This window comes from Cyprinus carpio, chromosome B5, assembly GCF_018340385.1.
Source record: "Cyprinus carpio isolate SPL01 chromosome B5, ASM1834038v1, whole genome shotgun sequence".
Lineage (NCBI taxonomy): Eukaryota > Metazoa > Chordata > Actinopteri > Cypriniformes > Cyprinidae > Cyprinus > Cyprinus carpio.
The window spans coordinates 26015753-26159931 of NC_056601.1; the positions used below are offsets into that span (position 1 = coordinate 26015753).

Sequence of the window (144179 nt, forward strand, 5' to 3'; positions counted from 1 at the left end):
AACCTGAGAGGTAAATTGGGTTTCTCTGTCAGAAACAATATCCTCAGGTAAATAGACTCTGAAAACATGGTGGAATAGGGCTTGGGCTGTTTCCATGGCTGTGGGGAGACCTTTGAGAGGGATCAAACGACAGGCTTTAGAGAAGCGATCAATAATTACTAGTATGGTGGTGAAACCATTGGAGAGTGGCAGGTCTGTGACAGTCTATGGACAAGTGAGACCAAGGACGTTGAGGAATCGGTAACGGTTGGAGGAGACCAGAGGGTAGTTCCTTGGGAGTCTTGGATTAAGCGCAAGTTTGGCAGGTCTTTGACATAGGTTACCACATCTCTGGTCATCGATGACCACCAGAAGTAGTTCTGTAATAGGCAGAGAGTGCGAGAAATTCCAGGATGTCCTGAGCTCAGAGAGGTGTGAACCCATTGCATGAAACGTAAACCTTGAGGCACAAAATGTTTGTTTGGGGGACTGTTTGCTGGTGGTGGTTCCTGCTGATGGGCTCGTTGGATTTCTTCCATAATGTCCCAGGTTACTGGAGCAAGAATAGGTGGAAGAATAGATTCAGGTGTGACATTGTCTGTTGAAGGATCATGATGTCTGGATAGAGCATCAGCCTTACTGTTCTTGCTGCCAGGTCTGTAGGTGATGGTAAACTGGAAACGGGTGGAGAATAAAGACCAACGGGCTTGACATGGATTCAGGCATTTGGCACTCTTGATGTATTCCAGGTTTTTATGGTCTGTGATGAAATGGATTGAAATGGATTGACTGCTCCCTCAAGCCAGTGCCTCCACTCTTCTATGGCTGCCTTCATGAATAGAAGTTATTTGTTGCCTACATCATAGTTGCGCTCAGCAGAAGTCAGTTTTCTTGAGAAGAATGCGCAAGGGTAGAGTTTTCCTAGTTGACCATGATGCTGGGAAAGAATGGTTCCAATCCCGCAACCAGATGCATCAACTTCTAACACAAAGGGAAGGTTAGGAACAGGATGCTTGAGAATCGGGGTTGTGGTAAAACTGTTCTTGAGTTTGGTGAAAGCTTGGGTAGCTTCTTCTATCCATTTAAGTTTTGATGGTTTGCCTTTTAGCAGTGACGTTAGTGGGGATGCAATCAGACTGTAGTTACGAATGAAGCATCTGTAGAAGTTTGCAAAGCCAAGAAATCTCTGAAGTTCTTTTACTGTAGTGGGTTGAGGCCAGTCTGTGACTGCTCTAACCTTGAAGTCATCCATCTCGACACCTTGATGACTGATGTTGTACCCAAGGAAGGACGTTTGCTTGACATGAAACTCGCATTTCTCTACCTTGACATATAGCAGGTTATCAAGCAGGCGGGGTCTTGACATGTTGGATGTGTTTGGTTTCAGACTTGGAGTAAATTAAGATGTCATCAATGTATGCCACTACACAGTGGTTCAGCAGATCTCTAAATGTATTAATAAAAGACTGGAAGACTGCTGGAACAATAGCAAGTCCATACGGCATGACCAAGTACTCATAGTGCCCCCTTGGGGTGAGGAAGGCAGTCTTCCATTCATCACCTTCATGAATCCTGATCAGGTGGTATGCACTTATGAGGTCGAGCTTTGTATAGATGCTGGCCTCACGTAGTTGTTTCAGTGCTGAAGGAACCAGTGAAAGGAGGTAGCAGAACTTGACAGTCACATTATTTATACCTTTATAGTCAATGCTCGGCCGTAAGCCTCCATCTTTTTTTTCCACAAAGAACAATCCTGCGGCAGCTGGTGAAGTGGAGGGATGGATAAATCCAGAGTTCATAGCTTCCTCTACGTACTCTTCCATGGCTTGAGTCTCATTGTGTGACAGAGGGTAGACTTTACTCTTAGGAGGCATGGCATTGGGTAACAAGTCAATAGCGCAGTCCCATGGTCATTGAGGTGGTAACTGGGTGGCCTTGATTTTACTAAACATTTCACTGAATGCCTCATAACAGGAGGGAATCTTAGTAGTTTGAGTAGTGTTTGGGCTTTCTATGTTTGTTGTCAAACAGGACTTGATTATAGCAGGTTGTATGCAGTGGGCTTGGCAGAATTTAGACCAATGGGTTAGCTCACCTTGATGCCAGGAAAAGATTGGGTCGTGAACAGATAACCAGGGGTAGCCAAGGATAATTTCATATCTGGGAGAGTCAGTGACCAGGGAAATGGCCTCTTGATGGAATAGTCCAATATGGAGTTGAAGTGTTTGTGTTTGCTGTTTGATGCCATCTCCTATGGGTGTATTGTTAACCCTCTGGAGTCTAAGGGTATTTTTGGGGCCTGGAGAAGTTTTGTCATGCCCTGACATTTGTGCTTTTTTCAGTTTCTTATAAATATCTAAATGGCTAAAGTCTAATCTCACTGTAATCAGCACAAACTAGGCTATAATAATATGTGAGCAGCATGTATGTACATGATTGTGTTTTTTGAGAAAAAAATGTTATGCGTGGTTAGTGAAAACCACTAAAAATGTTAAAAGGCACTTGAATAAGGCAATAAAACACATATAGAAAATTGGTTCCAGGAATTTGGAGAAAACGTGGAGCTTGTAGCCTAGAATTTTTTTTTTCTAAATGATGTGAAAATCATCTTGTTTACTCACTTACAGAAAACAATATATTGATTTAAATTTGGAAGACACTTTTTGTTGGTAAAAAAGGATCATATGTCTGGTAGGCGTCAACTATCATGATTCCACACCTGAGAAGACAAAGGCCTGCAATAATGAGGAGAATAAAGAGCCATTCAGTCACTGTGTCACTGAGAGGGGTGAGTTACAAGAAAGAATGTGAGGACAAAATAAATGTATATCATTTTATGTTTGTAGTTTATTTAGAATATATTTAATTATCCCAAGCAACATAATTTAATATTCACTTTCATGAGTGCAGTTATTTGTAAATCAGTTTATTCAGGAAGTCAGTTTTCTTGCTGACTTTCAAACTGAATTTTTTGCAGTTTTACTCCAGTCACACATGATCCTTCAGAAAGAATCCTTTTAACAATCTTATGCATCTACTAAAAAACAAAGGGATTGTGTAGGATCAGGCATTTTGATTATTATTATTATTATTATTATTATTATTAAGTTGTTTGAAAAGGGCTGAGAATCTATTATTTTTTTTTTTTTTTTTTTTAGGGGGGATAAAGTGAAAGAACAGCAATGATGTGTTACATTTTGTTATCTGTAGAAGTTACATTTATTGTTACTTTTATATTATGTACATCAAGCTTTTGAATGGTATAGTAGTGTATATTGTTATCTTGAAACTTCATAATGATTTGTACTTGATTATACATTTAGTCAGAAACTCGCAGTTTGGAAAAAGTCTTTGGAAAAAAGTCTAACTAGTAAATATTTACACGTTATGTGAAAACTAGTACAAGTATATAAATAAATAAAAAGAGACTTACTCATGTTTCATGATCTCTGCTGAATAAAAGACTGCTTCATTCTTTTTTCTGAGGAAATCCAAATCTCAAATCCTCAAACCACATCACATCTTTTTGGGGTGAATTATGTCTTATTCCTCTCATCGCGAAGCAAACAGTAAAATAAAAAAACTTGAAGAACAATCTCGCTGCGTTGTCTTCACTGTTGTGTGGGCTGTATTCAAAAGTGAACGCGCGCTTCAGTGAAAGTCATTTGAATCTCAAAAGCAATTTGTTCAGCGCGGGGCGTGGGTCGCATTAAGAAGATAATGAAGGAAGCTGGTGAAGTGGAGGAAAAAAATCCGGACATCGGGTTGTTTTACTCTTATGGATTCTTGTGTCACAGAATATTTGTTTTCAGCAGCACTCGTTTAGATTTAACAGTAGACATGTCAGGCTTTCTATAGATATCTCTCTCATGTCTCTTCGTTGAGTATTCACTGAGTGCAGTTCATTTTAATGACGCATTTGTAACTGAAGATCAGCGCAGACAAAGGCTGCAGACAGCACTCCTTGTTTGTATCTTTATTTTATAAGTGCACAAAGTTTTGTTGGGTTATTATGTCCTGTATACCAAAAAAAAGTGGACCCTTTACAGATTCGATTGATAGTATTGCTCTTTCTCTGTACGATCAAAACTGAAAGTGTAATTTAAGTTCTTTTCGGGATGTCCTTGAAATACCCCAAAACGCGTATACGCGTTAATCGACTCCAGAGGGTTAACAGCACTGATCTTGATGGGTGGCACACAGAGTTGAATTTGTTAATGATGTCCTTGTGGATTAGATTCAGGGCAGCTCCAGAGTTGATCAGCACTGTTAAATTGATGAAAGAACTTTCAGTAGCTAGCCAAATAGGAAGAGTAATTGATTTGGTTGAAGAAGAGAAAATTGTTCAACACTCACCCGGGTAGTAATTTTGGTGTTCCTCTGGGCTTTGTGTGGGCATCCTACTCTGTGGTGGCCTGTTTCACCACAGTAGTAGCAGAGATTGTGTTGACGTCCCTGAGTTCTCTCCTCTTCAGTAAGTTTTGAGGAAACAAGTACGAGGGAAATCCAAAAGGCAAAGAAGAAACAGGCGATCAATCATACACGTAGCAATCAGAACAACACAATGAAAATGCTCAGTAAGGCAGTGATACTGGCAATACTTCTCAAAGGCCTATTTGGCCTGACCATGCTTAAATGGGTGCCAAACAGGAAGTGATCAAAGAAGCAGCAGAGGAAGTGGTTCCAGTCAGAACCAGGGGGCAAGGAAGTCGACCGGAAGTTGAAGTCGGCCGCGTGCCGCCATCTTGTAGCAGAACTTCACTTGCGTTAGCATCCCATTGACTCCCATTCATTTTTGCGTCACTTTGACAGCGAATAACTTTACATCTGAGGCGTTTAAAGACTCCATTTGTCCATTATTTATTTCTAAAGATACACGACAATGTATAAAGGTCTCCATTACCTTCTATGTTACATAATGGCCCCGTAGAAACAGTTTTTGTAAAAATAGGCTAACGATTGCGTCATAACCACTCGACTCTCTGTCGCACAGTAGAGAAATTACCGTACAGACAGGAGGAGAAGCTCGCAGGCAATCGGGGAGACGTCAAGAGATATGGCGTACTGGCGTAACATTTTAAAATACTATACAAAATAATTAATCAGAATACTTACTCCTTTTCACTCACGCCAAAGAACTCCCCGCTCAAGCTCGCCGTCTCTGCAAGATTAACCATGGCAGTTTGCACGCACAGCTACTAGAAGGTTTACATCTGTCAGACAGGTTGCTGACGTCATCAAGCTTAGTTTGAGTCTGCGCGTCAGAAACGGAAGTTCTAAAAATCGCTAAAAACGGGCTTCACTTGTCTCAATTGAGTTCCAATGGGGTCGCTGTGTCCATTTCTTTTACTGTCTATGGTCAGAACTCGGGCGAGGGCTCCCTCTGCTGGCGTGGCGTTACAATTTCTTTGTGAAATTGTAATATAACTATAATAATATACTCATATAGTGCTTACATATTATTGCTCTTTTGTTGGTTTTGATTGCTTTTATTGTCCTCATTTGTAAGTAGCTTTGGATAAAAGTGTCTGGTAAATGACAAAATTTAAATAGAATGTAACAAAACTAAATTGAAATTTTAAAACAAGCCCCAAATCAAATAAATAACACAAATAAAATAAATGTCTTCATATAAACAAAATAAGGCTTTGTCTGTGCTCTGTGCTCTTAGAGGCAACCACTGCATTTTAACCCTTTAAGCACCAGAGGTTTTTTCCTAAAACATTCGATTTTGACATCTTAATTTCAAAAGGCTATATCTTAAAAGTGAAAAAAGATATAGACTTTCTGTAAATTATAGAAATATTAAGGATGACCCAAAGTTTATTTAGGGATTACGTTTTTCCCATCTAATTTGCATATTATGACTTCATATGGTGGCGGCCATCTTGGATTATAGATTTTTCATGAAAAGTCTCATGTTTAAATGATAAAATGCAGCACTTCTTTCCCCCCAAAATGTCCCTCACCTTCTGTATGCTATATTGCACAATACTGAATGCTCAGGTAAATAGTAAGTAGTAAACAAACTGTGTAAACCATTACTAATAAATGATAGAAACAAACCAAATACATGTAGCGGTTGGCCTTTTGCTGTAGAGATTTTCCATTTACTACATACAGTAGGTACTCTGATTCCATGTATGGGGCACATATATATTATTCATATGACACACAAACACAAGTAGACAAGACCTGTTTAGTTCAAAAGCCCACTCGCCACGGCAAGGCACAGATCATGAGTGAAATGACGAGACAAGACGAGAGACAGACAGCGCGCGCAGAGTGTGCACAGCTCGGACTACTGTCATTGTCATTGCGACTCCCCACCCTACCTCCACGTTGTCTCCTAACTGTCCTATGAATACTTCAACCTCGTCTAACATACCCAGTGGCATTAGTCTCCACCACAATAATGTCGCCGCGATTTCGGTGAGGCACACGGTCAGAAGACAAAGCTACATGGCTAGCGCGGTAAAAATCTCCCGCCTTGTTCCCCACAACACTAACACGCCTGCTAACTTCGCGATGAACACTCCGACCCAGGGAAACATTGTTCCCACCACTGACATTGGGCAAAAGACCATCTACATTAGGCAAAGGATTCACCGTTTGTGCTTGGTGTAGGGCTTTACTTTCACTTTCAGAATCACCGTCATCTTCTGAAGGCAGATATTCCCCTTCAGAATATTCCCCAACCCATCAGACCAGGTGCGGGGCCGGCTACAGTGCCCACTGCAAGGGAGAGAGCCGCGGACGGTGTGATGGTGGAGTGGAGCTCCGCCCCCTTCATCACGGCTGAGGGTGACCGGACTATAGGCGCCAAAAGGGCCAAAATGAGGAGTATCTTATAGACTGGGAATCTGAACTGGAGGTTGATCTGCCCCCTCTCCTCTCTCCGACGTCTCCGCTGGTCCCGTCCAGCCTTCCTTCATCCTTGGTTTCCTCGTCCAGCCCTGAGGGGGCTTCCTATTCTCCAGTGCCTGTTCCCTAGTTAAGCCCAGGATGGGCTCCTGTTCCCTAGTTAAGTCCAGGAAGGGCTCCTAATCCCCAGTTAAGCCCAGGATGGGCTCCTGTTCCCCAGTTAAGCCTGAGATGGGCTCCTGTTCCCCAGTTAAGCCCAGGATGGGCTCCAGCCCCAGAGTTTGCTCCAGTGTTGGCTCCAGCCCCAGAGCTTGCTCCAGTGATGGCTCCAGCCCCAGAGCTCGCTCCAGTGCCTGCTCCTAGAATGTGTCCTCCTGTGTCTGCTCCTAGAATGTGTTCTCCAGTGCCAGCCCCTAAATGTGCCCTCCTGTGGCCGTTCCTCAAAATGCCCACCCTCCCACCCGCTCCTGCCTCCTCCACCAATGTTGTCTGGCAGCCCCTCTGCTCACCCTCAGCCCACCATCATTGCGGTGCAAGCTCCGCGGGACTCCCATCCTCCAGCATCGCCGTGCTCTGATTCTCCCTCACCTCCGCTTCCTGCCTCCAAGGCCTGGACTCCGCCTTGGCCCATTGACCCGTCGGCTCCACCATGGCTTCTAGCTCCCTCCTCTCCATCGTGGCCCGGCAGTCCACAAGCGCAGCCTGGCTCCCTCGTCCCTCCGGCTCCGCCATGGTCTGGCGTTGACCATCCTGCGCCTCGGGACTCCACTCCTCTGGCTTTGCCTCGTCCCTCCGTCCCTCTGGCTCCATCAGGCTCCTTCATCCCCTCGGGTCCACCTCAGCCCTCTGTCACTCTGGCTCCACCGCGTCCTCCCGGATCCAAATCTCCGCGTCGGTCGCCGGCACCAGCCGTCACCCTGGCTCTTCAGCTCTCCGTCTCCACCTCAGGCTCCTCCTCCACCTGCTCTGCCACCATTGGTTGGCCCCCTGGAGTTGGTGGCCATTCCTCCTCCATGGCTCCTCCCACCGTCGGTCCACCATGGGCTGTTATGGCTGTGGCCTGGGTCCTGCTGGGCTCCTCCTGCTCCAGGTCCCTCCTGTCTCCTCCCTCCATCGTCTCCTCCCTGGCTCCTTCCTCCGTGGTCTCTGTCTGCTGGCCCCCTTCCAGTAGTCTGTCCTCCACCGGAACTTCTTCCCAAGTTCCCACCCACACCTCCCTCTGTTGTTCCTATGGTGCAAGGTCGCACCTTCCAGGAGGGGGGAGTAATGTCACACCCCTGGACTCATTATGTTTTGTTTTCCCTGCATGTGTTCCATTCCCCATGTTCTGTGTGACCCAGTTTCTGTCCCTCCTTAATTGATTAGCTCCCAGGTGTGTCTGATTAGTGCCCAGGTGAGTCTCCTTAGTCCCTTGTTAGCCTGTCTTTAAAACCCATGTATGTTCAGTCTGTGTTGGTCGGGTCTACCAGTTACATACGTGTGTCTTCCTCCTGTGTTCCATGTTGGATTTACCCCTGTGTTGGATTAATAAAGACTCTCTCGATTACTCTTGACTCCGTGTTCCTTCCGGCAGCGTAGTGTGACAGAGAGAGAGAGAGAGAGAGACGTTATTTCGGGGTCCAATAGGTTGCTGGTTTCCGTGCTCAATGAACCCCCCCCCAGATTATCAATTTATTGTTCAGTCATTTAATTTAGATGTTTATTTCTATTTTCTATTTAGATGTCTATTCTATTTCGGAGCCAATGGCTTGCAAGACCAAGGTGGAAACGGGGGCTCAGCAGGCCGGATCAAAGCCAGGGGGCTTAGGAACAAGGTGTAGCTGACGGGCTTTTTTTGTTGTTATTTTTGCTTATTTCATGTCAATGCCTAAGAAAATATAAAGTAGAGCAATTTTGATATTGCTGTGCTGTTGCAGGTTGGAGAAAGATACATGCGAATGAGAGAGACTGGTAGATAGAGAGAGACTAGTGTACTATTACCTTAGGACTGTCTGTCTGTTGTGGAAATGACAAACAAAGCCATTTATGGTGAGTTGAGGAAGGCAGTTCAGAGCCACATGTGTCGACTAAAAAGAATCATTTTTCAGCAAATTCTTTCCCCATGGACGGGGAGGATGTTGATTCAGAAAAATAATTTCAGCATTTCTTTCACCTCTCTCCTATTTTCTCTCCTTCTGTTTAGAGAGGGCCCAGGTGCAGGGATAGACAGAAACATAGCTCTTCTTTATTGGACTGATGCGCACTTCTCAACCTGGCTTCACATCCGTCTACAGCATCTCTGGGGGATTTGTATAGTCAACAAACTAACACAAAAATTATAAGAAAATACAGAGAATTAGTTCTGTAAAGGATAATATGCATACATGTAAGTGCATACATAAACATAAACAGGTAAGTGTGTTTATGTGAGGGAGCGTTTTCATACAACATTTAACCAGTGTTAAAATTACTACATATTAGCAGTTGTGTGACCATTCAGTTCATTTTGTTGAATAAAATAATATACAATTATATGTTTTCTATAAAAAGCTTTTTACAGTTTGTATATTCCATGTAAATAACATTGGTCAATGGTCTTCTTATGGCATGCTGCCATTTTAGCATGGTTAATTGTGAGTAATTTTATTAAATATTCATGAGCTTTGCACATTTATAAAAAATTTGACATGATGTGCTTAGGTTAGGAACCTGAGAAAAACTAGAGTGACAGGGACAGTATTATTTACAAATAGTCTTTGCATCATTCAATTTTGCATGCTTGTCACATGCTATACCTGTCCAATCAATCTTAGTTACCTTGTAAATATGCAAATATTTGCTTCTCAGGTTTTAAAAATGTAAAAGTGTATCTTTTAAAAGAATCCTTAAAAAAACATGCCGCAGTCTATTCCTTGACCAAGTCCTATTGGAAACAATGTATCTAGGGATACAAAAAAAAAAAAAAAAAAAAACCACACACTCCCAAATAGAATGACCAGAGTTGCTAATGGATCACATGGCATGATTGCACTTCTTAGCCCTATATTTATTTTCAGGTTTGAGGTGTGAAAACTCTTACTGAATATGTGAAAACTCTATAACACTTCAGTTTATGGATCAATTCTCACTATTACTTTACATCCCTAATCCTACTTAATACCTAAACTTAACAACTACCTTACTAATTATTAATAAGCAGCAAGCTAGGAGTTTATTAAGGCAAAAGTCATAGTTAATGGTTTGTTTGCGATAACTGTACCTTAAAATAAAGTGTGACGGAAAACTCTAAGACTGAATATATTATGTCTTTTTATACTGAAATGAGATAAAGTTGCCACAAAAAAGTTTCACATTTTTGCTCAAAAGTCTTGGCTAAAGTTGGATTGATTTCACAGGTTTTTCACAGATTTAAAGGACACTGGGGATTTCCTGAGACTGTTGAATAATGTGGTGATACCTGAAAAAACTGTGTCATTTGATGCACTGTTACTGTGTTATTTCACATGATGTTTTTATTAGACACGGTGCATTTTTTTTTCTCATTTAATAGAGAATCACATTGTCTTTGATATTTAGACTTATAAGAGATAACGGTCCCACTTTATATTAGGTGGCCTTAACTACTATGTACTTACATTTAAATTAATAATTTAATACAATGCAATTATTGCGTACATACATGTTTTTACACTGTACTTATCTATTTTTAAAATACTTGCATGTAAATACATATGTAATTAATTTCTGTAATTACATTTATAATTACACTATTGACCCATCCCTTTATACCTTAGCCCTCTCTTAAATCTATACCCATACCACCAAACCCATCCCTACCATTACCCGTATCCCACCTCAATAGCAGCAGAAGTGTTTTGCAACACAATATGAACACAAAAAATATATTATACTTATTTTTTTTTGATGTAAGTGCATAGTAGTTAAGGCCACCTAATATAAAGTGGGACTGAGATTACAACAAAAAGATACTGAAAGTTTCAAAACTCAAAACTATCTCCCCAGTTAAAATGTTTTTTTTTTTTTTACTCTTCTGCAACACCCAGATTTGACGCCATGATTCTCTTCAAAACACCCCTTGCCATGTGTTATCATCGTATGTAATCAAGCAGGCGAGTAATAACAACTCATTTCTGTCCACTAATCATAAAAACGGTACTGCTGTAATATCATACAGGTATACATTTATTTTAAATTGATTATTAAATAGATTAATTAAGGTTTATACATGCTATTTTCCATGACAGAGTTCAAGAGTCTTTTTATTCACTTTTCATTACTACTGGAGTTGTCTGTTTGCTTAGTTTCACATGATTTTTGAACAGCAAGCACAAACTATGCAAAAGCAGCAGCTCTTCTGGTGCACTGTGTCTGAATTCGCCCACTTGTTTTCATTAACTTATTCAACTGAATGAATGAATGATGCATTTATATAGTGCTTTATTGAGTATTGTTGTACACCCAAAGCGGTTTACATAGTTATTATGGGGGGGGGGGCTGTCTCCTCAGCCACCACCATTGTGCAGCATCCACTTGTATGATGCAACGGCAACCACAGTAGAACGGCGCCAGTGCGCTCACCACACACCAGTTACAGGTGGAGAGGAGACAGAGTCATACTGTAGAACCAGTGAAGTGGATGGGGATTATTAGGAACCCATGATTGACAAGGGCCAGTGGCGGGGATTTGGTCAGGATCTTGAAAAATATAGCACAAGTAATATGAACTGCATTATGGTGGTTTTCTGGTGTTTTTGTCCCATTCTGTCCCAATTCACATTCAGTTCATGGAAAGAAGCAGCCTAGTTTTGGATTCACAGAAGCATGAGTAAAGATACATTTTCATGTTTGAAATAACTGTTCTTTAAAGCTTGTGAACACTTATACTGGTCTAGTACTGGAATATTTCTTATGTGCATAAAACAGATCAAACAAATTAACTCATTCACATTGTTTAAAGAACTCAGTCCCAGAGGCAGTCTCAGTACATTTGCCTTTACTCACATAGAAAAAAAAATATAATAATAATAATAATAATAATAATTATTATTATAATTATAATAAAATACTTTATACAAAATAGGTTTTTTTTCTTCTTCTTCTTTTGTTTCTGAGTTTTCATCACATAATTTGACAGAGGAAGAAAGAGCCATATTTTTAAAAGCTGCAACCTACAAAAAAGACATTCAAAAAACTTTTTTCTCTTGCTTGTTGAGGAGATAACAAATAAACAATCAATAAACAGTCAGTGACCTTGTATCATCTACTTTTAAAAACACTTAAGAGAACAGAACTTAAAGTAATGTGATTCATTTGGGGTTTCAGGTTTTGTTTGTTAAGCAGCATTTGTTTGCTATGATGACATTAACCAACAGCAAATCATAGAAACATTAGAAACAGTAAGGGTGTTTTCACACTGGTTCTCTTCGGTTTGTTTGGTCCGGACCAAAAAATAAAAAGGTACATTTGGTCGCGGTCCATTTAGCATTCACACTGGCACTTTTGACAGCGAACCTAAAGGCATAGTTCACAACCTGGGGTGCGTTTCCCGTACAACTACGTAATTCCTATGCATTTGAAATTACGTTACGCAGGAGTCGAGTAATAACACATCATTAATTTGTTCTGCAATAAATTATATATGCCTATACAAATACAGTTGAAAAAATATGGGTTTTTAAAAAACTGTGATGTAGTTTTGTGGACACCTGTTGCTTATTTTGCTCAATTTTTCCTATTTAAGTGTCCTTGCCATTCAGCCATGTGTTAATGAAAATGAAAACCCCAATTTTCAAAGCATGAAATTGCAGTTCTTTTGGAGGAGGTAGAAAATAATAAAGTCCAGCTATTTTCAAAGCTGAAAAAAATACTGCATTACACTGACAAAAAATAAAATCTGGGCAGAAATCACTCAAAAAAATAAATGATGCTGGCTATGGACAAAGCCCAAAATAAGTCAGGAATAAGTGGAGGGACTTTGCAAGTGTGACAAAACGGAGGGCTGCGGCACGTAAGAGGGAAGCAAACAAGACTGATGGGGGTATCAATTCAGTTGTCCCTCTCCCTACAGAGCAAGAGAAAGTTTTGGCCATCCTGGTATGGAGACAGATTAATCTCAAATATAATTCACGCAAAAAACACGATTCACACATGCGTAAACAATTTCACATGCATGAAACCTAATCCACGTACACACAAAAAAAATTAACGTGCGTGAAAAAAATAATATATATTCACAAAAAGCAATTCACATGCGCAAAATAAAATTATATATTCATAAAATACATTTCACAAATGCAAAACACAATTCGTAGATATACAACTGTGCACAAAAAACCTTTGAATGTTTAAAATGTACGAGTGTCTGAATGTACAAATCGTCATTTACTACGAATCCACTCGGATTTGTGTGTGTGTGTGTTTTTGAGACTTTCCTGGCAGAGCTCTCTTCCTACGTGGGTCTGTCGTACTCTTTAGCCAATCAGATTCGAGCTTACCATTCAACCAATCATATCATAAGCCACTGAGAGTGCATCAGAAGCTCGCAGGCAATCGGGGAGACGTCAAGAGAGAAGCCCATAGAAGCCCTGGCGTTACATTTTAAAATACTATACAAAATAATTAATCAGAATACTTACTCCTGCTCACTCATGCCAAAGAACTCCCCGCTCAAGCTCGCCGTCTCTGAAAGATTAACGATGGCAGTTTGCATGCACAGCTACTAGAAGATTTACATCTGTCAGACAGGTTGCTGACGTCATCAAGCTTAGTTTGAGTCTGCGCGTCAGAAACGGAAGTTCTAAAAATCGCTAAAAATGGGCTTCACTTGTCTCAATTGAGTTCCAATTGGGTCGCTGTGTCCATTTCTTTTACTGTCTATGGGATAACTGATGTAAAGGCTTAATTTCCGTTCTAATTAATCCGTATTGCGCAAAAGGTGCGCAGAATTGTGCTCCTTGAATGCACTCTCGGTTGCTTATGATATGATTGGTTGAATGGTTAAGCTCGCATCTGATTGGCTAAAGAGTACGACAGACCCACGTGGGAAGAGAGCTCTGCCAGGAAAGTCTCAAAAACACACACACACAAAATCCGAGTGGATTCGTAGTAAATGACGATTTGTACATTCAGACACTCGTACATTTTAAACATTCAAATGTTTTTTGTGCACAGTTTGTATATCTACGAATTGTGTTTTGCATTTGTGAAATGTATTTTATGAATATATAATTTCATTTTGCGCATGTGAATTGCTTTTTGTGAATATATATTTTTTTTCACGCACGTGAAATTTTTTTTGTGTGTACGTGAATTAGGTTTCATGCATGTGAAATTGTCTACGCATGTGTGAATCGTGTTTTTTGCGTGAATTATATTTGAGACTAATCTGTCTCCATATCCTGGGGCCTGTTGCATTGGAAGGACCCTTGGAGGTATAGATACATAGATAAATGTGCATCAACCAGGCCTTTGCCTTCAAAGTTCATGCCTCTAACATCAGGCTTCACATTTTCAGAGGGCAATAAGAAGAAACAACGCCTTAAGTTCAGTTGTTAGCTACACTGCATTAATATGCTGTTGGAAGTTTTTAATGGAGGTGGTGGGTGATGACCTGGGGCTCAGCAAATCTTCAGTCAGCAAAACTGTGACAGTAGTAACACCTTTGCTGTTACAGCTTATGAAGAACATCCTGATTTTCCCCCAAACTCCTGAAGAAATCCAGCTGGCCAATCAACAGTATTGACAACATCTCCAGAGTTATTGGCATCACTAATGGCACCCTTATCCCAAGTGTCAAACCCTGTGGTAAATGAGCCCTTGTACATTTACAGGAAGGGATATCCCAGCCATAAATGTTCCAAATAGTGTGTGATCACAAGGGGATGTTCAATGACATTGTAGCAAAATGGCTTGGAAGCACACGACTGTTTTGTGTGGGCCACTTCTGCAGTTTGCCAGGTGGCTGAAGAGGGTGGCTTTGGTGATAGCTGGCTGCTGGGAGACAGAGGATATCTTCTTCACCCATACCTCCTGACACCTGTGCAGCATCCAGCCACCATTGCAGTTTAAACCATTTGTTTAATCTGACATAACATCTGTTAAATATTTTATTTGCCAATATGCCCCCTGCCCCACAGACTTAAATGAACACTTAATAAAATATAAAATACTTTTGCAAACAGTGTATATACTGTGTGTGTGTGTGTGTGTGTACAGTATGTGTGTGTGTGTGTATGTACAGTATGTATGTATTTATATATATATATATATACACACACACACACACACACACCGAACGAAATGCAGGCTGCGTTCCAATCAAAAAAAAAAACCTTTTCTTCGAACGAAATGCAGGCTGCGTTCCAATCGACATGATTAATGCTTTCAGAGGGCACTTCGAAGGGAGAATAATTGCGAGGACCATGCTCTTATATAGTTTCAAACTGAATTTGTGATAAAAAAAAAAAAAAAAAAAAAAAATTAAAGGTGATTTAGGTAAGATCTATGCACCACAACTTTCTTCCAAATCACTCATCGTGGATGGTGAAATCTTCGAAGGGAATAGGGCATAGGATCGATAACTCTGAATAGAACACACCCCAGGTGCAGCGCAATCAATGACATCGACACAGCAAACTAACAACGACCTATGCCTCTAACCACAGGTGAAGAGCTTTTTTTCCAATGACACAAGTTTGTGATGCAGTTTGCGAATGTTTGTTTGAACCATGGTTTCGGGAAACACCGAATCCTTGAACTACGCTGGTAACGACGGAACTTGTGACCATAGTTGGCTAACAATGCTTTTGGGAAACGCACCCCTGATTGGTTGGGTTGAATGACATATATTTTGTGACGGAATTCACAGAACACTCCAAACAAAAGCTGTGTTCGACTTAAAGCAGCACTGCGCAGACCGATCAGTGACATCAAAGTACCCATTCACCAATCGGTCTGCTTAGCACCAGACGTGGAAAGTAACAAATTACATTTACTCGCGTTACTGTAATTGAGTAGCATTTTTGTGTACTTCTACTTTTTAAAGTAATTTTTAAAATCTGTAATTTTACTTTTACTTAAGTATATTTTGTTTGAAGTATTGTACTTCGCTACATTTTAAAACACATTAATAACTGAGTAAAAAAATAAAAATAATCGCTCCCTGGAAACTACTGCAGTAAATAATGGGCAGGAGAGCAAACTGGCGCTAAAATCACAAGAAAGATGCAGACGGACAAAACAGGTGTTAGTGGTGCAGACACCGCTGAAAACGAAACCCCGTCATATTCTGAAGTTGAACTCGAAGGAAATGAAGTAAACCCTTGGCCATATTGATGCTTTATTATGCAGTGTAAGCTGTGCTTGCCTAGGAAGACCAAACTAGCATCTTATAAAATCTCGACAAGATATCAACCCTTCGCAAGCATGTAGAGGTAAACTAAATAATTGCATCGTTGCATTGGTGGTTAAAATGAACATTTGACATTTTAGCAAGAGGTTGTGCACAAATTAGCCAAAAAGACAGTGGTGGGAGTATGCGATATATATCGTCTGCGATAATATCATAATTGTTGTTTTAATAATGTGCGCGCGCATTTATAGTGCGTTCTTTCACTGTGTGATTCAGTCTTGTAAAATGCATTTAGAATGATTACAAAATTGAAGATATAGGGGCAGAAAATTTACATATTTATATCATTTCATATAGTAAATCAAAATCACACAAAGAATGCCGTCTTTTTTTTTTTTATAATTAATTTCTTATAATTTCAAATGAGTATTCAACATTTTATGTCTTGTATATCAAAACATTATTCTTGCATTTGTAACTGCAGGTTAAATGGATTCTTGTCCTGCATTAAACAGTGTGTAAATACATCTAAATGCCACTTCCGATGAAGCTTCTGCATTTCCTCTGCATTAAAAGATGAGTTTGTTGATACTGATTTGCCTGGTAACAGCCCAAATGTCTTATTATTCTAAATAATGGATTCCTTTAATTAAAAACAACTAGTTTGAGATTAATAGGCCTATCCCAGGGGTGTCAAACTCAGTTCCTGGAGGGCCGCAGCCCTGCAGAGTTTAGTTCTAACCCTGCTCCAGCACACATATTATGTAGTTTTCAAATAAGCCTAAATGATTAAATTTGCTGGATCAGGTGTGTTTAATTAGGGTTATATCTAAACTGTGCAGGGTTATATCTAGACTGTGGCTCTCCAGGAACTGAGTTCGACACCCTTGGCCTGTCCCATTTTTGCCTCCCTCCCACTGTTAAAATGTAACTAAGTAATTTTTACTCTGAGTAAATTTTAAGTGAGCTACTTTTTACTTTTAGTTGAGTAGATTTTTAGACTGGTACTTTTACTTGTACTTAAGTAAAATTTCATTAATGTAATGGTACTTTTACTTGAGTAGAATATTTTTGTACTCTTTCCACCTCTGCTTAGCACCACTTTAAGTCGAGCACACTAATGCCCATCTTTTTACCTGTCTCGGTCCACTCGTTTGGTGCACACCAAGGTTCTGATGGCAGCGTTCACACTTACTCAAATGAACCGCACTAACAGAGCAATCACAAACGTGACAAGTGCGAACACACCCAAAGTTTCACTTAGTTTGGAAAATAAATAATAAGAATTTATTATTATTATTATTATTATTATTATTATTAAATATAACAAAGTAAGAATAAAACTAAACAGTGCGATAATAAACTAAACTGCGATAATAATAATAATAATAATTATATATATATATATATATATATATATATATATTATATATATATATATATATATATATATATATATATATATATATACACACACACACAATATTTTAGTATTTCTTCCTTTTAAATTATCTAAAAATCATTAAATGAAGACAGATCTATATTGGATGCAAAACTGATGAAAATATATATTCATAACTATATTTATTTGCCAACCCCCACTAGCATTTAAGCATAAATCTGTACAAAATCAAATCAAACAAAATACAGTTAGGGTTATGTTTAAAAAGACTAAATTTATTATTATTATTTTTATTTTTATTTTTATTTTTGCAGTGTGGTAATCATTCAGTACCAGTATATGTCGAAATGTTTTTTACTATTCAATACCAATGTAACATGCACTGTCACAGAACATGTTATGAGGGGTGTACTGCTGTCAATTTCCCATGATTTAAAACAAACTGCATCAGGCAATGAAATCCATTTTGAAATTTATTGAAGTCTTGATCGGGAATGTTTTCCTATTGTTGAACACAACTGAATTCTATAAGCCAGGGCTCATTAACTGCTTGCATACATCACTTAGACAGCATAAAAGACTCATATTACACCATTCCCAGATGCCTCGGTTATGATAGTGTGGAAGGCTATAGAGATGAGATGAGAGAGCACCAGTGACATATGACAGACAGAGAATGAGAGGAAGGCTTCTGATGATATTGCTGAGTGACAGGTTCTCACTCTCAAGGTGTCAACTGCTGCTGAGTTCACATTTACAATAATACCCCAAACTATCATCACTCCAACTTCAGATACAGGAGCAGCTGATTAAATGTGTCAAAATGCTTAATATATGTTTTGAAACATAGGACATAATTTAAGTCATAATTTGCATTTACATGACAATGATGTACTAAAAATGGAAACGTTTTTCCTTTGCATTTTTTAAAAGTTTGCGTACAGACGACAACACAGTCAAAATGATCCCCGGATTCCCACGGATCCACAAAAACAACTAAAAATTATTATGCTTTATTATGCATACCAGGCCAGTAGTTGGTGATGTCACTTTATTAAGAAACACTATGTGCCTGTGCACATACACACATCTATAGACTGAATGCATGATACACATTTGCATGACATCACCATTTTCATAGTTTACATGGAGACGATAACGTTATCATTTTCAAAACCCTCACTTTGAAGCCGTTTTCAGAAGTTTGTGTTTTCAGGCCCCTAAAACACTATTGTCATGTATTTGCATAATTTCTCAAATTTTTGTGGACAGAAGTTTACAGCAACTCACCAGTACTCCACCAAAATGAAAGCCTTATGATTTGAAACATTAAGTTTGAGGGTTTAAAAGTTTGAAAGTAAAGAATTGTAAGACATAAATATCAGTATTATAATTTGTAGTGTAAAATAAATATATATTTTTAATATTATCACATACTCGTTTTTTTATTTTGATAGTTTACAACTGTAATGTACTTTATCATTCTTTTTTATAATTGTAATTAAAATGAATAATAATAAGCTCAAATCTCAATACATGACAAAATAATTATAATTTTTCTGTATGTAAATAATAATAATAAAAATGATTAAGATGTTTGTTTACTGATTGTTTCCATTAACCAACATCAAATGATCACAAATTATTGAAATATTAACTAGCATAATGTAAAAAATAAAAGTTAAAAAGGGGGTTTGGCGGATTAAAAATAAATAAATAAATAAATAATAATAAAAATGTTTGGGAACCCCTGCTTTAGAACATATCCAGCACATTCAAAACACAAGTGCTGTTATCTGTTAATGCACTGGAAACAAAAGCAATAGAGCAACTCTTACTAGTCTTTGTTTTTACCATGTTCTCCTGCATCACTGTTACCTAGCAACAAGGGGTAAACAACTGCTGTTTAATGTGCACATATAGCAGTTTGGAATAAAAAATAAATAAATAAATAAATAAATAAATAAATGTTTTAAAAGAAAAAGAAAAAGAAATTACAGTGTGTGAACACAACCCAAAAGAGGCCAACAGAAACGGGAGCAATCGAACCTGGACCAAGCAATCAAACCAAGTATGAAAGCACCTGAAATTGCGAAACCAAGGAGGTTGCATCCATATTTCTATAAAAGGACTATATGCTAAGGGACACCTTTAGCATTTGTGTAGTGATGTGCAAAACTCAAGCAGCAGTATTTAATGCCTTGGGAGTGAGAATGAGTTGTGTGTGAGGTAAAAAGTATTGTTGTTATTTTACAGAGTGAGTATGCAGGTTGAGCTCCTGTCTCTGGGGTGACAACAGAAAGAGTGTTCGTTTGTGTGTGTCTGTGTGTGTGTGTGTGTGTGTGTGTGTGTGTGTGTGTGTGTGTGAGAGAGAGAGAGTATATGGCGGAGAATGTGTGTGTGCAAAGAGATATCTGTGTTAATGAGGTGCAGGTGGAACAACTGCTGGTCAGAGTCGGCAGGAGATACCAAATTTGCAGATGGTTTCAATAAAACAGACAGGAAAAAATTGCAACAGAAAATGCTTTTAATGTATGTCTCTGTATTTTTGAAGCCCTAAAGAACATCATCGTCATCATCATCACACACACACACACACACACACACACACACACACAAGGACACACACACAGACTCTGTAATCCTTCTTTGCACATGCTGCAAATTCAAATGAAAACAATGGCGACAGATCAAAGAGGTTTCTCAAGATGGGACGGGAAAGTGAAGACAAGAAATGAATGCCTGAACATTTCAGCTGCAAGCTGAGACAGAAAATATGATCTATATGAGGAACTTAAATGCAAGACCCCATTTACATCTGTACAGAAAACCCAGTAAAATCTTCTCATTGCCCTTGTGAGAGGTGTGTGAATCTGAATTACAGTAATCATGGGAAATACAAATAATTTATTAAACAGGCTGCAAGTGCTCTTGGGATCCAGTGAATATTCTCTTGAAAGTATCTGCAAATTATACCTGAGATAGTTCACCCCAAAATAAGGTGGAAATTTACTAAGTAAATTTACTTAGTAAATAAGCAATTTACTAAGACTCGATCAGTCAGTGGTGGCTCATGAATTTTAAAATAGAGGAGTCACACTAATTGTATTGGTCTGGGGATCCCTGCCAATTATTATTAGGGGTTCAAGCACGCAGTGCTGAAACCCTATTGTAATTGTTAGGATTTTATTATTATTATTATTATTATTATTATTATTATTATTATTATTATTATTATTATTCCCTAAAACTGAACGGGCATCCCGTAACCGTAAGGCCTAGAGAGCTGAAACTTGGTCAAAAGGTAGTAGTCTGGCTCGCTACTCAGGAGCAAAGACCTAGCCCAGTCGGCCTATGGGGAACACTACAGCGATCAAAAACTCAAAAGTGCTCATCACTCCTAAACCGCTTGTCAAAGACTCAAATATTTTACATTTTTGGAATCCTTGGGTCAAGCGTAATTAAAAACGGTCACTCTAATTTTGGGTCTAGGAGGCCTTGTTTTTCTACAAATTTGACGCATGTCCAAAACCTACACTTGCAAACTAGTTATTATTATTATTATTTGCTTAACCACTTTACAATTGCTTTTTGGTGGCTTTTAGTCAGAAAATGTAAAGAAAATGACACAAGATAATTTTATTTCACTTACCTGGTCTATCACTTGAAGCAAACATCCATCTCTTCTTAAAAGTCGTGTTAAAAGAGAGTTGCCTGTTGTGCAATTTATTTAAGCCGACTGCTGTAACCTATATCCAGCTTACAGTAGGTCTGTTCTCCCTTTATTTGTAACGTTATACCATTTGAATGACAGCTTGGTAAATCTGTTGGCAATCAAATATTCAATATTGCTACTCATCATAAGTAGCCTACTTGGTACATTATCAGCGCAGCGGGAGAAGTTCAAACTAATATCACATAATTTACGTCTCTATGATGATGGGTTGATATACCAGAAGCTAGCCTCCCCTGCGAGGTTTCTTTTCTCAACACTCCTTAGGGCTGAAAGTGAACACTCAGTGCTGATTGGCATTTTTATTTTATTTATTTTTTAATGCCAAAAAAATTTGTATGGTATTGCAGCTGTGAAATTGCAAACAAAATATACACATTATGAGACATGAACTAAAATGAATTGTGAATTTTATTAACATTAAATTGTCCTCATTTTCACCTCAAAATTTTGGGGAAGCTGTGCCTCCCCTGCCTCCACCGACGAGCTGCCACTACATTCAGTCAAATTTGACAAGTTTTGGTAGTTTACAAGACACATTAGAACTAATGGTGCCTGGTGACATTAATTTAATGTACTGTATAAGAACTATTCCTTCATGTTTGAATGAGTGCAAGCATGAAACTGACTGGATTTGATAACTATTTAAATTTTGCCCTGTCCCTCACACAGAGCTATTGAATGCTTTCAGAAGATTTAGAATATAGTCTCCAGAGTCATGCAGACTACTTTTATTGTGCTTTTATAATGTCTTTTTGTTCTTTTCAGAGCTTGACAGTCCCTGGTGACTGTAAGTTTTCATTTTATCAGCATTCTACAGCAACATTCTGCTGAACTATTTTGCTAAATTTCTGTGTTCCAAGCAAGAAAGTAAAAGTTGAATTTTATTAAAGTTAACTTCTTGTCAATTTCAAGTTGGATTAGGAATGACAGGAGAGTGAGAAAAAAATGCCAATTTTCCTTTTGGAGTGAACTAACTGTTACACTTGGACAAACATACCAACAATCAATAAATCAAACAATAATAATAATAAAAAAGCAGTGGTGCATCGGGTAGTTAGTAGAGTCTGCCCTGCTTCATGTCCTGTGCACTCTTTACCCTTTCCTCAATTTAACAGTTGTCTCTCTGGCCTAAAAATAAAAGGCTGAAAAACCCACAGATCAATTTAAAAGGATAGTACAATGAAAATGGAAATTCTATCATCATTTACTCACCCTTGAGCATAAATGTGCACCTTTATGAAATTCTTTCTTCTGCTGAACACAAAAGAAGGTATTTTGAAGAATGTAACCAGACAGTTTTTGGTCCCCAATGACGTCCACAGTATTTATTTCATTGAAATCAATGGGGACCAACAACTGTTTGGTTAATAATTTTCTTAAAAATATGTTATTTTGTGTTCAACCAAATAAAAATAAAAAAATAAAAAAATAAATCATGCCGGTTTGGAACAACTTGAGGGTGAGTGAATGACAGAATTTCCATTGTCGGTGAGCTATCCCTAAAAAAGGCTAATTAAAAGCAAAAATTATGTTTTTGGTTTAAAAAAATTACACTGTGAGGCTGAACTGCTGTTAAACCAATGTGTATTGAAATGTCACGAAGTCTTGATTAATTTCCATCTCTGAAACAGAAGTTAGGAGTAGGTTGTTTTTTTTTTTTTTTTTTTTTTTTTTTTTTGCGTAGAAGGCATAAGACAAAGTTGCAACACAACAGCAGACAGCAAGAAGATGACAAAACATTTCATGCACAGTTCAACACCACAGGCTTCATTTCCGTTATGCCTCTGCTTCAATATCAAATCCATGTTATATGTGTATAATCTCTCACTCTTTCTCAGTTTAGAACATTCTACTTCTATCTCTCTCTTCAATCATCTTTTCTCTCTCTATCCATTTTTTCTTTCCTGTTTTTGACACTTACAGTACAATGCCAAATAGTACATAAAATACAAGGCAGTGTAAGCTGTCTTAAATTCTCCACAAGTCCTCAAATACATAAATACAGCAGAGCAGAACAGAAATGTTACGGAGACTCAAGGGAGGTCTTCTGTAAAAATGAACATAACTTTTCTCTCTGACTACCTCAGAACCATTGCGTAAATTCTCTGATTAATCCTTAATTAGCATTCTGTTCTGCTGTTGGCTTAAATTAATGGGTTGAAGACATTGACTAAATGCTTAATTTCTACACAAAGGAAAAAAGTGCCTTTTTTTTTTTTTCAAATCAAAACTGCATCCACCTTACAAAATTATACAACATTCTGATGGACTCTCTATCTTCCACAGTGATGGTCCACAGTGTTATGGTTCAAATTCCTGGTTTCCCCTCTAACACTCTTCCTCTTCTCCCTAAGAATCATAGAAGTACAACCGCTGTGGTTAGCAGCAAGGCCATATCTTTATCTACAGTGAAATTTGGAGGTGTAAATAAGTGATTTATAGAATGTAACTTTGTGCTAAAAATGTGTCTAAGCAATCTACAAACCATGAGCCACCATAACAGAACATTGGTTTAGTCTCTGTGCAATATAGGGGACAATCTATTGTAAACAAGCATTTTTTATTTTTATTTTTATTTTTTTGTAGGAAAGGTAAAAAATTTAAAATTGATAAAAAATCATAAGTATTAGCAGGGCTTTATGAGTTAAAAAGAAAATATATAGTAAAACAAATGGAAAAAATAAATAAATAAATAAATAAAAATCAAACAACTAGGGAACAGAGTTATGACAATATCTAACTTTCATTGTTTGTATCGATCAACACACCAGGGTTCAGTTGCAATTTTTAAAAATCAAAACTTCCTCAACACACATGAAGCCATTTCATTCATCCTCTCAACTTTACACCAGTCTGCAACTAGAGCAGTCAACATAACACTTGTTAGACATTATCGTAGTAGCATCAGGCTTCTTTCAAGTGTATAAGAATTCAAATTTATTTAGTTTTTGAGGCATTTCAAACCTTGCTGTAGTTTTTGAGGGCCATGTCTCTGCTTGTTCCAGACACTCTATTTTAATTAGGAATAGTAGTCATGTTCTGCAGCTTGTTCTTCAAAAAAACAACTGTGCATGTGAACCCATGCATTTTCCAGAAGGATCACTTAAAACAAAATATTTCCAGTTTCCTCTGAACAAAAAGGTTGCCTTGTTAATGCAGGATTCTTGTCAATCCTGGTTCCTTTGATTCAGCCCATAGGAGACAAATGTTAAAATGTACAGCAGGTTGGTTATTTCCAAATAGAAGACTGCCTCTCTCCCATATATGTACTGAGCCCTGTGAACAGTCTGTGAGCTGAATGCGGTGTGGGCTGCCCTTGAATCCACCTCAGTGCACTAGCCAGAGAAAAAACAGCAATGTCAGGGACACTGATCATTACACCGGGAGGTGAAAATAGCATTTGGTATCACCACCTGAAATGGCATCATCGCCTCCTGGCACCACATTTATAATGCTTCCTATAAGCATCTGGGCCAATTAAAAGTTTTACATTGTCATGAACAGCAGGCTACATTGTAATGAAGACCAGAAGGCACAAAGGGATTCTGCAGAGCCCATGTTGATTAAAAACTGTGTATCTATGCAGTACATGACTCCTAATTATGGTTTCTAAATCAAAGCTATCATGTGTAGGAGTAATCTATATCTGGAATGCCTCCTTCTCTATATCCACGATTAGAACCATAGCTAGAGTTGGTCATGTTTTGGGATGGCTTGTATAGACCTGTGCCATTCGAGGGGAAGATGGTGTGTATGATGTAATCCTCTCTCACTGGTTTCGGTTGAAGGGGCTGCCTTGTTGCCATTGGTGTCATCTGAAATCCTGGACTTCTGATCTCTAAGATAGTATTGTCTTTCTTTGTGCCTGACTCAATGTAGTCATCATAGTGTTTGCTCTTGCGAGAGCTACTATGGCTGTAATGGTCTTGTGATGTGAAACGTCCTGCACGGTGCCCATACCAGCAGAAAATGCCAATGATAAGAGCGAGGGAAACTATTGCCGTAGCACCTCCAATAATTCCTGCAAGAGGAAGAGAAGTCAGTTTATCAGAGCTCTCATCTTCACCATCATCATCAGGGTGGCTAGGATCAGACGTTTCTGTTCTAGCACAAACTGGAACCTCATTTGATTCTGTGTCCTCCCCAGGCAAACTACTCCTGCTTCCACTGTTAGATACTAGAGGCACCATGCAGATGATGTAGCTGGAAGCAGGTTGCAGGGAAGTGAGAAGATACTCCCGCCGATCACCTCTAACCAAGGTTTCTGTGATGGACCCCATGGCAGAGCTTGTTCCTAGGCGAAGCCAGCTTAATCGAAAGGAAGAAGATGTTTGTGCTACACTCCAAGTAACACGGATGCTGTCATGGGATAGGGGTTTCACATTCAGTGCCAGGTTCTTGCCCACACCGCTGCTGCTTAATGTGTAGTCCAATCCTATTTCTGGGAGACCAACGCCTGGTCGCTTGGACCTAAGTGTAAATAGGGACCCTTGAGGGGGAGAAAGAGTGGTAGAAATGACTCCTGCTGCTCCTCCACTTACTCTGTTACCACCAACGCCAACCCCTGTACCTACTCCAGCACCACCAGCAGCAGCCAACTCACATTCATCCATCTGATTTGTGAGGTCTCTAAGTGCCATGTCTCGGACTCGCTCTGGTGTCTGGCAGATAAAGCCTCTCACTGTAATAGTATTCCCCTTTGCTTCCAGCCAGTCATGTAGCCAGCGCAAGTTGCACCCACAATGCCATGGGTTTCCTCGCACAAGCAGCTGCCCCAGGCTCTCCAAGTCCCTGAACAGTCCTCTGGGAAGGGTAGTCAGATTGTTTCCAGAGAGATCTAGGCGCTGCAGTCTGCGCATTCCATCAAGTGAGCCCCGAGGCATGTGTATAAGGTTATTGTCCTGAAGGGAGAGTCTCTGCAGGTGGGCACTGGGCAAGTTAAGTGGGGGTGTTTGAAGTGAATTACGGACCAGGGAGAGTTCTGTTAAATTTGACAAGCGTGAGAAGGTGTCATCAGCTATGCGTTGATTAGCTAAAAGATTACCATCCAAAACCAGGCGACGTAAAGAGGACAAACCTCGGAAGGCATGTGTAGGAATAGTAGAGATTCGGTTGTCGTCTAAACGGAGCTCTTCAAGTGAGGCAGGAAGACCAGATGGGATGCTAGAGAGGTGGTTTCTGGAAAGGAAGAGGAGACGTAATCGAGGGTTGTCCGCAAAGGCCTGGTCCTCAATACTCACTGTAGAAACAGAGTTGTCGTCCAGATGCAACTTTTCAAGTAGTGGAAGTCTAGCAAGTGCAGTCCTTGGCAAAAGTCTAATATTGTTGTCCTGGAGGTGAAGCTCTCTTAATGAAGGTGGCAAATGCATGGGAAAGTCATCAAGCTCATTATCATAGAGATATATGACACGCACAGTCATGTGATGTTCCAAGGTCCTAGGAAGCCCTGCATTGTCAATGTGATTGTTCTGAAGATAAAGTACAGTTGCAGATGGTGGCAGAGGTGGGATTGCACTCAATCCACGGTCATTGCAGTAAATAAAGTCCTCATCACAGCGACACACAGATGGGCACACTAGGTCACTTTCGCCATCCAGTCCCTGTGCAGAAGCTGCAGTCATCTCCAATAGTTCAGCCAATAATGTGAGGCACAGGAGCAGGAAGAAGAGCAAGTCTCGAAGCTCTCCTATACCTTCAAGAGCCATCATGCAACAGCAAGCTCTCCTCTCCTCCACTTGCCTTTTATAGCACAATCAACCAATTTAAAAACTCTTTACAGAAGATGACTCAAAAATCCATTTAGACTTGTGGCGTGTTTTTTTTTCACCCTGGAAAAAGCAAGAGAGAGAAACACACATTAGTTAGCAAATACCCTGGACAGAACTTTTTTTTTTTTTTTTCAGTAAAAGTCAATGAAATGCCAACATCATATACATGCCAATACATGTTAATTATATCAAGTCTAATTGCTTAATCATACTTACAATTTAAACCATTTTGCATGGTTGCATTTTAATTGACGTTTGAACCAATGGCCTCAATTACTGCACTAATCATCAAGTATTATAAAATATTGAATTAGAAAGACTGACATAGAATGGCATGTTTTCATATTTGATTACCTTATCAGTATCTTTTTAAATACATAATTATCCAATTATAAAATGTATATTATAATCAGAGTCACAATATTTAAGCAATAAGCATGTTGGAGATCACAGATTTCTTTGCAAACTAATTTTATTAAAACTCTATAAACTCTCTGGTTGTTTGAGATACTATGGTTATTGGTCATTCACAAAGAGTACAATGGTACTACACAATTTTTATTTATTTATTTATTTTTATTTCATGTGAAATAATTCAACCATCTACTCTGGTGGCAAACTATGAGACCTTAAGGATTTCTAACCCTGTGGCTTCCTTTTGTTTTACAGCATAGGTCCAGCTTTTGGTCTATAGCCTCGTTGTTTTGTATGTATATGCTAAATTTCATAATGTTCAATAATTAACAGTGCAACTTATTACCTGCTGCTGGCCATTTTTGTTGGTTTGTATGATTGATTTTTCATGTCTAGGTTAGCAATTGACCTGACTAAGATACAAATTAAATGTAATCTTTCTTTCCTAGCAAACTGTTGTGGAGTTATGACAGGTTTTTCTTTGAAGTGCCCCCCATAGGCAGATTTGTATGCAACTTGGCGTGCATCCTCAGAATCTCTTGTTGACTATGTTTGGACATTGTGTAGATATAGTTCAATTAGTCAAATTAAGCAGCACCAGGGCATTTAATTGGTGTAAATATTCATAATTCTTTGATAAATCAAAATTCTTTTGATAGCTTTTTGTCATGAGGGTCTTGCTGAGGGCAGGATTCAATATAATGACCTAGGTGGAGAGATTTAGGGTAGAAAAAATAATAATTGGCAAAACAGTTCAAATACAATAAGGTGAATGTGGAATTAAGGGTTAGTGTAAAAGCGGTGCATGTTGGGTTTATGAAACATATGGTCAAATGAGACTGCTGACCAATATTGCATATTTAGGTCACTTCATACAGTACAGAGATGAAGGATTGAGAGAGGGGAAGTGAGACTGCTTAATGGATAGAGTGGGAGGGATTAGTAAACATGTGTTTGTGACTGGTCTGGATTAAGCAGGTGTTTTCGCTTACAAGGTTTACACTCTTTTAAGATCAGCCTCACCTGGTAGCAGAGACATAATATTAGCATGTATTTTCTAGAGCAGGGTTCTCAACCTGGGGGCTTTGGTTGGGGAATGTTATTTTTAAATATTACTGTTAAAATGTGATATAGAATATCTCAACAAATAAATTGCAACCACACAGAACACTCCAGCATTTTGGCTGCACTTCGCATGTGCAAGAATGGCACATTTTATTGAGTAAAAATCTTGTTTTTAAAACAGTTTATTATTTATTCTCCTAAAATATAATAGACATTATTTAAAAATTCTGGTGGTAAATCAAATAAATCCTTTAGATTATAATCTGAGCCCGTTTTAAGGAGTGTAACAACCATTTTTGCATTCTTACATGTGCAACCCCTGCTTTAAAAAATAAATAAAATAATAATAATAATAAAAATGCATGTAGTGAAATTTATGCAAAAGTGAAATGTCCAGTAAGTAGCAATAAAAATGTGTTCAATTTTCTCAGGAACAGATAAACATGAATTTGGCATTGTTGGTTGTTGTACTCAAACCAGTAGAAATGAAATGTCCAGTGAGTGATGCTAAAAGGTTGATGCTAAAGTATTTGAAAATAACACAGCACCTACATTAAACTCTATTCTAAACCTAACCGATAGTTTTAAGAACAGCAAACTCGTACCCAAGTGCTCTGTATTACAGGTGCTATGATGTACCAGGTGCGCTACTGTGCAAATTTACTATGTCAGAAAAGCCATAAATTTGGAGCTGTTTGTTTGAGGCAAGGAACCATGTGAAAATAAGTCTTTGTGAATCTATAATCTGCCACTGTAATCATAATTTGTGTGAAAAGGAATATGTTATTGGTGTTTTACCGCTACTATTCTCAGTATGTCAGATGGAAATTGCATTGAAATGTATGTGTACAGTACTGTAAGTACATGTTTGGAGTTTTGCAAAAATGTATGTAGAGGGACATTTTTGCAATAAGCCTATGCTGATTATGTGTGTGTCAGACATGGACATCACTATACCCACCACAGCTGTGAGACCAAAAGATTGACTGTAATTGGATCATCCACACAGCTGGTGTCATTGTATGTATGTGTGCAGATACAATATGCCAGTATGTGGATATTTGTATCTGTACATGGCATATGTATATGCATGCCATTATCTATGTGTACAGTATATGAGATGTTTGGGTGCACGTGTGTGGAGGCGAGTGAGGAGTGTGGTGTAGTCACAAGAGGACTTGTAAAAATGGGGCTGTTCAGACAGGCTGTCGCCTTGGGGTGTCTTGCTCTCTGTCCTTTCCAATATTCCTGCCAGTGGGAGGGCAGAACAAGACTATATCAGTTTACATCCAGGGACTCTGGGACAGACCACAGAAATGAGTGAGTGACTGCATATTTGTTGTTTCAGTATCTAGCATTAAAAGTCAGAGTGAAATAAAATTATCTCTGCTCATCCCTACTTCCACTTGGTAGCATGTAGTAACACTGTATTTTATTTGAAAAGAACAGATTGGCCAAATACTTGGGGCTACGTGTCACAAGGACTGCACCAAAACAAAGGTTTTGAGTCACAAGTTCAGCTGTATAAAAAATACTTGTTTCTGGTAGTTATCTCTACATTCTAAACTGGTAAAATGGTAAATGTCACATATCTATCTATCTATCTATCTATCTATCTATCTATCTATCTATCTATCTATTATAATATTGAATAATATTGAACAATTATTTATTCATAATCAGCTACTGTGCATTCAGAAAGCATAAAGACCACCACACACACATATTTTGTCATGCTGGAGACATTTTTTTTTTTTTGTCTATTTAAATTCAGCTAAAAAGCCATTAAATACTGTATAGAATTTAAATACAGGTATGTTTTTAAAGATATACTTTATTACATTAGATAGTATTTCATATTTAAACAAGGATATCCTTCTCAAATTATGGTCAATAAACAGTTTCCTGTTATAACAATTTACCCCATATAGTATGACAACATACCCGGTATACAGTACATCCACATGTGTTCAATGCAATGTATCTTTTTTTTTTTCTTCTTTTTTTTTCTAGACAATAATAGTGGAAATGTTCAATAGCATTAGAAAAGGCTTCAAAGAATTTGTCTCTACAGAAATTGAGAAACTGCAGTATCAAAGTGTGACAGCTAGCCACACTTTCCCCAATAATTTTATCAAGTTAATCTCAAAATATTAAACTATAGCATACTACAGAGCCAACATGGCTGTTTAAAATGTGTGAATGTGTGTCCTCTTAGAGTTTTGAGCCAGCCTGCTGATTGTAATGATTACTGAATGATTACTGAACAAAACCTTCAGCAAAAACCATCAGAATTTAGACAGAAATAAAAATCATTTTGAGAAAACAGCTGTTAAAGATATGTAATCTAAATAGAAAATAATAATAATAATAAAATAATAATAATAATTGTGTAATTTGGATGTTTTCTTTCAGCTAGTCTAAAAGAATATAAAATAGCCCAAACTCATTTCAAACTCATGACATCATGACATTTTTCCAGTGTTATTATTAAAATGTCAACTCTGAATAAAATAAAATAAAATAAAATAAAATAAAATAAAATAAAATAGTCTCATTTGTGTAAATAGACGTTTTTATTTTGCCACTTTGACAAATGCATTATTGCAAACACTGTTAAAACAAATTTATGTCATTATGTGTTGACTGCAGTGGCAGAGTTAGAAAGAAAGTTGTTACATGCCATTATCCGTCAGGCAATGCACTGCTGTAAATATTTTGAGAACTGAAAATCTCAGATGCAGGAGAGAGAGATAGGAATGATGATGGACATTTACAAGTAACTGAGGAAACAGAATGATTAAAGGTTGAATGAAAGCTGCGGGGGAGATGAAGGAACAGGGTTGAGAGACACTTTTGAGTCAGTGTGGTCATAAATTGAGGCTTTGGGAATCAGATGTCTCACTTTACACACACACACACACACACACACACACACAGTATATATAGCACTAGGTCATTTTAAATTTATTTATTGTTGGGATGTTCTGATGTATCGGCCAATAATCGGTTTATTCCGATAAAAGTAATTATCGGCATTTAAAAACAGACAATGATCAGGGCCAATTATATGCTGTTAGTCAAAAGAGGTGTGGAAAAACTGACTGAAACTTGTATGTAAAGAAAAAGTTTCTTGTACAGAATTTATGGCTGTTCATAATGTAATCTCGCTTAAAGGAAAAATAGCTCTGTTAACACAGATTCTATTTGACCCTTTGAATCACCTGTAAACAGGGATGGATTAACATATGGGCTAGGCAGCACTAAAGCCCCAGGGCCTGAGGAAGTAGGTCGCCCGTGATTAGCTGTGGCGGGTAGAAAAAGTAGGCCTACATTGATTGGCTATCGGGAACACTCAAACTTTTACTGATGGGCCAATCACTGAAACCACACCAAGTAAATAAGAACTGTTATAAAAGTTTACTTCAGTTTTTTACATGCTCGACAAGCACATGACAAGTGCGCACTAGAAAGGATCATCCTTGTCCAGTGTCTGCGCTAGTCCTCTCTAAAAGTTATGAGTGATAAAAAAGAATTTGCTTGACTAATTTTAATTCAACAAACTACATTATATATGAACAAAAAGGCTGTGGTGAAGCTATCTGAAAACTTTTATAGATGTTATTTAAGCTTCATGTGCTTAAAGATATTTTACAATACTAATACTATAGTTTATTATTATTATTATTATTATTATTATTATTATTATTATTATTATTATTATGTTTCTGTCCTTGATTTATTAATAAATAATGAATTTATTCCTGTTTAAAGGCCCAAACTCCAGCAAAACATTTATGAGGGAATATGTGGGCTAAATGGGCTGAAATCTAGCCCTGATGATTACCCTTATTTTGGGAGCATTAGAAATCAGTCTAATAGCTGTGTGACATAACACATCTAATTGTTCTAGAACACCTTGGTGTGCATTTCTATTCACCACATCATGATAATCAAATAACAATGAAATTGTGGTTTCAACAAGATGTTTCTAGGCTGTTATAGTAAGATCTATTTTGTTATGAGAAACCAAGTCTAAATTTAATTTTCTTCCAAAGTTAGTGAACGTTATAGAACTATTAAGTGAAATCCCTAGATATTTATAGGAGGTTACCACTTTGTGCTTTGACACATTTAAGGATTTAATTTTTTTGTGACACGACTCATTCTTTCAAAGCCACATTAACTTAAATGTTTGCTATTCAAGACAAATCGTTAAATCGCTAAAACTCTAATCATTAAAACTGCAAATGTATTAAAACTTTTTTGTATGATGATCTTACAGAGTATGAAATGGTGTCATCTGCATATTGATGGATACTGCCTGGGGGATACCAGGAATATAAACTGAAAACAAGGTTGAAGCTAACACAGAGTCTTGAGTAACACCTTTGTTAATAGCTCATGTTTCAGATCGTCATTGCTTTATCTTTACACTTTGGGATCTATTAGATAAGTGAGTAGAGAACCAGGATAAAATTAAATTAGATCCACAAATACTATTCTAGATATCATAATAGAATTATCAACTGTATCAAAAGCTTTAGTGAGATCAATAAAAATAGCTGCACAATACTGTTGACACAAGACTGACTTTAAGCAAGCCCACAGCGGCTAAATCATGCAGATAGGCTTGCTCATTAAAATGTTTAAAAACACGTTTCTGTTTAATCCAGGTTGGAGGTAATCTCTGCATGAAAATGGATCTCAAGGGCCAGACTTGAGGACCCCTGGTCTAGGCTGTCTGGGCATACATTTTTTTCAGATGCATGCTATAAAGCAATGACCAGTTATATAATCAAAGAAAACTTCTGATATGGTATCATTATGGAGTATTTGTTAAAATTACATCCAAAAGCATTTCCTAAATGTTTACTATCATATCTAGTAGGCTTATTAAATGGGGTCATATGATGCGATTTAAATTTTCCTATTCTCTTTGGAGTGTTACAAGCTCTTGGTGCATGAAGAAGATCTGTAAAGTTGCAAAGACTAAAGTCTTGAGGTTCAGAGTTCAGTGGTGCCTGGGGAAAAAAGGGGGGAAGGGGGTCAAGGTCGGGAGGGAGTTCAGCTTTCTGACAGCCTGATGAATGAAGCTGTCCTTCAGTCTGCTGGTCCTGGCCTGGAGACTTTGCAGTCTCCTCCTTGATGACAGCAGACTGAAGAAGCTGTGTGACGGGTGAGTGGGTTCACCTGCGATGCAGAGGGCTTTACGGGTGAGACGGGTTCCATAAATGTCCTAGAAGGAGGGGAGGGAGACACCAATCTATGCGTTGAAGAGTCTTCCGGCAGGACAGGTTGCAGGTGCCATACCACACAGTGATGCAGCTAGTCAGGATGCTCTCGATGGTGCCTCTGTAGAAGGTGCACATGATAGGGTCTGAGGCTCTTAGGAAGTAGAGACGCTGCTGTGATTTCTTGGCTAGTGCTGCAGTGTTGTCGGTCCAGGACAGGTCCCCTGAGATGTGCACACCCAGGAACTTGGTGCTGCTCACTCTCTCCACAGTCGCACCATTGATGGTGAGAGGAGCATGCTGAGTGTGTACTCTCCTGAAGTCCACAACAATCTCCTTCATCTTCTCCATGTTCAGAGAGAGACTGTTGTCACTGCACCACCCGGCCAGGTGGCTCACCTCGCTCCTCTAGTTTGTCTCATCTCTGTTGCTAATGAGACCTACCACAGTCGTGTCATCCGCAAACTTAAAAAAGAGCTGGAGTTCTGTGATGGTATGCAGTCGTGGGTCAGCAGAGTAAAGAGGAGGGGGCTCAGCACACATCCTTGGGGGGCCCCAGTGTTCAGTGTGATGGTGCTGGATGTGTTGCTGCCGACCTGTACTGCCTGAGGACTTTCAGTCAGAAAGTCTAACAGCCAGTTGCACAGCGAAGTGTTGAGCCCCAGCTGGACCAGTTTGTTAATGATCTGTTGAATGCTAAACTGAAGTCTTGCATGACTAACCGTTCAAAGCACTTCATGAGAATAGGGGTAAGTGCAACTGGATGGTAGTCATTGAAGCAGGCTTCTTCGGGACTGGAATGATGGTGGTAGCTTGAAGCATGTGGGAACAACAGCCTGACTAAGCGAGATGTTGAAAATGTCTGTGAAGACTTCAGTGAGTTCCACTGAACAGTTTCTCAGTATATGCCCAGGAATGTTGTCAGGACCCAGAGCTTTGCGTGCGTTGACAGTGTAATCACCTGGTCGCCGGAAGGAGGTGGAGTCTGTGGAGTCTGGAGTCTGTGCAGTGGTGCTGTTTTGTGCCTCAAAGCGAGCGAAGAAGGCTTTCAGCTCATTCAGCAGGGAGATGGTGTTGTCACAGGTCCGTGGTGGGGGCTTGTAGTCCGTAATAGCTCCGAGTGTCTCTGCTGTCACTGAATCAATGGGCTATCCTCCTGGAGTACTGTCTCTTAGCCTCCCTGATGCCACGGGATATTTGCTATTGACTGTTCAAATGCGGAGTTTTGCGCGTCATGTGTGCGCACGCGCGTGTGTGTGTGTTTAAGAGAGAGAGACAGGGTCACACAGTGGAGTCAGCTGTTTTAACCGTCCATGGCTTGGATTATTAACTGTCTTTACATTTATTTTGAAAGATGAAGCTTGCGATACATTTCCGACGAGTGCCTTCGGTGTTCGCCCAATCACAATACAATGGGTCTGTTGGCCAATCAGAGCAGACTGGGCTTGTCAGAAGGAGGGACTTTGTAGAAAACAACGCGTTTGAGAGAGGCAGGGCATACAGGACCTACAATAATGTACAGTATTTGAAAAATAATGTTTTTTGAACATTAAAGCATGTCAGCATATTCTGTTATACCAAATACACAAATAATGATCATTAAAAATGCATCATATGACCCCCTTAATAATCTAATAAACTAATAACATTTTGGGATTTAGGAACAGCTGTTTTCTCTTTTAATTTGCTGTTAAATCTCTCTTCTGTTAATGTTTTTTATAGTATTTGTTTGGGAAGATTAAATTTTGTTGTGTTTTGTCTTTATATTATTTAATTTGACTGCTGCAAGCTTTTCAGTTTGTTCCAATTATGATGGTTTGTCCTGTAGTTGGGGCTTAAGGCCTGTTCAAACCAAGGACGTTAACTATAAAGATAATGATAAAGATATAGTTCTAAAAATCATTCTCAGTGTTAAAGAATAGCAGAGTCCACACCACAACTTTAACGATAAAGACAAAGAGAAACGATATCGTTGGAATCACTTTCAAAATATATATATTTTTTTTTCCAGCTGATGAATGATTAAAAAATTGACAATCAAAATCTGTCCTGCTGTAACGAGCTTGATAATTTAAAGTGGCAGACGAGTGTGCGCTTAGAATAAACAGACAATATCGTTTGCTGGTGTGGACACTAATATCGTTATCTTTAAAGTTATCTTTATAGTTTTCGTTCTTGGTGTGTACAGGGCTTTAAGCCTATAAATAGGCTTGCTACCTTAGTTTTATCAGTTCTGCTTATGGACTAGTTAAGTCTGAGCATTGTTGTAAAGTTGGGCCAATTGTTTTAGCCAAATTAGCACATTGTTTGTACAGTTTTTATTTATTTTTGTTTTGTCCTTCACTGTAAATATGCAAAACTTTCCAATAAAGCACCAATTTTTATACTCCAACTGTTTGGCCTTCCTACAATCTGTATGAGATTTAAAGAGTCAAATTGGAGCAGAACACGATCAGATCCAAGAGTTGTTAAAATACAGGAATGAGAAGATGGGGGACAATAAAAACCTGCAACTGTCAAACTGCTGGCAAGTTTTATACTTAAAATAAAAAGTTCAAACTGTAATTCAAGCCAGGGTTGCCAGAATAGTGTTTTTCCCTTCACCGAACATTATTTGTAACCCAATAATGACTAAGAAGCTTTGTGCTTGGTTACTTCTGATAAATCAAAACCTCATCTCTCAAATTATGTTCGTTTTATCCCAAATTCAATAAATGTCGTTTTGACTCTTTGAATGTGTGTGACAGACTGTTTTATGTGCCTTATGTGCAACTAAGTTGTTTACAAACATTTGAAAAATAATCAATATCAGCAAAGAAATGTAATATTGGTTCATCTCTACTTTATTGGTTACAATTAATTTAAGTTGTATGAAAAAAAAAGCAGCATGACGAATTCTCCACATAAAACAATAATATAATATAACAGTAATATTCAGGCTTGGCACAACAAGAATTTGAGTAAATAATTTTTCAAGTGGGATCTATTGCTTATAATCTATTGTTCTTAAGTGGAATTGGGGGGGGGGGGGGGGGGGGGGGGGGCTTCACCTTTAGAAAGACATTGTGGTTCCAACCTCTGTATATTCTCTCACATAATGCACACAAGCCACAAACCCTAACAAGACCTGGGGAAGAGCGAGAAATAATGTTTTTCATATTCTCCTTGTGTCAGCAGTCTGCTGTCAATGGAGCTACATTTTACTGACAATCAAGCCCTCAGATCTCTGTCTCTCTCCCTCCTGCCTCTTTTTGAGACTGACGTTAAATAAGTACATATTCAAGATCCCCGTTGGCCGCTAAAGGAGCCATTCCACCATCAAAACCTGTTGCCATCGCATTCATTTGGCTCAATGTCTGTCCCAACAGAATCTCTGATTAAAAATAAATCCTGGAAGCATTAGCACTGAAGCTGTGTTCGCCTCCACAAAGAAATGGCAGGGGACTGAACAAAAAGGCCACACAGAAAAGAATGTTCAAATGTGAATAACTGAATATGAAATAAAGACAGCGCTTTATATGGCTCCTTTTTTTTTTCTTTTTTTTTATGCTTGCATTATAAAGTCATTTGATGAAAATGTAAAAAAAAAAAAAATCTGATGTTTCTGCTATAAAATATGCATTTTTGCAGTTTATTTTTATTAACATATCACTGAGGTCAGACAAGGAATCACTTTAATATCTCAGCTTTTTCTCATGGGTGCCAGTGAGATTAAACAGATATGTTTTTCTCAAGTCTCTATTCCTCAGATTGTTCCCCTGAGAAAAAGACTTCAAGAATCCTACATAAATCTGCTCTAGAGTTTCAAAGGAGATCTCAACAAAGTCTCAAACTGTGCTCAGTTTTGCCAAGATCTCCAAGAGATCTCATTATAAACTCAAATATATTTCTCATCATATCCTCCCAAGGCAGAATGATCTGAGCTATGTTATTCAAATTGATTTTCTAGTTGTTCACTGTATATTTTATTTCTTATTTTATGAAGTCTTAAGCAACCTCTGAGCAATAAAATTGCACTCTGAGCTAGCTTTTCATTCTTTATTAAAGAGAGGTTCTACCTGAAAAATTTATATTATCCTTATCTTTATTGACTATGCAGTCTCACTAAAAATGGCTAATACAATCAGGTTCTATCAACATGTTATAAAAGACTCTGCATTCATAACATGCATATCATTAGTGTCATATGCAACAAAAGCTTCTAGCTGTTGGCAGCAGTTTGTAATGTGTCAGTAGCTGCAATAGGAACCTGCATGATTAATTTGTCACTTTCATAAACTAGAGCCATCATGACAGTCATGCAGTAGTCATGGATTTTTTTTTAAATACATCCATATTGTACATGCGCTATTCTGCTCTCTGTGTCACATTATCTTAATTTGAAAATTTTCTTCTAGCTTTATAACATAAAATGGACTTGGTTGTTCACTGAATAATAAGCTACACATATTCATGTTATGGTAAGTCTACTTGAAACAATGACTTTCAGTTGCTTTACTTCAAATTGCTGTCAGTGTGAATGCTCATTTACAGTATAGTTCGTCATTATTATTATTATTATTATTATTATTCATTTTGACTTAGTAAGTCTTGAGCACAATATATACATAATCATTTAAATAGCAAAATAGTCTAAATGTTACATTTATATCTGTCATGTTTTTGCAAGAGTGCAGAACTCAGTGACTCTTTCTAGACCAATAAAGCACCAAAAAACTCAGTTCTATACTGAAATCATGGACCACTTCAGTGATGAGGAACACTCTCTGCTCTCTTTCTGTATATTATTATTATTATTATTTTCCAGTTTAAGTAATTGTTTTATAACTCATGGTGATAACCAGCGTCTTGATAATCGCGTCTCCTAATGCATAAAAAGCTATAAACCAGATGAAAAATGTAGGCATATTCTATTAATCAAAATTAATAAACATTACAATATCAAAAGTAATAATCAACAATAAAGGTCATAATAATTTTCATAATATTGTAGCTCTGCCCTGTAATAAATTCCTGTTTTTTGTTGTTGTTGTTTTTATATCTATAATTTATATATTTACATTAATTTACATTATGCAACATTATACAAACATTGTGTTTATACATGTACATCACCTTCGAGCGGCATTAAACTGCCCATGTAAATAAACACGCCATGACAGATGCAGCTTCTATTCCACCTATACAGTTTAATATACATTTATACATTTTATTGATGTAGAATTTGTATTTGTTTTTTATTATTTATTTATTTATTTATTTATTTCTATTCTGGGTTGTATTCTTATTGATTAAAAGTGCAGATATATTTAATAAGGTAATCATAATAAAAGAAAAGCAAATAAAAATGCCCTGAACAAGAAAATTACCCTGATATGACAATAATCTTTTTTTTTTCGTCATACATTATCAAATTATCTCACCACAATATGCTGCATGTTTAATTTGTGTCAACCACAGTTTTGTTTTCTTCAGGTATATAACAAATATTTACCTTTATTCTAATTTTGTCCAATTAAATATTGAGAAGGCTCTCAGTTCATATATATATATATATATATATATATATATATTGTGACGCGTGTCCCGAGCACTCATCAGCGTCGCCCTGGCAACAGCACAGGCACACCTGTGCCTACTCATCACGGGCTGAGCGGCCACACCTGCGTGCCATCAGCCGCTGCCTATTTAAACCCCGCAAGCGGGCACAGAGGTGAGAGATGTCTCCACAAGAGCTGGCTAACTTTGTCAGTTTCCTCTGCCTCTAGACAGCAGCGTGTGACTGCCAGCACCACCGCCATGGGAGAGCACGGACCCACACTGCACTAGCAGCACCTCACAGACAAGACGCCGAGCACCGAAGGCCCAAACCACCTCACCGCACTGCCTTTTCAGTTAATAAAATCCACCCTTCGGGGAACTTACCCTCATCCTCGTGTCGTGTCCTACTTCACCCCGCCACACTGGTGGAGAATGCAGGCATAACAAGTGAAGTGGACACCGACGACCCCACCCCTCACCGCGGCTACGAGTGGACTGGTTTGGATTTCTTTGTTTTGATTTTTTTCCCCTCACGGTCTTTGCTTCACATTTCTTCTCTGGTTCCCCAGGTGGCGCTCCTCCCCCAATGATGGAAGAGCTGCTAAAACATCTCACCGAGGTGAGCATCCGCCAGCAGCAGATTATGGAGCACATGGCCTCTCGGCAGGGGGAAACCAAGCGAGAGTTGGCCGCGCTGCGCCTAGCCACAGCCCCGCGAACTCCGCTACCTGACCCCCGTGTCCAAGCAACCCAGCTGCTGCCCAGGATGACTGGCCATGACGATGTAACGATGTACCTCCAGATGTTCGAGACTGTAGCGTGGCCCAAGGAAGATTGGGCACGCATCATTGCACCCTTGCTCACGGGAGAGGCTCAGCGTGCCTACTTTGCGTGTCCCCCGGAGCTAAGCACCTCCTACGAGGACCTACGAAAGGAGATCCTGGGACGAATGGGGTTGTCGCCGATCAGCGCGGCCCAGTTGTTCAACAAGTGGACCTCTGACCCGCGGCAGCCAGCCTGGGCCCAAGCCGCTAGCCTCTCCCGTCTGGCTCAACACTGGTTGCTGGCCGGGGGTCCCACTGCACACCAGGTAGCGGAGCGCGTTGTGGTCGACCGCCTCCTACGTGCCCTTCCCCGCCCACTACGGCAGGCCGCCGGGATGCGGAACCCGGCCAACGTAGACGAGCCCGCCAGCCCGGCCGGGAACCGCCCATCCAGGAAGCCCTGCGACGTCCCGTGCTGCTCGCCTCTGACAGTCCCAGGGATGGTGAGTCACCCCGCCCTCATCTAAACCTCTATTATGACTTGTTCCAACAGGTGACCGGAGCCGGGGGATTCTCTAGGGAGCAGCATGAGGATGGTCGCCTTAAACACTGCTGGGCCCAGGTGAGGGTTGCCGAGGGGAAGGAACTTCAGCCGGCACACCCCACCCAACACCACATTTCATTATGGAAAATGGCCTGCTCTACTGTGTCGCCCAGCGGCGGGGGGAGGAGAAGACCCTGCTGGTGGTCCCGCGCACAAAGACGGAGGCGGTGATCGAGATCGCCCATGCCCATCCGATGGCAGGCCACCTAGGAGCCCAGAACACGATACAGCGCCTCCGTGATCGTTTCCACTGGCCGGGCCTTGAGGCTGAGGTCTGCCGGTTCTGCCAGGCCTGTCCAACGTGCCAGCGGACGTCGCCTCGGACCCCTCCCCCCAGCCCGCTGATACCGCTACCCATCATAAGAGGTGCCCTTCAAGCGGATTGGGATGGATCTGGTGGGGCTGCTGCCAAAGTCCGCCCGGGGGCACGAACACATCCTGGTCATCGTGGACTATGCCACCCGGTACCCTGAGGCTATCCCCCTTCGGAAGTCAACCACCAAGGCCATCGCCCAGGAGCTCTTCCTCCTCTTCAGTCGGGTTGGCATCCCGTCGCAGATACTGACTGACCAGGGTACCCCCTTCATGTCCCGGATGATGGCAGATGTATGCAAGTTCCTGAAGGTACAACAGCTCCGCACCACGGTGTACCACCCCCAGACCGACGGGCTTGTCGAGCGCTTCAACCAGACCCTGAAGCAGATGCTGCGCCGGGTGGCAGCCGAGGATAAACGGGACTGGGACCAAATGCTTCCTTACATGCTCTTCGGCATCCGGGAGATTCCTCAAGCCTCCACTGGCTTCACCCCCTTCGAGCTGCTCTTTGGCCGACAGCCCCGTGGATTGCTCGACGTAGCCCGAGAGGCCTGGGAACAACAACCGGCGGTACACCGAACCACCATCGAACATGTGCGTGAGATGAGGGAACGGATCGAGAGAGTGATGCCCATTGCCCGGGAACACCTAGTGAAGGCCCAACAGGCGCAGCAACGACAGTACAACCGGGCAGCCCAACCACGGGAGTTCCAGCGAGGAGACCACGTCCTGGTCCTGGTGCCCACGGCTGCCTACAAGTTCCTGGCTACTTGGCAAGGCCCATATACAGTCACGGAAAAGGTTGGACCAGTTACGTACCACGTGCAGCAGCCCGGTAGAAGAAGGGAGGATCAGCTCTACCACATTAATCTGCTGAAGCGCTGGGTCGGGACCGGGCCCCAGCTCTCCGCCTATACCAGCTCCACTCCCGTGGTTGTGGATATGGATGCCAAACTGTCCGCCGCCCAGAAGTCGGAGCTGCAGCATCTGGTCAGTCAGTTTCCGGATGAGTTCTCCCCCCAACCAGGGCGGACCCACGTACTGGAGCATGACATCCGCACACCACCAGGGACCATCGTCCGGCAGCGGCCCTACCGTGTCCCGGAGGCTCGGCGACACGCCATCGAGGAGGAGGTACAGGAGATGTTGAGGTTAGGGGTAATAGAACCATCGCGCAGCCCATGGTCCAGCCCCATCGTCATGGTCCCGAAGCCCGACGGCACCCTCCGCTTTTGTAATGACTTCCGCCGCCTGAACGAGGTCTCCGAGTTTGACGGTTACCCAATGCCCCTTGTAGACGAGCTGCTGGACCGATTGGGAAGGGCCCGGTTCATATCCACGCTCGAGCTAACCAAGGGCTACTGGCAGGTCCCCCTAACGGAGCAGGCGAAACCCAAGACGGCCGTCTCCACCCCAAACAGCCAATGGCAATACCGGGTCCTTCCCTTTGGCCTACACGGCGTTGGTCTCCTTTGCCCGGGCCATCCACTGTAGGGGGGCGTGGTCCGTGAGGAGGGTGAAGTGGCAGCCGAGGAGGTAATAGCGGAGCTCCAGGACTGCCCACTTTACGGCCAACACTTCCCTCTCTACGGTGGCATATCGTTGCTCTGCGGGGGTCAGCTTTCGACAGACTCTCCCGCCTGTGGTCAGCTTTCGCAGGTCTGTCAGGCTCCACTCCCCGCCCTCCCCCGATCTCCCCACTGCTCCAGAGGACTAGGATGACGCTTGGGGGGGGGAGTGTGACGCGTGTCCCGAGCACTCATCAGCGTCGCCCTGGCAACAGCACAGGCACACCTGTGCCTACTCATCACGGGCTGAGCGGCCACACCTGCGTGCCATCAGCCGCTGCCTATTTAACCCCGCAAGCGAGCACAGAGGTGAGAGATGTCTCCACAAGAGCCGGCTAACTTTGTCTTTTCCTCTGCCTCTAGACAGCAGCGTGTGACCACCAGCACCACCGCCACGGGAGAGCACGGACCCACACTGCACTAGCAGCACCTCACAGACAAGACGCCGAGCACCGAATGCCCAAACCACCTTACCTCATGTATATATTTAATCAGACTGTGAAAATACAAAATTAGAGTTTTAGAACAAACAAACAAAAACATTAAATTAAAAAGGGAAGCTTATGTCAAGGGAATTGCATTGTATGATACATAATCCATGCAGTGAGCTGGTATTGTCAAGTCATCATTGTTTATATAGCGCTTTAAACAAAAAAGATTGCGTCAAAGCAACTGAACAACAATAATTAGGAAAACAGTGTCAATAATGCAAAATGACAGTTAAAGGCAGTTCATCATTGAATTGTATAAATTTTTGCACATTTTCAAGTAATACATCATCTGAAGTGCTGGATTATGGACTGAGCCAAAAGAGGCCTGCAAAAGGAAGCTGACCATCAGGGCCACTGGTGTATACAACACAAGCTGACCACTACTCTGACACTACACTGCAATGACTCGGGATATTTTTTTTCTGATCTTTGTTCCCCTTTAATATACAGGGCAACAGGAGAAGAGACAGAAAACAAAAGGGGAGAGAGGAAAAAGACTGGGAAAGAACCTTCAGCTGTGACTTGAACTTGGGTTGCCCAAGGCTCTTTTTCATCTGAAGATGGAGATACTAAGTGATGATTCTCTTACACATTTCATTTACTATAGGCATCAATTTTAGATGTGTCTTTTAAAATTCCAAATAGGTCTATGATTAATGTGTTTGAGATGTTGTGGATTAATGAGGAACTAAATAAAGTAAAACAAAAACACTGATCATGAAATTCAGAGTTTAAGTCTTTAAGGATAATGTTCAGAGATACACTTAATTGCTGGCATGCAGTAATACGTTCATACAGAGCTATGCAACTTATGTGTATAAGACCGATCATTAGTGATTGAAAGTTGTCATGTTCCACATGTCTTTATCCAAAGCAAGCCTTTTAACAGGAACAGTAACCCTTTTTAGCTGAAAGGCACAATAATATTAGCTTATGACTCAATCCTTTAATAATTTTATTATGAATACTGTATTTAATATGGCTATATTTAGAAACCTTTAAATTCAAATTGAGACATTAATGTGCAGTTGCTGAGATCTCTTCTTACACTTAAAGGAAACAAATCTGAGAATGCTAGAGAATTTTCTCTGGAGAGAAATGTGAGTATAGCGTGAGACTTAAGCAAAAATCTCCATTTAATTATGTGTGCATGCAATGTCCCATAATGCCACAAGAGTGGATTTGAGAATGCCAGTGAAGAGATGCAACTGACACTTTAGGTCACATGACAATGACAACATGATGGATGTAGAACATTGGGATTTTATTTATATGACACCAGTGGCAAGGCAAGTTTTTAAAGTGAGTGGACCTTAGTTTCTATTAAAAAAAAAAAAAAAAAATCATTTTACAATACATGGGATAAAACTGGGGATTCAAATAAAGATGCTAAAATGGCATTTTCTAATAAAAGTAGCCTAACGTTATTGTTATCTATTAACTATGCATAAATTCTACCTTTTTATTAAAGTATCAGGGTGTCATGTCATCAAATATTTTTAATATGACTGACTTTGTATTTAACATGATTTTAATAAAAAACATTGTAAGTTAATTATAACACTTACATTTCCAGTTATTCAAACAGTGAATAAATTATATATTGTACAAAAAATGATACTCTACAGAACATTTACATTATGAAAGAACATTATCATAGACTTCAGTCTAGTACAAGTTTAAGCCCTCTTACTTACATTGCTCATACATCTGCACTTTGTTTTTTATGAGGAGCGCAAAAACAAAACTCTGGTGTTTAAGCAAAGACTAATCTTAACACCTCTGATTGGCCATTGCATTCATAAGCTCAACAGAATCATGTGTGATTGGTTGTGTATGCATGCAGAATTTTTTGTATTTTTTCCCACAAAAAACAATCTTGTCTCTCATTTGATTGGCTCAATCTGAGTGGGTCAGTGCCACCCTGGCCCTTATGTAGCCTCACCACTGTACTACACACATTCACATTAAATAGAACACGCTTTATTAACAGCCGCAATGTAATTACTTATTCGAAAGGCATAAAAAGCCTTAGAGCAGTACATGTTGGACTACTTTTCTACTTCTTTTACTTCTAACAAAAAGGGACTGACTTGATCTACACAACATGCTGTCTTCCCGCCCTCTTTTCATCCTTTACCGCTGTCTTTCACTCTTTGCAAAAGTCAGCGTAAGATTCATCATTCTAAAGTGTGGTTCCCAGAGGGAAGACTTTTTATATTTTTTCTTGCTACACATGGACATCTCCATTCACTGCATTTATCTTAAAAAGAGCAGAAATTAAATTCCAGGGAATGCCCATTAATAAATAATGAGGCCACTGTTTAAAACAGGTCGCAACAGAGGTTGTTTAATTTCAGCCTGCATGTACAGGTCCTTCTCAAAAATTTAGCATATTGTGAAAAAGTGCATTATTTTCCATAATGTAATGATAAAAATTAAACTTTCATATATTTTAGATTCATTGCACACCAACTGAAATATTTCAGGTCTTTTATTGTTTTAATACTATGATTTTGGCATACAGCTCATGAAAACCCAAAATTCCTATCTCAAAAAATTAGCATATTTCATCCGACCAATAAAAGAAAAGTGTTTTTAATACAAAAAAGTCAACCTTCAAATAATTATGTTCAGTTATGCACTCAATACTTGGTCAATACTTCAATGCGGCGTGGCATGGAGGCAATCAGCCTGTGGCACTGCTGAGGTGTTATGGAGGCCCAGGATGCTTCGATAGCGGCCTTAAGCTCATCCAGAGTGTTGGGGCTTGCGTCTCTCAACTTTCTCTTCACAATATCCCACAGATTCTCTATGGGGTTCAGGTCAGGAGAGTTGGCAGGCCAATTGAGCACAGTAATACCATGGTCAGTAAACCATTTACCACGTGGTTTTGGCACTGTGAGCAGGTGCCACGTCGTGCTGAAAAACGAAATCTTCATCTCCATAAAGCTTTTCAGCAGATGGAAGCATGAAGTGCTCCAAAATCTCCTGATAGCTAGCTGCATTGACCCTGCCCTTGATAAAACACAGTGGACCAACACCAGCAGCTGACATGGCACCCCAGACCATCACTGACTGTGGGTACTTGACACTGGACTTCAGGCATTTTGGCATTTCCTTCTCCCCAGTCTTCCTCCAGACTCTGGCACCTTGATTTCTGAATAACATGCGAAATTTGCTTTCATCCGAAAAAAGTACTTTGGACCACTGAGCAACAGTCCAGTGCTGCTTCTCTGTAGCCCAGGTCAGGCGCTTCTGCCGCTGTTTCTGGTTCAAAAGCACACGCCTGTGCACGGTGGCTCTGGATGTTTCTACTCCAGACTCAGTCAACTGCTTCCGCAGGTCCCCCAAGGTCTGGAATCGGTCCTACTCCACAATCTTCCTCAGGGTCCGATCACCTCTTCTCGTTGTGCAGCGTTTTTTGCCACACTTTTTCCTTCCCACAGACTTCCCACTGAGGTGCCTTGATACAGCACTCTGGGAACAGCCTATTCATTCAGAAATTTCTTTCTGTGTCTTACCCTCTCACTTGAGGGTGTCAATGACGGCCTTCTGGGTTAACCTCTTACCCATGATTGTGGTTTTGAGTAATAAACCAGGCTGGGAGTTTTTAAAAGCCTCAGGAATCTTTTGCAGGTGTTTAGAGTTAATTAGTTGATTCAGATGATTAGGTTAATAGCTCGTTTAGAGAACCTTTTCATGATATGCTAATTTTTTGAGATAGGAATTTTGGGTTTTCATGAGCTGTATGTCAAAATCATCAGTATTAAAACAATAAAAGACCTGAAATATTTCAGTTGACGTGCAATGAATCTAAAATATATGAAAGTTTAATTTTTATCATTACATTATGGAAAATAATGAACTTTTTCACAATATGCTAATTTTTTGAGAAGGACCTGTATATTTTAGACGAATAAGAGTTCAAACAAATGGCCTTGTTTGTGCCCTTGTCCTTTAATGTCCTATGTGCGTGTCTTCAGATGCTGGGTTTAAAATAAACATACCATCGAATCTCCAGTTTTTGTAGATGCCCTCCATGTCTTTATGACATTTCATGCCACATTTTTTCTATTCGTTATGCTATTGATTTTTTTCCTTTAGCACTGATTTTCTAGCTTTTTCTGTCTTTATTTTCTTATGATGTGAGAATATTCTTCTCAGATGAATAAGGCAGAAAACACAGATGCCCTGCCCTTTTATGAGGGCTTGTGCCTGCAGAAAAGAAACATCACAAATGAGATCTTACACATCTCAGTTGTGTCTTCTATAGACATCAGCGAGTTTAAATGAAGCTCCAACAGAGATGAAAGCAAAATAAAACAGACATTACTTCTTAGAGAAATATCATATTATTTTTTCCTTACTTAGGTTTCAGAATAGATTTCTGTTTATCTATCTCTATTTTCTGAGACAAAGCTAATACCTACAGTAAACAAAACTAAGAACTCATCTGAGTTATGAAAGATCAACCTCTATCCAAATATAATATTCTTTTCATTGTATTTTTACGATATGCAAAAAAGATCTACACAAAAAATATCTTATAAAAAAATCTTTTACACAAAAAAAAAATACCCCAAAATATCCCCCTCTTTTTTTACAAAACAAAAAAACTATTGCTTAAAATCAGTCATTATAAAGCAACATTTTTCACAACCAGCAGAAGTCTGGTTTATAATGCAGCTTCTTTTGGCTTGGAACATACTGTCCATTTTGACAAGAAGGGACTGTCTAGTAAAGTCAAATATCTGAAATCATATCTTATGACAACAGCATAAACAGAAAAATTACAATTCACGATAATAACCACATGTGGCCCTTTGGTAAGCTCAACTCTCTATGTTTCTCATTTAGACAAGCTTTACAGAACATACCATGGAAATGAATTGATATTATGAGAGAACTAAATGAAGCTTTTTCTTACATGTGCTAGAATGAATAATGATTTCAAAAATTGCCTGTGTTTTCTTTAAACACCACAATAACTTGATTTAAAACTCCAGAGACTGAACCGGAATTAAGGTAAGCACCTTCTACTGAAAAGTCAGAAGCTTTAATTAAAACCAATTACAATTGAACTGTTCCTGGCATTTCAACACATCTTTAGTTATACTTGTTTACTTACAATTACCATATGATGGAAATAAATGCTGCCTATATCCTCTCTGGGAAACATTTCAACTTCCTAAGCGATTAAGCCTCAACATTTGTAATATATGCAAAATTTAATATTGTAATTTCTTGTTAGTGTTTTGATAATTAAAACCCATGATGGCTAAGGCAACTATAAAGGTAAAGAACTGCCAGCTTAAATGTGAATGTATTTACAGTACCTCTATAACCATTAACTATATATGAATACATGCTGTCTACCATTATAGAAGACCAAAGGCAATTAGACATTTGGCTGCTGACTGTTTCTTTGCCAGGTGTCATTGCATCATTAGCTTTTGCACGAAATGCTTTAGAGCTGATTTTATGCATTTGCAGTCTGTTGTTGTCGTCTCTTAACTGTAGATTTGGGGGTGAGGCTTTCGAGAGGATGTCGCCTTTCGATTTGTGTGTTTGTCTGGTTATTCAGCAGGAGAAATCATTTGTATTCAATTCATCATTCTTTGTAAGATGGCAGTGTGTTTAAATCCAGGCTGAACATCTCAATCCCCTCGCCACATCTCCCTCCCTTTCTCACCCCGTCATCTCTCTCTCTCCTTTTCCAAACGTGCCCTGCATGAGAAGCGAGGCAGACGAGTCACAATTTCTCTGTGCCACTTTCATGCCCTTCTGGTTCATCATGACACTATTTTTCACCGTTCTTTTCAGATTTCTGCTTCTCTTTTCCACTGACGCTTGCATTTCAACCGCAACATTCTATCACCTTCCTCTCCGTTCATCTTCATTTCATTCTGTTTTCAATTGTTAGTTCTTGCAAACCACAAACCTGACTTCCTCTTACTCTTTAATCCCAACTCATTCCTTTAGCTGACACAATTCTGTAATAGTCTTGAATGCAAATACAAAAAAAAACAAAACAAAAAAAAAAAAAACAGTGATAATCTGTTTTCTGACTGCTGATGTCTAATACCATCAGTGACCTCAGCCACATCTCTCGGTCTGATTCTGATGGGCTGAATAGCTGGAATGGTTGGATGCCAACTGTAAGGTTTAAGGATGTAATGGTGTAATTTGCTTTCTTAATGGTTCGATTTGAAAGGCTGATGCAACTGCATTGATTTTAAAATATAATTTATGATTTACAGAGGTTTCATGTTATTTGTAACACAATCACTTAAATTTAAATTTAAAATAATAATAATAATGCAATGAAAAAAGCTACATTAATTACGACCTCTTGACAGATATAAGTAATTCAAACATTAGGAACTGTACTGCCTTTAAGGTATTTTTGTTTTAGCTCAGTTTCAGCTGCTGTTATAGATGAGAAAACGCATTGCAAACCAGCCACCTTGCATTGGAGCAGCCAACCGTGAGTCAGTGCAAACAATGTGCCAAAAAAAGTAAGCATTTAGTAAACCAAACTACCAATTACTAAACCTACACTGTTATAATAATAATAATAATAATAATAATAATAATAATAACACTATTTCTACTCTTTCTACTATTTCTTTGTACTCTACACCATTTAATTTTTTCTCAGTGTATATGATAATAAAACAATTTGTAAATAATTAATAATGATTTTGGTAAGTATTTTCTTACAGTAAAATATAATTTCATTCTACTTCAAAATTTCATGTCAATGTATTTTAATGTATGTATTTAAATACAATGTATTTACTTTATAGTTATTTGGCAAAATGACAAGAAATTGTGGAAATTATTTTTACAGAATTTTATGTAGGCCCTATGTATTTATAAGTACGAGTCATCACTTACTAAGTACTACTAGTAAATATTTTTAATAATTGTATTAGTCACATTGCTAATTAAAACCGTTACACTTTGTTTTGATAGTCCACTTTAGACATTCTACTTACTATAAGTAACTTTTGCAACTGCAATCAATAACTAATTAATACTGAGACAGTCTATCAATAATCTAATGACTAGTAGATATACTGCTGTATATAGTATTGCAAGTTTGGGTAGTTCTATGAAATAGAAACTGTATGGACATAAAGATGTGAAGCATTATTTCCAATTATTGCCGCTCCATGCAATGGGATTCATGGTACTGTGATTGAGAATTTTAATGCAATATAGTGCACTATAATGAAATTTGCCCATAATCATAGCCTCAGTAAGTAAAAATAATAATAATAATAATAATAATAATAATAATAATTCTATTTTTCAAGGTCCCTGTACATGCAATTCACTGCGGTTTCCAACTAAAATTTATGCTAGTTGCAGTAAAACACCAAAAACTTGTATTCCTTTTCACATTAAAATGTAATCCCATGGGCAGATTATTAGACCTACATTTGAGCAGGTATGTTACATGTATGTCCTACTTTTACCATAGGGCATAATTTGTAAACTAATACATTTTGATGTTTGCATCACATAACCAGCTCTATATGTATGGTTTTTTCTGTTGTAGTAAAGAGTCACAGCAATAAACTTGAGTCATGATAAAATAACTCAAAGATTTGTAGAAACCAACATGACAAAATGCTGCCAGATTTGCATTCACCTGTTTTTGCTCATAAAACCTTTATTGCACCACTCAATTTGAACCTAAAATTGTCTTGCAAAAATCGCAAGAACCAGCATAATATACATTTTCTAGTAATACATTTTGACGAAATATCTCCATAGGAATGTTTTTCCCAATAAGCCTTGACTGAGGTAGGCAGCCTACTAGGTTTTAAAAAATTATTTTATTTAGACATGCTAATTTGTCAATAATTGCTTATATAATATGGACGATAAGGATCTAAATCAACTGATAATTCTAGTGGCACCAAATAATTGGAAAACAGGACAACAAAGACTAACATACCATTTTAAGTTTGACTTGGACATCAGGTCTATCAATAGCAGGATCAGGGTAAGCTAGCCAGAGAGAGTGGGATAGAAGGAGATAACATAGAGAGATCTCTTACTTCTGACACCAAAGACAAGAAGGTGCTGTTTCAGCTCTGAGGTAGATCTGGCAGTGAAAGCTAATGGACTCCACATTGACTCACTTGATCTCTCTCCTGCTGTTTGACTGTTGATTGCCAGACTGTAAGTATGCTTCTTCTCGTTGGATTGGTGTTTGAAAATCAGTGAGATGCAACGCTGTACATCCTGAGTGGTTTTATTCAAGAGGAATGACAGCCCATGCAGAATGTTCAGGAAAGTTGGGATTCATAGGAAGGTTCCATCAGTAAAAAGATGTTTCAGGATGTGCTTGAAACATTTTAATAAACAATTAATTTTTTGTTAATAAAATGTCGCTCTGAATGGGAAAACTGTAAGATATTGCACCCACGTTCCTTGTGAATTCCAGCTAACCACTTCGGCTGCAAGCCAGTATTTCAAAACCACTTTCATGGCCTTTAAGCTTGCAAAATATCTGACTTCTCTTCCTCACTCAGAATGAAAAGCCACAAAACAGAGTTATTCGTAATTATGTGCCATTGTTAACTGTCATTGTTCAGTTCTGGTTTTAAAGAAAGAAGCGTCCTCAGATGTCCTCGCTAATTGAAGTGGAGTCCCTTCTGTTTTGCCGGACCAGTCAGGAAAAATGCTCATTTATCATTTTTTGTTTATTGAAAAGGCAATATTCAATAATCAAATACAAGCTAGTGCTACTAACAGTTTTCAGTGACGGCAGCTTCAAAAATACATCACATTGACAGTATAGACCATGTTTTCTGTGAAAGGAAATGGGTGAGCTGTTAAAGCATCTTGATAAGTAGTGAATGGATCTGAAGAAACTAGAGTAGTAAAACCTACAGTCTACCATACCTTAAAGGGATACTCCACCGTGTTTTCATATTAAACTATGTTATTCCCTTAACTAAGACGAGTTGATACATACCTCTTTCGTCTCAGTGCGTGCACTAAATCGCTCTGTCTTGCGGCGAAACTTTGTTAGCACTTAGCTTAGCCCAGTTCATTCAATAGGGGCCAAGCAGAGAAGCTACCAAACACCTCCATGTTTTCCATATTTAAATACAGTTACTCGAGTAGTGTAACTCGACCTAGGACGGTGACACAAAACAAAACGTTGCGCTTTTCTAAGCGTGTAAAATGGATAACTATATTGTATGGCAGAATACCATAGCAAGTGCTCTGGAGCACTTTGACTTGGCGCAGTAATATCTTCACTCGTGAAAAGTCCTCTCACTGGCCCCCGCTCCTCACGTGAAGATTTATATAGTTATCCATTGTACACGCTTAGAAAAGCGCAACGTTTTGTTTTGTGTCACCGTCCTAGGTCGAGTTACACTACTCAAGTAACTGTATTTAAATAGGGAAAAGGTGGAGGTGTTTGGTAGCTTCTCTGCTTGGCCCCTATTGAATGAACTGGGCTAAGCTAAGTGCTAACAAAGTTTCGCCGCAAGACAGAGCGATTTAGTGCACGCACTGAGACGAAAGAGGTATGTATCAACTCGTCTTAGTTAAGGGAATAACATAGTTTAATATGAAAACACGGTGGAGTATCCTTTAAATGTATTTCATTCATCAGTGTAAATCATTAACCAGTTAATGGTGCAGTGTGCAGTGTTGAAAGCTAGAGGCTGAAATAGGTACTGCAGTCCAAATTCTAAATATTGAAGAGAGTTGTTTCTGCCGCCCCCTCCTCCTCAGACTTTATGCCAGGCGGGTTGCCAGATTGAGGAAATGCAACAGGAATGAGCAAGGCAATGAGCTTTACACTGTAAGCTGATGAGTTGATTTATCCACATTTTAATACTACTGTGGTCACAGAGCTTAGTTGGATGCCAAGTGATCTCTGACCCAATTCATTTGTTGGCTTCCATGGCTGCAATACACTGATTTCGGCCAACTGGCAACCCAGGGTGTCTAAATACTGTTAGGTAAACTGGCAGTGGGTGGAATCACACAGACCAAAGCAAAAACAGACATTCCAACATTGAACACATAGTGTTCACATAGAGCACATAGTATGACATACGTGGAAATTGTTTCAAAGTAATCCTACACAACCCCCCCCCCCCCCATTGTATGTAGGCACTAGACAGTAGGGCAGCTCCCTATGTGTTGGGTCAAAGCTACTGTGTAGTGTATCTGTGTGTGTTTGTGTTGCATGCTGATATTGCATGCTGATATACCATGTATTCTGATTGGAGAGTGTGAATGAAAATTAAATTACTGCCTGTTTTAGAACTACTTGTGTTCACAAGTTTCAGCTTCATACACCCACAAACAAAAATAAAACATTTCATGAAACAGAGATACCAGTGTATGCAATACAGAAAGTAAAGTTTAATTAAATGGCATATAGAATATTATTTTGATGCCAGTCTTAATAACATTTTAAAGACTTGAATTTTGGCAGTGTAAAGAAGGATTGCTAGTGGATGTGTCACTAAGCCTTTTAGCGACAGAAGATTTCAAAATCTGTCAGTCAATCTTAATACTGACAGTCGCTCTCAATAGAGTTCAAAATCTGCCAATAAAACGTATCCATTCGGCCTGATGCCAGAATGCTGAATGGCTATAAAAATGCTAAATTTAATCTAATAAAATTGAATCCTCTGACCTCTATGTAAAATGCAAAAGGGTAAGAAAAGGCTTCTCAAACCACAGAAATGCAGAGATGCCACTATCTAGAGTGTTTCAGTCTTTCAAAGTCTTTCAAAATGGTTAAAATAACCCAAGGGGCATTTTTATTGCTCTGAGGTTTCTCATTCATAGCTCATAATACTTAATGGAGTTCTTGTTCATCTACCTAATTAAATCATTAATTTAAATTTGCTTTTGATAATAGATAGCATAACTTACAGTAGATGCATAGCATAGCTTTGATGTTTTGGTCATGAAAGAATGTTTTCAGTTCAGGCTAAAATATCTGTCTTTTTGTGTTTTGGCTAATCAGAGCAATCTGTGACCATTGTTTAGAAATCTTCTAAAACTGTAGAGACATGTGAGATTACTAGAGATTTTTTTTTTTTTTTTTTTTTTTTTTCAGGAGATATAAGCAAAAGCATTTAGCAAATGTGTTTAATATCACTGTTATCTAGTAGAAACAATTAAGATAATAATCATCTCATTATCTATTCTTTTTCTTTCTTTCTTTCTTTTTATTAGGAAAGTGCACCCTTCAACACAGTTTTGGGTTTAACACAGCAAATTGGGTTTAACTGAAATGTAAATGTGTGATTTGTATTGAATTTGTGCAGGTAACCTTGCTTCAGCAATATTTTCATGTATGCATTGAATGCATGAAAATATTGACTGCTATTTTAATGTGTCCATGTGTGAATGCATTGATCTTTCCAACAAAATTTATCTGTCACAAACTGCCCCATGTATAGTGTACTTATGACATAAAGCAAAAAAGGGGGCTAGCTTGGAATAGAAATGACCATATATTAGGGTGACCAAACGTGCCATTTTCCCAGGACACGTCCTGGCCAAGATTTCTATATTGCCTAAAATATCCAGGTTTTGGCTTTGGTTTCCTGTTTTCATACTTAATAAAGGTAATGATCATATTAGTGTTCGACTTGTAGCAGCACTGAGCATACCGATTGGTGTATGACATCAAAGTACTGTGAGAGTGATTCAAAAGCACAAGAAGCTGTCTGCTCTCTAGAGCTCTCACGGTACTTTGTCATACAACAATTGGTCTGAGCACCGCTAACAAAGCCAAAACGTGGATATTTTAGGCAATATAGAAATCCTGGCCAGGACGTGGCCTGGGAAAATGGCACGTTTGGTCACTCTACCATAAATGATCATCTACAACTATGTCAACTAGACACCATGTAAACCAGCTACCATCAGAAACTGGTGTAGCGCAGATGATTAAGTCACACAGAAAGTGTTGAAAAAATAAAAACACACACACACACACACACACACAATACAATGCAAATTGATTTATTTCATTTTATTATTATTATTTTTCTGTAAATTCATAAAAGAAAAAGAAGGGGGATTTTTTGTGGGGGGGGGGGGGTGAAAAGAATATGTTTTCATTTGATTTTCATTTATTTGAGTCATTGTATTTAATTGCATTATGTATTTGAGGGAAAAAAAATGTAGTTCTGGCCCTTTAAGCCTGGTCTCACCTTTAATGTGCTCCCTTGCTTTAAAAAAACAAACAAACAAACAAACAAAAAAATGGAAATTTATATCAATGTTCCATTAAGTAAAAGGGAAATTAAAAGTATTACTAAGAGGAATGTTACAAGAGAATGGCAAGGAGTGTGGAATTTTGACTAAGGGAAGACATTTATATAAAATCAAAAAGCAGGAAGATACTAAAATGAATGTAAGAAGAAGGAATAGGAAGGAAGATGGGATAATAGCTAGATTAAACCTGGGTCATTCAGGGCTGAATAGTTCATTGTTTTTAATTGGTGTACATGTTAATGGCTTATGTGAAGTCTGTTGTGAGAAAGAAACAATTAAGCATTCAATATATGAATGTATAAAGGATAGGAAGGAACTAATAACATATCTAAAGGGTAAATGTAAGAAGAATAAGGATGAGCGATATTTATATGAATTAAATAGTGATAGAACAGGATATGTGAATCTATTTTTTTTTTTTTTATAGCACAGGACTAGATAAAAGAATATAATATAAAAGTTGTTCTGTTTAAGTTTGGAACTTAAGAGGTTCAATGTGGAGGGCGGAGGAGCTGAACACGCAGCGCCAACCGATACCTGGACTCTGATGGCTTCAGAGTTGAGACAGAACAATGTCAACTAATATAATAATAGAAAATCCTGATTGCATAACAGCACAGTAGGTGGTGTTATGCTCAAAGATTGCAACTCGGCATAAAACCAAGAAGAAGAAGAACTTGCTCCCTTGCAGAGGAAGAGTTGAATCCTCCATTTTGTTAAAGGGTGACAGAACAGAGCTGACGCAGATTAGTGTGACTAAAGATCACCATTTGTCACAAAATATTCATAAAATCATTGATTGACATGGATTTGATGAGTGTTTAATGCTTTTGGTATGGTTTTATTGAAATTTGTCAAACGGTAATTTGATATCGATCAGTAAACAAGTTTCTACACAGTTATGGGATAAAATCTCTTTAATGTATATTTTAAGTAGAATCTTGAGTTCATACTATTGTATATATGGTTTAATATGGGTTTTGTCCAAATCTATATTCTGTGTCAACGTTTTATTTGAGTTTCATTTGATTTATATCGATAATTGTTTTGTGAGAATGTTATTTGAGTCTGATTTGAGTTAATTGCTTTGAGAAGGAAAATTCTGCAGATAGCTGTGTCTTAATTGTTACATCTCTTTGCAAACTAAATATGAAAATATTCCTGTTATTGTTTGGCCTAAAATACAGGTCAGGCTTTTTTTTTTTTTTGGTGGAACTGAAAGTTCTAAGCCCGGAACACACCAAGCCGATGAAAGCAGACTGCGGTGTCTGCTCACGTTGGCAGCGCTCAACACCCGACGGCCAAATAGCACATCCGTTCTGTGCCTGCGTAAGAAAAAATGTCTTTCCGTACCAGCAGGTGGCATCAGTCTGTATTTGTTACTCAAAGCGGGAAACTGGAAGAGCTACAGGGATACAAAACATAAGGTGCCTGAAAAAATAGCTCAGAATCTCGCTCACCACAGACGGATTCGTGTTATTTCAGAAATGTCTGACACGTTGCAAATGGCACTGGCGTTGTCAGCCCTTGGTCTTTTGCTTGTGAAAGAGGAAAGAAAGCAGATGCAAAAAACACGGAGAAAGTGCACTAAATGGGTGAAACCATGGATACTCCAGAGACAGGCTCAAGGGGCTTTCCCGAACCTGTGTCGAGAGCTCGAGTTAGCTGAAACCTCTGATTTAAAAAATTTTGCTCTGCTTTTTCCTATTCAGCTTCACATGTTAAAGTAACTTATCAGTCTAATCATACAGAGGAGAAACACACCAGAAAGATTACACCGTGACCAAGGTCGTGATTTTGAGTCACATACTATAAAGGGAACTGTGTGCCATCTCTGGTATCTAAAAGGGAGGAACCATGCTCTATCATCCACGTGGTAATCCTGTGAAAAGATTTAACAGGACATTTTGAACATGTAAGGTAGCATGAATAATGAACAATAATTTCACTGGCATGACTTAATTAAACCTCTTGCTCATGTATACAATTGTACGAAAAATTAAGTAACCCCTTACCAATTAATGTTCGGAAGGCAGACCCACCTCCCCATCGATCTAGCTTTTGGTCTTCCTACCACTAGCAAGCGACTGTCACACACCCACTATGTGTCAAAACTGAAAAAGCACCTTGAGGAGAGCTATCAAATTTGCTGCCAGCAATGCACTCAAGAATGTTGAAAGAAACAAGATAAGGTTTGACAAACATATTGTTAATTCTACCTTGGAAGCTGGCGATTGAGTTTAAGTGAGGCAGGTTCGCTTGCGGGAAAAACATAAGCTCGCTGATAAATGGGAGCCATCTGTTTACATTGTGGTATGTCGGGTTGGTGAGCTTCCAGTATATACAGTAAGACCTGAAGGAGAAGAAGGACCATTACGTACATTGCATCGGGATCTTCTGCTCCCATGTGGATTTCTCGCTGTACTAACCGAGAAGGTCTAGAACCCGTCAACAGGTTAGTGGTGGAGATCCTGACGGGGATGGTGCAGACAGTATTGCAAGGTCAATGGAAGATGAGGTTCCAGAATACTGAATACGATTTCCTACTAATGACAAATTTCATGAAAAGGCATCGGGTACACCTACCTTGGGTCTTACTGTGGAATGTGGTCCTCAGTTGCCTTCTGTAGCTCCAGGTGATGAGAAGTTACCTGCCGTGATGGATCCTGCAGGACAAGAGGCATGCTTGGAGTTCAAGTCACACAGATCAGGTTTTTGTTGCGGTGGAACTGAAAGTTCTAGAAATCAGTTGATTGGGAGACCCACAGATCTGGATACTTAATTGACTGTATAAGCTTCTCATCATGAAACTACGGTTTTCTGCCATACGAGGTGGGATCTCAGCGTATTTATTTATTATTATTATTATTCATCTTCTCGGTTGAACAATCATCTTCCACTGATTGTTGGAAAAGAAAACAAACAGATTTTTGACATTAAAGACATTAAAAAAAGGAACTATTTGATTTGACAAAATTTGTCTGTGGAAGAAAACTGAGAATTAATTGGATTGTATGGAAGCAGATTAGTCTCAAATATAATTCACGCAAAAAACACGATTCACACATGCGTAGACAATTTCACATGCATGAAACCTAATTCACGTACACACAAAAAAAATTCATGTGCGTGAAAAAAAATATATAATCACAAAAAGCAATTCACATGCGCAAAATAAAATTATATATTCATAAAATACATTTCACAAATGCAAAACACAATTTGTAGATATACAACTGCACAAAAACCTTTGAATGTTTAAAATGTACGAGTGTCTGAATGTACAAATCGTCATTTACTACGAATCCACTCGGATTTGTGTGTGTGTGTTTTTGAGACTTTCCTGGCAGAGCTCTCTTCCCACGTGGGTCTGTCGTACTCTTTAGCCAATCAGACGCGAGCTTACCATTCAACCAATCATATCATAAGCCACTGAGAGTGCATTCAAGGAGAGTAGTTTTGCACATGTTCAGATGAAGTCACAATAATGGCAGAAACTTCCTTTGTTTGAGTCTGCGCGTCAGAAACGGAAGTGCTAAAAATCGCTAAAAATGGGCTTCACTTGTCTCAATTGAGTTCCAATTGGGTCGGTGTGTCCATTTCTTTTACTGTCTATGGGATTACTGATGTAAAGGCTTAATTTCCGTTCTAATTAATCCATATTGCGCAAAAGGTGCGCAGAATCGTGCTCCTTGAATGCACTCTCAGTGGCTTATGATATGATTGGTTGAATGGTAAGCTCGCATCTGATTGGCTAAAGAGTACGACAGACCCACGTGGGAAGAGAGCTCTGCCAGGAAAGTCTCAAAAACACACACACACAAATCCGAGTGGATTGATAGTAAATGACGATTTGTACATTCAGACACTAGTACATTTTAAACAATCAAAGGTTTTTGTGCACAGTTGTATATCTACGAATTGTGTTTTGCATTTGTGAAATGTATTTTATGAATATATAATTTTATTTTGCGCATGTGAATTGCTTTTTGTGAATATATTTTTTTTTTTCACGCACGTGAATTTTTTTTGACTGTACGTGAATTAGGTTTCATGCATGTGAAATTGTCTACGCATGTGTGAATCGTGTTTTTTGTGTGAATTATATTTGAGACTAATCTGCTTCCATAGATTGGGTCTTTATAGACTCATCACGTTAGACTTATTACATTGTGATTTTTGTGAGTTAAAAATTTAATGTACGGGTAAGAATTACCAAAATGATCTTACATACCTATAGATACATTTAGTATGAGGTGCACTTGTAGGGTTTTAGAGCACCGTCGTCTGAAGATGGTCCTCAAGAGGATTTCAACGCCTTCATGGAGTGGACTCTGGCGAGAAATGTATCGCCATCCACAACCTGCCCTGTGGATGATCTTGCCAGATCCACTCCAGACCCAGTGCCCAGCGCACCATCTCCCGGCGGTGTGGAGCATCAGCCCGAGCCCACCGAAGATGGAGAGCCCATCACCGCCTCGATCAACAAACAAATGCGGAGGGTCGCCCTACCCATCAGACGGAATGGAGCTCCCCCCACTGCACTGCTGAGGGTGAGCTAATTATACATCTGGGTCTACTGGACTTAGAAGGAAACCTGATAGACTGAAAAACAGATCTGGAGGTCGACTTGCCCCTCTCCTCCCTCCTTTGTCCCCGCTGGTCCCGTCCAGCCCTGAGGGGGCTTCCATTTCCCAGTCCAGCCAGGAGTGGGCTCTGATCCCCGAGGGCAGCCCTGAGAGCCCGGAGGTTCACAAATGTACACCCACCCACCTGCTCCTGCCTCCTCCACCACTGCCATCTGGAAGCCCCTCTGCCCGCTCTCAGCCCACCATCAATACGGTGCGAGTACTGCGGGTCTGCATTCCTCCATCATCGACGTGCCTGGAACATCCCTTTCCTCCGCATCCAGCCTCCGAGGCCCGGACTCCGCCTTGGTCTGTAGACCCAGCGCCTCCACCTCGGCTTCTAGCTCCCTCACCTCCACCATCACCTGTCTATCCACCAGCTCCACTGGGCTCCCTCGACCCTCCAGCACTGCCTTGGTTGGGCGTCGACTCACCATCGCCTCAGGACTCCTCTCCTCCGGCTGAACCTCATTGCTCTGTCCCACCGGCTTCATTGGGCTCCTTCCTCCCGCCAGCTCCACCTTGGTCCTCAGTCGCTCCAGCTCTGCTGCGGATCTCCGATCTCTGCCTCAGTCGCCAGAGCCCTCGACTCCACCCTGGCCCCCCAGATCCTCGGCATCCCCCCGGCTTGTTGGCTCTCCGTGTCCACCTCGGCCACCATCGGCTGCTCCGCCACCATTGGTAGGACCCTGAAGTTGGCGGCCATCAGCTCCATCAGCTCCACCATGGGTCGCCATCATGGTTGTGGCCTGGGTCCTGCTTGGCTCCTCCTGCTCCAAGTTCTTCCTGTTTCCTCCTTGGCTCCTCCTGTTTCCTCCCCGGCTCCTCCCTCCATTGTCACCTCCCCGATCTCTGTCTTCTGGCCCCTTCTGGGTGTCTGTCCTCCTCCTGAGCCGCCTCCCAAGTTCCCACCCATGCCCTATGTTGTTCTACACGCCTTCCGGGAGGGAGGCCATATGTCAGGATCATGGACCAGTTTTGTTATGTTTTGCCCGTTTCTGTTCCTGTGTTCCCTTATTTGGTCATGTCCCTGTCTTCGTTTAGTTACTTAGTCATTCTGTGCACCTTTGTTTGGTAATTGTCCTGTGTTTATAAGGTCTCGTCTGTGCATTTCTCCTCTGTCATGTCTACTCGTTGTGAATGTCATCCTTGTGCTCTGTGTCTCCCTATTAGATCATTAAAAAGACTCTCGTTTTGTGAAATCTCCACGTCTCCTCTTTTCCTCGTTCAGGTGCTCCAGTGTATTGTGACACATTTGTACTCTGTGATACCAATAAAAAAAAAAATTCTTTTCTTTTTTCTCTTCTTTAACATTGGCCACTTCACATAGTAAATAACCAGCTGGTATACATTTGCCAAATACAGAATACCGAATACCAAATAACATACATAGTTGCACTTAGGGGTGGGCGCTATTCCGGTATGAAAATGACTAACCGGTAATATATAAGTTTAAAATATTTTGCCTGCATTTTTTTTTTGTATATCACAATATAATATCGATATCGCCTGGACAGTATAAAATATTGTGATATGAATTTTAGCTCATATCGCCCACCCCTTGTTGCACTTACGAAAAGTTAGGAAAAACAACAAAAATAATAACCCAATATTTTTATTGGGGCAAACAGGTGTTACACTGGGTTTAGCTGGACTTTCCAACATGGAAATGAAGCTTCAGTCCTTTTGAATCGAGAGCAGGGGCAATTTTAGAAAGTATCATTCTAACTTATACACAACTCTGTCTGCGATATCAAGACTTTGAATTTACAAGGAAGATAATTAATCATCTTAGGTTGAATTTCACATCTGTGAACTACTTATTTAAAGAAAATTAGGCCTATTTTAAAATCATTAACAATGTGATGCACTGTGATGTTACTGTTATAACCGTTAAGCAAATTTTCCACCAGAAATCTCATTAGGATTTTCTTTCTGTTTGAGATTGTTTTTAATCCTAATTGTTTTCACTGATAATTCTCATCAGACCTTATTACTATAGTAATAAAGAGGAATTTCAGTTCACTATTTTATCATGTTGCAAAACTTAAATTCCTCTTCTTTTTGACATGTGAAAAAACAAGAGTGAGAGGGAGAGACTTTATATCATGCATTTCTGAGAAAAAAAAAAATAAAGAGTCAGAATTATGAGATAAAAAGTCACTGTTACCATTTTTAATTTTATTCAGTGGCAGAACCAAGCTTCCATAAACTACACTTATAGCAATTACAGTATTTAAATCTCTTTGAATTTCATTCCATCTTTATTTAGCTTGGCTGCTACTTAAATTCAGATTCAGGAATGGGAGTTTTCTAAATTCTGTTCCGAATTTCACACAACCGGATCTATGCAAAACACACACACCACTGCTTTAATTCTCAATTCATCATTTAGTGAGACATGAGAAAATGAGGAGGAATGATGAAGACTGGGAGGGAGGGGAAATGGGTTGTGAACTCTGTGAATACATTGGAGGCTGGAATTACAGTCAGACGGAGGAATGTTTGAATTAACTGCACACAGATCTCATATACTGACAAGAATCAGCATAAAAACCTGAGCGAACCCAATTCCCAGTGTGTGTGTGTGTCTGTGTCTGTGTGTGTGTTTAAACCATAAAAAAAGTTAGAGCAGTAGAGTGGTAATAAACCTCCCGCTTTATCTCTACAGTAGATACAGCTCTTGGTGTGTGAAGGCAGAGCTGTTCTCAAAACAGGGTTTCTAATGAACAGTAAAATGTGAAGAGGGCATGTACGTAGTGTTTATTATGTTACTGTATTGTTAAAACAATCTCTCTTTCATAACCATATCCCATATGTCTCGAATCTCTGAATCATTTTCTGTCTGCTCATAGCAAAAGCTATGAGAAGCTATCAAAAGCTTCCCAGTCTAAAGAACAGAAATGCATTTAGAGACACAAACATTAACACAAAAACTCAAGAAATGTCACTTTTCAGCATGAAAACCACTGCTTTATTATAAAGAAATGAATCATGATTATTATTATTAAATTTATTTTATTTTATTTTATTTTAGTTCCCCAATTTTTAACAAAGAAAATGGAGTATATTTTAGGACCAATGAAATGGAGAATATATTTATATTATTTTCATGACAATTAATTTGCAAACAACATGAAATCAAAATCTACCCGATATGCTTTAATAAACTTTTCTGTTCTCTTATTGTTCTTAATCTGTGAATGATTCATCACTGCCTGTTATTCCAAGCAAGTACAATTTTGTCTAATGTCACAAATACCTCCTACACATTAAATGTCTGCTTCTTACAATTAGTAGTATTTTATTATACCAAATTTAATTTAGGATGATGTCTGCATGACGAGTTTCATTTTTGTATGCAGTAAAATTAGCTTAATTTGTTTTGTGAAATATATTTTAACTTACAGGGTGAATTCAGGTTAAAGTGGGCCTCTTTGTAATTAAGATACCCCAATGTTTTTATAACTTTCTTAACTTTATGTTCCATCTGTAAAATTTTCATTTGAATTCAGTTCATATAATGTATTATTTTGAAGATATATGCCAATAGCTTTTTTGAGATCTGCACTTCAGAAAAAAAAAAAAAATAAAAAAAAATATATATATATATATATATATATATATATATATATATATATATATATATATATATATATATACAGGTATATATTTTCAGGTAAAGTGGACCATCTCTGTAAGTAAGTAAATAAATAAATAAATATTATCAAATAAACATAATCAACAGCATATTTAAAAGGATAGTTAACCCAAAAATGCAAATGCTGTCATTAATTATTCAAGCCCGTAAGACCTTCGTTCATCTTCGGAACACAAAATTAAAGTATTTTTTATGAAGTCCGAGAGCTCTCTGATCCTCCATAGACAGTAAGGGTCCTACCATGGTCAAGGCACAGAAACGCAGTAAGGAAAAAAAAATCCATTTGACATCAGTGGTTCAACTGTAATGTTATAAAGCTATGATAATTCTATTTGTGTACAAAGAAAACAAAAATAACAACTTTATTCAACAATTCTTCTCCTCCACATCACCCTAGGCGCCATTATGGAGAGTACCACGATGCATACACATGCCTTGCTCTACTCATAAACAAGATGCAGTGCATGAGCATGTTCTGTGACAGCAGCAGCATGTGCATGCATCGTGATAATCTCCATAATGGTTCTAGGGTGACACAGAGGAGAAGAATTGTTGAATGCACATAAAAATTATTGTCATAGCTTCGTAAATTTACAGTTGAACCACTGATATCACATGGACTATTTTAACGATGTCCTTACTAAGTTTCCGAGCCTTAACCGTGGACCCTTGCTGTCCATGCAGGGTCAGAAAGCTCTCAGATTTCATCAAAAATATCTTAATTTGTGTTCCAAAGGTGAACAAATGTCTTATGGATTTGGAACGACAAAAAGGGTGAGTAATTAATGACATAATTTTGATTTTTGGATGAACTATATGTTTAACAAACCCTAAAAACATCTAGGCTATGTCATATTTATTTAGTGATCTAAACGAATATTAAGAAAATACAATGAATTTTACATCACAAAAATATGTGACTACCAAATGCAACCGGCTAAAAAAAGAATGAGAGGAACATTTAAAATGAAATATTTCAAAATTTTCTTCTGTTTTCTCTAAACACTTTAAGTGTAATTTAATTGTGACCATATTTTAAAGCTTTATAGTAATTATCAATTTATTTAATGAATGCGAGTAGAATTAGTGAAGGTTTAAGTTGGCCCACTTTATCTAGCACATTCAGCCAAAGTGGGCCAGCAATATTAAATTATTTTCTTTCTTTCTGTATTTCTATATGTGACACTGGACCACAAAACCAGTCTTAAAGGTACACTCCACTGTTTTTCCAACTCCCCTAGAGTTAAACATTTGAGTTTTACTGTTTTTGAATCCATTCAGTTGATCTCCTGGTAGCACTTTTAGCTTAGCTTAGCATACAGTCGTGGCCAAAAGTTTTGAGAATTACATAAATATTAGTTTTCAAAAAGTTTGCTGCTAAACTGCTTTTAGATCTTTGTTTCAGTTGTTTCTGTGATGTACTGAAATATAATTACAAGCACTTCATACGTTTCAAAGGGTTTTTTATAGACAATTACATGACATTTATGCAAAGAGTCAGTATTTGCAGTGTTGGTCCTTCTTTTTCAGGACCTCTGCAATTCGACTGGGCAGGCTCTCAATCAACTTCTGGGCCAAATCCTGACTGATAGCAACCCATTCTTTCATAATAACTTCTTGGAGTTTGTCAGAATTAGTGGGTTTTTGTTTGTCCACCCGCCTCTTGAGGATTGACCACAAGTTCTCAATGGGATTAAAATCTGGGGAGTTTCCAGGCCATGGACCCAAAATTTCAACATTCTGGTCCCCGAGCCACTTAGTTATCACTTTTGCCTTATGGCACGGTGCACATTGTGCTGGAAAATGCATTGTTCTTCACCAAACTGTTATTGGGTTGTTGGAAGAAGTTGCTGTTGGAGGGTGTTTTGGTACCATTCTTTATTCATGGCTGTGTTTTTGGGCAGAATTGTGAGTGAGCCCACTCCCTTGGATGAGAAGCAACCCCACACATGAATGGTGTCAGGATGCTTTACTGTTGGCATGACACAGGACTGATGGTAGCGCTCACCTTTTCTTCTCCGGACAAGCCTTTTTTTCCAGATGCCCCAAACAATCGGAAAGGGGCTTCATCTGAGAATATGACTTTGCCCCAGTCCTCAGCAGTCCATTCACTATACTTTCTGCAGAAGATCAATCTGTCCCTGATGGTTTTTTTTTTGAGAGAAGTGGCTTCTTTGCTGCCCTTCTTGACACCAGGCCATCTTCCAAAAGTCTTCGCCTCACTGTGCGTGCAGATGCGCTCACACCTGCCTGCAAGCTCTGCACTGGTGGCACTCCGATCCCGCAGCTGAATCCTCTTTAGGAGATGATCCTGGCGCTTGCTGGACTTTCTTGGATGCCCTGAAGCCTTCTTTACAAGAATTGAACCTCTTTCCTTGAAGTTCTTGATGAACCTATAAATTGTTGATTTAGGTGCAATCTTAGTAGCCACAATATCCTTGCCTGTGAAGCCATTTTTATGCACCGCAATGATGGCTGCACACATTCTTTGCAGGTCACCATGGTTAACAATGGAAGAACAATGATTTCAAGCATAACCCTCCTTTTAACATGTCAAGTCTGCCATTCTAACTCAATCAGCCTGACATAATGATCTCCAGCCTTGTGCTCGTCAACATTCTTACCTGAGTTAACAAGATGATTACTGAAATGATCTCAGCAGGTCCTTTAATGACAGCAATGAAATGCAGTGGAAAGGTTTTTTTGGGATAAAGTTAATTTTCATGGCAAAGAAGGACTATGCAATTCATCTGATCACTCTTCATAACATTCTGGAGTATATGCAAATTGCTATTATAAAAACTTAAGCAGCAACTTTTCCAATTTCCAATATTAATGTAATTCTCAAAACTTTTGGCCACGACTGTAGATCATTGAATCAGATTGGACCATTAGCAAGAAAAAATGAACAAGGAGTTTTGATATTTTCCCTATCACAAATTTGACTCTTCTGTAGTTACATCATGTACTAAAACCCACGGAAAATGAAAAGTTGCGATTTTCTAGGCCCATATGGCTAGGAACTATAATCTCAATCCAGCATAATAATCAAGGAACTTTGCTGCCGTACATGGGTGCAGCAGGCGCAATGATATTACGCAGCTGCCTATATATTGGCTTTTGTTTTCAGTGTGTGTTGTTGGTTCATTAATTCATGTCCTGTTTCTTTGTCAGCTATCCATTGTTCCAGATCTCATCCAGCCTGTTTTGGATTATTCTGCACTCACCTTGGACTTACCTGCACTGGGTTGGAGACTCTTCTCTATATCAAGAGCGTGCTGACTGATATCCGCTGAGGTTCATGATTGCGGTCATCTTCCAGATGTTCTTTCTGCTTGTTGTTTCTCAATAAACCTTATTGCACTCACACTTGAATCTCGAGGCTCTCATTGTGACACCTTGGGCCAAAGCGGGCCAGTGGGGGCTAGAGGAGTGGTTATGAACAAAGACAGAGTTTCTCCACGTCTGGAGAGTGTCAGCGCCGCGGATCATTTCATAAAGTTAACAGCTAACATCAGCATTAAAGACTTTTAAAATAATTTTAGCTCAAAACTCACTTTCAGACAGCAGCAAGTGTTTGAAATAACCTGATCAGATGTGGATTATGATCATCATACAAGGCAGAAATATTTATAAGCTATGCAAAAGACTATGCACGCTAGCCATTAACGTTACCATAGTAGGTAAACATGCTAAATTCGACCGCTTGAAGAAATCAGACGTTGATATTCAAAATCCAAATATTGAGAAAACCGCCTTTAAAGTTGTCCAATTTAATGCATATTACTAATCAAAAAATAAATAGATTTCTATATTTAGGGTAGGAAATTTACAAAATATCTTCATGGAACATGATCTTTACTTAATATCCTAATGACTTTTCAATAATTTTGACCTATACAATGTTTTGTTGCCTATTGCTACAAATATACCTGTGCTACTTATGACTGGTCAAATATTTCTGTATTTCTTTTTTTTCTTTCTGTATTCATTCATTCATTCATTCTGTGTGAATAATTCCATTAAAATATTCCAGGGAAAACATTTATTCATGCACACAGGCCCACACATAGGTAAAGCTGTGCCGTGCTGCTGAAGGCATGCAGTCTGGTATTAATTAGCCGTGGGAGTAAAGGAAAGTGCAATAGCCTGAAATGATTGGATGCCACACACATAAACACATACAGGGTGACGTGACTGGACTCTTAATGCAGAGAGGCATAATAGGCATTCAGAGAGAGATCTGAGGAGAACAGCACGAGGGAAGACACCACACCGCTGTTTAAAAAGCTCTGTTCAAGCACCTCCACTGCGACACGTGCCAAATGGCCAAATGAGATACAGACAGGAGGGAGGTGGGGTGGATTCATCATTTGTGAATCTTCTTTTTCCTCCTTTGCTCTTTATTCCTTTTGTTAATATCAGTGTCATTTTGAGCCTTTTACAATACGTTTATTTTGTTCTTTCTGAGTTCTGTCTGTCTCTCTTCTTCAGAGATGCTGGACGAGATGAGTTTTGGTGTGATTCATTTAGGGAATAGAGAACAAAAAAAAAAGCTCAAAAACAATATGAAAAGAAATTTAAAAATGAGAAGGTGTAAAATAATATATATATATTTTTTCATGATAACATTATTTCTGAATGAAAAACAAAATCAGAAAGAAAAATATGTGTTAGTTTTAATGGAAAGAAACCACCACAAATGAGATGTCTTTAAAGGTGAAGTGTGTAATTTTTTTGATGTGTATAATGTTTTCTTTCTCCCATATGCAGATGCAGCTAGAATTAAGCCATTCGTGGGTTGATACCCATGAAACATGTAAAAACTCTAGCTCTGTGGTTAAGACTGTGCTCAGATTTGCAGTTTGCAATTGAAAGTCAGAGCTCTCGATGCATGTAAGAATTTTCATGTATTAATTACATTTCATTTTCAATTTCTAAACAGCTTGCAGCAAAGATTAAAATATAAGCTCTGTATAAGCTATACTTTTAAATAAGCTATTATAATTTAACTTTATAATTTTGTAATTAAATTTGTAAGTGTTAATGTCCTCATCTGTCCTCAAGTGTTAATGTCATCATCTGTCAACATCATGACGGTGGATTGCAGAGGTCGTGCAAAACATCCACATCGCTATGATCAAATGCTTTCTTAACTGCTGCTATCTCACCACTGTCTTTTTGATGTGTGTATATTTATTATTGAGAAGAAAGTGCACAGCACATATTTACATATTCATCTTACATATTCAAAGTTGCTCTCAGTATCATGGACGGTGTCTTGATTTTCATTAACATTATAATCACTGCAAAGTATTTACAACTTCTTTTTACTTCTAAATAAAAAAGAATATATCGGGGAAGTGAATCACATTCAGTCTCTTGTATGTTACAGCCCCTTTAAGGTTAGAGTTTAAATAAGCAGTGGATGGAACCCTTTGCAAACACAACTAAATATAAATTGGTGCATTTTACACACACACACACACACACACACACACACACACACACATACACATACACATACACACACACATACACACATACACACACACACACACACACACACACACACACACACACACATAGTTTTTTACCATGTTTCAATGCCATTTCCAGCATTTCTTTCCTGGAACTTTCCAACATACTGTAAATAAACACTCTATCAGTTAATCAAACCCCCTCTAACACACACACACACACACACACAAAAGACCCCCACATACTCTCACCCCACTGCACATGCTGCTAGCTATCACTTCCCAGTGGAAATGATGAGGTGGCTAGAAATAAACAGGCAATTTAAGTGCTGGACACTTCAGTGATCCATCTTAACACACACACACACAATTTAAAGTGTGAGACTTGTGCCCCTCCCCCATTTGCTGCTGATGTCTGTCAAGGTGGGAAGCGAGCAAGGTCAGTGCATCAATGGAAAAGATATGAAAGAGAAATAAAAAGAGTGAACATGTTAAAGACAGTTGTAGTTACAGTTGATTTGCTCTGAATTACTGAACACAGTCTTGATTGGGAGGTTGACAAAAAGGCAACAAAATTCTAATCCATTTTCAAATTTACTGTAAATTCTCAAATGTATCATTTTTTTCACATATTCTTTAATAAACTGTGATCATATTCACCTTAAAATGTAAAATATTCTTAATGTTTATGTTTAAATATGTAAAAAGTATAAAAAAATAATAACATGACAAAAACATAATTAACAAAATTACTTTATAATATAATAGTATACTATAATAGTGTACTATAAACTATAAAAGTATATCAATGATACTAAAACAACACTGCTATAGAGAACTGTGAACATGCAAATGTGTTGTTAAATTGTTGAAATATTAACTTAAAATCTCAGGGAGTACTTTAAGTAAATATTTTAGGTCAACTGGATTCTGCTGCCAAAATCTTTGTGAAAATCCCTGATTTAAAACAATAAGCCATTGAGGCAGCAACGTCATAAAAATAGATCAAAATATATGTCTATATTAAAACGAAATAAAAAAAATAGAAATAAAATATTCTGAATATAGTAGGGTAACCAAGAAATAATAGCACATTTAAAAAACACAATACACAAAGGGTTTTTTTATTTTTTATAACATTGTTGCCGTTTATCATTATAAATAAACATAAAATGTTAGTTAACAAGCAAATTGCGATATTGCAAAAAAAAAAAAAAAATAAATAAACAAATAATTGATATGTAAATACATATACGTTAACTATATGAGAACAATATTATGACTTTAGAGTTATTCATGTTCTCTATTTTGCCCTAAGAGAGAATATTTTTTTGTTTTTGTTTGTTTGTTTTTTTTTCTGTTCTCTGTGTACTTGAAACCATAAAATCTATCTCAAGCTGAAAAATGAGACTGAATTGATTTGTTGAGAGATCTATATTTGTTTATGTACTGCATATTTGTTGGGAAATGTTTAAGGGGAAATGCCATATGGTAATCAAGAATCTAGCTTTAATTTAAATCCTAGTTTAATAAATAATTATTTTTACAAGGCTAGTTCAATCATTAAAACGTCTATATGTGATTTAAAACATTTTATTTTTCTTCCATCAAAAACACAAATAGATATTTAACAGAATTTTAGATTATTCACTAAATAATGTATCTTACAATTTTAATTATTGCTTGCTCATTTACACTACATATAAGTATCAAAAATATATTAATGCATTATTTACTCTTATAACCAAATTCTTGCATACATTGTGAGCATATCTCTTTCTTAAACTTAAAAGACCAGCCTGGACATTTTCACTAGTCACCTAGTTTCAAGGGAAAATAAAAATAATATAGATTTCAAATGCAGACAATGCCACTTTGGTATTCCTTTAAATACAAACTAAATATAATGGTGTGACAAATATCTTATTATGTACCTTATGATTTGGGGGCGTTTACACAACTCCATTTTCAACTAAAAAAAATTGAAAACTTTTTAGGGCTTTACATCACAATGGTGTTATAGGGGTCTGAAAATGCCAACTTGTTTCAGGTTCCATGTAAACTACACAAACATTATTTCACGAATTTGCACTAACATACAATATGATTGAGCAATTAGTAGCATATCCATCCATCCCTCCCAAGAATGGGATGAAATTAGATTAAGAGTGAGGTGTTGGGGTGGAGGCGGGATGCTGGAAAACTGTCGTGTGGAAGAGAGGTAAGTTCGCTGTATATGTATATGTATATATATATATATATATATATATATATATATATATATATATATATATATATATATATATATATACTCGTATTGTGCTTATAAAGGAGATTAGCTGACGAGCTCCAACTGGGCCAGACTGATTGATTATCTGATTGTGCTCCTCCCGAACCTTGTTAATAAAACATCATTTATGTAAACGGTGATGTTGCATATTTTTTTCGTTCATTTCTTTACAAAACGACATCGCCAACTACTGGCCTGGCATACATTATACTGAGATTGTTTTGACCATGTTGTTGTCTGTAAGCAAAACATTTAAAGAATGCTTTTTTGTTTTTAGTACAATCATTGTCATGTCAACATACCCTTAATCTTACTCCATGTTGTAGGTGTTCATTCTTTTGTATACCCACTGCCACATGACACAAAAATGCATTTGACAATATAAACTCCACATTCTATATAATATATTTAGGACATATTACCACTTATATCTACATATGCAACCCTATACACTTATAGACACTTATAGCATGATCAATACTCCAGATGCGTATGCAGAACTCAGCAGTCTAATAGCATGATAGACCTAATCAGTGTAGCGAGTGGAACTGTGTGTATGTGTGCTCTGAGAGCGCTTATAACCCTTTTCAATCTGTGACTGCTACTTAAAACGTGTAGACAATCTCAGACTGACAGTTTCCACTAGTGTAGAGTTCTCACTTCTCTCCCCAGTGAATGGGTGTGCGTGTGTGTCTGAGTGTGTTGAGTAATGACAGATCTAGAGGAGCAGACCTAATCAAGCCTTGCTTCACTTTGCTGCGCGCCACTTGACGAGTAGAAGTGAATGGTGCAGTAGTTGCTATGTGCAACTCGCTGTAGATTGCCAGACATAGGCTGCTAGCGTTAGCCTGGTGCTCAGACTCACAGCGTGAATATTAAATCACTGCAGGTGTGGTTGCTTTTGGAGTGGACCAGAAGCTGAGCTTAATAATAAACCGATTAATTTAAAAGAGGTGCTTGCTAGGCAGCAGCAATGTTACTATTTTTCATATTCAAGGTTAGGGAACAAACCCTTTACCCTAAGTATTACATTTTGGTGTGTTACTTATCCTGCTTTATTTGTATTACAATCACTTGATTTGTTGAGGAGACATGTGATATTTTTTTTTTCTCAAATGACAAATTAAAAAAAAAAAAGGCAAAAAAACTGAGAATTAAATTATCATGACAGCTTAAATAGCACAGATCAGAACATCTAAAGCTCCCTTTTCTAGTAAACAAACAGATCACCCTAGAAACAAGTAAATACTGTACACCCTAGCAACCACATGGCAATGCTCTGGCAAGAACTTTTTATTCAGATAGAAAGATTGTGACATCATCAGCCAAATGAAAATGCATAAAACCAGGGGCCTCTTTTAGCAACAGTGCGTAGAAAAGGTTCTATATTTTGTCCTTATATTTACACACATTATTACATATAAGTACAAGTTGGTAGATTACACACTTTGCGTGAAACTTTTTTTACACACTCATTACACACATCTGTGTATGCGCACTGTTGATAAATGAGGGCGCAGGTCTTACAGTATATAATTTAATTACACTGCAAGCATCATTTTCATATGGTTTCATAAGGGTTTTTTTTTTTTTTTTCTCTTCATATTTCCTAGTAAATGTCAAATGTAATTCCCACTGCAAAATGCCTTACACCAAACACTCTATAATTCTGGTCACGATTTGGCCGTCTGAGAAAAATGTTGTGAATCCTGAAAGATTACTCTGCTCCTAGGACAAAATCTGTATATTTTGACTTGAAGCTAGTTTGACACGCTCACCAACAACCAATTAATTACCATTGTGATCAAAATTTCTCTTAGATGAAAATCTGCCAGTTTCATCACATTTTCTTCTTCTTCTTCTTCTTCTTCTTCTTATATATATGTTTTTTTTATTATTATTATTATTATTTCTTTTCAGGACAAGTCATAATCAAACTTAATGCTTGAGATTTTGTTTTTGCAAGCCACCATTTCAATTCTTTGTGTGAATGCAGGTCACCATCACTGATTAAAAATTCTGGATTCCGGAGTCTTCTTGCATATGTCCGTATTTTTGTTTGTGAATATCTCGGCAAAATTGCGGACTGTGACTTAGTGTTGTCAAAACTTCGGTAACACTTGGTACTGAAATTAAAAAAAAATGTAAATTCCCTGCTAACATATGTCTGTGATTGGCTACAATGTTAATCATCGCTTCACACTTACACAGAAGCACGGGAGCATTTGAAAGCCACGTCTATCAGCTCTCTCAGGCTCCTGCTTTCAAACGCTCCCGTGTGCTTCTGTGTAATTGCTCGAAGAAGAGCGTGAATCGATGATCATTGTATCCAATCACAGTCATATCCGTTGAGCACGTGAATACAATGGCCTATCAGCAGAGTTTAAGAATCCGGTCAACAACACTCAAGAGCTAGCGGGAAATTTACATTTTTAAAATTCCAGTACCAAGTGGTACCATGCTGATACCAATTTTCCTATCCATTTATAGCACTCCTGGCAGCAATATGAAGAAAACTAATCAAAGCATAGAGGATAGAGAACTTTGACACTGCCCATGAATGAGAAGAGTTTTTTTGTTAAAACTGGAGGCTTTTTTGGCGTGTTTTCTTTCAAACCAAATTCCCTTGAATGGTGATCAGTGAGCGGGAACTTAAAAAGTCAGATTGCCACCTGAGAGGAGTGATTAAAATGCTTTAACCCTGATAATTCATCATAATGCACAGTATTTTACAGGCTTTCTGTCTATGTGTTTCTTATTGGCACTCATAGCATAAGGAACTATTTTCATTCCCAGAACTGGTCACATTTGATACACAAAATTGTATAAGATGTTCATAAATATATATCTTTAAATTTTGTTTTTTCTTACCTCAAGATATATTCAAGGTTTCAGAACTCAAGTGCAGTTTATTATTTAAATGAGAAAAAACAAAATCAAAAAAAAAAGAAAAAAAAAAAGACTAGGCTTGACTTTGAACCTTTATTTAAAATAACCTGTCAAAACAAGAGAACAATGCAAGAGACTCTGTATAGTTTCTGTAAGACACAAATAAGACATGAATGAAAACCATGAAACAAGAACAAAACCTAACCAAACATGATAGATACCCTTGCAATGTTCAAGGAATGTCTAAAGACTGTTTTCTCTGAATACTTGACTGAACCATGAAACTCCATAACAAATAATAATAATAATAATAAAATTAACTAAAAATATATTCTCTATACTTTCACTATTTTCTTTTTTTATCTGTTCAAGCCTGTATTCTAAGCAATTCTGAAGCTTACTTCTCATGTTATTTTAGAAATAATAACTTATTATATAAATGTCACGGGAAAAAGCATCTTCTACATTAATAAATATAAAGTTTAAATATCGTAATATGATTCAAGCTTCAAAACTTCCAAAATTTAAAATAATATCAATATCTTTCAAATTTTGCTTTTCAAGTAAGGTGATCTTTTTTTAAAGATGTCTTGGCATTGCATTGATACAAAAATGTTTTGATGAAACAATAAACAAATACTAAAATATCTAATTTAATGCACAAATAAATGTGAGCAATTTCCATTTGTATTCTATCTCAAAGTATCTCCACTAATGCAAAATGACACAATTAGAAATGCACGGTTCGTCATTTACATGTGCAAATACTACATAATTTGTGCTGTATGCATTTACGGATTACACAGTAAGCACACACAATAGTGTACAATTTACAATTTAATGCACGCATTGAGAAGACGTGTTCATCTGCATTTGGATCTTGAATGCAAATATGTGAACTGCAAATATGAAGTGGTGTGCGCATTTGTTTGCCGGTTTTTATGCCGATTTAATTACTGGTGAGAGTGTTCACCATATCCAACTGTTCAATATATATCTATATGCATGTTATGCAAATCTACATGAAGGTGTTGCTTCACCCTCAGCACTCCTATTTCTCACAGCCTAAAAGCTAGGCTGTTTATGCTGGTTAGTGCTAGTCTATCTGGGATGTGTTTTCCAAAAACATGGCTAGCTAACTATGTTTGTGAGTTCCATCATTACCAACACAGTTCAATGATTTGTTTCCCAAAACTGTAGTTCCAACAAACATTCAAAAACAGCATTGCACATTTATGTGGTTGGAACTACAGCTCTCGACATGTTGTCACAATCATAGTTTATTTTTAGTATGTCAAGAAGACTATGAGAGATCTTGCTCATAGGAACAATTTTATAGCTGAAACCATGGTTTTTGGTGATTCGGAAAATGCAAGTCATTTGCTACATGTTTTTGAGAATGAAAACCATATTAAAGAAATACAAAATTAATATTTGTGGCAACTGATGATATATGAGGTCTTATGAAGTGAAATTATCGGTCTGTACAAGAAACATTATTTACAACATCACCTAGCCTCAGGTAAATGTTACTATGGTTTCGGAAAACAGTTGTAACTAGTTGATTAGATCCTCCAGTGATTCACATGTGGTAGTTAATCAGCAAGTTAAGTCATTGTACAGAAAAATGTACCCCTGGTTGACTGGCATGGTGGAGCTGGTTGACCAAGGCAGTCTTCCTGATTAAGCTATAGTCACTGTAAGAAACACACCAGTAACCCCACCATTTGCATTTGATTTAATTTTACTTCTTTGCCTATTGGATCACGTCAGCAGGTCTTTCACACTCCTTTCAATAAGGTTCACACTCTTCTTGTCTCCTCTCATTTTCCACTCCACTAGGGATGGGAATTGTAAAGGCGGCATTTTTTGGATGATGCACCAAATCTCTGATAAAACTGTCCTATATTATATATATATATGCTAAACAAAAATATATGGTGACTTATAAATGAAGAGTTCAGATGCAAAAACCTCTAAGTCCCTTCTGAAATTTTCTTCTAAAATTTGCATTTTCTCCTACAGTATATTTATCTTCAGTTATTTCACTTTTATTGCATAGAAAAGTACCTATACATTGCCATTAGAGTAAATTACGGAACCTAAACATTGGAGCCTGATAAAAATCCTCATTTTAAATGAAAAATTCAGATGGCACTCATATTTTAATCATTGACCTACAACAAAATTATGTTCTTGTCTAGCTTTAATTGCTAGAAAAATACTGAAGTTCAGAGTGAATGTCGTAAAATAATTTGGTTGGTTGGTGTTTGGTTATCTGTCTTTTCTATCACTGACAGCAAAGCAAAACTCCATTGGCTAGATTGTATTTTTTTACTAAAGTACAAATAGTACAGATGCAGAGTAAACCACACCCCAATCAATCTTAACAAGGCAATGATGCAAACCATCAACTCCTAAAGATTCCTGTCTGACATGGACCCTAAACTCAGAATGAATCCTGAAGGCAGCATATCAATACCTCAGGTTTCTATAGTCTTCCAGGAAATATGGTAAAGGGCTACACTGAAAAAAGTAAAACCACCATGTCATTTATGTAAAATTGGTCTAACTGATGAAAAAAAAAAAAAAAATTCATGGTTTCTGGTTTAAATGCCAGAGGGGAAGAATTATTTTTTAACTTGACACCAGAATATTGATGTGTACATACTGGCAAGTGTTACTAATTTCAGGATTTATTGTGAGGTTTATTTTTTTTTCCTTTCTTTCTTTCTTTCTTTTTCTTTTTTTCTTTCTTTCTTTCTTTCTTTCTTTCTTTCTTTCTTTCTTTCTTTCTTTCTTTCTTTCTTCCCTTTTTCAATCCAACAGAAAATGTATTTTTGTAATGCATTTTTAAAAAGACATCATAATAAAGTAAGAAGTAAAATAAATTAAACATTGACCATCGTGATTATCTTGTATATTCTAGCTAATTTAGCTTTTGGTTATTGTGAAATTAAGTTTTAAAAAGCATACATATATACTTTAAGAAATAATTCATACAATTCTTTGATTGAAGTATAGTAATGGTTTTTATAATAATAAAGAATCACTTTACTTTGTATAAATATTTTTGTGTTTTGGAATATTAAATCAAATCAAATCAAAATCGGCTGCAATAAATTAGAATATTAAGTCAGTCCAATTAATTTTTTTGTTCTTCTTCTTCTTCTTCTTCTTTTTATTTTTTTGTGTAGTACAGAAATGAACTACATCATTCAGAGCCCAAAACTTAACACTGGAAGTGGCTGGTCAAGTGAGAAAATTCACTCCTTTTTTCACTGACCTTAAACTGTATTTTGAATTATTTCCTTAAAAATATATATTTGCTATGTCAATGCTAGTATTAAGCTGATTTCACTTGCTAAATTTGAAAGATGTCTCTGGTCAAAGAGCACAAACTGTCCATTAAACAACAATTTGAAATTAAAAGATTATGTGTGTTTTCCATGGAATATCGTTCTTAAATAGTGATTTTCCTAATTTATTGTTTTGCATTAAAAAAGTTACCAGCCAACATTTTATTTATTCACCAAAGCCATTTTCAACTTGTAATTCATGTTTGGCAAGTGTTGATTTGTACCCTGGCAGCATTATAAAAAAGCATCCTGTTTTTGTGTTTTAGCAATGCAGGAAGAGCAGAAGATGGAGATGACTGTTCCGGTTCTGCCTAACGGTTCCGGTTCCGATTCCGGTTCCTTTAAAATCACTAAACAACTATTTAAAAAATAGCGGTAAGGAAAAATGCAATATACTCAACTACTCAATGCTAAATACTGTTTATTACTTACTGTCAACTTAATTTAAAGGTTGGCAATGTCAAAATTCAACATATATATTTGTATGAGCCATATTCATTTTGTATTATTTTATGTAATTTTGTCCTGTGCCACTAGGGGGCTGTAAGTGTTTGTGGCCTAGCTGATCTCAGGTCAGCCCGGGTAGGTAATTTAACTCAGAGGAAACCCAGACACAGGTGTTGCTGATTGGGGGAAGCAAACAGTTTTCGACTGTGCTTTTGTGTCTTACCTTAGGTGGTGAGGAATACGGTTTGTTGTTTTGGTTACATGTATTATGAGTTAAGATATTGCCGCTGTATGATATATGGAGGAAAATAAATTTGCTAGATAATAGTAACATTACTGAACTCTCCATTTGTATTATGTGAGGACGCAAGGGCACAAGTCTAAACTTAATCCGTTGTATTAGCAACCAGTACTAGACTTCGTGTAGGACTTAGTCAGTAAATTTAGGTCGAAAACTGCTTCAACTTGGATAATCGTTCATCGTGAGGACCTGTTATATTGTGGATCTAACGGTGTTCGTTTGGAAACCACGGATGTGAGGTGCGCAAATGTTTGGAGTTGCCAATTGTTGAAAGGAGCTGCACTGGAGCGAGCAAAAGGGTCACCGGAATACCAGCATCATCACATCGGGACATCATTCATCAAAGCCGGCCAACGCTCTATTGGGGTACGTGGTGATCAGCGCTGATATTATGAATGGCCATGGTAATTTGTGTGCACACATTTGCGTAAAACCAATGTATTGGTAGCAAACTCGCAACCGTCTAAAAATAACTGCGTGTCTAGACGAGTTGTTGCGCAACACAAAACTATTTTGCGGGTTTATTGAATAAGCCAATTCACTTTGCGTGGTCATTATGGCCGAAAAGGAAAAAGGCCAACTTGGACTTGAGACTGAACTTTGTGTGGGTGTAGGGGTAAAATCTGTAACTGAAAAACATGTGGTTAAAATAACAGCTAAAGCTTTGTTGGAAAAAATAAGCGCTTTAGAAAAGGAAAGAAAGTCTAAATTTAGTAAACTGTCAAACGCAAAAACATCTGTTGCTAGATTGATGGGTGATAAAGAGCATGTAAGTGAGGTTGAAAATGAATTTAACATGTTCAATAAGTTGTGTGACGAGATACAGCATGTCCATAAATCTTTATTTGGTTTATTGCTTACTGATGAAGGAAACAAACATGAAATATGGTACCAAGCTAAAATGTTGAGTTTCAATTACTTTTTTGTGGGTACAAATCAATGGTTGTATGACACTAAAGCTTGTTTAGTTACCAAAGTGGATGATGATCATGATGATTTGCTGGGTCAAATTGAAACTCAAACTGTTGATGTCAATGCTGAAAATGGAAATGAGGTTAATGCCAGCAATGGAAGAAGAGCTGCTGGTGGAGAGGATGATCAGATTCAACCTCAAGACAGCATTTCAAATGTGCAGTTAAGGCACCATGGCTCAAGTAGCTAATCCTCCAGTAGCAGATCCTCCACTTCTTCAGCCAGACGCATGGCGAAGGCGGCACAGGCCGCGCTCTTGGCTCGAGCTGCTGCCTTAAAGGATAAGTATGCATTGGAGGAGCAGGAACTCATCTTGAGGAGAAAAAAGGAGCAGCTTGAGCTGGACATTGAGATAGCTGCCACTAATGCTAAGCTAGAAGTGCTACAGGTTGGTAGCAACGTCCATTCAAGGCAATCTGATGAAATGGCTTCCTATACTGGAGAAGGGGCTTGATCTGAGCTCCCGCCCACCTCTCTCAATCCACAGGCCTCAATATTTGTTCCTCTGTCCTCACAGAGACATGCATCTCTACCACTACAAAGAAATGCTTCACCATTAGCCACGCCAACTATCTTGCCAAAGCCAACTGTCATTCAAGGCTCTCAACCCCTCAGTTACAATCAAAGACAACCTTCAGTCAAAGCTTTCAACCCCTGCAAGACCAACATCAGACAACAGGTCTCTACAATTTGCTGCAACAACAGAATGACATAACCGCTCTTCTTGTTAAAATGCAAACGTTACAATTGCTGCCGAGAAATTCCAATTTATGATGGAGATCCTCTAAAGTTCAACACATTTATAAAGGCGTTTGGACATTGCGTGGAAGCAAACACCAGCTGTAAAGGAGACTGTTTGTACTACCTTGAGCAATTTACTAGGGGGCAGCCAAGGGATATTGTGCGCAGCTGCCTTCATATGACTGCAGATAAAGGATTTGCTGTTGCTAAAAAATTGCTCAAGGAGCACTTTGGAAATGAGTTTAAGATAACAGAGGCCTACATGGAGAAGGTCACCGGATGGCCAAGTATCAAAGCTGAGGACCCCAAAGCACTCAAAGCTTATGGACTTTTCCTCCGTGAGTGTTCCAACGCTATGGATGATCTTCAGTACTTGGAGGAACTTAACATGCCAGCAAACATAAAGATTCTGAGTCAGAACCTTCCGTATAAACTCAGAGACAAGTGGAGAGCAAAGGCATGTGAGATACTGGAAAAAACTGGTTGAAGAGCATGATTTTCAGACATTGTGGAGTACATTGAGCGCCAGGTCAGAATCACTTCAGATCCAGTCTTTGGTGACATACAGGACACTTCACCTGTTATCAAAGGAGCTACAAAAGCAAGCAAGTCTCAGGTGAAACCTCAGCTGGGAAGAAACAGCTTTGCAACACAGGTGGTTATTTAGGATGGATACAGCAAACCAGATGGTAACAAAAAGGAAAAGGCTCAGAACAAAGTGAAATCCTTTACCAAGACTGATTCTATTTCCTGTCTGTATTGTGCTGCTGGTAATCATGTTTTGGAACAATGTTTTAAACTGGGAAGAAAGACACACAGAGAGAAACTGGACTATCTAAAGGAGAAAGGTTTATGTTTTAGTTGTTTGTGCATAGGACACTTGAGTAAGAATTGTGACAGGCGCATTATTTGCAACAAGTGTAACCGAACCCACCCCAGTGTTTTGCACATAGGAGAGAAGGAAAGGGTTATTCAAAAGGTTCAGAAGGATGGTGAGCAGAAAGTTACTGAGCAGTCAAATACTTCTGACAGCTGTACAGCGTCCTCTGCTTGTTGTCTTACAGGGGCTGGCCACTGCAATGGAATTCTTCCCATTTTGCCAGTTAAGGTAAAGTGCTTAAAGGGAAATAAGGTTATTGAAACCTATGCTTTTCTGGAACCAGGGAGTACAGGAACTTTCTGCACCAGGAAGCTCATTGACAAGTTGAACATGGAAGGACGCAAATGCAAGATTCATATCCGCACCTTGGGCCATAATAACGCAGTAGAAAGCTCCGTTGTTGATGGTTTGGAAATTTCTGGATTTTTTGGTGAGTGTTTCTATCCACTTTCCAAAGTGTGTACCCAGAAAGAGATGCCTGTCTCTACAGCCAACATAATCAGTGAAAGGGAGCTGAGAAAATTACCTTATTTAGAGGATGTAAAAATTACCCATATAAATGCTGATGTTGACCTTTTAATTGGCACACATGCTTCCAAGTTGATGGAGCCTTGGGAGGTGATTAACAGTTGTGAAGATGAAGGACCCTACGCGATCGGAACCCTACTGGGATGGGTAATAAATGGTCCGTTACGGGAAAGTAACGATTGTGGAAGTGACCACCCTTCAGCTTGTGCCAACAGAATTGCCATTGACAGAATTGAAGGACTGTTAACCATCCAGTACAACTATGATTTCAATGAGCAAGCTTCTGCAGAACAGGAAGAAACGTCAAGGGAAGAAAAGAAGTTTGTGGAGATAATGTAAAGTTCTGCTCAGCTTCAAAACGGACACTACACGTTTCAAATGCCTTTCAAAGGGAAAGATGTTTTGATGCCGAACAACCTTGGTGTTGCCATGCAACGTGTTCGTGGTCTAAGGAGACTTCAGAAAGACGCAGGCTTTCATGAAGAGTACAACAACTTTCTTGCTGATGTCATTAGCAATGGCTATGCCGAAGAAGTGCCGAAGCATCAGTTGGAAATGCCAACAGGTACGGTGTGGTATATCCCACACCATGCCGTGTACCATCCACGGAAAGGAAAGCTACGAGTGGTGTTTGACTGTGGAGCAGAGTACAAAGGGATCTCGCTCAACAGTCAGCTCTTGCAAGGACCGAACCTCACCAGCTCGTTGGTTGGAGTTCTTATGAGGTTTAGACCGGAACAGGTGGCCATAATGGCGGACATAAAGGCTATGTTCCACCAGGTTAAGGTGGCAAAGAAACACAGGGACTACTTAAGATTCTTATGGTGGCCTCAAGGTAACCTGGAGCAAGGTCTTGTAGAGCATCGCATGACTGTCCATTTATTTGGAGCGGTTTCGTCACCCAGTGTCGCCTGCCTTGCTCTTAGAAAAACTGCTGAAGACAATCAGGCCAACTTTCCAACAGAAGTGATTGAAACGGTCAACCGAAACTTCTATATGCATGACCTACTGAAGAGTCTACTCTCTGAAAAAGATGCAGTCACCATGGTTAAGAACCTTATAACCATTTGCGGCAGAGGAGGGTTTACCCTCACTCAATGGATTAGTAATAGTCGAGAAGTGCTGCAAAGCTTCCCAGAGGATCTCAAGTCCAAGAACCTGTATGAGCTTGATCTGGACAGGGATAAGCTGCCGTTGGACAGAGCTTTGGGTTTGCAGTGGTGTATCGAGACGGATACTTTCAAATTCAAGCTGAAAGTCAAGGAGAAGCCAGCAACCAAACGAAGCATGCTATCCATTATCAGTTCCGTCTACGATCCATTGGGGTTCCTCGCACCTGTAGTACTCCCTGCCAAGCTGTTGTTGCAGGGGTTATGCAGGACGGAGTGTGATTGGGATGATCCAATACCTCCAGCTTTCCAGCAGAAGTGGAACAAATCTTGACAGATCTTGAGAAGGTGGCATATTTTAAAATCCACAGATGTGTGAAGCCTGCAGGATTTGGGAGGACTATCAGTGCCCAATTGCATCACTTCGCCGACGCGAGCGAGAACGGCTATGGTACAGCTACTTACCTGAGGATGCAGAACATTGATGAAAGGGTTCATGTTACTTTCTTATTTGGCAAAGCCCGAGTGGCCCCCCTGAGCACGGTCACCATTCCCCGTTTAGAGCTCACCGCTGCCGTTGTTGCAGTACGACTGGACAAGATGCTTCAATCGGAGCTCCAGTTTCCACTAAAGAAGACTTGCTTTTGGACTGACAGCACATCAGTTCTTAAGTATTTAAAAAATGAAGACCGAAGATTTCAAACCTTTGTAACAAACAGGGTAACCACCATCAGGGACAACTCGGAAATTGAGCAGTGGAGATACGTTCCCACATCCCTGAACCCTGCTGACGATGCTTCACGTTGATTGAAGGCAGAAGATCTTGTAAAGCAAAGATGGATAGAAGGCCCGGAATTCCTACGGGAACCTGAAGAAACATGGCCAACATTTCCTGTGGATACAAGTGTCACTGCCGACGATCCAGAAGTAAAGAGAAGTCTGACGGTCAATGCGATACTTGTTGACACCAACGCCACATCGCAACTGATGACCCATTTCTTTGATTGGCAAAGATTAAAAGTTGCAGTTGTGTGGCTCATTAAGCTGAAAGGAACTCTGCTCAAACTGAAAGAAAAAAGAAAAGAGTTGGAGCGAGCAAACACCAGTGCTATTGGAGCAGCAAGGTTGGATGTGCAAAAGGAGATGCAAGCTTTCTCAACATCACTTGGTGATGGTGATGCTGGAAGATCTCTTGGAGGCTGAGACCTCCATAATCGATTTTTGCCAGCAAGAGAGATTCCCTACTGAATTTGCTGCACTAACCTCTGGCAAGCCACAATTGCAGAGAAGTAGCAGCATCCTCAAATTGGATCCGGTTCTAGAAGGAGGACTTTTACGAGTTGGGGGACGGCTGAAAAAGGCAGCAATCCCTGAGGACATTAAACATCCCCTCATCTTGTCAAAGGATCAACATATCTCTGATCTTATCCTCCGTCATGTCCATTTACAGCTTGGACATGGAGGTAGAAATCATGTGCTTTCCACTACAAGGAGAAAATACTGGATCACAAGTGGACCTACTGCACTAAGATCATATCAAGATGCCTTATTTGTAAGCTCCATGGTGGAAAAACTGGTGAGCAAAAAATGGCAGACTTGCCAGAAGAGAGAGTGGTTCCTGATCTACCGCCGTTCACTAACGTTGGTGTAGATTACTTTGGGCCAGTTGATGAGAAAAGAGGGCGTAGCATCGTGAAAAGATATGGAGTAGTATTTACTTGCATGGCAAGCAGGGCCGTGCACCTGGAATTGGCCTATTCTCTTGACACAGACTCGTGCATCAACGCTTTTCGAAGGTTCATCTGTCGAAGAGGACAAGTCTCGCACTTGAGATCTGACAATGGCACCAACTTTGCGGGTGCAGAAAGGGAGCTGCGAAAAGCCTTAGCCTCTTTGAATCATGACTGCATTGAAAGAGCCTTGTCCAAGAAGGGAATCAAGTGGAGCTTTAACCCTCCAGCTGGGTCACATCATGGTGGCGCATGGGAGCACATCATACGGATGATCAGGAAGATCTTGTGCTCTGTGCTCCGTCAGCAAACCTTGGATGACGAAGGGTTCCATACCGTGCTCTGTGAGGCTGAAGCTATGCTTAACGATCGCCCCATCACAGGACTGTCAGAGGATCCCAATGATCTTGAGGCGTTGACGCCAAACCAAACCTCTAATCCCCAAAGGAAAACCAGTACCCCCAAAAACACACCACTACAAAAGGAACGTCAAAAAAAGAACAAGGAGAAGAGGAACGACTGTGCTTTTGTGTCTTGCCTTAGGTGGTGAGGAATATGGTTTGTTGTTTTGGTTACATGTATTATGAGTTAAGATATTGCCGCTGTATGATATATGGAGGAAAATAAATTTGCTAGATAATAGTAACATTACTGAACTCTCCGTTTGAATTATGTGAGGACGCAAGGGCACAAGTCTAAACTTAATCCGTTGTATTAGCAACCAGTACTAGACTTCGTGTAGGACTTAGTCAGTACAATATTACAGTATACAAATTATCCGGTTCTGATTCCATTTAAATGAACTATTATGTTTTTTTTTACTATTTTAACTTCATTGAATGTAGTGTTGCTGGAAGGTAGTAAGTAATGTTGAGTAATGCTAGTCCATCAATCAGCATGTGCTTCAAAGTTGATGTTTTTTACACTATCAATAACATTTTGCTTTTCAAGCAGGAATAAGTTGGTTGGCCAAATAGTCCCTTGAGGGCTAAGACACTTGTTAGTTTCCCTAAATAAATGAAATATAAACTGTTATACGTATAACCATGCATAAGATATTTTTGGGACATTAAAGACATCCTTTATCGTGTATAAGTATCTTGAGTCAATTTCATTGTTTTTCCGAGAAAATAATGGTTAGTCTCAACAGTAACTCTGAAAAGCCCCGGAGAAACCAAGGCAGAACACCGTATAACACCAGTACCCGGTCTTTCACTTTGTTTGGAACGCTCAAATTGAATTACGGCGTTTTGACTTTGTTTAGCCGCGCGTCATTTATGCCGTCTAGCATTCTTTTACATTACTGAGCATAGCAAATAAATTGGTATCCACGGTATCCACTCATTTTTAACTTTTAGTCTGCTTGTTACAATAAAAAAAAAAAAACCTTAATACAGTCACATTAATAAATGCAACATCCTATATGACACAGCCCATGATCACTAGATTTTGTAAATGGTGATCAGCAACCAAATATTGGTAATGAGGAAGTTACTGACTTTTGTCTTGGTGTCACTTCTCACGTTATGCAGACAATGCAAAGGCAGAGAACATTAACTTCAAAATAGGGCTAAAAATCAAGTTTGAGCTCACAGTTTTTTAATGTAGATAATTTCCATTACTAAAACATCAAATTGTTAAATTTCCAGTGTCCTACCTATAATTTGGCTGGACAAATAAAAAAAAACTTTAAAGTCGTTTTTCTAAGTTTCACACTCTAGCGAGTTAAGGTCTTTTGCCTTTGTAGGGCAGAATAGCAGTCTATTTATATAGTGGTCCAAATTGGCGTCAGTATGTATATTAATGACAATATGGGACAAATATAATGTAATTTAGTGGAGGCAGGTGCTGCGTGCATGTACAGTCAGACAAAACGACGTGCACAGTTATCAAAGGCGTGAGTGCGCGTACATTCATAGGAAACATGTGTTCGGCAGTTAAAGACACAACGTGGAGGCGCGTCTGTGGAGTGCGCGTTATTAGAAAATGTGCTCAGTAATTAAAGAGGCAGGGCAGCGTTTCTGGTATATGGTTTGTGACATCCTTTACGGGACACGCCGAATCGTCAGAACACCAGCGCAAGGCTGCTCACAGCTTTTTTTATTTTATTAATATTATATCACCTGTAACTACAGGTTTTTAAAAATATACTTTTAACACTTGAAGTACACTTCAAGTGTACATTTAATACAATTACAGTAATTGCACTGAAGAGGCCTTATAGAAATGCACTAAAAGCCTTTCAGAACACCTAAGACTGGCAGTCATCCACATAGAGGCAAACACAGCTCACACTTTCTTCAGTTCATATGTATTTGTGATATTGAAAAAAATGGTCAGCTAATCTCTGTATAGACCTAATGCAGGCTGTCGATTTTCAAATGGTAGATTGTATGTAGATTCTTTATTCTAAAAGCAGTTTATCATTTACTTGTATACTACTCTGAGTACAGAGATCTGAAAGCCTTGCAGGAACATAAAGTCAAGTCAAGTCATCTTTATATATATCGCGATTTAAACAAAAAAGATTGCGTCAAAGCAACTGAACAACATTAATTAGGAAAACAGTGTGTCAATAATGCAAAATGACAGTTAAAGGCGGTTCATCATTGAATTCAGCAATGTCATGATGCAGCTCAGTTCAGTTTAAATGGTATCTGTGCAATAATTTGCAATCAAGTCAACGATATCGCTGTAAATGAAATGTCCCCAACTAAGCAAGCCAGAGGCGACAGCAGCAAGGAACCAAAACCCCATCAGTGAGAGAATGGAGAAAAAAAAAACCTTGGGAGAAACCAGGCTCAGTTGGGGGGCCAGTTCTCCTCTGACCAGACGAAACCAGCAGTTCAATTCCAGGCTGCAGCAAAGTCAGATTGTGCAGAAGAATCATAAAGATAATGTTCTGATTAAGTCTATTCGCTGCTAATACAATTTGGTCCTTCCTTCAGAAAAGAACAGGAAAAGCTGGCTTGCATCCATCCTACAAAGATCCTTTTCTCTTTGACACTTAACAAAGTTGAATTTTAAATTAAGTGGATTCAATTTTCAAAGAGATGGTAGCAAGACAAAAAAAAAAAGGTATTATGTTGTGGGGTGTTTCCATAAACTCAGAAATGTAAATCGAAAGTTTTTGATAAATTCACAAAACAAAGGCTATAGTAAGATTACACAATGTTCATTTGTTTTGTACTTTTCTTAAACTCTTCGGTCATCCAAACATCTGTCCATCCATCCATTTTCCAAACTGCTTATCTCAGCTGTCAATTTAGTGTCTTCACTATTCTATTCTATTCTATTCTATTCTATTCTATTCTATTCAAGCTGTCTAATGACTGAACAGTCAAAGAAAAAGAAGCATTAACTCCATAAACTAATTATCTAGTAGTCTAATAGTACACAGTTCATATTTCTAAATGTACGTGAGCATTAGATGACATTGAGATCATTCATCAGAATTTGCGGTTGTAAACCACATACACATTTTCTTATTAAATGAAGAGATGGCAAACTTGACATCTGTGTCACTGAAGAAACGGTCAACCTGGTTTCTCGTAAGCCTATCATATAATGGGCCGGACGTCACTGAATCATTTTAAGTAACCATTCTCTTGGTAGTTTTGTAAAATGGATCCTATCAGTCACAAATTTGTCCACGCTTTCTCTTATAAAAGGCCAATTTGGTAAGAGCCTCCAAATATAAAAACGAACATCTAATGGCTATCTAACGTTGAAAATTAGCACCCAGGCAGGTGATTTATGATGTGAGTAGCTGTTTCCACACAAAAGCAGTTTATTCAGTGTACTTCAACACTGTGGCTAACAAAAGAAGCTTGACATCCAGATTGTCATTGATGTGGTTTTATTACATTGTAATGGCCACTAAACAAGGGTGTTTGTCTAACTGTGCACCACTAATGTTACACTTCTTTCACTCTGTGATATTTTACAACAGCACTAGCTTTAGGAAAAGAAGTATGGGGGGGGATCCTAATCCAGATATACAGTGTGTAATCTAGTGTTATTGCCCATGCATGTTCTATCATGGCACATTACGAAGTCAAAATCCCTATGGGCTGAACCAACATCAGTGTGTGCTTGTGAGTGTCAATAAATAGACACAAAACAAGAAAAGCTTGCATCCCAATTCACATATTGTCTGTCCTAAATAGTATGAGATCAGAATCTTTGCATTTCAAATCCTAGTATGTTGGAAAATTGTTTGGTCTATTTTTATTATTGTTATTCTACTTTCATATGTTTTATTTTATTCTACTTCTTATATTAAGTATTATTTTTTATGACAGTCAGACATGAGACTCTAGAAAGCAATGTGTATTAAATAATAATAATAATAATAATAATAACACCAAATATGGCTTACTCTAAAATGAATCATGATAAACATGTTGAAAATTAGCAGAAAGGCTTGGTGTTGTTTTTCAACCCTACAACCACTTGTCATAGAGAGACCATGGTGGATAAAATTAAATCTAATTCAACATTTGTATTTATTTATTTCGGTAGGTAGGTAGGTAGGTACAAAGCTAAATGGATGGCTCACCCACAAATTAACATTTTGTCATCGTTTACTCACTCTCAAGTTTTTTTTTTTTTTTTTTTTTACCAAACCTGCATTTCTTTCTTTAACTAAACACACACAAACACACACACATACACAAAAAGATATTTTGAAGAATGTTGGTAACCAAACCGTTGATGGTCCCTACAGACTTCCATAGTATGACAAAATACATTGGAAATCAATGGAGACCAGATACTGTTTGGTTACACATATTCTTCAATATGTGTAACCAAAAGAGTGTTCAGCAAAAGAGATAAATTCATGCAGGTTTGGAACTTAAGGGTAAATGTAACAGAATTTTCTATCCCTAAAATGAAATTTGCAGATATATTTAACATTTATAAAGCCCTCTGCAAAATCATGATGTATGCATTATTTAAATTGTGCATGTACATTATGCGTACATTAGTTTTTTTTTTCTAACGTCATTTATACGTTCACTCTTTCTCACTTCTTGTTTCTGTTATTATGAATGTTAATGTAATCATATTGCATACATCACGTGTATGTTATCAAATTAAGTGCCTGTGTGACAGAGTGCAGCTCTTAATGCACAACATCCAATAAAGCTCTAACTGATTGCAAACATGACTGACAGACTGACTGATTTCACTGCCTCATGAAACAGATGGTCAACCCAATCAGACCAGTGTAAGTCCAAAAAATAAAAAATAAACAAATCATGTAAGATTAAATCTTCAAGAAGAATGGCAAAACAGTACTCTAATTTCAGACCTAAAATATTTCCTTTTAGATGACAAGGCAACATTTTGAGAGTTGATGGAAGGTAATGCGATTAATCCTTGATAGTTATTTCTTTCAATTTCTGTTGGTTAATTAAAATGTAACATATGAAGTCAGCGTCTGTCATATTTACTATTAGTTATTTTAATAGTGAGAACAATTTTTTTTTTTTTATTTGTTCATGCAGGCAGTACATAAGCCACTTCTTCAAGCTGTTGTATTCAGGACATTTTTGAGAGTCACACCTACTGATAAACATTAAGTAAAAAAAAAAAAAAAAAGTGAATTAAACAGATTATTGGAGTATGTTTTACAAGAAAATACTATTTCAGTCTTTCTACTTCAAGATTTAACTTTTTAATTCCTTGTGATACTTGCTGATTCTTTGATGTTACTTGCAAAATCTACTAGCAATTTCTGAGTGAAAATTGTTTTCCTGTTCAAGGTTGTCAATTCCAAATAATGACTGTTTGTACACAGCCAGAGTCTGTTAAATGACATTCAGGGAATATTATGCGTTCATATAGACACAACAAAACAATGACGAATTTACTAATTTTAATTGTTTGGATGAGGGTATTTGTAATTAATTTAGTGGGAAAACAGTTCCTCATTCACTATCAAGATCTGCATCTGTTCTTGTGAGAGTGAGTGCTGTGATATGTGTGCAGACTGTCGCTGCCACAAGTACAGCCTGGAAAGCTCAGCCTACGCACACCAAATCAAGATTGCTTATCATTAATTAGTGTTTATATCTAAATATAGCTGCAGTTCTGATATTTATCTAATGAGGCTCTTTGTCACACACTGTCCTCCATTCATTATGTTTGTCTCTTCTAGTGTTTCTCCCTCACACTTGTCTGTCACAACTTCTGTTTGGACCAAAATTTGGTGACCGTGATCTAAACGTGTCTCTTTTGAAAGCAGCATAAACAATTGTTTTTGAGTGGTTTCCACTGGCTGCAAATAAAAAGTAAGAACTAAGCAACAGACATGCCGGAAGAAGGGTCACTAAACAAATTTTTAATATCTATGTTTTTTTTCTTCATCTTCTTCTTTTTCTTTGGAGCTTGACTAGTTTGTTTTGGGTGACAAAATATCTGCTTGGACAATACTCTAAATATCTTCTTTTGTGTGTTCACTGAAGAAACAAATCTTCCTATAGTGTTCAAGCAATATGAAGGTGAGCAGATGATAGAATTTTCCAATTTTTATAAATGTTTGACAGTTAGACAAACAAAAATAGGACACAACAGGAACTCTTGTAAAATGTACTGTAACAGTAAAACCAACACAGCCTCCATGTCAAAACATCTTCATCCCAAAGCACTTCACAGTACTCACAATGACTCATAACTCGAAAATTAATTTTTTATTCTGAAAAATAATATTTTAAATAATGGTTCCCAGCTGGTTTTGCTTCATGACAGTTTTTAATACTCTGCACAAACACTCTATAACATACATAACCTGCCACTTAGAGCAGTGGAATTTTATCAGTAACAGTAATGATCGTTAAAAAACCCCACAGTTATCCATTTAAAACAGACATGATATATTAAAGTAAAAGTTCAGCAACAAATAAAATTTGTTCATCTGCTCATGTTCAAGTCACAGAAGATGGTAAGATTTTCTTTTCCCACGGAACACACACACACACACGCAAAAAGCTCCAGGCAGCTCTGGCCTATCAACGAAGGTGGATAATAACTTCAGCTGTCAAGCACAAAAATGACAAAATGGCACAAAAGTAGTTTGACATCTGACTTATGTGTTATATTCCAAGTCTTCTCAAGCCATACGAAAGTCATTTTTTACTGAAAATCTTAGAGCTTGACAGATTCTGGACACACTACACTTTCACTGCATGGAAAAGAGCAGCTTGGACAGTCTGGAAAAACGGTGTGTTTTCTACTGAACTGGAAAAAAAAATTGGGTGTAAATCTTTTAATTTCATATTCCATTCTGCATCCAGTTTGGAATATGGGCATAAACAGAAATGAATTCTGAGGAAATCTAAATACTCCACACAAACCTCCAATCAAATCAGCAAAAGCAAGCCTGGCTCTAGCTCATTTTTTTGGGGGTACACAAGAAAAATAGATTTCCTGTACTACTGGTTTGGCTCCCGTGGACACTAGCAGATGAATAGTCTGGAAAGATTCCAACACATTTAAAGTAAAGAGAGCGGTCAGGCTAGGAGGATATGCCTTGTGTAGTGCAGTGTGAATCTGGGGCTGAATCCAATGATCCAAACACATGAACTATGGTGGCGTGAGGTGTTGCAATAATCAAACAAGAAGCCTTAGCAGGGTAAGAGAAGGAAAGTAATTCCCTCCCTTATTTAAAATATTTTAGGTGGGTTTCGTTTCAGCAGGGTGGACCTAATCCTGTTTCCATGGTTACTGACAGCCCCGCTCTTGATTTGTATGTAAGAGCGTGTGTGCCTTGAGCTAGCAGCTGTACCGTTTCACAGTTTTCTACTAAATCCACTTTTATAATCTGGTCACACAATATGCTAACGTTTTACCCACTGCTGATGTGATGCAATACGCTCCATTTGTCAAGGTACAGGGGTAAAATATGTGTGTGAATTCACCTGTGTCCTACAGTGCTCAACAGTGTGACAAAATTCTGTGGGTGCAGTACATATAACATGCATAGAATTCGTAATGCGTATAATGTGTTGTGCATGATGGAAAGCAGGATCCTAATGTTACTAGAATTTTACTTTATGTATTATGTGAGTTACATGTGGTAAATGTGTAGAATGTGCTATGCATGATTTATAATGTATTCATAATGTATTATGCATGCATTAGATGTGTAGGATACTTGATGGAAAGCATATTTATAATATTGGAATTGTGCTGATTTTATGACGTATGTGTGCACAATGTATAAAATGTATTGAAAATATTATGAATTTGGATTTTGGTGCTATTATTGTTGTTAGTATGTATAACTAGTTGTGAATTAAGTTCAACGATATAGCCTACTAATGTTACCGTTTTAATGGTTTTATGTACTACAAGTGCTGCATGTATTACGTAATACATTAACCCTTAAATGCATACCTCGGGACTTTAGCGACCCAGGACTTCATTCTCTACCCTCTCCCTCCTTCATTTTTTAGTTAGACATCAACTTTCTTAGTATTCCTAAATCTATTAATAGTAAACAATATAACAGAAAAGTAAAATATAAATATATATTTGAGGTATTTAAAAATGTAAGTATTTCTTCCTGCAACTATATAATGAAAAGATAATGAAATATGCTTTGGTTTATTCTTCTGTAATTGTTCTTAAAATATCAAGAGAGTTTTTTGCTATTGCAGCAGTTAGAGATCCATCCGTGCTGGATATATTGGTCCGGGTCACTAAAGACAGGAATATGTAATTGGTGAAACATTCATGCATTTAAGGGTTAAACATGTTTTCTTTTTTCTGTCTCACTGTCAGTGATGTTAACACTATACACAGTGAGAAAAATTGGTGTAGGATTTGAATTACATTAACGCATTTAATTAACACATTGAATTAAATGTGACATTTTGAAGGAAAAACACTGCAAGAGTATATTTGCTTGTAAAACAAACTCCAATGATCTTTCGAAAAAAGTGCACATTAAGTATATTTTTGTCTGTAAGTGTATTGTGATCATAATTTCCATTTGGTATGTGTTGTACACATGCAGGATATTGGATGTAAATCTCTGCTGTGGTCTGGACTGACTTCTTTTGGCAAAGCCACTGTACCCTACTGCTAGCCAGCTGTCACCCTGTGAATGAGAAAGGATTGGTGAGGACAAAGACACACACCCATGTCTCTCTTCTGTAACCCAACCTCACGGTGTTACAGTTTCTTGGGCTCTCGTCTGTCCTTTTCTCCTTTCAATCTTTATGACACAAGCAACACGGCTGCTTACAACAGCCTTGCGAAGACAGACAGAGAGGGAGGGGCATCTGCGCGAGCAAGGCGAGAACAACGGCGAGAGATCAAAGAAATATCACAACATAAGAAAAAAAAATCTGAGATTAAGAGAGGGAGATAACTATAAAAGGAAATAAATTATATTCGCCAAGAGAAGCCCTCTTAAAAATAAATCTTAGAAAATCAGCATTTATACAGCTCTTATACATAAAAAGGGATGACTATTCACAAATAATTGCATCTTTGTTCTTGTTTGTCCTTTGTCCTAAATGTGGACTTCCTGTCTGCTTGTCTTAGAAATTAGGCCATTTGCTCTTTAATTAACAGAAAGGAGCAAAATCTTCTTTTAGGAATCCAGTGATATAGAAATTTTGGTTGATAGCTGATTTGTCATTTGTAACTGCTAGTATTGCTCAATTGTAAGGAACAAAATGAACTGAATATTGGTACATAAATCGTACCACATCATTTGTGCTACAGACATGAATGACCACACAAATCATGCATGAAGAGAAATGTGCTGTTATGTACTTTAAGTGTTCAGACTTACAATCATCTGCAGACAATAAAACAGGCAGAAAAATACTATGTATTTATTTTGAAGGAGGGTCCCGAGTATGTTGTCTTGTGTCAGTTAGCAACTACCAACCACTGAGAGCAGTTAACAACTGCCAAGCAAGGCAAGATTAAAAATCCCCTCATAACACCTTAAAAGCCCCAATAACACTTTATGTTAAGGACCAGTTCTCACTATTAACTAGTTGCTTATTAGCATGCATATTAATAGAATATTGGCTGTTTATTAATACTTACAAAAGCACATATTAATGCTGTATTCTACATGCCCATATTTTTCTGCTACTGATCTTCTTCCAATACACTATTTTCTAGCTTAGTTTTTTTGTCTTATTTTGGATTTTGTTATTGTCTTTTCCAGTACAAATATCTAAGTATTATTAAATCAAGAAAGAGTTACTTGAAAAGCAAACTGACTTAAACTATTGAATTAAGTGTAATATAAAAATTAATTGAATTTATGCTTAAAACCATCAAACAAACAAAACAAATCTCTCCAGTTTATTTTTCTTACAGATTTTAATATTTTTCTTGTTTTAAGAATAAACCCACTTATTTTTGATAAATTTAATTAAGAAAACAAGACTTAATAACGGAAGTCAGTTTTGCTTCTTGTGTAAATGCATCTTGATTTAAAAACATTTAGACATTTGTACTTGTATTTGGAAAAGACAAAAACAAAATATAAATCACAAAGATACAAAGTAAGAAAATCACTGTTTGTCTAACCCATTGTTTTGGCCTAATCAAGCAGATAATCACCAGTATACTGCACATCTCTGTTTTCTGTGCACATAGCATTAAATTACTTTAGACGAAGAAAACAATGATTACAATAAAGGAGCAATGTACTGGACCCTATGCATACAATACAGCAATGACCTTTTAACCAGCTCATATTCTTGAACCATATGTTCACAATGGGGCCTTCAAATGTCTGAAATCATTTGCAGTGAACGGAAATACTGAGACCCTCAGTACCCATCAGAGAGGCCATAAATGATGCACACACTCATCCACATCCACTCTGACAGTCAGGAAGACTAAGAGAGAACATGTTTACAGCCAGGATGGTCCCTTGGATCTGGGAAAGCTGAAAACATGATCCATTCCCTTGAGATAATCATGAAGAGAAGCACAGAAGCTCTTCACAATGAAAAGCAAAACCAAGAAACATCTGAATTGTGAACAAATTGCTCCAAATGCCAAAAACTCTTATTCAGATAAGGTGATCGTTGAAATTAGTGATATTACCATGACTATAAGGCAAGCTGTTCTAATGTTCATGCTGGAAAAACGTGCAATGTTTATGACTGACATGTTTCTGAGCAAAGCTGCAGTTTTTTTCTGGGCCTCAATATCCACCTAGACTTATTGACCCCTGATTTGAATATGAACAAAAATGATCTAAGTATTAATCAATATCCTGGAGCTCTGCATCTAGTCTTCAGAGAATAATTCAACTGAAGGGCAGCTGAATCAATCAATCATGCATTCAATCTACATTGTTAGGCAGAAGCAAGCAGTAGCATTTGCTTGGTATCTCAAGGTCTGCGGGTAGAGTAACAGTCTTTCTGGCAAAGTAAAGTTTGTTTAAACGACAGATGGTCTAAGTGAAATGTAGTTTTTGTTGTTGTTGTTTGTTTGTTTTAAATATAGCCACAAAGGCACCTGGACATATGCATCACCTATGAGAGATTCTCAGTCATTAAATTACTGAATAGGTCTAAGTTACTATTTGCACACTGCAAACAACATTTGATGTTCACTGATGCCAACTCTGGCATGATACCTTACACACTGAAATTGAATATGTAAAAGCAAGAATGAGGTTTGAAAGTTCCTACATCAGAAAAAAATACTTTCTGTGAATAATTAATCATATTTCACCCTGCATTTTTTTTCCAAAACAGTCAATGGAACATAAATAGACGTGTTTTGAAGAATGTCCAGAAAAAGTGAATGTGAACACAGACTTTCATCATCCAAACAGAGGGAAAATGCACCATAGAAGTCATTCCTATATGACCTGTGTACAGAAAGCTACATTGTGTGGCTTTGGGATATTGTGCACAAGTCATATGAACTACTTTTATGGTGCACTTTATTCCTTTTTGAAAAAATGAAAGCCCATGTTCACATTCAGTGTTTTTGAACATTCTTTAAAGCACCTCCATTTTTTGTTTCATGGTCTGTTTTGGAATAATTTAAGGGGTGAATAAATGATGACAGAATTTTTGTTTATGGGTGAGCTGTTCCTTTCAAAGCTAACTTGCTGATTTCAAGATGTAACCCAAGATGTCAAGATGCAATGATTGTGATCTAACTGTGAACTGTCTTGTTGGTGCCCTGTGGGAGAGCCAGAGTCATTGTTTATACAACCACCACTCCAAATTTCCTAAAGCTCACGGCCAGGGGATTATTCATTCAACAACACAACATTAAAGCCGTTTTAACCCGACTGTGCCTTAAGAGGATATTGGTTTCCCTATTGAATCAAAGGCATGTCTTATGTGGCCATCAGACAGCAGGTCGTGTTTTTTTTTCCTTTGATAACACATGTATGTCAAACAGATGTCTAATTGATGTCTGCTTTCATCTGGAAAATGTCATACTTAGAGCTATTACTGATATGTCTCAAAAACATTCCCTGACTGACATTAAAATGATGTTGTGAATGTGTTTTAAGCTGTTATCAGATGCTTGAACACAATGATTAGATGCTTTCCAAACGATACAATGTTTAAAAAAAGTGAAAGTGACATGACATACAGCCAAGTATGGTGACCCATACTCAGAATTTGTGCTCTGCATTTAACCCATCCAAAGTGCACACTCACAGCAGTGAACACACACACACACTATGAACACACACCCGGAGCAGTGGGCAGCCATTTATGCTGTGGCGCCTGAGGAGCAGTTGGGGGTTCAGTGGCTTGCTCAAGGGCACCTCAGTCGTGGTATTGCCGGCCCGAGACTTGAACCCACAACCTTAGGGTTAGGAGTCAAACTCTCTAACAGATATATACTGTTAGCAGATATATATCCAATATATGTTTTTTTTATCATTGGTAAACAGTGGACAGTTGTATTTGGTTCAGCCAACCTAAATTTTCAGAAAGCACAATGTGCCACTTCAGTGATTAAAATAATAATAATATTAATAGTAATAATAATAATAATAATAATAATAATAATAATAAAGTGTTCAAAGTGATTTTAGTCGTTTTACTAACCTCCAAAATGTAGCTAGCCTCCACAACACGTTCTCTTCCTGAAACCCCGCCCTCCAATGTTATGTCAACCTACCCAATGTCAGTAATCTGTAAATTTAAATTGACTGACAGGTGAAGAGCGTATCTGATTGTCCAAAAAAAACGAAAAAAAAAGAAAAAAAAAAAGAAAAGGCCAATCCCCTGACTCCTTTTGCCGATCCTAGGGATGTCACATATTAAGGTGTCATTTCTCACGTCACCTATTTCATTGATAGGGTAAGGTAAAATGTACATTTTATTTTAGCGCTCATAAGTAGGAGCACCTTCAAGAGTAGCCTATATCCCTATATGTTTCTCAATTAAATCTACGTTTTCTGTCTTTAGACAACGTTTGAAGCACCATTCACAATTTAATGCCATTCAGCTACTGCTACCTGCCGCTGTGACCGCACTGACTCCAGCTCTTCATGAACACAACCGCATTAATGAAAAAAAAAAAAAAACCTTATTTGAAGGCAGCCTACACACCAAACCAGTAACTTGCCCGTTAAACAGGTTACACACCATTATGAATGGCAGTTATTCGCGCCAAAGCCAGATATAGCACAAGCGTTTATGATGAGGTAATGAACACTAACCCAGGCACGCATTAAATCTTATTAAACTTTTTTCCCTTTTTTTTTTTTTTACCGAGTGCAATAGAGAAGGATAGTACGCCTCTCGGAACGCGGTTTTAAATTGAACTGTTATTAACTTAAATTTGAAATAGCAAGGGGACGCCACTGCTTGAAACACGCATGTGTACAGAGCAACAATTAAAAGACTGCGCAGAAACACATACACGTGTGAACAGCTCTTATTATGTGCTTGTCGAGGTGGATTCTGTCGTAGGTCATATTTCTGCAGAAAGTCTCTGCAGTTGCTTTGTATGCTGTGACAGTTGTGCTAATTTTTGACTGCGTTAAACGCATCTGTTGTTATATCCACATTCATTTACACAGCTGCGTGATTTTGAGATGGACATGAAAGCCTGAAAACTGCTTAGACACAGCACATGAAATAGCAAAATGGGATATAATGGCAACTTACCTTTTCTTTAGAGATCGCTTTCTTTGACTGTCTCTCCATCCATCTCTCCTTGAGCAAATAAAACGCGTTTTGTTATTTCCTCAGAACTGCGAAGTTCCACGCTATTCAAGATGTATTTCAAAATTAAGTGACGGTCCGCTGTAGCCTATAAGTAATTATTAAAATAATGTACCCCCTTTCTCTCTTGCTTTCAGCTACCATCCGATATGACTATCGCTTTTTCCTTTGCAATAAAATCCACCTCGTGCTACGTAACAATAAAACACTACACTAAATTAATCATGCGTGCGTACATATAACGCTGCGACGAGAAACCGTTTCACAGAACTTCATCGCCCTTTAATGCATCTTTCCCGAGTCCTCTGTCCTTCTCTCTGAGCATCACTTTCCCTTGTTAGTCCGTATGCATAATTCACGCTCGGTTCACAGCGTAGCGGTGACCGATTCGCAAACGAATCATTCGTTTGAATCGTTTTCCTGATTCATTTGAACTGAGCTATGGGTGACAAGTTGAGGCCATAACTATGAACCCCCCACCCCACACACGAGTGGCAGTAACAGGAATACAAATTTATGCTAAATATTACAAGACAAAAAAAAAAAAAAAAAAAAAACCACTATAATGCAAACCGTAAATTATGAATCCAATAGCAGTATTTGACTCAAATATTTCTCACTACAGAAAAAAAAAAAAAAAAAAAAAAAAAAACGATAAACTCGGGAGCTGACTGAGACGCACCCGAAGTGGTTAAGGAATCGAATCATTGAAATGAACCGTCTGAACGAACCGACTGACTGAAATGAATCGGAGTTCCCATCGTTAGAGAGCTTGCTGTATTGTCTCATTCGTGTCAGCTCGATTCGCCTGCCATTTCTCAGCGATGTCAAGCGCAGGATGTTTCAGCGCCTGTTCATCAGCCCAGGCAGAACAGGAGAGTGGAATAATAGCTTTGAGCATAGGAAGTGCGGATATCACGTAGTGACGGACGTGGAGCAGCGGAGGGGAGCGAGGCTTCCTCAGAGAGGGCTTTCTTTGTTATATCTGGGCTTTAATCTTATCCCTGAAGAAATCTCGCAAAAAGGTCTAGCAGCGCATTTCTGCAGCAAACAATAATTTACCACTGTACTGTATTTTAAATGTAATAGAGTAGCCTAATTTGCATTTTTAATTAATAAAATTTGAATTATCATATATATATATATATATATATATATATATATATATACTATTTATTTATTATTTTATTTTATTTTTTACAGTGTCACAGTTAAGTACCAGTATATACAATTATATACGATACAAATAATTTAACAATTTATTTGTTTGGTTGTTTGCATTGCAGTTATAAGTATAAAGGGTGCTTAATTGATAATATTAATCACAAAAAAAAAAAAAAACCTCCAAAAATAGACTTCATTTCCTTCTTTCATGTTTTGTGAGATTCACATTCTCATTTGTCTTTATGTTCTTCTCATTCACTTGAAAGAAATACATATAAATAATGATATTCTATACAATGGCACAGTATATGTTTATTAGAAAACATACATTTTTAAATATTAGCAGTTAAAGTACATGCTTAGTTATCATTAGTACTCTCAGCTGTGCTTAGCTTGCTTCTGCAACAGACTAATTAGCATCATAGTCCATAAATTCATCTGCAACTATTAAACAAACTACTTTCCCATTAACCCTACAAATGTAATAAATTATGTGCCTATGATAAAGACTTGAGAGGATGAAGTCTGCACATATACTGTGTTAACGCAACTGAGTTTAGCTGTGTTAGCGCAACTGTGTTAACCTGAACTGTGTATAAACTACAAGTATTCATATCTCCATATGTCTTAAGTGGATAGCCATTTTGTCAGTCGTCCTTGTGAATATGTGGGCAGCATGCCCAAGAGGCAAATGTTATGATGTGGGTTTGAGCCCCAAAAGAGGGTTAAATATCCACACTCAAAGCCTTAAAAGATATGTAACAAACATTTTGGAAAATAAATATTAGAAGAATACAGAACACACCCTACAGCTAGTATGCCTTTTATACAGTATTTGCATAATAAAGTGTATCTACAGCCTTTTGATGTGAGCATTTGCTGAAAGAGCTGCTATTATCACACTGTGAATGCATTGGCATATGATCTGGTGACCCCGTTTGGAAATGATAAATGGCTTGTCATTTTTAGGTTAATTGCATCTTTATTATACTTTGTTAATATACTGTCAAGGATATTTGCTACTCAGAAAAAAATGAGAATTCACTAACTGTGAGCATCTTAGGTACATAGCAGGTCAGTTTTGGGATTTTATGTCATCAATGATCCATTTGATTTTTGTTTTGTTTGCCTTTTTTCATGTCAACTTCTAGTTCACTGAATGGTTTAAAGGGTTAGTTCAGCCAAAAATTAAAATTATGTCATTAATGACTCACCCTCATGTCGTTCCAAACACTGTAGTGACGCCGCTGACGTACAACGCTGCTGACATGTTTTCTTTGTATTTTTGGAACAAAATGTAATTTCGATGCTTCAATAAATTCTAACGGACACTCTGATGTCACATGGACTACTTTGATGATGTTTTTATTACCTTTCTGGACATGGACAGTATACCATACATACATTATTAATGGAGGGACAGAAAGCTCTCGGACTAAATCTAAAATATCTTAAACTGTGTTCCGAAGATGAATGGAGGTCTTACGGGTTTGGAACGACATGAGGGTGAGTCATTAATGACATAATTTTAATATTTGGGTGAACTAACCCTTTAAGTTTGTGGAGTATTATATATACTGTGAAACACATATAGTATTTTTAACTGACACTGTAAAATACATAAAGTTTTTGAAATTTTACAATTTATGCTCAAATTCTATATTGTATTCAACAAGATAGTACACATATTTTTGTATTTGTATTTCTCTTTGTATTTCATGTATCTGAATGTTGGCCACTATTCATGGAAAAGTCTCTTCATGATAAACTTTGACTCATCGTGTGATTTTCATTTTTTACTACATGTAGTTATAAGGTTGGTTATACAGTAAGTATATTTTAAGTTAAAATCATATTTTAGTTGTTCAGCTTTATTGGTATATTAACATAATATCCGTTGATGTATATGACATTATAAATTATTTATGTACGGTAATGAAATGTGTACTAAACTAAAGAGCAACAATATATAAGTGTTGTGACAAGGCCCGGTTACACTAACGCTGTACATGTAGCAAGGTTTGTTGTTGTATGTTTTTGTGTATAATACAAGCAATAAAAAGCACATATAATTAGATAATATTGATAAGCTCATGTTAGAGAGTCAAGTTATCATTTCTTATATCAATTAAAAAGAAAACAAGTAGAGAGAATAGAACTACAACAGAGAGTTCTATTGATAGAGGGTTAATTATAGATGGAAGAGATGTGTCTAGATGTTGCAAGTTTTGAGGGAGTGTGCAATTGGCTGACTGCAGGGATGTCCACCAGAGCTGTTTAAAGTGAATAGAATGTTCATTTATCTACCATAAGCCATCTCCAAAAGCATTTCAGAGAATTTGGCAGTACATCCAACCAGCCTCACAACCGCAGACCACGTGTAACACACCAGCCCAGGACCTTCACATCCAGCATCTTCACCTCCAAGATCGTCTGAGACCAGCTACCCAGACAGCTGCTGCAACCAAAGAATTTCTGCACAAACTGTCAGAAACCATCTCAGGGAAGCTTGTTGTCCTCATTGGGTTCTCAACCTGACTGCAGTTTGTTGTCGTAACCAACTTGAGTGGGCAAATGCTCACATTTGATGGGGTCTGGTCATGATGGTTTGCACTGCATGCGACAAATGGTGTTCACACCAGATACTGACTGGTTTTCGGATCCCCCTGGACTCCCCAATACATTAATACTGGACATTTTAGAGTCACCTTTTATTGTGGCCAGCCTATGGCACACCTGTGCAATAATCATGCTGTCTAATCAGCATCTGGATATACCACACCTGTCAGGTGGATGGATTATCTGGGCAAAGGAGAAGTGCTCACTAACACAGATTTAGACAGATTTGTGAACAATATTTGAGAGAAATAGGCCTTTTGTGTACATAGAAAAAGTCTTAGATCTTTGAGTTCAGCTCATGAAAAATGGGGGCAAAAACAAAAGTGTTGCGTTTATAATTTTGTTCAGTGTACTTAAATGTATTTGAAATATATTTATTTCATTCTAAGTATATTAAAATACATTTTCATATTTATGTACTTAATAAAATGCCCTGCAATTGTACTTTTAGTATACTAAACTTAAAGTCTGCTAAATTGGAACAACTAATTTTGTAGTTAATGCACTTTAATTGCGCGGAAGTAGTGATGAAGTCCAATTAAAGATATACTTAGTATATTTTATTGTGCTAAAGTGGAACTATTGCAAGTATACTTCAGGTACACTTTAAATATTTTGCATTTAAAGACAGAAATTATTCAAAGATCATACAATCCTCATTAAAAGTAAGACTTAATATTAAGAAATATGCATTGTGCATGAATAATACACCAAATAAAGTTTAATTATATTTTTTATGTCTGTAAGTCTCGAGTTATCTGTCAGTAACTATGGTAATAGATTTGAACTATACCTAGTATGAAATAAATGTATTTTAAATATATTACTTTTTTAGTAGGGAAGAGCTTGCACAGAAATTATGATGAAGTGTTGGGCTGGCTAAAACCACAAGCTGTTCTGTCTTGGCAAACTTGAGTTGAATGTAATAGTTATTCATCCAGCAAGAAATGTCTGTTAGACATGCTGAGATCCACGCAGTTATCGTTGGATCATCAGATTGGAATGATAGGTAGAGTTGAGTGTCATCAGCATAGCAGTGATATGAAAAGCCATGTTTTTGAATGACAGAACCTAGTGATGCCATGTAGACAGAGAAGAGAAGTGGACCAAGAACTGAGCCCTGAGGTACCCCAGTAGCTACACTGTAAAAACGAATTTGTTGAGTCAACTAAAAATATTTTGTTACCCCGCTGCCTAAAATTTTTTTGTTATCTTGACAAAATATTTCTTGTTGAAACAACTTCCCATTAGAGTGGAATTAGTCCAGTCAACAAATTTGTTTAAGTTGACTTAACTATTATTTTCTAGTCCATTCAACAAAATCAAGTTGCGTCAACTGGGTTTTTATTTTTATTTACGTCGATCAATAATCATAAACAAATGTTACCCCACTGCCTTAAATTTTTAAATAAAGATGACAAAACACTTTTTAAAAAAAAAATGTCATTTATTTAATGATAGAGACAACACTTTCATTCACATTTAAATTAAACAAGCAATTTGCTGTCAACACATCAACTGACAATTGATAATAAAAAAAAAATTACAAAATACAAACACACACACGTCTAAAGATTTGAACCGACACTTGAAAGTGTGATGTATAATAAATAACATTGGCACGGGACTGAGAAACAAGTAGTTGCATTTCAATTCCTCAGATCAGAGCCACAGGGATTATTTTTCATTTCATACCTCAATATGAAAATCAGAAGGTTAAACACTGCAAATTAACCCTGCAAAAATTAACATCCACTCCCCCCACCATAATGCAAGCATAAACCAAGATATTATATGTATGTATATATAAGGCAAAAGCAATCACATTTAGTTACAAAAAATGAGTGTACTGCACTTATGCATAATAAAATATGAATGGAATGCACATTGAAGCACAAAGATCTGAACCATCAGATTCAAAATTTTATAGCGCAACATGACCAGAAATAAATGTTAACATCAGAAGGATCTTGAAAGTTTCCAAACTCTCCCACATCATAATGCTATTTACTGGTCATAAAACAAGAAACAGAAAAAGGAAAGTAAAAGCACTTGTCAATTTGAAGGAAATGTGTACATTACTGTATAGGAAAATGAGACGTGAAATAACATTTGTTTACATGAGAACATGCATATTCCAAGTCATAACATGATAAAACTTTAATGAGCATTCTAAAAAGTAGTCAAAGGCTCAAAAGAACCTAAAGTTCCTTAAAAAAAACCCTACTTTTTATGAAAGAGCTTGCTGTGGAGCCGATGAACACATCATGAACATTGAAAAGTGAAAGTTATGTGACATACAGCCAAGTATGGTGATCCATACTCGGAATTTGTGCTTTCCATTTAACCCATCCAAAGTGCACACCCAGAGCAGTAGGCAGCCATTTATGCTGCGGTGCCCGGGGAGCAGTTGGGGTACGGTGCCTTGCTCAAGAGCACCTCAGTCGTGGTATTGAAGGAGGGAGAAAACTAGGCTAAAAAAGGGAAAAAATTATTTTCTTCACTGGTATTCTACATGATTTCTGAATGTCATAAAATGTGACAAACCAATACAACATTTGTTTTTTTTCTTAATCCAATTCTAACCGTCTAATCTGTCCCACCATTATAATAATGATCAGAAAATATATTGGTGTAACGAGGTTTTCCTTTTAAATAATAGTCTGTTGCACTGCATGTTCTGCAGAGTAAAGCATGACTCTTAAAGGGTTAGTTAACCCAAAAACACGTTTTACTCACCCTCATGGCATCGTAGGTGTGTATGACTTTCTTCTTTCAGACTAATCCAATCGGATTAAATTAAAAACTATCCCTGCTCTTCCAAGCTGTATAATGGCAATAGGTTGGTGTTTTTTTCAACAGTCCAAAGTAGTAGACATAATAAAGTAGAGAAAGTAGACATAATAAAAATTACCTCACACAGCTCCAGGGGGGTGAATAAAAGCCTCCTGTAGCGAATCCATGTGTAGCGAAACGTTACGTTATAACGTTTTAAATATGGATCTATTTTTTTTTTACAAATACGCATCAATTTGCTACAAGAAGCCTTTATTCACCCCTCCAGAGTCTTGTGAGGCACGTTTTATGGATGGATGGGTGCATTTTATTTGACTATTTTTGGACTGCTGAGAAAAAAAACACACACCTGCCTACTGCCTGTCACAGTCATGGACTTTCTGTTCCTTTTCTGTTATCCCTATTTGGTCATGTTCCGTTCCTCGTTTTGTTAATTGATTAATCCCCACCTGTTTCCATTCCCCTCATTACTTTCCTTGTGTTTAAATACCCTGTCTGTTCAGTTCCTTTTTGTCCGCTATTAATGTTTGATGTTTAATGTTCGATGATTTGGATTTGTGTTTGGATGTGCCCTTTTCTCCTGTGAATCATTAAAAGAACTCTTTATATATACCTTCTTCTTCGAGCGCTTTACTCAGCACGCCAGCCCGGGCGTGACAGAATAGCGGACCCAAAACAGTTTAGCGGCGTTTTTTCTTTTCGTGTTTTTTTTTGTTGGTTTTGCCCCCTCTCGGAATGGAGATCCCAGGCGTCCGACTCCTATGCCTGGAGCAACTGGACCGTTCGCTGGAGGACCATACCAGGGACTTTTTCGATCTGGCGTGCCTTACAGACTTCCCGGACCGCGCGCTCAGTGCGTTTTACTATGCTGGCCTGAGCGAGCGGTGTAAGGCACGCCTCCCAGCGAACGGTCCCAGAGAGGATTTCGCCGCGTTCGTGGAGTGGGTGCTGGAGCAAAACCGGATCTCCTTTCACGGTCTGCCCCGCTGAGGAGGAGATCTCCAGCCCCACTCCCGACCCAGAGACCAGCCAGCCATCACCCCGCTGCACGGAGCTAGAGACCGCCGCAGCCGCAGAGCCCGAGCCTATCGCCGATAGGGAGGAGGAACTCGAGAGCGCGACTGACCAGGTGTGTGAGCCGGAAACCCCGTGCGTCGTGGGACGATTGGTGGAGATCGAGGGCGTGGAGGAGCGCCCCGCCCACACTCCTGCGACTGAGGGTGAGCTGCATGTGGTTTCTGGGAAATATACAGAAGAAATTATGGATCTAATAGACTGGTTTGGGGAGGTTATTCCCGACCCTTCTGTTTCTCCGCTGGTTCCGTCCAGCCCTGACCCTCCTGTTTCTCCGCTGGTTCCACCCAGCCCTGATTCTCCTGTTTTTCCGCTGGTTCCGTCCAGCCCTGATCCTTCTGTGTTCCCTCCATCCTCCCTCTCCCGCCTCCCTCTTCGACCTGTCAGTTCCTCTGCTCCTCTTCCGCTGGTTCCGCCCAGCCTCGACCCTTCTGTTTCTCGCTGGTTCCGTCCAGCTCTGACCCTCCTGTTTCTCCGCTGGTTCCGCCCAGCCTCGATCCTTCTGTTTCTTTCTCCGCTGGTTCCGCCCAGCCCCTGACAATCCTGTGTTCCCTCCCAACCTCCCTCTCCCGCCTCCTCCTAGACATGTCAGTTCCTCTGCTCCTCTTCCGCTGGTTCCCTCCAGCCCTGACCCTCCTGTTTCTCCGCTGGTTCCGCCCAGCCCTGACAATCCTGTGTTCCCTCCCAACCTCCCTCTCCCGCCTCCTCCTAGACATGTCAGTTCCTCTGCTCCTCTTCCGCTGGTTCCCTCCAGCCCTGACCCTCCTGTTTCTCCGCTGGTTCCACCCAGCCCTGACCCTCCTGTTTCTCCGCTGGTTCCGCCCAGCTCAGATTCTCCTGTGTTTCCTCCCATCCTCCCTCTCTCATCTCCTCCTAGACCAGCCAGTTCCTCGACCTCATCCCCGCTGGTGCCAGTCAGTCCCGCAGCTCACCCTCAGTCCGCGCCATCTGGGCGCGGAGTTTCGCCGCAGGACTTCCAGTCACCACCTCCACCTGGCGCGTGTGGATTCCCTGCCTCCGCCTCCAGCCTCCGAGTCCTGGACTCCTCCTCGGTCCTTCGACCCGGCGGCTCCGCCTTGGCTCCTAGCTCCCTCGTCTCCACCGTGGCCCGGCATCCCACCTGCTCCACCGGGCTCCCTCGTCCCTCCGGCTCCACCTTGGTCAGTCGTCGACCATCCGCCGCCTCGGGACTCCATTCCTCTGGCTTCGCCTCGTCGCTCCATCCCTCCGGCTCTGTCAGGCTCCTCCTTCCCTTCGGCTCCACCTCCATCCTCAGTCACTCCGGCTCCGCAGCGGTCTTCCGGTGCCCCGCCTCCGCCTTGGTCGCCTGAGCCTTCTGCTCCGCCTTGGCCCTCCGGATCCTCGGGGTCACCCTGGCTCTGCGGTTGCTCGGCTCCATCTTGGACTCCTCTACCATCGGCTCAGTCTCCGTCAGTCGGCCCCCTGGTGTTGTCGGCCCCCTCCTCCACCATGGCTCCTCCCACCGTCGACTCCACCATGGGCCGCTTTCCTGGCTGGCCGCTGGATATCCATCTGGCTCCTACTGCTCCGGGCTCCTCCATGGCTCCTCCCTCCATCCACTCCACCCTGGTACCATGCTCCATGCTCCTTCTCCATTGCCTGCCCCTTGCCTGCCCCACGCCCACCTCCTGAACCCCCACCCTCCCTCCGCTGGACTATCTCTTTCGGTGCGAGGACGCACCGTTCCGGGAGGGGGCGAACTGTCACAGTCATGGACTTTCTGTTCCTTTTCTGTTATCCCTATTTGGTCATGTTCCGTTCCTCGTTTTGTTAATTGATTAATCCCCACCTGTTTCCATTCCCCTCATTACTTTCCTTGTGTTTAAAAACCCTGTCTGTTCAGTTCCTTTTGTCGGCTATTAATGTTTGATGTTTAATGTTTGATGATTTGGAATTGTGTTTGGATGTGCCCTTTTCTCCTGTGAATCATTAAAAGAACTCTTTATAGATATCTTCTTCCTCGTGCGCTTTACTCAGCACGCCAGCCCGGGCGTGACACTGCCATTAAATAACTTGGAAGAGCCAAGACAATTTTTTATTTAAATCAGATTGGATTCCTCTGAAAGAAGAAAGTCATATACACCTAGGATGCCTTGAGGATGAGTAAAACATGGCCTAATTTTCATTTTTGGGTGAACTAACCCTTTAAGCAAAGTTGCTAATGGCCAAAATGCCAGCACTGATGTGAGCCAGAACATTTTTCAGGAATAATAAAAAAAAGAATAAAGAATGGCGATGTCCTTAAACAGGGGTTCTGCTGTTTTTATGAAGATAAATTCAAGACTTTATAAAGACCTTTTAAATACCAATTATAGAAAAATCAAGGAATAAAACTGATGGGAAAATAATGTCAAATTATGTTCTCTAAATTTTTAAGCTGTTTTTCAGTGCAAATATCTAAATTTTCTAAAAGGGTTCAACCAAAAAAGAAAAAGAAAGAAAATTGTCATTTACTAAACCTCAAGTCGTTCTAAACCTGACTTAGTTTATTTCTGTGACAAGTCCCAGATAGTCTAACACAGTACACAACCCCACAACGTGTTACAACCCCAGATCACCAAGATTTCTTCTTCTATTACCTGGACCACATCACTGCAGATTGATGCTGCTCAGTTTGGTCATCCACAACCGTAATCCCAACAGTCATGTCCTTGATGAATTCCTGCCCTGAGCCTGTGTGCTTTAATAAAAACAAAGGGAAGCATTGAACAGTGCCTTACAATCATAAAGCTTATAGACTCCAATAAAAGTGCATTTATAAAGTTAATAAATTAACTTACAACTTTGTCCAAGCGCTATAATGTGAATGTCATTTCCATTATGTCTGCATACCATTTTGAGGGATACAACTGCAAAAGGACTTGCTGCAGTCCATCCACAAGATTATTGAATTCTGAGCTGATCTTCAGTCATTCCAAAATATCATAAACATGAAAAATACAGAAACACGTCAAAACACTGTAAAATAATGAACATAAATATATAAATAAATCTTTCCAGAGAAAGTCAAATGTATTGACAAATTTGTTTTAATTACCAAAGACAAACTTTACCATTCCAGACCATTCTTTTAAATTACACAACACAGAATTATAACAAAATAAAAGGAAATTTAACACATTTGTGTCGATCCTTACTGTATGGCTATTTATACAAGATATAGCTATGCTATTATTACTGTTATTCCAAAATATATAGTTTTAAACGTATGAAATTTACTTATGAGCGTATATTTACGCAGCATTACACTAGGTTCTGGTGAGACACCTGAATGACTAACGTTACTTCAGAAAACTGAAAGAAGAGTTTGTAACGTTACCTTCAGAACTTCATCTGAACCAAGCTCATGTCAGCGATATCAAATGTAACGTTACGCGCTCCAAAAGAACTGAGGGAGGTGCTCATCTATGGTGCTCCTTCGTTTCCTTTATAACATGCGGAAAAGAGACAGTTCGAGTAGTAATCTTGTTTTTTTTCATCGATGTATATTCTGACGGATGTCTTTACGCTGTCAAAATTAAAGCACCTTTTCCTTAAAATTAAAATCCCCTCCGAACCCAAACATCAAACTGACCCTTCGCTCTCGTCTCGTGCTCTGTTTGAACGGTCTCTAACGCACCTCTGGGCTCAAATAATACATACCAAACTGTATTTTTAGCGTTCTCCATATAAGTTCAGCTCAGTACCGCATGGGAGAATATTTGTTTTAATATTTATAAGGAAAATACTGTGGAACCGCCTGTAGTTTGAGGCTTCAGAGTGCCGCGAAACGAACATTAACATACATACAGAAAATACGACTCTTTAAACCAAGCTTACTCTTCTTAGACAAAAAAAAAAATACTTTTACACTTTAAGCCAATAAATACAAATATTTTACTTACCAAAGTTGTATTGTGGTGAAATTAACAAACTTTGTGGCGAAGCTGACCAGTATGGCTGACGACCGTCTTCTGCCTGGAATGGTCTTCACGAGAATGACGAGATCTCGCGATAAGTGATGTTGAGAACGTGATATTGCTATTGAATTGATTCAACACATTTTTTTAAGTTGATAGGACAAATAATCTAGTTGAGTCAACTTTCAAACTAGTTGAGACAGTGAAAACTTAAAATTTTTAGTTGAATGAACAAATTCAGTAACTGCAAGTTGTGTCAACATAAAAAAATTCGTTGAAACAACTAAACTGCTAAATAATTTTTTACAGTGTAGATGTTGCAATTTGGACACCTTACTCCTCCAAGATACCTTTAAGGACGTATCTGAGAGATAAGACTTGAACCACTGGAGTGCAGTACCTGAGATGCCCTGTTCCATTTGGGTTGACAGGAGGGTCTAGTGATTAACCATGTCAAAAGCAGCGGGCACATTTAGAAAGATAAGTATTGAAGTTTTGGAATCTGTTCTTGCCAATCTTAGGGCTTCAAAAACCAAGAGCAGGCCAGTCTTGGTTGACTGTCCATTTCTGATGCCAGACTGGTCGCTGTCCAGAAGGTTGTTCTGTGAGAGTGAGCTGAGACTTGGTTGAACACTACTCGTTCAAATGTTTTTGCAATGAAAGGAAGAAGGTATAGCAGTCTGTAGTTTTCTAAAAGTGCTGGGTTAAGAGTGGGTTTCTTAAGTAGTGGGGTTATCCGAGCCTGTTTAAATGCTGAGGGAAAGACACCGGTGTGAAGGGATGTTTTAATGATGGGAATGAGTACAGGTACAACTGGAAGAGAAATAGCTTGAAGGAGATGAGATGGAATAGGATCAAGTGGAAAAGTACTAGGATGATTGGAAAGGAGACTTCTGATGGTTTGGAGACTTCTGCCTCTGAAGGTGGAGAGAAGGACATGAATTTTGTTGTGTTCATAACATTCAGAGAACGTTTTCTTTGGAAAATGCCAAAAAAGCTTTTGTTGGTGCAGAAATTACATACTTCAAATGGCTAGCCTTTAAAAAGGCTATTATGGTGTCTCCATTAATAAAGGTTGGTGTTGCTGACAGAGATGTACTGTTAGTTTATGAGATGGAGGCCATGTTGTGTTCTCTACAGGAAGCAGTGCTCCTTTGAGACAAGTCCATCTGTGGTGTTCTCCACACAGGTAAGCATATTCCCAAAACACATTAATGATTTAATGTACGCATTTCATGAGCTGTAATATGTCATATACAAGCCCTTAGAGGGGGAAAAAATGCAATGTAGGTTTTGCTGCTCACTTTCTCTCCGTGTTCCTCATTCACTCTCATTTATTGATTATACTAGAGTGAAGGTGAGGTCACTGGCTGCACATCTTTTTTCTAGTCTCTTTGTCCCTTAACGTATGTTTCCCTGTCATGTTACCATCAATAAACTGCTAAACTTGAACTATTTCATTTCACTCGTTCCAAAACTGCATAACATTCTTTCTTCTCTGAAAGACATTCTGAAGACTGATGTAGGCTACTGGTAGATGACCAAATTTAGACTTTTTGGTGAACTACTCCTTTGAATAATTTAAGTCTACTTCATATAGGTTAAAACCATTGTAGTGGTTGTACTTCAAAACCTGCTTATCTTAAAATATAAAAAGGAATTTGGTGGCACTGTGGCTTAGTAGGTAACATTGTCTCCATACAGCATGAAGGTCTCTGGTTTGAGTCACAGCTGACCAAAAAATTATTAAGAAATAGCATTTGTGAATTATTTTATTCATGTTAGGAATTTTTTTTAGCTTTTAGTATTTTTGGTTACTAGACATTGCAAATGCCTTTTTTATTTTTTATTTTATTTATTTTTTTACCCAAAGCAGTGTATAAAAAGCAAATTGCAGGGACAGTCCCCTGGGCTAACCTGCAGGCTTAAGTATGTTGCTCCAGGCCTGGGAATCATGGTTACTCATGGATTATGGGTTTTTCATGTAAGGACTAATGCAAGATAATAATAATATAACGACTACTTAAAAACATAGACTTGTTCTTTATACCAAAAAAAAACAAAAAAAATCAACTGACCTACAGTATTGTTGTTAGATATATCATCATTATTGTTATACATTTAAAATTAAGGATTGGGAAGTTAATCAATGCTTTAGGGCAGTGCTTCTGAGTTCAATCCGTACCCGCCTCCATTTCGTATTTCAAGAGCACTATTATATACTTTAATAAACGCATGTTAAACTTGTAAAAAAAAAAAAAAAATTATATATATATATATATAATTTATTTATATATTTAATTTATTAATTTATTTATTTTTTAAAGTCGGTCCGAAACAAAAGCAAAGGTGCGATATTTAAACTTTTACTTCATGACATTTTTTGTCATGACATCCAGTGAGGTATGTTTGACATAATCGGGCGACATTTCACTGCTAAGATGAGTAAGGGTTTTTTTTTTTTTTATCACTTAGATTATGGCTATTTGAGTTATAGCAGTGACCAGTATTTCCCATACACTGATTTATTTTTGGCGGCTTGTCGATATCAAAACTGACCGCCACAAGTAGGTTTTCCAAAAGGCTTATACTTCATTGAATAAACTGAGCAATGCACGTTTCAAAATAAAAATGCAGTGCTTGTGTTTTTATATTTCTTTGAAAAGAACTGACCGTCTTCAGAAAAGCTTCGATGTCATTTTCATTTCGTCTTCATTTCGTGCTCATTATTAGAGTCCTTACCGGGGAAAAAGCTATGTCTCCCGCCCCAAAAACGCCCCCTGCTGGCAGAAAAAGAATTTGCATTTGCAAGTCTTTGGGAAACACTGGTATCTGTCAGCAAACATAAACCAAAAGCATGCTACAGAACTGTTTTGAGCAGTGTATTATTTGAGCCATGTATTATTACTATGAATTAGGCTACTACTACTACTACTATTACCATCTTGTGCCCTGCAATAAACATTTACTCATACTGTCTTTTATGAGATAAAGGGAAAAAAAGAGAATCGGCCAAACATATCGGCCAAAAATCAGCACCATGTATCGGCCATCCGCTGCCCTGATTTCTAAGTATCGGCACTGGTCAGTGAAAAACCCTTATTCGTCGACCTCTATTGCTGACAACTACATTTTTATTTTTTATTTTATATGTGTTTATTTGTTATGCATGTTATGTATGATTATTAAAAACAAATTTTGTAATAATCAATTGTTCCGGTCCGGACCTTTGACACTGATGAAAATTCAGATTTAGACTTTTGAATGTGGACTTTGAGAACCCCTGCTTTAGGGGATAAGGCTGCCAATCACTTAAGAGATTAACTGAGTATGATGAATCTGTTTAACACAATATGTTTCAATATTTTTGTCAGCTGGTTTTCTTTCAGTTAGAACAGTATTTGTATTTCTTTTTGGAACTGAATAATTGTAGGCCTCACTGATCTGAAATTGGTTTTTAAGAGGAAAAAAAGTATTATTTGTGTATAATTTTGGCAATGTTAAATGTGCATAAGCTCAGATAAATGAGGCCTCTGATCAATCCCTTTTAAAAACTGTGCTAACTGAAAGAAAACAAATTAATAAAAAAGACTGGATACAATATTTGGTACTGTATTAATATAACAATACAGGAAATCTCTAAACATTTTTTTTTTTTGTAGGCCAGAAGAGAAAAAAAAACATAAAAATATAGAAAAAATAAATAAAATCTATAAAAGATATATTAAATTATTATTATTATTATTATTATTATTATTTATTATTATTATTGAAAAGTTGGTATACCCTGCATGAGCAAAGTCAATAAGATTTAGTCTTAAATAAACTTGCATTTTTGGGAAAAAGTAAAATCTGGAATACAAGATGAAGTTTAAAAGTCAATCATATATATATGATTTAGGTAATTTATTATCAGAGCTCAACGAGAAGAACTAAAAAGATTTTAATATGTTAACAACCCAAACTGGGTTTGGCATCAAACCTGACACACAACTGACCAAGTATGAAGACACACAAGACTGTATGACATTTGAAAGCTACAGATTTATAACAACTGTATGAATTATGACTTAAAATTATGTTCCTCAAGCAAAGTTCTCCTAAGTGTTCAAAAGACATGAATTGTTTGACTGCTTTATATCAACCAAGTCTGTCTGAACAACTTCTGTGAATGATGTGAATTTTCATTTTTGGTTGAAAACTTACTGTATGGAGTTTGCTGTGCACACGAGGCTGCAGAGTCTACAGAATCTCACCCCTGTATTTCTACATGAATGTCTGCACATTCTGAAGCAGTATTAGCAGTCTGTCCACATAAACACTCTTCACCTCTTGGTGGTGGACAGATTGGATTCCTCTGCCTTAGGTCTAGACATGTAGCATGCACACAGAAACATTTTTATTCATCTATATATTACAACTGTCTGGCAGTGTGTGCACTAACAATATTTCTTTGTTATTTTATCTCTCTTTTTTCATTCACCTTCTATGTCTTTTTCAAGGAGGGGAGGATGGATGGAAAGATGGATAGAAGGAGCGCTGCCACAAGAGAGAGATAAAGCTATCTTTCCCTCTCCATAATTAACCGGGTTTCAGTAACAAGCCTTTGGGCTTTGCCGTTGCCATGGTGACCTCCTGTCCACAAGTTTTTCATCTGAGCTTCTGACAGTGTGTGTTCTTGGACTCTCTCCATCTCAGCCTATCATTCCCATTTTGATTTGTACATATTCCCTCTCTGCGCTCTCCATTTCTCCATATTCCCGCTTGTCTCCATATCTCCACACACACACTTGAAGCCCCTTAGAGCACTTACTGCTTCCAGACACATCAGTTTTAAGAGCAGGGCCTGAGATTAGGCCGCTTTATTAACATCACTTCATATTACAAGCAGGTCAGCATAAATAGTATCACAAATACACTCTCTCTCTCACACACACACACACACACACACACACTGCTTGCTGCCCTCCACACAAGCCTTTTCAGCACAACACATACAGTGCTGCAATTATCAGTGCTCGGGCAGCAAAATCAACAACACAGTGTTCGGAGTGTTCTGACCCAGAAAACAGATGAGATATCCTAAAAAAAAAAAAAAAAAAAAAAAAAAAAAAACACTCATTTGCAAGTAATAATGTCCAAACATATCCAAATGTGGGGAGTAATGGTGAAATCTGAGTGAAAATCACACTGTAAAAGAAGGCAGTGCTTCCACTTCACTGTAATTGACTGATTGCATTGTCAAAGACATAATAACTGCCAATAATGTTTGCAACTGATTCATAAATTTGCATGAATAGGACAAACTAGTAGAAATTAATGGAGAATTTATAGAATTAATTAACAACACCACTTTTGGTCACATCCATTTGTTTTGTGATGCATCCATACACTATGTTATGCAGCATGGAAAATTAACTAATAGCTATTTAGGATTTTAGGTTGCTGTTGTATGTAATACTATCAATAACCATTTTTTTTTTTGTTTTTGTTTTTTGTGTGTGTGTGTGTGTGTGTGTGTGTGTTTTGTTTGTTTGTTTCCATTTCGGAGCAACCACAGTATCCATAATATGGGTTCAGAATGAAATTATGAATATTTATTTTTGCTAACTGCCACTTTAATTCATTTAACATTCTGAGGGGTTACACGGATATTTTAAATACACACATTTAAAATAATTATTTAGTAGATGGTTGATACATAATTTACAGGTTTATGGTAAAATCTTGATTAGTTTGTCTGCGTGATATGTTATATCCTTCCCATCTACAATAGCTTGCAGTCCCAGACTCATTCACTTACTCTAATGTCTTTAATACTTATCCCAGTCTATGTGATCTAATTACAGTCTTGGTTCCCTATATTAACGTCATTTACGGCAGACGCAAATGGGGGAGGGTGGAGGAGCAGGAGCAAAAGAGTGGGTAAGGAGGGGTGAGAGTTGAGTTGACTTACAGAGACTAAATCCAGTGCAAAGGCTAATTTGGAAATCTTATAAGGGTGGACTGAGTTCTTAAGAGAAGGCACACAAAATACACCATCACGGCAGTGATTACAGCCTTAAGTCTCTTTGAGTATGATGTGACATGTTTTGCACTCCTGGATTTTTTTTTTTTTTTTTTTTTTTTTTACATTCTTTTCTTCTGATCCTCTCAAGCTCTGTCAGGATGGATATGGACCACCTGTGAACGGTCATTTCCAGGTTTCTCCAAGAGGTTTGATTGGGTTCAGGTCCAGTCTCTGGCTGGGCCATAGAGTTATCCTCTATGTTGACTGTGTACTTAGGGTTATTGGCAGGTGAACCTTCGACCTAGCCTGAGGTACTGAGCTCTCTGGACCAGGTATTCATTAAGGTTCGTGCTGTACTGTATTCAGCTTTCCTTCCTTTATCTCTGCCTCTGAAAAATACTGTCAGAGCCTGGTTTCCTTTAGACAACATGCTTGGAATTGCGATTCATCAGACCTGAGAATATTTTTTATTTTTTTTCCCCACCTTCTGAGGGCCCATTAATTTCTTTTTTTGAGGACTTTATGGCCATTTTACCACCAAGCAGAGTGTAATGTTGCAGTGATGATTGTCCTACTGCAAGTTTCTCCATTACCACACATCATCTCTGGAGCTCAGACAGAGTGACCATCAGGTTCTTGGTCACCTCTCTTAACAAGGCCCTTCTTCCCTGATTGTTTAGACAGCCAATTCTAGGAAGAGTTCTATTTGTTCCAAACATTTTCCACTAAAGAATTATGGAGGCTACTGTGCTCTTCGTAACCCATGCAGCAGAAAAATGACGTTCCCAAAACAAATAAGGAGAATCATCTGAGGTATTCTCAAAGCGAAGGTTCTGAATACTGAGAATACAAATTTTTGCTTTGTCAGTATGGGGTAGGTGTAGAGTGATGTAATAAAATAATTTGCATATTTGCATGTTTTAGTATTAGGCTGAAACATAACATGGGGAAAATACTTCTGAATTAAGTTATAGAAATAATATTTTTATAATATAAATATTGAAGTAATATTTCTGAAGTGTTCTGAGTCTTACGTTTTTCTCTTGAGATCCTGGTAACCTCACCTCAGTTCTGATAAACCCATTACTAACAGTTGGATAAAATTAGATCAAGATTTATAGCAGAATAAGCCTACCTTTTTCTTTTCTAACTTTAATGCCCTAGTACAATGTAAGGTCCATACAGAGGAAAAAAAAAAGAAAAAAGACAATTAAAAAGGAACTGTTTCCTGAAATGTCCAGACTTTTGGGGTGAAAGCCAATACCCATCACCCAATGTCAGTTCTTAACCTCAGTGATGCTCTTCTGTCTGCCTCCTTGTTGAGTACAATTCCAACAAGAAACTGTCAACAGTAAAAGTAAAGAGAGTATAAAATCAATCAGTTGGGGTCCACATACTCACACAGTTGTGGCAGAAGGGGTTAATTACTGGTATTGTTGTGAGATATTTATCGCAACCACCAATTAGTGCCAATTGCAGTCTGTTTAGAGCTGTGTAAAGTGTCACATTCAACCTAGCGTTCTTACTCTGGCTAGATATTAAACCAACAAGTTTTGTTAATGTATTTATTGAGTGTTTGGTTAACTTCCCCTATTGCTGGTGGTGGCATTTTTCTTCCCATGCATTTCCAAGGTTTTTTTTTTTTTTTTTTTAATAGCGCTTTTTAGAATGCAGTTTGTGTCAAAGCAGCTTTACATCATTAAACAGGGAAACAGTGTGTCGAAATAGTGTTCTGTTCTCCTCTGGCCAGACAAAACCAGCAGTTTAATTGTAGGCTTCAACAAAGTCAGATTGTGCAGAGGACTCATCTGGTTCTCGTGGTCTTGTCCCGATGGCCGTCTAGGTGACAAGGTCTTCAGAGGGGATATGTCTCTGGGGCTCATCTAGTTGACATGGTCTCTGCTGACTTACAGGGCTGTCAAGGTCATCTCTAGATGCTGATCCACCATCTGGTCTGGATATGGACTGGAACCGGGTGGCTGCAGTGACCATCTGATCTGGATACAGCCTATATATTATATATATTATATTATGGGTATACATTATAAGTTTATATACTGTACGATAATTCAGCATTCAAAATTCAGCCTTGTATAATATAAATCTTTCTATAGCCATTTTTGTGGGCTTCATCACCACTGCCATAAAATCTTATAATTTCTTCCACCTTAGGAGACCAGTCTGTCCCTATGGATGTAACTGGGTAGGGTGCAACAGGACAGCCATGCCCACAGACCTGAATGAGCATGAAGTTTAAGCTGAACTGTGCTTTAATTATGACCGACCCCTTCCTGGACCTTCCAAAGTCTGCACTGCCCAATTCCCAGCCAGCACACTAACGCCACGCCCCCATTTCCCATTTTAGTTACCGCACTTTATTTCCATTATTTCATTGAGTGCAATAATGACAAGCTGATTATGGCTTAATGGTAGCAAGCTTCTTTTAATGAGGACAAGTCTGGGTAGACAACGGTTTTCAGAGCTTTATATGAGACCCTGCATCCTCAAATGAGGACATTATATTTTAGTGACTATACATGCCACAGTTTTAAATGTTTGACCACTCCCTCTCCTTGGTCTTCAAAAATGTCTGATATTAATTTAGTGACACTCTTATGGAAATATGATAATATTTTGTAATTATCATTTAAATCTGACACATTTTAAAACTGTGTGCCATAAATCAACATCTCAGGAAAATGTTATGGGGTTTCAAATCAAAATATGACTTTCTGTAATGAAACAGGACGATGATTTCATACATGACCTCATATGAGGACACTTGGACTAAAAGCATGTTTATTACGCATTTTGGGAGACACAACAAATGAATAGGGAAAGAAATTATATTTTAATATTCTTATGAGATATTCTATATTATTATGAAAATCTTGTAAATTATTACTCCCATTATTACAGTTTTTTCTTCATTAAATGTTGCCCCAAAAACACATTAAAATGCAAATTAGATTTAGTTTATAGATACATTATATATAATGAGAAAACCTGTTTATGGCCATTTACCATCTACTACAACTGGTTAGTTATTGCAACCGATAAGTTCAAAGGTGGATGCTCTGTCTAGACTCCAGAGCCAGCATGTACCTGAGTCTATTCTGCCTCCTTTCACTGTTGTCAGCCCTATACACTGGACCTTGGATGACCAAATTGACCAAGTCTCCTCAGTTGAACCAGTATCAGCTCTGCATCCTTTAGGCTCTGTGTCCTGTATGCTCCAAACCCATGCTTTAACGTACCAATATTAGCAGAAGGTCTAACTATTCACCTTACAGCCGTAAGTTACATCCTTGCTACACTGGTCTTCACAATCCTACGAGGTACACATAAGGGAAATGTGAGTTAAAAATTGAGAACTTGACAAGGACTTAATAAGTAGCATGTTTAAGGGTTAGTTCACCCAAAAATGAAAATTGACCTGTGTTACACTTACCCTCGAGGCATCCTAGGTGTATATGACTTTCTTCTTTCAGACGAATCCAGTCGGAGTTATATAAAAAACTGCTGGCTAGTCCAAGCTCTATCATTGCAGTCAGTGGGTGTTGCAGTTGAACAGTCCACAAGTCGTCAAATAAAGTGTGTGCATCCGTAAAAAAATGTGCCTCACACGGCTCCGGGTGATGGGGGGGGAGCGGGGTTTGGGGTGTGAATAAAGCCCTCCTGTAGTGAATCCATGCATTTTTGTAAGAAAAATATCCATATTTCAAATGTAATAAACACTTTTCTCTCACTTCCGGCATCTGTCATACGTGGAAGCCGTTCACTACAAACAAAAAGTGTGCTACTACTCTTCCTCTCTCTTGGGGTCTGGTTTGAATCCTGACAGATACATTCTCCCAGTGCAGTAAAGAAAGCTTAGAATGGGCGTAGACGGGCGACTCCCATGGGGGCTCTCAGAGCTGTTTGGATGGGACATAGACAGAGCACCATAATCAGAGTTCAACTTCACACAAGGCTAATGTGGCTATGCACAGCCTTCTCTGTAATGGACGCTGTCAGAAACCAACATCTCCCTGACGGCGTGTGCAGAGAACACTTGCCTGTTGTGTGTGTACAGTATGTGAACCCTGGTGGTCCCGCCGGAAATTAAAAGCCTGTGTGGTCTTGTTTTTAGCTTCTGGTGGAATAGATAACATAATCACTCAAATCTAGCAATCTCCGTATTAGCCTTATTGTCAAGCAGTCGAATCTAGTGAAACGTATTTATTATGACCCCTTTTTTAAAACTCATAACAATCATATTCTGATATTTTGAGTCAAAATAATATCCAACACCAGAATTGAGAGTTTAAATGACACATAATATTAAGTTAATGTAATCACCTACATTTCTATAACAACATAACTCATTCATATTATGTTTAATTAAACCAATAAATTACAATTTTAAATGTATTTATTTAACTTGTGGTATTTTATAAATATTTATAAATATTTTTGAGTGTACAATCTGTGCCTCAACTTCACACTGCATGCGTTTATTCATTTGTCTTCAATTGCTAACCTAATTCAAAGGACTGTGTCTAATGTGCATTTGGTGGATTTTTATTGTCTTAATTATTGTTGTGCTTTTTGCTTGCGTTTGTAGAGCAGGGCCCCGGGACCGGCTGGGGACAATGAACACAAGGGCTGGCAGCACATCAGCAAAGAAGTGCCAGCAGCTGCTCTCTCTTGGGGGGTAGTTGAATAGGTTTGTAAAGAGCACAACTAGAATTACAAGGCACAGCTTTTTGTTTTATTATTATTTCTAAAGCCTAAACATATATTCTTAATTAGAGAAGTCAAATCTAATCCCACTGTCATCTAGCAATATTTGTGGTGAAAATATGACCAAATGTTCAAAATGTTATGTTGAATCTGACAGTATAAGATGATCATAATATGCATGGATTTAAAAGAACTAAGAAGTTATCTGGTGTAGAAACTGTAGAAACACAGGTCTTATGTCTTATAAATATTGACATAGGTTATAAAACATTAAAATAATCAAAAGATGGTCAGAAGATAATTATTAAGCCCCCCCCCCAGTAATATGTTTTATTCAAACAATTGTGAACATTTTTGCATTTAGATACAGAAGAACTTTGCATGTTGAATATTAAAAACAAATGAGCAAACAAATGAGCAAACAAATGAAACAACGTTGATTCAACGTTTAAAGCTGAACATTGAAAAACAGCCAGCACATGACCGAACTTCAATGTTGAAATATGGTAGAAATAAGGTCAGTTGTTGTTTTAACGCTGAAACATGTTTAGTGCTAAATGGTTAAAAAAGTTTAACAAAAACACTTGTAAATCAACATATATTTTTTTTCTATAAGATCTGTATGTTGAATCAACTTAATGTCTTCAACAGCATACAAAATAAATGTCTGCCTTTTAAATTAATATTAAATTTTTAAGATTATTATTATTATTTTAATAGCATTTTACAATATTTTAATCATGATACCTATTCTAAAATCTGAAGGAATATGTTAAATATTATCATTATTAACAACAATCATTTCGCTGCGTTATCACACTGAAACAATTCCTATTGGTTATTTTACTTTATTCGTTTGATCATGATTGGTTAATCTGGCTGTCATCCAGGAAACTGGACAATGAAAAGGTTTGCGCCTTTCTAAATCTGAAAATATGACCATTAGTATAGTCTTTCTGTGAGTGAGGCGGCTGACTGTGAGCTGCTGCTCATTGTAACTGCTCGGTCGGTCCCGAATTATTTAATATTTGCCTGTTAATTTTTATTTTTTATTTTATTTTATTTATTTATTTTTTGAGCGAATTTGAGTCGTGACATGTCAATGGAGAACAAAAACTGTTATGTGAACACAAGAAGGGTCAAATGTGTTCTGCAAGGTCCTGCAAACATACTGGCAAAATGAGGTAAGAAAATCGCTATCTTTATTATCTTTCGAAAATAGTAAAGTATATCGTTACCAGAGTTTACAAATGGGTAAATGACATGTAACCTGCAGAAGATAAATACCTGTGTGTGTATTTTTGGATCGCTTTATCACAGATGCTCAAGTTAGATGCTAATCGGTGTTGCTGGTAAGTTATGTGTTAATGTCCGTCTTTTAGAGATTTTTCCACATTTTTCTGATATGAATCCCATGCATTAGGTGTGTTATATATATTTTTTCTTATAATAATCTCAAAGATAACATACTCTGTTCGTGTTTTCTGAAATATATAATTGCAAATGTTGGTACAATTTAAATTAATTAAGATTGTTTAAAGCAGTGGTTCTCAAACAGTGTTGCCAAAGTTAAACCCTTCCCACAGAAAATCTCCAGAAAATCTCCAGAAATCTCTGGTAAAGGAAAGTGTGTGTGTGTGTGTGTGTGTGTGTGTGTGTGTGTGTGTGTGTGTGTGTGTGTATATATATATTACATCTTGTATAATTACAAATGATGACAGTATAAAAGTATAACAAAAAATTGAGTATAACAAAAAATTATGAAGTGAAATTAGGAAAGGCTTGTGATCTGCAAGCACATCAAACATGATGGAAATGATGGAAAGACACATAATGTTGGGAATTTATTTTATGTGTCACCAAAGTGCATCCCTGTCCTGCTCAAATACAACAGATAAGAGATATTTTGATTCTCCAAAAACAAAAACTTAACACACTCTATTACTACAAGGTAAGTGCAAAATACTGCATCCCAGCACACATGACACGATGATGCACTGTGTCCCTCAGTATCTGGTTGACATGAATGTGCATTGAATTGTGGTATAACTTTTGTGTCCGTGTTTAAAACAAGATGTTCATGCATTGAGTAGTTGGTGCCCAGATGTAATCAATTAAATTGTGGTGTGCGACATGGCAGGCATGGCGTAGGCTACTGGTGTGTTCACTGCGCAGACTCATTGGGATGATTGAGAGCAAACACGAGAGGTCAAGTGCCTACAGCAGAGTGTGGCCAAGCAAAAAATAAAAAATCTCCAAAAAATCGCTAGTTTTATTTAAATATAGCTAAAATAGCTCCTTCTCGCAAATAAATAAAGAAAATAAATAAATTAATTAATTAATAAAGTCGCAGCTACAATGAGAAAGTAGCTAAATTTGGTGACAAAATCCCCACATTGGCAACACTGTTCTCAAAATGTCAGGTTCCCTCTAGTGTTATGCAGAGGAATCACTAAATTAAATATAAATTAATGTTAAAACATTTTAATTTAATCTGAGTAACCTTTTTTTTAAGTACAGTTCAGTTATGTAACTTTTTTTATAACACATTTTAATTTAATCTTTAAGTTTTTCATTTACCTGTATGTAAGCACAGCGCAGTGTTAATGTTCAAACTGTGTATTTACAATGTTAAAGTGGCTGACAACAATAAATATTCTTATTAGGAATAAAACTGCATCATTTTTAACTGTAGCTGAATAATTAGGCCTACTACGCTGCTGAAATTTAATGTTGGTCATTATGGTGGTACTTGGTATGGTGGTATGTTTTCTGAAGTGGTACTTGGTATAAAAAGTTTGAGAACCACTGGTTTAAAGAAATGGTAAAAAAATGAAATCCTGCTTTTTAAGAACTTTTCAGTAAACCATTTCCCCTTGTAGAGTCATCAAGGATCCAGCTTATTATTGGCACATTGGTAAGAAATTGTTCATCCGCTACATTGCACTGTCACCTCTGGTAGAGATTCATTGACCTTTTGTGATAGGTTGTGATTTTACTTAGTTTAATAAAAATGTACTTAATTTGATTTTACTTGTTTTACTAAATACACTGCATTGCTAGGGTTCTGATTAAAACATCGAACTGGGGGCTCTGAAAACACTGCTTGTGAATAATTTGTTAATATTCTAAACTTATTTGAATACATTAAATAAGTGTTTATAGAATAGTGTTGTGCACTTTGTTTCCAACCCCATTGTTATTGAACTGTAAAGTGAAAATATTGTGTGATTTGTTTTGCATTCAGTTTTCAGTTAAATATATTTCACAATATCAAAGTTGATATTTTGAGGATTTATTTTTGGTGTTTTTGTTTATACAGGACAGTACAGAAAGCGCACAAGTACGAGAGAGATGAGGGGATGGCGTCAGAAAGGACCTAGAGCTGGGACACTTTCAAGGATCACCCTAAGCACAACCATACTACATGCACGAGGCTGTTGGTTCTAACATTTTAGGGTCCCCCTTGGTAGAAATCACATTCCATGTTCCCCGCAGTAAAAAAATCCGCTGGGCCCTTGAAATTGTCCTAACCTTCCCTCCCCTTACAGAGCCCCTGGTTGCAGGTTCCATTCTCGAACTGTTCAACACATTTTCACTGCACAAATGTACAAATCTCTTGTAATGAGACACATTAGTAAAACATGTTTTTTACAGAAACTATAGTTTCCACCAAAATAAAAGATCAGCTGGTTTCAGTCATAAAAGTATAAGGGTTTCTCTTGCAAGTGCAGCGCAAAATATGCATAGGGTGAAAGGTACGACGGTGAAACAACGTCGTGTTATCAACGTTGATTTACTTTGCAAAATCAGCACCTAATTCAACGTTATTCCAACGTCTTCATACCGATCATAATTCACCCATGATGAAGGTACGACGGTGAAACAACGTCGCAATTTTAACAATGAACCAACGTCACAATATCCACGTTGATCCAATTTGCAAAATCGAAAGGTCATTCAACGTTGATTCAACCATGGTACATGATGTTGTTTCAACGTTGAATCAACATTGACAGGCCTGCTGGGTAGTTTTTGTCCTAACCCCCACAGAATTCTATTTTAGAAATGGTTATTTTCTGAGACGTCACGGCAGGAACAACATACAAAACATGATAGGCTACATTGCAGTGATAATCTCAGGTAATGGCTATGTGCTTTATGCAGTGTTGAAAGTGTCTAATGTGAGTTTGAATATTATTTTGCGTGATCTAGCCATAATGAAAGCAACAATAGATATTTTACCTCAGATCTTGAAAATAAATTAGGCTAAGGCAAACTTACGTTGAAACTGTGAACTCACTGCCAACCAACTTCCATAAAGATGGTTTTACTGCTGTCACATCGTGTATCTACCCTGGATGCGACAAAGCATTGCAAATCATTTGAACGTTGTGTCAGTGCATCATAAATAGAACGAGTCAGACGTTTTCTGTCGGGGATTTGTTGCGCCGCGCTGCGCTGCATCCAGTGTAGACCGCATCACTGATTATAATAAGTTCTAATGTATTCTGTTGCTGCTGCGTTTGAATTTTCATGCCACATTATTTGAAATTAGCGCGGGCCGCCTGTTGAGGAATCCTGGCCTAGTTCCACCAACCTAACCGTAGGCTCTGAGCAATAGTAACTGATATGCTTACCTTAGCAAACAACTAAATGCAAAAGATTGTTTCATATATGTTTGTTTTAAACAGTGTACATTTCTGCAAGTTTAATGTATCCACTGATTTATTCATTGAGGGCTATTCCAACATTTTCTGGCTGAGAGATGTTGTGTCCCCATATGGATAAAACCTGAAATCACCTACATTGTGAGAACCAGCCAAGTTGAGCCAACTGTCCCCACTAGGAAAACTGCTTAGTAAAAATACTAAATAATGAATTTCATAAAAATGCAGAAGTGGTTTAGTTTTTAGGTACAGTAGGGTTGGTAAAAGAAAGCATCATTAGATGAGAACAGATCTAGATTAGGTCAGATATACTTACGAAATTGTGACTTATTAAATGTTACATTTTCTTTCTACAGCACACAAATGCTTTTCAGTTTAACCAAGGTTAAATCTTTTCAAACTTTCTAGAAGTTTAATTTACTGAAATACAAATATCCTTACTAAAAAATAGAGATTATACAGGTGACGTAAACATTTTGGTCCAATCACTGTATTATATAAGCAAAGCTACATTCATGAGTTACTAGCTATATTTCCATCCAGAGATTCAAATTAAAGCTATGCACAAAATATCTCATAAAACATATGTGAATAAAGCACTGTTTCCATCCAACGAGTCAAAGAAAACAAAATCGTCACTTCCCGGTAAACTGTGGCAATAAATATCACTAAGAATATAGGAGAAGCCACTAAATATAATAATTTCCATATATGATATAAATTACTTGCATATCAGAGCGAGCAGACTTAACAGCAGTCAGTGCTTTTGGAGGTGGATGCTGCTGTTTGGGAACGCAGTCGTGTAAGACAATTATACAGAAATACTTTGACGACAGACTTTGCTCAGACATTTAGAATGACAATAACAACATATAGATGCTGTGAATGAGATCGGTCCGCTTATAGTCAAATTATCCCGTCTCATAGCGCAAAGTCACAAGACTTTTTGATGTGCTTGGAGAAATTTATTCTGTAAACGTGTATGCGATAATCCAAAATGCACATAAAACTAGGTGGATGGAAACGCAGCTACTGTAATGCTGACTGAGCCTTGCCTTTTTCATTAAATAACGACAGAGAAGATAAGATAGCTTGTGTGAAATTCTTTTAATTACTCTGGATTTAGACACATTTTTCTGTTAAAGTATGACTCCATTACCACAAATGCAAAAAAGATTTTTATAACTATGTGGAAATTATTATCTGTCCATTTGCAAGCAGCCACAAGTACTTGAACCTCAATTATTCACCTTCTCCATGCCCCTTCCTATTTTCTATTGCGCCCACCTTCTTTTTGTGTATATTTGAAGGGTTCTCTTGAGGATTGCTGAGCGTAGATGTGCAAAGAAGATGGTGTTAATTATTGAGGGACTAATCAAGCACACACAGAGAGAGAGAGAGAGAGAGAGAGAGAGAGAGAGAGGAAATGAGGTATGGTATGTTTCAGGGTCAAACTTCTATGGAGAAACACTTCCACTTTATCTCTCCTACTAAACTGGACAAAGCATCTAGACTGGAGTGTGCAAAGACACTATAAAAATCAATTTATTATACAAATCCTAAAGCATTTACATCAGTATTTGCATACATATTATTTGCATTACATTATAAATTAGTAACTGACAATATGAGAAACTAGTTTTACATTAATTTTAGACATGACCGTTATGTAAATAAACAAATACATCAAAAAAACAAAAAAATTTTCTTAAAATCAACTCAAAATCATCCACTTATTTCTTAAAGGAAAAGTTCACCCAAAAATGAAAATTTGCTGAAAATGTACTCAAACTCATCAACATCTTGGATGGCCTGAAGGTGTTTCTTCATCAGAACAGATCGGGAGGAATATAACATTACATCACTTGCTCACCAATGGATCCTCTGCAGTGAATGGGTGCCACCAAACAGCAGATAAAAACATCACAATAATCCACATGACTCAAGTCCATCAATTAACTCTAATTAATACAAAGACAAATTAGGATAATTAAATAGACACAGGTGATGGAGGTTAACTAATAAAGACTAAATGAGACCAGGAACATAAAATATGGGCATACAGCACCGGGAGTGCCAGCAATAGAGGAATGATCTCCGTAGTCACTTCAGGACAGGCAGATGGCTCAGGGCAGATTAACAATTCAGAGCACCTCAGTCATGGTATTGCCAGCCCGAGACTCGAACCCACAACCTTAGGATTAGGAGTCAAACGCTCTAACCACTAGCCCACGACTTCCCAAGCACTGTAGCCTCCACTCACACCTGGTCTGATGTCACAGGCTCTGGCTCTGAGGTGATCCTCCTGCTCTGATGCTCCATTAGGTGATGGCTCATCGGCCGCTACAGGTTCTGGCTCTCCATCGGCAGTGGACTCAGGCTTTTGCTCCACGCAGCGGGGTGATGGTAGCCTGTGCTCGGAGGTGTTCTGGATAGGTAAAGGACACTCTCCAGACGCCAGATGATCGCCTCCCTCAAGTTAAGTCCCGTGGTGTCTGGGAGGTCAACAGAACAATAATAGTTCGCCCTGATCCAGAACAGAGACTTCAGGCATTTGTTGTCAAATGGGGTTGTCAAACGACTCAAGATCATGGTTTGGGGCAGATAATTTTGCTGCCTATTCCATTCTTTTGGTCCTGTCATCTGTCACATTGTGTTGAAGAAAAAGACTCGATGAAGATAAATAAATTCCAACACAAATTTAATCACAAGAATCCACACAAGAGATATTCCAAATGGCAGAGAAACACACATTTAAAGGGATACTCCATCCCAAAATGAAAATTGTCATTATTCGCTTACCCCCATGTCGTTCCAAACCCATAAAAGTTTCATTTGTCTTTGGAACACAATTTAAGATATTTTGGATGAAAACTGGTAGTCTTGAGACTGTCCCATAGACTGCCAAGTAAGTAACACTGTCAAGGTCAAGGAAAGTATGAAAAGCGTCGTCAGAATAGTCCATCTGCCATCAGTGATTTTTATTATACAAATCACTGACACAGAAGATTTGCCAAAATGGCGCTACACTGACTTGGAGAGACAGAGGAGAGGAATTGTTGAATAAAGTCATTATTTTTGTTTTCTTTGTGTACTAAAAGTATTCTCGTCACTTCATAACGTTACGGTTGAATCACTGATGGCAGATGGACTATACTGACGATGCTTTTCATACTTTCCTGGACCTTGACAGTGTTACTTACTTGGCAGTCTATGGGACAGTCTCAAGCCTACCGGTTTTCATCCAAAATATCTTAAATTGTGTTTCGAAGAAAAACGAAGCTGTTACGGGTTTGGAACGACATGGGGGAATGTGATTAATGACAAAATTTTCATTTTGCGGTGGAGTAACCCTTTAAGTAAATGGTGACCGGACAAAGTGCTGCTGCTTGGTAGCCATGATTGTAACTTCATACTTCTGTTTTGTTTGTTTGTTTTGTGACATTTTCCTGTTACACAGTCAGAAAATGCAGATTGAATAAGCTGGTAGAACACAAGTAAAGGTGTTTATATGCAGAGCTGTTTGTGACCTTTACCCAATTGATTTGCATGGTTCACTAGTGAAGGACTTGGGACTGTGTGCGTTCTTGTGGTGTCACCATCCAATCAGCAGTGTGATTACATCATTTCCTCTAGTTCAAGAGTGATTAATTGCATGGCATTTACAGCTCACATGATGCATGGCTCAAAAAAAAAAAAATTCAGAAAAACTTCCATCGGGATGACTGGGAATGCTAATGGATAGCTTTCTCTACGTATTATAAACCAACTTGGCAATATGCACATGATATGTGACTATGATATGTGCACATCAGTGAATGATCCTTTAGGTTTTTGGCTATGTTTGAGATATTAAACTGTAAAAAATGAATCATGGGTCTTGTAATTTTCATTAAAGAAATTAAGGTGATAATTAAAAAATAATGTTTGGATTTCATTAAAGAAATTGTGATTCAGTGTTGCATAGAAAATAATGAGGACTTTTTACTAATAAAACCAAGAGATAAGTTTTCCTCATTTTTTAAGGAGACTTTTTCAGTTTGGTGCTTGAATTTGGGAACTGATTAAACTAAAATTATTAAGGAAAGAAGGCTGCTTATTTATTTTAAGAGAATTAGCTCAATTTTGCAGTTTTATTTTAGAGGTTATTGTTAGTTCCCAGCATGCTTTGCATGTGGCTGGAAATGGAGAGTACATTTTGAAATTAAATGCTACACAATTTTAATAGATTCAATTACAGCATCTATTAAATTTCAAAGTTCAATTACGTTTGACATTTGTAAGAGTTTCTGTTACATTGAAGTTTCCATTGCCCAGTGCAATTGTTACCACTGTGCAGAAGAGAAGAGCTTGTGGTTATGGATACCACTCCTCTAAGGCATTATGCCTTGCTTAATGAGCAGTAGCTTTGCTAGTGCTAGTGCCATACTTTCCAGCATTTCTCAAGTAGTTTCCTACTTAAGCCAATTGGCTGTATACAGTCTTGTAAATGTGTAAAATAAAAGAATACAAATAGACCTAATTTAAAATCACAGACTTTTGAGAATAAACTTAAAATAAATGAGCACATTTCCCTAATTATATTAAATTTGTTGTGTCATAGATTAATTCATTTAGGAGATTTCACATGATTTATTCAGGTAGGTTCCATTATAAAATCAAGCCTGAAAAACTACTCAAAAAAATATGTGTAATATTGTTACCTAAATAGTAAATAGCTCATTAGATTTTTTACAGTGTATTATGATCTAATGTACCTCGGTTTTTGAGTGAACATTGCCAAATTATACACAAATAATACTTTTTGATTACAATTTATTTTAAGGTGTCCTTGTTAAAGCATAATTACACATTTAAGTACTGAGTAATATTAAGTAACTACATGTACTTTCTATATGGTTAGGGTTAGGGTTTGGCTTAGGGTTACTTGTATGTAATTATGCATAATTTATTGTAATTATAATGGTAAGTACATGTAACGTGCAATAAGAACACCTTAAAATAGCGTGTTACCAGCTTTTTTCACTCAAAAGAAAAGAAGTACAAAACCTGAGCTAATTGAAAGCAAACAAGTTGGCAAAATTTCCTAATATAGAATAATGAGATATTTGCAAGCATTTTTAAAAGGCTGGTGTGACAGAATTAAATATATATGTCTGTGTAATTATATTTGAATCCATTTAAAAAAGGTTAATCAAGTGTAAATATGTTATTTAAGTAGTTTTGTGTTAATCGGTGATCAATTAGTTTAGTCCAACAATTCTGCAATCGATTGCTGCTGCCTTGTAAACCAGTAGGGGGAGAACTCGCTGTGTTTTTCCATTACGCATAAAGTTGTCAGTGGAGAAGCATCGTGACTGTGACTGGTTAATTCTCTCCCCTTTTTCAGGTATTAATTTGAATTCTTTGTCAATATAGTATGAGTTTATGGTAAATGATGTTTAAGAGTGTGCAGATGTCATTATATCATCGATTGGGTTCTAATTAACATGTTAAAAGGTGTAATTAGTTCAGAGATGTGTAAGAGTGTTAATTGCACAAGGCCCACATAATGGCGACAGGTCACATGCTCAGCGATTAGCATTAAATATTTAGTATACAAGCTTGTGATTTAGTGTTTAATTTTACTTATTTAATTCTATTTGTTTGATTTACTGGAAAAATGTGAATATATTGAAAAATGTAACTGTGAAAATCTACTTAAAGAGAGTTTGAGATATCTATGCACTTTGCGATAAAGTAATTCCTTAAATAGAACATTTACATGTTTAGAATTGTTTGTGGTAGTTTCTATCTATGTATCTGGTTAAAAAGAGTAAGAAGTGACCTCCAGATGTTTATAAAATGTCTAAATGTCTAATTATTAATTAGCATGATTGATTCTAAAAAATAATTGCTAAAGAGAATACATTGTTAATAGCTTGTGTCACAATTATTGAATGTATGTGCAATGAAGAAAATGCCAATGTTGATGTTTTGAAAAGTTGTTTATTGTTAACTGTTATGGGAAAAAAAGAGTAAGAAAAAGATTGCGAATAAAGTTGTCAGTGGAGAAGCATCGTGACTGTGACTGATTAATTCTCTCCCCTTTTTCAGGGATACAACATTTGGAGGCACCGCTGGGATCTACTCTTCAGCGTGCGGTCGTCACTTACCTGGCAAACAGCTTCTGATGCAGTACATCCCCCCTAAAACAACCTAGGCCAACAGTGAGGTGGAAAGAGCCCTGCAGTAAAGGCAATAAAGAGACAAAAGAACTGTAGCCCTGAGGCCACAGAGATCATCAGGTGAAACAGACAAGTTCCGTCAGTCTCAAATAAGCAACTACTCACCGAAAAAGTCCACTCTAGTGTCACAATGGAGACAACAGTGCTTGAGGAAATGCAAGTTGAGGTTATCACCATGCTAAATTCCATATCAAAAGACAAGCTTCTAAGTGTTTGTGACTTCCTTCATGTGGCAGAGCCAGAGAAGATTGTATCTAAATCTTGCATGTCCCTAATCTCCTATGTCCTCCAACATCTCGAAGACATCACTGAGCTAGAAGATGGTGGCATGTCTGAATTGTTAAGACTGAGAGATCAAATTATAGAATTGAATACAGTCACTGAGAGTGAGACAGCAGGCCAGAGTAAAGTCACTGAAAGAGATAAATTACAAAGGGAGTTAGATGAGATAAAAAGTGCAATGAAACAAAAACTAAGTTTAATCCAACAATTGGAAGAGGTAAACACAAAACAAAGTATCGTCCAGCCTCAATTACAAATTGCAGCCCAGCCCCAACAGTCAGTGAATGCCTAACACTCAAGCCCACCTTGGCGCAAAGATTTTAAAATTTCTGGACAAATCGGAGACCCAGGCCAAAGAGAGAAATTATTTTTCAAGTTTGGCACACCAAATTGAGAACGGTCTGAGAAGAGGCTACCCAGAGTGTGAGATTGTGGATGCAGTAATTTGTGCCATCTCTCCAGGCTTACAGTTACGAAGTTATTTAGAAGGGAAGCCAAATCTGACTCTACCTACACTCAGACGAATTCTGCACTCTCACTTCCAAGAAAAGAGTGCAACTGAACTGTATAAGCAACTTAACTCTGAATGCCAAGGTAACAAAGAGACACCACAGAATTTCCTTATGCGTGTTCTTGTCCTGCGCCAGAAAATCTTGTTTGCATCTCAAGAAGCAGAATCAGGCCTCAAGTATGATCCAGCATTAGTTCAAAGCATGTTCTTACATACGGTACTCACCGGTCTCCAAAGTGACAGTGTTAAAGTAGATATGCAACCCCTCCTTCTCAACACAAAAACCACAGATGAGGCTCTGTTGGAGAAATTAAACATTGCATGTGCTAACAAGGTGGAAAGACAAAAGAAAAAGAAAACCAATGTGCAGCACACAAATGTTATCCATGCAGTTAAGTCTAATGATGAAACCATTGATAAGAAATCTAGTACAACTCAAAGTGCACCAAAATCATCTTCCAGTGTGCTGTCAGAACTGAAAGAACTGAGAACTGATGTAGCTTTACTCAAATCAGTCAGTGCTGAAATAGCTCACATCAGAGAAACACTGCAGCAACCAGCTTTTGCCTTGCCCTAAAAGAGAAGTCATTCAGTGTCAATTGCAGCCATATTGGCCATCACCGGGCACCAACTGTAAGGATTAAAGAACCTGAGATACTTTGATCTCCTGAGAAACAGACAATACAAACATACACGGGCATCTTTGAGACACCCCACAGAGTGGAGGTGCAGGAGACCTCCTTCCCTTCTGGCCATTTGTTTCATTTTAAATCCCTTGACCCATGCTTTCTTCTACTCAATCTGCTCAAAATGATTACATGAAAATGTCAATGCAAGTGAACTAACAGTCATGTCTGGTATCATTTGAAATGTCTCAGTGCAACTGGTACAATGGTCTCAATCTTACAAAAGTAGATTAAAAGATAATACAGATCCTAAGAGTTAAGAGATATTTTGCCTACTGTAATGGGAGTGCCCCCTTCCCAGGGTCCTCCATGTAAATTACCTCCTGTTCCCATTGAGTTGTAAAACCACCCAGGCTTGGGACCTGAGTTAATGCAAATTCCTATTGTTAGTTACTGTCTCCATCTCGGGGGATGTTTGTCTTGGTCTGAGGTATTTAAATGATTGCAGCAAAAGGATCAGGGCCTTCTGTAGCCAGAATGAGCCCTTAGCATGAAGTGTGTCCACACACTTCATACTTACTTATTTTACTAAAGGTCAGGTATGCATCTTTTACTCTTAGATTCACCTTTGAGAATTTGATGTCTTGTATTGATTTGATATCTCTGAATTGGCTATGTAATTGGCATAATACTTACCTGACTGATAATAAATTGTTACATTTGATTTACTCTGAGTTACTCTGAAATTGTTTTCCTCAAGTAGATTAAGTGAAGGCTATGTTTCCGCAAATCTGCGTCCAGGGTTAAGTGCATACTAAAACTCAGGCTAGATGGAGCATGGGGCACATCAGGTGAGGTTTTAGATTTCTGGCTAACCGCTTGACTTTAGTTAAGTTGTACTCAGTTGCAGTAACTATGGGGGGCTAGTCAGAGCACTGGTCATAACCGCTGCTTATTGTCTCAGCTTTAATTAAGTTGTACGCAGTTATATAAATGTCGGGGGGCTAGACAGGTAGTGCTAGCATAACCGCTGATTATTGTTTGAGCTTTATTTAAGTTGTACGTAGTTAATCTTAACTATCGGGGCTAGACAAAGAGTACTAGCATAATACTCTGATTATTGTCTCAGCTTTAATTAAGTTGGACGTAGTTTATATGACTGTCGGGGGGGCTAGACAGGTAGTGCTAGCATAACCGCTGATTATTGTGGTGAGCTTTAACTAAGTTGTACATGGGTAACTGAGGGGGACTAAACGAAAATACTATTTCAAATATGGTAAGTATGGGTAACCTATTAAATAGTATTAGTCATAACCTCTGACTACTGTTTAAGACTGGCGAGTTTGTGATCGTGGGGCACACGTAGAAGAACGGCCCGTTGTGGGGCACCCTGAGCGACATAGATTCCTAATGAACAAGTAAATATAAAGTAAAGAGTTAACTAGAATAATCCAATGTCAGAATAATAATAATAATAATTAGAGACAGACAATCAACCAATTTGCCTTTCAACCTAAATTCGAGGTCATACTAAAATGGAGTCTGAGTGCCTGGACCTTACACCAACCAAATTAAAGTGAATACTCAGTTTCCACCCCAGTATATACCCCGACAATACTATGCACCCCCTACTCGTTCCCAAGCAAGAAAGTGCTTTAATTGTCAGCAACAAAGAACAGAGGACCGTTGCATGCATTGTTTTAGATGTGGCAGTGGCGAGCACTTCCAAGCAGGATGCAGAATCCGTGGAATTAAGCCTTCAAGAGAGAATACTTTAACCCTCTGGAGTCTAAGGGTATTTTTGGGGCCTGGAGAAGTTTTGTCATGCCCTGACATTTGTGCTTTTTTCAGTTTCTTATAAATATCTAAAAGGCTAAAGTCTAATCTCACTGTAATCAGCACAAACTGGGCTATAATAATATGTGAGCAGCATGTATGTACATGATTGTGTTTTTGAGAAAAAAAAATGTTATGCGTGGTTAGTGAAAAACTAAAAATGTGTAAATCACTTGAATAAGGCAATAAAACACATACAGAAAAATTGGTTCCCGGGACTTTTGAGAACTGGAGCTTGTAGCCTAGAATTTTTTTTTTCTAAATGATGTGAAAATCACTTTCAGAAAATAATATATTGATTTAAATTTTCTAAGACACTTTTTTGTTGGGTAAAAGTCATATGCGAGTAGGCGTCAAACTATCATGAATTCACACCTGAGAAGACAAAGGCCTGCATAATGAGCTGCATAATGAGCCTTTTCAGTCAGCTGTGTCACTGAGAGGGATGAGTTACAAGAAAGATGTGAGGACAAAATAAATGTATTTAATTTTAATGTTTGTAGTTTATTTAGAATATATTTAATTATCCCAAAACATAATTTAATATTCACTGGTGAGTGCAGTTAAACAGTTTCCTTGCTCTGCTATTTGGATCAATCAAAGCTGACTTTTCAACTGAATTTTTTGCATCCTTACTCCAGTCACACAATCCTTAAGAAATCCTTTTTAACAATCTTATTTTTCTACAAAAAAACAATTTATTGTTATTATTATAATTATCATTATTATTATTATTATTATTATTATTATTATTATTATTATTAATGTTGAAAAGAGCTGAGAATATTTTTTTTCAGGTTTTTTAGGGGGGATAAATTGAAAGAACAGCATTGTTTATTACATATGTTACATTTACATTTATTGTTACATTTATATTATTTACATCAAGCTTTTGAATGGTATAGTAGTGTATATTGTTATTGAAACTTCATGATATTTCACTTGATTGTACATTTAGTCAGGAATTATAGTTTGGAAAAAGTCTAACTAGTAAAATGTTTACAGGTTATGTGAAAACTAGTACAAGTATATAAATAAATAAAAAGAGACTTACTCATGTTTATGATCTCTGCTGAATAAAGTGCTTCATTCTTTTTTTCTGAGGAAATCCAAATCTCTCATCCTCACCCCATCACATCTTTTTGGGGTGAATTATGTCTTATTCCTCTCATCGCGAAGCAAACAGTAAAATAAAAAAAAACTTGAAGAACAGTCTCGCTGCGTGTCTTCTGTTGTGTGGGCGTATTCAAAAGCCGCGCGCTTCAGTGAAACATTTGAATCTCAAAAGCGCGCTCGGCGCGTGGGCGTGGTCACATTAGAAGATAATGAAGGGAGACGTGAAAAACGGACATCGCGTTGTTTTCGTATCGATTACTTTATCACAGAATATTTGTTTTCGGCAGCACTTGTTTAGTTTAAAAGTAGACATGTCAGGCTTTCTATAGATAACTCACACATCACTCTAATTACATTATTCAAAAAGAAGATCAGCGCAGACAAAGGCTGCAGACAGCACACATACTGATAAGACACTTGGGAGAAAACAAACTCCTGGTTTTGTTATCTTTATTTTATAAGTGCACAAAGTTTTGTTGTTTATTATGTCTGTATACAAAAAAAAGTAGACCCTTTACAGATTCTATTGATGTATGGCTCTTACCTCTACGATCAAAACTGAAAGTGGTAATTCAAGTTATTTTCGTGGGGTTATCAGGAGAAAATACCCCAAAACGCGTATACGCGTTAATCGACTTCAGAGGGTTAAATGGAGAGCGGTTACTTCCACGGGACAGGGAGTAACCAGACCCACTAACCAGTCCCAAAGATGTGCAGCCTGTGAAAAAATGGAGAAGCAAATGAAGCAGTGTTCACGATGTAAAAAGATACTGTATTGTTCTAAGATCTGTCAAACATACCATTGGACTGAACACAAGCGAACTTGTATCAACCCACCAAGACCAGTTTCAAATTCCGACCTGACGATGAGTGTCCATGCCCCCTGCAGTACTCGAGTTAACCAGCATTCCTCTGTGACACCACTAGTTGGGAGGCAACGTCTTGTTGAATGTTACCTGCATGGCCATCAAATTCTAGCACTTTGGGACACAGGCTCTCAGGTGTATGTCATTGATGAATTGTGGAAACAGGAATACTTACCAGAAGTCACATTGAGAGATGTTTCGGATATTCTTGAGTCTCCAAATATGTTGAACCTTGTGGCTGCCAACGGTATTGATATGCCCTACATTGGATATGTTGAAGTGACTTTCAGACTATCGTCATAGACATCTTACCATACCGAACTTGTCATTCCCATACTTGTAGCGAGGGGTCAGAACCTCTCTCACCCTATGATAGGTTTCAATGTGATAGAACAAATTGTGGACTTCATTGAACAAGTCCAGCCAAGTACTGTGAGCATCAACATGCTTGAGAGAACTGTTAAAGCCGCATTCCCCAGCCTAAAGAGGAGCAAAGTCCAGACATTTATCAAAATTGTGAGTGCAGAGAGATCATGTGAATATACAGTAAAGACCATGAAAGGGCATGCTGTTATTCCCAAACGGAGTACGGTACAGGTCTCATGCCGAGTGTACATGCTGCCAGTTAAGGAGGATAGCACACTCATTTTTTAACTTGATGTGAATCCTTGCTGGGCAGATGGGCTTGAATTCAAAGAAAGTTTAGTAAGGCTGAAAAGAGAGGCTCCAACAAAAATCACAATTGAGGTATACAATGACACTGATCACGATATCACTCTGATGGGCCAGACTCCGATTGGTACAGTACAGCTTGTCAAGAATGTCTTCCCTGCTAGTATGTTTGGAGTGCCAGAAAACCTTACCGCTGTTGGGGTACGTCACATCCAGGCTGCGGAGAACTGTCATGACAACACCAATAGTGATTCTTGGGACCTGCCAGTCAATGTCAGCCACCTGAGTGAACATCAGAGACAGGTAGTACAACAAATGTTAAGAGAAGAGTGTCCTTCATTCTCTAAATCAGACAACCACATTGGGTGTATCAGGAAACTGGAGTTCAGTATATCACTTAAAGATGATGAGCCAGTCAGTCGCACTTACATGTCTGTGCCAAAGCCTTTGTATCACGAGATGAAAGAATACTTACATGACCTCATAGCACAAGGCTGGATTGAAAAATCAAACTCCTCATACTTGTCTCCAATTGTGTGCGTAAGAAAGAAAGATGGCAGCCTCCATTTATGTATCGATTACAGGGATCTAAACAGAAAGACTCATCCGGACAGACAACCAATTCCAAGGGTACAAGACATTATGGACAGCCTAGGTGGTAATTGCTGGTTTTCTACACTAGATCAAGGGAAGGCCTACCACCAGGGGTTCATGTCAAAGGAAAGTAAGCACCTAACGGTGTTTGTGACACCCTGGGGCCTGTATGAATGGGTGCGTATTCCTTTCGGGCTGATGAATGCTCCTGTAGCCTTCCAGCGATGTATAGAGGAGTGATTAGATGGCTTGCGGGATGAGATCTGCATTCCATACCTCGACGACACCTTGGTGTTTAGTAAGACCTTTGAGAACCACGTCAAGGATGTAAGGAAAGTGTTGCAGAGGTTTAGGCAACATGGCATCAAACTTAAACTGAGTAAGTGTGAGTTCTTCAAACCTGAAGTCCGCTACCTAGGTAGGATAGTCTCTGCAGAGGGAAGTAAAGTTGATCCTGCAGATACAGAAGTTGTCAGAGCCCTGAAAGACAAACAACCAAAGAATGTGGGTGAGCTGAGGAAAATTCTTGGTCTGCTTAGCTACTACAGACAGTACATTAAAGATTTCTCTCGCATAGCTAGCCCTTTATATGAACTGTTAAAAATAACTCCAGAAGATAATGCTCACCTGAAAATGATTTAGAGACAATCAAAGACAAAATGCATTAGAACTGGTGTTCCATCGAGTAAGCCCATTACCTGGACTGAACAACATCAGAGCACTCTGGAACGGCTAATTGACTGTCTGCTCCAGCCCCCCATATTAGCTTTTCCTGACTTCTCACAGCCTTTTATACTGCATACAGATGCATCAGCTCAAGGGTTAGGTGAAGTATTATACCAGAAACAAAGTGAGAAACTTTGTGTAATTGCTTATGGATCCCGCACTCTAACGGCTGCTGAGAAAAACTACTACCTACACTCAGGCCAGCTTGAATTTCTTGCTTTAAAATGGTCAATCACCAAAAAATTCTGTGATTATTTGTATTATGCTCCAACTTTTACTGTATATAGTGACAACAGTCCCCTTACATATGTCCTGTCAATGCCCAAATTGAATGCTACAGGTTTCAGGTGGGTGGCTGAATTGCCAGATTTCCACTTCACAATCAGGTATCGCCCAGGCCATGAAAATATTGAAGCTGATACACTGTCCTGATTGCCCCTCGAAATAGGTACTATGATGAAAGAGTGCTCTGAGGAGTTGTCATCAGACATAATAGGTGCAACCATTCAGGCTGTAGAAGCTCAAGAAGGACCCAGCATCCCATGGTCAGTCTTGACCAACTGTTCATCTATTCAGACCTGTCCAGCAGTCCCGACAATTACCCCTTTGTCTGTGAACGTAATAGAATGACCAGGATGGTATCGTTCAGACGTCCCTTGGCTGGTACAAAGAATGACCAGGATATCAGTCCTGTATATGAATGTAAATTGGCTGGTACAAAACCAAAAGTGAGACAACTCAGAACATACAGCTTAAAAACAAGATGTCTGTTTCGTGAATGGGGAAAACTTACCATTAATCAGGATGGTATCCTCTGCCGAACCACTTCCACACGCACACAATTGGTCCTGCCGGAGAAATATAAAGTAACAGTCTTGCGAGAGCTTCACGATGAAATGGGCCATCAAGGTACAGATCGTACTCTCTCACTCATCCGTGAATGTTTCTTTTGGCCACATATGCAGGCAGACATTGAGTATTATGTCACAAAAGCATGCAGATGTCTAAAGCAGAAAAAGCCTTGTCATGAGACAAGAGCCCCATTAACAAACATGGTTTCGACCCAGACATTTGAATTGATTTCAGTTGACTTTCTCCATCTAGACCGCTGCAAAGGAGGTTTTGAGTACATCCTTGTGATAGTAGATAATTTCACCCGATTCGCCCAAGCATATGCCACTACATCCAAGTCAGGTAAAACAGCTGCAGATCGCATATTCAATGATTTTGCCTTAAAATTTGGTTTTCCTTCTCGCATCCATCATGATCAAGGTGGAGAATTCGAGAATCAGCTGTTTGAACAGCTCCAAAAATACTGTGACATCACGGGCTCCAGAACGACCCCATATCACCCGCAAGGCAATGGCCAAGCCAAGCTTTTTGACAGGACACTGTTACAAATGCTAAGAACGCTCACAGAAAGTCAAAAATCTAAGTGGAAAGACTCTCTAAATAAGTTGCTGTATGCTTACAGTAGGTAGACATCCAAAATGAGTAATACCGCCGCGCGTACCGCCGCCGCCGCGGGGCCGCGGCGTTAACTGCAATTCAGTCGCATGTTAAAATCATTCGCGAAACTACCGCCAGGTGGCGCAAAGGGACGGATTGCGAACTGAATGTAATTGTAAAATGAAAGGAGGACGGTTAAACAACAATAACATTATAATATACATTATAACATCCTTAAAGATATATATAATATATATATATAATATATATATATATATATATATATATATATATATATATATATAATCTTCAGGTTCCATTTGCAGAGCGAAATGAGAACGATACAGCATTTACAAATAATTCTTATTCACTCTGTTATTATTCTTGACTTTTCAAATTTCACACTTTGCAGTTTTAAATTATGCCTTTACTGTGTGACCAAAAATTGTGAATTGTGACTTTGATCGCACTGGTGCCTCACGCGCACATATTCATTGGAAACAGCAGTCGTTCACCAGCCATGCGGCGAGAGCAGTGGTCTACTTTGGCATATTTTTGGTCATTATGATTTTTTTCCCGTCATACTGAAACACGTGTGAAATCCAAAGCCTGTTTTCCCTAATGAATAAGAGTTTAGCTCAAATGGGCACCATGTTTGGATTTGTCCGGAATGAGAGAGATAAAGCCCAACCTACCTTATGTATCGCTTTAACATTATTTTAAATTATTATTATTTATTTTTATTTTTTTTAAGATATAAGCCTCTATTATATATATACTGCAATTATATTCATCCAATATAATTATATTTTTGTAATTCTTGTCTGTTCTGATAAATTTGTTGAATTTAAAGAATTTGGTTGTAAAGTGAAGGGAACTAAAAAAAATATCCTGTTATTAGCCTATAGCATTATTAGGCCTGCCGTTATTATTTCTGAATGTAATAAAATGCAACTCTCACAAACGTAATTTATTTTTAGCGTGTTTTCGTGTATGTTTTTATCCAGCTTTATTTTTTTTCATTGCATCTGAAAATGACTGTGCCTCACATTCACCGATCCGCCGCGCTCAATCTGCCTCTTGCGTTGTTTCAGCTGTGGACGATTTTTGCAAAATGTTTGATTATAAAGGTTGCTGTGTCACATTTTATACAGGAATTGTTCATTTTAAAAAAAAAAAAAGTAAAAAAAATCAAATATATTGTTAGTTTTATGCTAACATGCAATCAAGGTCTTCAGATACAATATAAGACACAAGTTCATTTAGGCTATTTAACATGCACTGTGACATTTTACCGTTTCAACTTATAAAACTCCTTGAGATTTTAAAGTCAGCTTAATAGTTACTGAATATTCAAGTTGAATCTAGTATAAAAAAAAGTTTTAATTGCTTAAATTATTTCTATGAATTAATAAGTTAGCATGACTTTTTCATCATAGCATTTTTTTACGATCTGTTTTCGTTTTCTGAAACCAGCAACGGCCCACTTTTTTCTCTTTTTTAAAAATCTATTAATCGCTCGCATATCTCAGCTTACAGCCTACAAATAAGGGCTAATAGAGGTTCTTTCCTTTTATTATTTATTTATAATGTTTATTCTTGAAGAAAAATAGTACTTTATTCTTTAATAAAATAAGGAGAGAATTAGGGATGATCCAAATATTTGTAAGGTACAATAAGATAGGCCTATATCTGCCTGCAGTTACACAGTTATATTTGTTCTGATTCACCCGATTTAACTGTAGGATACAATAAAATAAATTTTAAACCATTATAGAATTGGGTTCGTAATTTAGAGGTGAAAATACAGTGAAATTACAAATGGTATGGAGTTTAAGTATGACAACTGAAGGTCTATAAAACGTTTCTATTGATGCATGTTTTTTAAACACATGGCACTTAAAGTTTTCAAACTAAAATATTATTTCAACCATATAGCCTGTGAATAAATAAAATGCATACTTTTTCAATGAAAGAACACTGAGGAGGTAGGTTGCTGCTGGTGTTTGGATTTGTACTTCAATATATGCAGATCCAAGTTTAAGAATAGCATACACTAGTTTTTTTTTTTTTTTTAAACTCTATTAACAGCATTAGCTCAATGAAATACTTCTTCCTGCAGGTAGAATGTTTTCCCACTCCCACTTTGCTAAATGTTGGGCTCATGATCACATGAGTTGTATTCGCCTCAAACTGTTTTTAGTAAAATCAAAACCGCGGACCGTGAAGTCTGGGTCAGTTTAGAGCTCAGGCTCGTCTGTGAAGGTCCTTAAGTTAATTGGTCCTCCTCAACGCCTACGCCTACGTTCACAAATAACATGATTTTGCAAAAAAATATGATTAATTTATCAATTAGATAATTTGTTATTATTTTTGGTCCTAGTTGAAATATAATATATGCTGCGTGCGAGAAATAATGAATAAAAAGTGGAGGGGCTGCTGTGAGTGCAGGCATTGTTTCAACCCAGTAACAGTGCACATGCGTTCATCACAGCCAAAAAAACAGACCGAATTCATGTTCCAGCTGGAGGGGGTTGGGGGGGTAGTTCTGTATAAGCTTGTGGGGGGTCGAGATAAAGGTGTGTGAATCTCTTGCTCTTTCACATGGACAGAATGCCTTATGAGGGTATCAAAACTTGCAGAACAGGTTTTAGGACAACTTTAAAGAAAGGTTTGATCCACTTCAAATGTTGACTACTGTATAGCGCAATAAAGTTTATTAGTTATTATAACTTAATTTCAGAGGAAGTGCCTTATAACCTTAATGCTGGAAAGACCTTTATTTTATTTATTTATTTATTTTTAATACTAGCCCATCATGCAATCATACAATTTCCCCTCCGCGCTTGAGCATTTAATAATCAATCCGCTCCGCGCTAACTGATACCAGAAACACTGCTCCACACTCGCTCCGTGGATAAAGTTGAAATGTGGGTATTTCATAATGTAGCCAAAATAAATTAAAAAATAAATAAATAAATAAATAAAATTACATGACAGTTCCAAGGGGATTAGCTATTGTATGCAAACTTTTTTTTCCTACCAAAACGCCAAACTAATAACATTGTCCAAGCATTAAAAAAGGTATAATTTGCTGCTTTCCGCTGTTGCAAATTTTGTTTGTAATTGAAAATAACAGTACATTTTCGGTTATTTTATCACAGATCGATGCATTCTTACAGATTTCCTGCCTCATTCAAAATCAGATACAGATGAAGTACTGTAAGATTACATTTGTTTGAATGCAGTTATGTGCGACAGCGATTGCGTGTGAATGGGCTGTATCTGTTTAAATCATGCTTTAAACCCGAAAATAATCATTAAAAGGAACAGACAAACTCCTTGCAGAACCTAGCCTGTAACGCTCGACTATTGCCGTCCCATTAATAACGGAGAGATTATGTGTATCAAGCTATAGCTAATATGTTTATCATGTGAATTCCTTGCTAAAATATGCAGTTATTTTACGTGGCCAGATTTGGCATGACTTGTACTCTGATGGAGCAGTGGCTGGAGCGAGTGAAAACCACGACGCTCCGACTTTAAAAAATCGCTCCAGTCAGAATCACTCTGCTCCACTCATACTCTGCTCGGCAGCATGTCTCAGACGCGCGGGGAGGGTTGAACCCAATCACAACTACGAGCCCTGATGGGGCATCGCCCGTTTTATGTTTGTGCATCCATCACAATTAGTTTTTTAGATT

At 38.2% G+C, this 144179-nt stretch overlaps 1 protein-coding gene across 2 annotated transcripts; it reads right to left on the minus strand.

Moving 5' to 3' along the window:
* Window positions 1-21722: 21722 nt before the first annotated feature.
* Window positions 21723-99075, minus strand: LOC109090279 (leucine-rich repeat transmembrane protein FLRT1-like). Of its 2 annotated transcripts, XM_042725076.1 has the most exons (3): window positions 98536-99075; window positions 25055-27158; window positions 21723-24665 (listed from the first exon to the last, which is right to left on the minus strand). In XM_042725076.1, the coding sequence occupies exons 2-3, from the start codon at window positions 27036-27038 to the stop codon at window positions 24658-24660; spliced, it is 1992 nt and encodes a 663-aa protein (XP_042581010.1). In that variant the 5' UTR covers window positions 27039-27158; window positions 98536-99075; the 3' UTR covers window positions 21723-24657. The 2 variants fall into 2 exon arrangements, with proteins under 2 accessions (XP_042581010.1, XP_042581009.1); XM_042725075.1 differs by having other exon boundaries at window positions 21723-27158.
* Window positions 99076-144179: the final 45104 nt, after the last annotated feature.

Coding starts and splice junctions, on each gene's coding strand:
- LOC109090279 (XM_042725075.1), bottom strand. CDS start 27,038: ATGATGGCTCTTGAAGGTATAGGAGAGCTTCGAGACTTGCTCTTCTTC.